Source organism: Phacochoerus africanus, chromosome 10, assembly GCF_016906955.1.
Source record: "Phacochoerus africanus isolate WHEZ1 chromosome 10, ROS_Pafr_v1, whole genome shotgun sequence".
NCBI lineage: Eukaryota > Metazoa > Chordata > Mammalia > Artiodactyla > Suidae > Phacochoerus > Phacochoerus africanus.
In genome coordinates, this window is record NC_062553.1 from 72,459,409 (window position 1) to 72,567,457 (window position 108,049).

General features: G+C 45.6%; 1 protein-coding gene across 3 annotated transcripts; it reads left to right on the forward strand.

The window, feature by feature from the left end:
- Positions 1-12,844: 12,844 nt before the first annotated feature.
- Positions 12,845-105,497, forward strand: SEPTIN11 (septin 11). 3 transcript variants are annotated; one of them, XM_047798776.1, is made up of 10 exons: positions 12,845-13,038; positions 62,077-62,191; positions 73,166-73,361; positions 80,846-81,032; positions 85,980-86,141; positions 89,651-89,747; positions 90,767-90,935; positions 94,884-95,016; positions 96,327-96,514; positions 100,090-103,921. In XM_047798776.1, exons 1-10 carry the CDS (start codon positions 13,012-13,014, stop codon positions 100,103-100,105), a joined length of 1,290 nt encoding a protein of 429 aa, XP_047654732.1. In that variant the 5' UTR covers positions 12,845-13,011; the 3' UTR covers positions 100,106-103,921. The 3 variants fall into 3 exon arrangements, with proteins under 3 accessions (XP_047654732.1, XP_047654735.1, XP_047654734.1); XM_047798779.1 differs by lacking the exon at positions 100,090-103,921 and adding an exon at positions 105,075-105,497 and having other exon boundaries at positions 12,847-13,038; XM_047798778.1 differs by lacking the exon at positions 100,090-103,921 and adding an exon at positions 104,414-105,057 and having other exon boundaries at positions 12,847-13,038.
- Positions 105,498-108,049: the final 2,552 nt, after the last annotated feature.

Sequence of the window (108,049 nt, forward strand, 5' to 3'; positions counted from 1 at the left end):
TGCATGTGGTATGTACCTGCATACCACATGCTGCATGTACCTCTGTCAGCTTCAGATGTAGTCCCTAGTGATTCTTGCTTTACAGCCCTTGTGTAGTCACCTCCTATACTGAAAAGAGCTATTTTGATAACCAATAGGATGTTGCTGAGATGGTACTGTGATTTCTCTAATGCTAGGTTGTAAAAGACCTTGTGAGTTCCACCTTGCCCTTTTTTGGATCACTTATTAGGGAAAGTCGGCTGCCGTGTCATATTGACATTCAGCCCTATGTTGAAGTCTCCACAGGGAAGAACTGTATCCTTTCATCAACAAGTAGTGCCAACTTGCCAGGCCTCTGAGTCTGGCATCTTGGAAGCAGATCTTTCAGCCCTTGCCAAGGCTCCAGATGACTGCAGCATCGTTAGAGACAGAACCACCCAGATAGGCTGCTTCTGACTTCCTGACCCATAGAGGCTGTGATATAATTACTGTTGATTGCTTTAGGTTACTGCATAGCAGAGGGTAATCTGCTATGCAGTAAGAGCTAACCAATACTCTATGTCATGACATATCAGTGTCTTTTTGTTTTCTTTGCCTTCTGGTCCGACATCAGACAATTGAGAGCACAGGGTCTGAGAGCTAGCCTCTTTGGAAAGGAACAGTGATGCGAAGAGCTATCAGCATAGGGGCCGATACATGTACATTACATGGAAGCATTACATTACATTACATTAGAGGGAAGCAGGTACTCCTGCTGGGAAGGTTGCTTTTTCTCTGTAAGTGGAAAGTATGGAAAAGCTGCTAGAGGGAATGGTAGGCAACAGATAATACAAAAAAAGGGGAGGGGGGATAGTCAGTATGAATGTATACTGACGTGACCTATGGAGCTCTGGTCTTTTTCCATCAATCTCTATGTTCTAGAGGTGGAAATGATGAAAACAGCCAGCAATGGGGAAGTTCAGGAATGGCCAAGAATGTTCAGGAATGGCCAAGAATGTTCAGGAATGGCCAAGAATATTCAGGGCATTAGCAGGGGAGATTGATGCTCCGAGTAGCAATGTGTATAATTTCTTTTATGTGAACACTATGTGCAGTGATTTACACTGTGAAACTGCCAATATTTGACCACTTTGACCTACAAAAATGTCAATTTCATATAGTTCAACCTATATTAACTTGGTAAAGGGCAAATCGACGGAAGATACGTCTTCCATGTAGAGGAGTTGGAATAGTTGACCTCATTGAGGAGAAAGAAGCAAATCTCCTAAAAAACAAAAAACAAAAAAAAACAAACAAGGAGTTCCCATCATGGCACAGTGGTTACTGAATCCGACTAGGAACCATGAGGTTTTGGGTTCGATCCTTGGCCTCACTCAGTGGGTTAAGGATCCGGCGTTGCCGTGAGCTGTGGTGTAGGTTGCAGACTCGGCTTGGATCCTGTGTAGCTGTGGCTCTGTCGTAGGCCGGTGGCTACAGCTCCTACTGGACCCCTGGCCTGGGAACCTCCATATGCCGGGGGAGCAGCCCTAGAAAAGGCAAAAAGACAAAACAAAACAAAACAAAAACAAAAATAAAATAAAATAAACCCCATAAGATTAAAGGGGACTTGTCTCAAATACTCTCTGTTTCCCAAAGCCTGGAACACAGTAAACTCAAAATCTTTTAAAATAGATATACATGCACATGATTTAAAAAGAAAAAGGTAGAACGTATGTAAAAGGAAAAAAGTCAGTCTCCATCTGCATTCATGGTTTTCAGCTGTAAGTTGCAGAAAACTGACATTTGATTAAAACTGGCTTAAATGAAAGGGAAATGTATTCGTTCACTTATCAAAGACATATGAGGTCAAGTTCAAGAGTTAGTTGATTTAGAAGCTCAAATCAACATCATCAGGGACCAGATTTTTTTCTTCCTACTCTTTTCTCTAGTGCATGTGCTTCAGCCTGATACTGATTTCTTTCATAGCTGTAAAATGGAAACAGTTGGGCTTCATGCTTCCTTTATGTTCAGCAGGAGAGAGAAAAGCTGACTCCTGTGAATTTCCTCAGAGTGAGAAAGCATAATCTCAGAAGCTTCCAGCAATCCTCTCCTCTCATTTCACCAGACAGACCTGGGTCTCATAACACAGGTCACTGTCAAGGGAATGGAACCATATTTATACCAATCAGAGACATCCCAGGAGAAAAAGTGTTCCAAATGCATTTGGGTAAAATGGATCTGATTAAGGCACCCACAGTGTTTATTACCTCGACCCACACCTGCCCCACAGGCCCTTTCACAGAAGCAAACACTGTTAGGTATTTCTTGTGCATCCTTTTGAAGATGCTCTTTGTATGTTCACTTAGAAGGATTTCTCTCTCCATCCTCTTTTTACAGAAATGATAGTGTAGTACACACATCATCTTTTACTTTGCTTTTTTCCATAATACATGATGGGTAAACATTTTATTAACAAATGGTAAGGGGAGTTCCCGTAGTGGCTCAGTGGTTAACGAATCCGACCAGGAACCATGAGGTTGTGGGTTCGATCCCTGGCCTTGCTCAGTGGGTTAAGGATCCGGCTTTGCCATGAGCTGTGGTATAGGTCGCAGATGCGGCTTGGATCCCAAATTGCTGTGGCTGTGGCATAGGCTGGTGGCTACAGCTCCAATTGGACCCCTAGCCTGGGAACCTCCATATGCCGCAGGAGCAGCCCAAGAAATGGCAAAAAGACAAAAAAAAAAAAAGGTAAGGGAGTTCACTGGTGGTACAGAGGGTTAAGGATTTGGTGTGTGGTCACTGCTGGGGCTTGGGTTGCTGCTGTGGCATGGGTTTGAACCCTGGCTCTTAGAACTTCTGCATGCCATGGGCGCGGCCAAAAGAAAAAAAAATTACAGCGTTGGTGAATGTAAATGGATAGTGAAGGAACATGAATCCAATTGTCCTAACTCCCAAACGCATGAGTTAGGGAGTCAATGAACAAGGATGCAGCTTTGCAATGGCCAATTCTGTTCTAAGAAAATACAACAGAATATAGCAATATTATATGTATGTTATAACAGACTATAGTAATGAGGCATGGAGCATAACTGGCCAAAATTTAGCATACCAACCAAACAATAGCCACTTCTGTTAATCCAACTGGGATTAAATGAAACAGAAGAAAGAAATACAGTGCTGGTGACTTTTAAAATCTTGGGTTAGAAAGAGGGAATTAAAGGCAAACCAAATTTAACTTGAAAAAAATCAACAAAGGGAGATGAATGCAAAATAATAGATACTGATAGGTGAGGGACTTATGACTGAAATAACGAAGCTTTACCTCATTCAAAAGGGACAAGTCTCCGAGAAGGGAGATGAGGGTGCAGAGTAGCCCCAGGCACTAGAGAGTTAGCCAGCTGGTGGCAATCAATGGCAGTAGCATGATGGATAGCAAATAGGTTGAGACCAAAGGCGAAAATATAGAAGTGATATTGCTATTAGAATACACAGGCATGTATGTATGTTATTGTTCAAATTCAGTGGTAATATCTAGTGACTGAAGGGACTTCAACTACATACATTTTCTAGGCTTACAAAAAGGAATAATTACGGATATCACAATAAGTGGCTGCAGGGAGAAAGGGATTCTCTGAGAATTAGAGATGCTACAACTATGAGAACTGACCCAGCTCCAGGGCTGGCTGCTAAGGAAAGTGACCGGCAGGCCAAGTCATCTTTCTCCAGGGAGCATGTCATTTCACAAGATACTCCTTAATGAGAGCAGATTTCTATTTTATTTATTAATTTTTTTCATTTTTGGCTGCCTCGAGGCATGTGGAATTCTCAGCATGTGGAGTTCCCAGGCCAGGGATCACATCTGATCTGCAGTCATGACCTCAGCCACAAGTGTGGCAACACTGGATCTTTAACCCACTTGTGCTGGGCAGGGGATCAAACCTGCCTCCCAAGGCTTCCAAGACTTGGTGAACCTGTTGCATCACAGTGGGAACTCCAAGATCAGATTTTTAAAAGAGCATGTATTAAAGAGTAGCACAAGCCTAAGAGGACTGATACTTTCTTGTAGGCTAGATCATTTTTTACTTTAAAAAATAATACTATGATTTTTCAAAATTTGTGTTTTGCTTTTCAAGTAATACTTGCCATAAGAGAGTGAAAAGAAAGTCTCACTTGATGCTGATGATATAATGCTATCAGATGACAAAAGTCAAAACTACCCAACTCTTGTTTTGTCTCCTTTCTCAAAGAGAGTAATTCTTTTAATGGAAAAAAAAAAGTAGCATGAACAAGATTAAGTCTGGTAAAAGCAACCAGTAGTTTTAAGTGAGTTAAACTTTCTAGGCCTAAATGAATTATCCATGAAAGACTTTGCATAATGGAATTCCCATTGTGGCTCAGTGGTTAACGAATCCGACTAGGAATCATGAGGTTGCGGGTTCAATCCCTGGCCTTGCTCAGTGGGTTAAGGATCCAATATTGCCATGAGCTGTGGTGTAGGTTGCAGACGTGGCTTGGATCACACATTTCTGTGGCTCTGGTGTAGGCTGGCGGCTACAGCTCCGATTAGACCCCTAGCCTGGGAACTTCCATGTGCCGCGGGTGCGGCCCTAGAAATGGCAAAAATACAAAAAAAAAAAAAGAAAAAGAAAGACTCTGCATAAGTGATTTTAGATCAATATTAGTCAGCCTTGAGGAAACCAGAGAAAAATAAGAAATGCCAAAGACTGAAGAAGGGCAAATATTGTCCTCATTTTCAAACAGAATAAAAAGCAGCAGGAGCGGGGCAGAATTTGAAACATTGGTAAATTTAATATTGTCCAGAATGAATTTTTAAAAAATTATTTTAACAACAGAGGAAGAGACTGAGCTTATAAATACCAATTTCAAATTTTTTTCTTTCCTTGTGTATCCATCAAAGTCTCAGTGGAAAAAAATTACTGCCGATGTTTCAAATAAAAAAAAAAACAAAACTTGGGAGTTCCTGTCATGGGCTCAGCGGAAACGAACCTGACTAGCATCCGTGAGGTTTCGGGTTCGATCCCTGGCCTTGCTCAGTGGGTTCAGGATCTGGTGTTGCCAGGAGTTGTGGTATAGGTTACAGACGTGTCTTGGATCTGGTGTTCCTCTGGCTGTGACTGTGACGTAGGCCGGCAGTTGTAGCTCCGATTCGACCCCTAGCCTGGGAACATCCATATGCCGTGGGTGCAGGCCTGAAAAAAAAAGAAAAAAACTTAAAGGGACTACTTTAGAAGAGTAAACACCTGCTAGTCCAGTATGATCACCAGACAAGCAGTGTAAGTATCACTTGAGAGGCTAATGGAACTAAACACTATCGGGCCCCATCCCAGATCTGCTTATTGTAAAAACTGCATTTTAACAGGATCCCCAGGGGATTCATATATACTAAAATTTGAGAAGCACTGAAATAGAACAAATAAGGGATGGTAAGTTACCCTAAATCTAATAACATTAAGAAGTCATTACCACTCCTAAGGCTGAAGGAGCAAAGGGAGGAAAATGTGAGACTGGAAGTGGTAAATATATTCAGGTTTTTTTTTTTTTAATTTTTAAAAAATTTTTTGCCTTTTTTTAGGGCCGCACCTGAGGCATACGGAAATTCCCAGGCTAGGGGTCTAATCGGAGCTACGGCTGCCGGCTTACACCACAGCCACAGCAGCGCCAGATCTGAGCTGTATCTGTGACCTGCACCACAGCTCACAGCAATGCCAGATCCTTAACCCACTGAGCAAGGCCAGGGATCGAACCCGCAACCTCATGGTTCCTAGTCGGATTCGTTTCCACCTCGCATGATGGGAACTCTGGTAAATGTATTCAAAACCATTAAATTGTACACTTTAAATGGGTAAATTGTATGATATGTGAATGCTCTTCCAATAAAACTGTTTAAAAATAAGAAAGCAAAACCAAAAAATACATGCAAAGTCTGTATGCCGAAGTCTCCAAAATATTAAAGCAAGCAAGCAATGGAATTAACTGGAGTGCTATACCATGTTCTTGGACTAGCAGATTCCATAGTTTTAAGATGTTAATTCTCCCCATGATCTATAGGTTTAATGCCATCCAAAATAAATCCAACCACGCTCTTTTGCTATAATTTTACAAGCTTATTATAATTGCACATGGAGAGACAAAGGATCTAGATTAGCCAAAATAAAAGAGAATAGAGTTGGAGAGTTTATTTTCCCTCATTTCAAGGCTTATTACAAAGTGACAGTAACTAAGGCTGTGTGGTATTGGCAAAAGGGTAGACACACTGACCAATTAACAGAGTGTCTAGACAAGCACGTATATGTGTAACTAATTTTTGACTAGGGTACAAAGGCAATTCAGTGGAGAAAGGATAATCTTTCTAATATGTGAAGCTGGAAAAATTGCATATGTGAAAGAATGAACTTTCACCCTTATCTCACACTGGAGACAAAAATTACCTCAAATTAGATCACAGATCTAACTGTAAAAACTAAAACTATAGACTTCTGAAAGAAAAACAGGAGTTCTACCGTGGTGCACTGGGTTAAGGATCTGGCATTGTTGCAGCTGTGGTGAGGTGAAGCTGTGGCTTGGATTCAATCCCTGGCCCCTGGCCCAGGAACTTCCGTATGCTGCTGGTGTGGCGTGGGGCCAAAAAAATAAAAAGAAAGAAAGAAACAAAAGAAGGAAAACAAAGGTTTGACACAAATTGCTTAGACACCAAAAGCACACTCCATTAAAAATATCAATGTTATACTCCACCAAATAAAAATCACTGCTCTTAAAAAAAAATTCTGTAATTAGGAAGATGAAAGACCAACTCTAGACAGAGAGAAATATGTGTAAAAACATGTTGAGTGTCTATAAGAATAAATAATAATAAAATGACCCAGTTTAAAAATCAGGCAAAAAGCTCACATGACCAAAGACGGTATACGGATGGCAAATAAGCAAATGAAAAATTCTCAAAGCCATTAGATACTGGAGAAATGCAAATTAAAATCACAAACTACTAGAATGACTAAACATTTAAAAATATATTGAATACACTTACAGTTGGCAGAGAACAGAACAGCTGGAACCTCATATGTCACTATAATAAATTTTATTTATTTATTTTTTTTTGTCTTTTTGCCTTTTCTAGGGCCGTTCCCGCGGCATATGGAGGTTCCCAGGCTAAGGGTCTAATGGGAGCTGGAGCCACCGGCCTACACCAGAGCCACAGCAATGCGGGATCTGAGCCGTGTCTGCGACCTACACCACAGCTCACTCTCGGCAATGCCGGATCCTTAACCCATTGAGCAAGGGCAGGGATCAAACCTGCAACTTCATGGTTCCTAGTTGGATTCGTTAACCACTGAGCCATGACGGGAACTCCTTGCAAATAATTTTTGTGTGAAATAATTTTTGTTGTGAATTTATTCTATTGCATCTGCCCAGGTAGTTGTCTAACTATCATTCGTTAAAAAGATTATTCTTTTCCCATTGAATATCCTTGTCCAGTTGCCCACAGACATTTGGGTTTATTTCTGACCAATTCAATTCCATTGATCTTTATGTCTATCCTTATGGCAGTACCACAGTCTTAATTACTGTTGCTTTGTAGGAAAATTTGAAACATGGAACTGAGAGTCCACGTTTTGGCTATTCTGGGTCCCAATTTTTACATAAATTTTAGAATCAGATTGTATTTTACAAATAAGCCAGCTAGGATTCTGATAGGGATTGTGATGAATCCATTGATCAATTTGGGGATGGCATCAATGAATAAGTCTTCTAATCCATGAACATAAGATGCTTTTCCATTTACTCAGATTAAAACAATTTCTTCCAGTGATGTTTTTAGCATTTTATACTTTTTTTTTTAAAGTTTATTCCTAAGTAACTTTTTGATTTTTTTTTTCTCCTTTTTTGGCTGCACTAGCAGCATATGGAGGGTCTCAAGCCAAGGGCTGAATCCAAGCCAGAGCCATGACCTATGCCACAGCTGTAGCAACTCTGGATCCTTAACCCACTGTACCAGACCAGGGATCGAACTGGTGCCTCCACAAAGACAAGTTGGATCATTAATCTGTTCTGCCACAGCGGGAACTCCTTTTTCTTTTTGTTATTATAAATGAAATTGTTTTCTTGTTTGGGTCCCCCACCACCACCCATGGCATGCAGAAGTTCCTGGCCCAGGGATCAAACCCATGCCACAGCTCTAACCAGAGCCACAGCAGTGACAGTGCCAGATCCTTAACCCACTGAGTCACAAGGGAAGTCCTGAAGTTGTTTTTTCTTAATTTCATTTTTGGATTGTTCATTTCCAGTGTTTAGAAAAAGAACTGGCTTTTCTGTACTGACTTTGTATCAATACAATCTTGTTGAACACATTTATTAGTTCTAATGATTCTTTAGTGGATTCCTTAGGACTTCCCATATGTAAGTTCATGAGAATAGAGATAATTTTACTTTCTCCTCTCCAATCTGGTTGTGTTTTAAAATATTAAAACATCTTTATACATTGGGTTGCAGGAGGGGTTCGGGATCTGTTGTCGGTTAAGTGTCTGAAATGAAAGTGGCAATAGCTTCTAACCTTTTTTTTTTTTTTTAATCTTTTTGCCTTTTCTAGGGCTGCTCCTGCGGCACATGGAGGTTCCCAGGCTAGGGGTCCAATCGGAGCTATAGCCACCGGCCTACATCGGAGCTACAGCAACGTGGGATCCGAGCTGCATCTTCAACCTACACCACAGCTCACTCACGGCAACGCCGGATCCTTAACCCACTGAGCAAGGGCAGGGATCAAACCCGCAACCTCATGGTTCCTAGTTGGATTCGTTAACCACTGCGCCACGATGGGGATTCCGTTGTGTTAGGGTTTTTGATTCCAAGTCACAGAAACAAGCTTTAGATAAATTACAAAATAAAAATAGATGATGGAATGCATAAACCCTAACCATTTGTTCTGTTGGTTTGAGTCACTTGACAAGATTCAAACTTCAGTGTCTGATTGGCCAAGCTTAGAGCACAGGCTCTCTTGGATGTACTTTCATGGTAAAAGAAGGATTTGATGGAAAGCAACTTGAGGAACCTCTTTTGTAGAGGCATTTACTTTCCATCAAGGTGGAACATACATTGGAAAATCTCCCCAAACAAATTGGGGTTCCATTAAAAAGGGAATAGACCTGGCATGACTAATAAAGTCAAATATGCAGTAAAAATCTTTTCTAAAATGCAAACATGATGTCACTTCTATGCTTAATCTCCTTGGCTCTTCATTGCCCACAGGATCAAGTTCAAAATCCTTAGCATGGCAATAAAGGGTTTTTGAAGCCTAGCCCCTAGCCTCATCTCCATTCCAATGCTGCCCAATATTTACTGAATATATCAGACTTTGTGAAACACTGATAAGCACTCTTGCCTTGAGACACTCAGAGTCTAGTAAAAGATGTGTATTAGTATGATCACCTCTCAGTAACTTGTAATAATAGCCAGGGTGACTGTAAGTCCTGGTTTTTGCCTATTGTCCTAGAGTAGTTATTAATACAGCACCAGTGGTCTTTTTCAGTCTCAAAAGCTTCTCAGTTTGGACAGTAAGTATAGGTCACTCTAATAATAGCCTACCTCTGTTGTCTCAGTTAACTGAAGAAATTCTCTGAAGGACTGAATCTGTTAAGGTTGAGATGGTACATTCCTATTGGGTAATTTGAGCAGAGTTTAATAAAAAGACAACTGGCGAAGGTATGGGCAAAATGAAGTGAAACCCCAAGGGGTTTACCCTAGGTTACTGTAGAATAACCTCAGGAACTGTGACCTTCAGATGTAGTCATGTCATGGCAAGGGGCCTGGGGAAATAAATTCCCAGACTCCTTTGGTGTGGTGCTGTTGCTCCCCATTGCCTGAATCCAATGGACTGAACCTAAGGGGAAGAGAGCCCTTTCATTTCAGGCTCTCCTGGGGGCAGGAACATGGATATCTTCCACCAGGACTCACTGTTTCTACCCTATTTTGCAACAGGAAAAAATGAGATGAAGGAAGGCGAACATGCTTGATGTTGCAAAGCTGATAAGTAATCATCTGGAGCGAAGTGCTGTGTTCTCCCCACTCTACTAGGCTCCCTCTAAGGCTCCTACATACTAGCGATGCCCAGGTACCAATCCTTCCCATAGCATCATCACCCTTGAAACCATGCAGTCCTGGCTCCTTCTGTTCCCTGGTTTGGAATGTCTTCCTTGCTCTCCCCGCCTCCTCCACCTCTTTGATGAAGCCTTTCCTGTTCTTTCAGGCAAAGTGAAGAGCTCCTTCTACTGTACTTTCAAATCCCCTAATTCATGGAGCTTTTCTAGGATTTGGCTTATCAGAGTTGTTTTCACATCTGTCTTCCAGCAGACTGTGTACTGGTTACGAGTCAGAGAGGCATCCTTATTTAAACATATTTTAGCTCCTAGCACACTGTTGGACATGATTTAAAAGGTAATCTAATCCCTTAGCTCCTCTATTAGGGAGGAACTATTACTAAACAGGTTTTAAAGATGAGAAAAGTGAAGCACTGAAAGGTTAAGTAATTTGCCCAAGGTCGCACAGATATGAAGAGGTGAAGCCAGGAGTCTGAATCTAGGCAGTGGGGTTGTAGAATGATATTTGAATAACTTCAAAATGAGAACTGAAATTCTGAAATGGCCTTCCTTCATTGAAAGTAAATGCCTATCTGCCCAAAAAAACGGGGGGGGGGGGGAATTTAAGATATTGCTCCTAGTCAATGAAAACATTTAGGCAGAAGCTGGATAAACTGATGATATCATCCTAAAAGGGTTTCCTCAAACAGATGAGATGGTGGAATAAGTGACTTGAAGCTTCGGTGATGAGAATAAACTAACCTACCAACAAGGGAGTTCACATTCTTATAAACGAATCAGCTCTTTTCCACATCAGCACTTGCAAACAAAGTAAGTAAATAAAATTAAAAGCAATTCATTGAATCCTGCAGTCTGGTCTGGTCAATATAACACCAAATGGGGAGCTGGTTTGCAATTGCCCTTACATCTGGTTGGCAGACAGTGGAGCTGTCTTTTCATGAGGTTTACTTAAGACCTCTTGTCCATGGGCAGTGCTGCTGCCTAGTCCTCGGTCTGGGGAAAGGAACAAAATGGCCACATACAGACAGCTCAGACCCAAGTATTTCTTCCCCATCCCTTTGCATAGCACCCGTGCATGTGGTAATACTAGCTCGACAGGAGCCGAGTGCTGAAACTAAGCTTGACATAAAATGGTGGTCCCTGTCTTCAAAAGATTGGAAGTTTAGGGGTAGAAATTGGTCAAGAGCTAGTGCTCTGCAAGTCTGGGCTCGCCCTCACACTGGAGAGGTCCCCATTCAGAGCCCCTCATCTCTCTTTCACTGTGAGTGCTTTCACCGTATTCTCATTCCTGGCGGTTCTCACCAGCGTCCTGTGGGTGGAGTTCAGTCTGGGTGGCTTTGAACCCTCGACCCCTTCCGGGGCAACCCTGCGTCTACCTCGCAGCAGCGGAACGCACTCCCAGAGCCCACTCACCCTTAGCCAAAGGCGGCGCAGCGTGTTTGAATCCTCTGGCCCATCGCGGGCAGAGAGAGCAGCAGCGGCAGACACAAGGCCCCGAGCAACCTGAGCGCTCTCAAGTCAGACTCTGCGGCGCCCCAGTCTAAAAAGGTGGTTTGTCTTTCACCTAATTCAATAGGCCAGGGTTTTCCCCAAGGGCGCAATCCGGTGGCCTGATCACAGCCTGTCTTTGCCTCACCATACTTTGGATCCGACTGGTTCCCTGTCCCCGACCGGTCGCTATCCTCAATCCCCTTGTTGTCTTGCCCGCCATCCCTGCTCCCGGGCCCCACGAGGGGCCGCGGGAATCTCCACCCCGCAGGCACCAGGACCCTACCCTGCCATTCTGCCCGCAACATAGACAAGCAGCGACGCCCCAACATCGGCTAAAAAAATATCCTACCCCACCGCGGAGCAGCTTCCCAGTCCCACGCGCTTAGAGCCGCACCCCTAGACTGTAGGGTCACACGCCTGGCGCCGTCGCAGCGCCCCCCCCCCCCCGCAGCTGCCCAGCGCGCCTGCCTCCAGGAGGTCGGGTCAGTCTCCAGTGATCAAAAAAAGGTCGGCTGAGCTCTCCCGTGTGCCCAGCTCTCTCATTACGCCCCGGGGAGGCCTCGGCCCCCACGCTCTAGGGCAGTCAACAGCTGCTCCAATTCTCCAGCGGGGGCGTCCTTTTCTTCCTCTCCAGCTGGCGGTGGTTAGTCGTCCTCAGCAGCAACTACTACGGCCTCTTCCTCGCCGCCTGCAGTCACCTACCCGGCCGCATGCCACAGTGACAGCTTCCAGCTGCCTGCCTTTTACTGTCTCCCTAAGGAAGACTGGAATTGTTGAGGGGGCACCTCTACGCCCAGCCCCACCTTGGCCACCCGCTGCTCTTCCCAGTGGCCCGCACCCTTTCCAAGCCGGTTCCTCCGGGTGGGGCGTGCATGCCCGGGGCTAACTTTCCACTGTCCCGGGAGACCTGCCTCGCCCCAGTGTTCGGTCCCCCTCCCGCAGCCGCTCCAGCAGCTGGCTCCGCGAAGCGCGTGGCGAGACCCGGGGCCGGGACCTCCTCGCCCAGGTTTTTTACTCGGACTCTAGCACGTGGTGCAACGGGGGGGGGTGGCTGCGGCAGGCGCAAGGCTGAGAGCTCTCGGTGGCACCGGAGAGGGTCATTGCGGGGCCGACCGCTACATTCGGGTAGTGTGAGCCCTGCGGCCTGGGCCGACTGACCGAGGCTAGAGGCCCGCCCACCATCCTCCCTCCCACCGCCTCTGCCCGGGCGCGTAGGCTCACACCCCTTCCTGGGGAAGCAAATGGTCCCTTCCAGGCGGGTGGCCATGTTGCTCTAATAAAGCAGGAGGGGCGGCGGCGTGGGGGGAGCAGATGCAACTGGCTCCGCGCGGGAGCCGGGCGCTAGCAGAGCGCAGCCGCGAGGGAGGCGCGGAGGAGGAGAGCCAGAGCCGGAGTCCAAGCAGCAGCCTGTGTTGGCGGAGAGCACCCGGGCGCAGCCGGAGCCGCAGCCGCGATGGCCGTGGCCGTGGGGAGACCGTCTGTGAGTGCTGGGGCCCTCGCTTCCCACGCCCGCCGCTTCTCCGGCGTTGGGGAGTGCTCTTGAGGGCGGGTGCTGGCGGGGACTACCGGGGACCAGGGCGGGGGCTCGGGACGGCGGCGGCGGTGGCTGTGGGTGTGTGCATGAATTTGGGCGCGCGTCTGGGGCTGAAGGAAGGACGAGGAGCCTAGAGGCTTGGCTACTATGTGATGCAACAGTGTATCACCTCGTCGCGCCCCGATTCCAGGGACGTGGGGGAAAAAGGACCCCTCTTCCCATTTTTTCCTTTAAAAGGATCCTTTTAGCAACAGTGCTTCTCAGCCGCCTCCCTCTCCCTGCGCACATCTTTTCCCTCGTGACAGCCGAGAAAGGGGCCGGTTGCGGGGGTTTCCTCCTGGCTCCCCCACGCCGAGGGGCGACCTGGGCGTGGGAACTGTTAGCCCAAGCGCCGTTTCACACGGTTGTAGAAGCGAGTCAGAAATGAAGGGGTGGGATTTCGGTGGTGGCTTCCCCAGTGCATTGTGAGATCCCGGACACCCTCGGGCACCCACCCGGGTGACCGGGCCCTGCCCAGGATGTGGACAAAAGCCCTAGATACAAACACAAAGTTTTCAAAGGGCCCCCTTGTCGGGTGGGTGGAAGTCTGAAAAATGCTCTGCTGTTGGAAGGCCGGGGGCGGCGGGCCGGGGAGGCGGGCGCGCGAGGAAGAGGAAGGGAGGGCGAGTGCGTGGAGAATCGGGTCCCCCGGCCGGGGGTGAGGGAGCGGGCGAGGGAGGGGAATGCTTAGCCCCCAAGTTTGCTGGCGGGGCAAGGGCCTCATCTCCTGGGGTGCGAGGCTCCTTTGGCGACTCGGGACCCGGCTCGAGGGCGGCGGGACTTGGAGGGTGCGGTTTCAGTCCCGGCTCCGCATCCCCGGGTGAAAGGCCGAGGGAAGGGGCGGCGGCGGCCTTTCCATTTTCACTGATCCTTTTTTAACTGAAAGGAGCAGAGCCGGGTGGGAAAGGCGGAGTCCTCTTTCTTTTTCCCCCTTTCTTGGTCACAGTTCAGAGTCCACTTTCGCCCCACGGGCGTTGTGGGCTCCCTTTCCTCCTCTTCCCCTTCCCTCCGCTGCGGAGCTGCAGGTGGTGGCTTTGAGAGATTTTGTAGGTGCAGACCAAAGTCTCGCGGAGATACTGGAAGCTCTGAAAGCCCAGAAAGGCAAAAATGCAAGACTGTGCTTTCAGACTCCCGGCTCTTCTTCCAACTCCTCCCCTAGATAGACTCGCTTTTTGTTCCCCCTCTCCCCCTCGTCATTTCGCGGGTCCCTCTGCGTGTTCCAACCCGGTTTGGTGGTTGAGCTGCCGCGATGTTTTCAGAGACATTCTCCACCGTCAGTAAAATGTGCATCGGGCACATGGAAGTGTAACCGAGGATCTTTAGGCATTTCCAGCGCTAATATTTAATGACATACTCGTAAGAATTCAGGTCTCCTCTTGATAATTAGTGGTCATAGATTGTTATTACTGAGGGAATTTGCATAGTCTCTGGGGGTGATCCCTTTATTTTTCTGGTGAGAAAATTGAAGCCCCGAGAAGTCAAGTTTATCTGGTTAAATTACCCACCCCCCTTCCCCAACACACACACTTCCAGAGCATGGATTCAGGTAACTAAAACAGCAATATCTGCTTTAGACGAGTGGACAGTGGCTAGGAATGCAAATGTTCCTCTTTGTGAATGTGTAGGGGGTGTCTTTCAATAACACCTATTGCTGGTGCATTCTTGAGGCATGGGGGAGTTGGACGAAATAATTTGCTGCACATTTTCTATAAATTCGTTAGTTCATGTATGTCGCTTAAATAGGAACAGCATGTGGATTTAAGATTTAGTTGTGTGGCCATAATCATATCCAACACCAGGTCTGCCAACCAGATGTGAGCTTAATCCCACAGAATTTTTGTGTAAGACCTCTCTCATTCAAAAACTAGAGGCGATTTTACAGAGCGTTTGTCTTCAGAGGAGGTAACTGCTGTCTCTGCACATTCCCTATTGTCACTAGAATTAAGATGAAATTACTTACAGATTGAAAGCAGAGACTTTTTTTTTTTTTTTGGACTGAGTTGTGGTGGGGGTGATCAGGCATTGACTACAAAGTTAAAAAGTCTTTTCATGCAGTTTCCAAGGAATTTCACTTTGGTTCATTTGGTTACTGTGTTAAGCTTAGTGTTTGCAATTAGGTCTTCAAAGCAACTCCAGTGAATGCAGAAGATTCTCCAAACCCTGCCCCAAGGCCTCTACACTGAATCCTTCAGTTTTAGAATTCACTGCTCCTCCTTTTCCCTTATCTATTTTGTGATTTGAACAAAAGAAAGGGAGGGAATGTTGAGAGAAAAGACTCATCACACAGCTGTTTTGTGAATGGAGTTTCCCTAGTTACTCCTTTAGAATTAGATTTTTTAAAAAAGTCGTTTAGGGGAGTTCCTCTTGTGGCTCAGCAGGTTGGGGAACCCGAAGAGTATCCATGAGGTTGTGGGTTCAATCCCTGGCCTCTCTCGGTGGGTTAAGGATCCAGCGTTGCTGTGAGCTGTGGTGTAGGTCGCAGAGGCGGCTCACATCCTGTATTGCTGTGGCTTTGGATAGGCCAGCAGCTGTGGCTTCCTCTAGCCTGGGAACTTGGGTATGCCACAGACACAGCCCTAAAAGGAAAAAAAAAAAAAGTTATTTAGGAAAACAGGAACCCATCTCCTCTCCTTACAAACTGTGCCTCTCTCTCTCTCTTTTTGGTTTGTTTGTTTTCTGGCCAGCAGTCAGAAGTTCCCCGGCCAGGGATCAAACACTACTCCATGGCAGTGACCCAAGTTGCTGTAGTGACAACAGCGAGATCCTTAACCACTGCACCATAAGAGAACTCCCAAACTGCCTCTCCTGTTCAGATTGAAGAAAAGTTCAATCAGAATAACTTGCCCTCAATTTTAGATGGACATTCTTGGACTTGAACATATTAGTGTGATATCCCAGGTAGGGATATGAAGTTTTACTGGGCAGAAATCCTTATATATATATTTTCTGTTTTATGAAGTGGTTATATGTAGTATCCCCGTTTTAACTTCAAGGCTAATTTCATTTTTAAATTTTTTATTTTTGTTTTTAAGTGAAAGTATAGTTGATTCAAGGCTAGCTGTGTCTGTGACCTACACCACAGCTCACAGCAATGCCGGATCCTCAACCCACTGAGTGAGGCCAGGGATCGAACCTCTGTCTTCGCGGCTACTAGTCAGATTTGTTTCTGCTGGGCCACAACGGGAACGGCTAAAGGCTAATTTCTTAAGTGGATTTGTTGTTGGCTGGGAACCAGACGCTTCAGTTTGGTGTGATACAGTTTATTTCCCTTTTAGTCTTGACCCCTTGCTTCTCCATTTTCCCAGGAGTGGCTTTTGGACTTGGCCATGAGAAGACCCTGAAGCACGTCTGCTCTTTCCAGAGCGAGACTGATGATTAGCGAGAGCATTTCTCCCCTAGGGATGTGTCCACATTTTGGATGAGTTAGTGCTTTGGCATCCAAGTCCCAGGGCAGCTATTATCTTTATTTTAATCAGAGATGGTAATTTACTCTACCTGGGAACAGGCTTTAAGTACCTGCTCCTCTCTCTTAAGGAGTGGTGTTCCTCAAGTTATAGGGGCCAGGAGTTTAAAGGGACTCTTGAGAGGTCATCTGGTTCAGCCTCCTCCCCAGTGCAGATTATTTTCTGCTTCCTCCCTAACAGAAGTGTTTTACCTTTTCCCATGGCGGAGAATCCCCTATAATATTGTTTAAGAAATGAGTCGTGTTCTTTTTATCCTTTGTACCCAAAGGAATGGAAAACCAATGGGTTCATTAACCCACTTAACACCGTTTATTAAAAACCAATGGATTCATTAACCCATTTAGAGAGCCTCCTTGCCTGCCTGCTTGTGTCTCTCACAAGCGTCCTATGTTAATAAATCTATCTCCTGCCCGGAAAAAAAAAAACCCAAACAAAAAACATTTAACACTGTTTATTAAGCACCTCCTATGTGCCAGGTACTGTTCTAGGCACCAGAGATCCAGCAGGGGACAATAGAGAAATTCCTTCTTAGCAGGAGCTTTATTTTCTGAGAAAGCTAGTGTCCATGTGTATATTGCAGTAACAGATTCAGTGGCTTGTGTAAGCCATTTAGGGAGAAAGGAAATGATGTGCTTGTTGCTGAGTCAGCAGTTAGGATGAAGGTAAAGGATCTTAAATCTGAGGATCATTGTAGGCCCTTCTTAAGGATATGGGCTGCCTTTGGCCGGGGCCGGGGTGGGGGAGTTGACAATAAAATGCTACTTTGCCTTGTTGTAAAATGGCCATTTCTACACCTTGAGGATGTGGCCCCCACATTGAGGGCTCTGGCCCTTGGACCTGGAGAAAGATGGCTGGACCTGAAAAAATGTCCCTAGCATGGCCATCTCAGTGATCAAGTCCTGGCGTCTAGGGGGAGGTTTTTAAAAATGAACTCTTTAGTTGTCAGTGATATAAATTATACACGTGAAGGCCCTATAAGCAAGTATTAAGGAAGGCAAGAAGTGTTTGAGGGCTAGTAATGCCTGCATTTTAGGTCTTTTGAAAGCTGTAGATTATTTTTTTGTCTTTTAAAATACATTCTTTAAAAATGATGTGTTTACATCACAGTGAAAAATCGACCCAAGGAATTGATTAAAAGACCAAACCCGCTCATACCCTTTCCTCCCAATAGAAGAGCTCTTACAACTGTTATTTGCATCAACTTTCTGAGGTCTACACCGGCAAGCATAACCCATACCATATACACTGCTACTAATAAACCAAACTGTGTGCCTGGGCGGACCCTGTCTATTGGGACCTTCATATACTGGAGGGAAGGGATGCTTAGTGACTTCACAGGGGCCAGGCTCTGTCTGTGTCCAGACAAAGGAATGAAGGATCTGGACTGCCTGCTTTGATTACCAAAAGCTCCAGTGTTTAGCCCCAGGGTCGCCACAGCTGATAATGATCTTTGGGCTTAGACTCCCTGCCGAGCACCACAATCACCAGTTTTCCGTGTCTGTGTTTGTCTTTGTCTTTATAGGACTTTAAACTTGGGTGGGGGTGGGGGTAGGGGAGGTAGAGGCTGCTCTTGGATTTTATCGTTTATTGGGAACTGTCTTTCCTAGCCTTGGCTAGACACTCTGAACCAGGGTCAGCCAAGCTGAACCATTATTTATTTAAACAAAGACCCCATAGATCTAAAGCTTCTATCCTTTTCCCAAGGAGAACTACTTTACAATATAATTGATACCCTTTGTTTTGGTTTTTTTAGTTTGTTTGTTTTAATCCAGATTGACAGAAAACCCCCTTCCAGCTAAACAATACCTCTCCTGCCCACTCTGGCCTGCTGGCAGCCCATCAATTCTCTGCTGTTGAATAAAAAAACGAAACGAAAAAACCCAAAAAAAACCAGACTTGGGCTAAGGTGAAATAGATGGGCTTTTAAAAAGAATTGGGGAAGTTCCTGTTGTGGTTCAATGGTAACTAGCCCGACTAGTATCTGTGAGGACATGGGTTCAATCCCCAGCCTTGCTTGGTGGGTTAAGGATCCGGTGTTGCCGTGAGCTGTGGTGTAGATCGCAGATGTGGCTTGGATCTGGTGTGGCTGTGGCTGTGGTGTGGGCCGGCAGCTATAGCTCTGATTAGACTCCTAGCCTGGGAACTTACATATGCCAAGGGTGTGGCCCTAAAAAGCAAAATAAATAAATAAAATAATAGGTAAAATAATTTGCTGGTGATCTAAAATCAAGTTTGCTTTGTCTCAGGCCTGGCTGAGGTAGAGATCAGGAGTCTGCTGCCTGATACGACCAGAGCTGAGGCTTTGGAGCCACCTTTTCAGGATCTGTGCCAGTGAGTGGGGCTGTGGCACTCAAGCCCAAGGATGCAGGAAGTCAACTTGTGTGGACAAATTCTGTCCACCTGCCACACTAGTTGGGGGCAGTGGAGTGTGTGTGTACGGAGGGGCCAGGCAGAGGTGGGGGAGGCTTCGTACTCTAAAAGGACATCTTTGGTACCCAGCAAGGTTCCTGCCCTCCCCCTTTTTCACTTTTAAAAATTATTCTAAAAGTATACATAACATAAAATGTACCTGCTTTTGATAATTTTTTTTCTTTTTGCTTTTTAGAGCCGCACTTGCAGTATATGGAAGTTCCCAGGCCAGGGGTTGACTAGGAGCTGCAGCTGCCACAGCAACGTGGGATCCAAGCCACAGCTGCGCCCTACACTCCAGCAAGACTGGATACTTAACCCACTGAGCAAGGCCGGGGATCAAACCGCTTCCTCATGGATACTACTAGTTAAGTTTGTTACTGCTGGGCCACAGCGGGTAGTCCTGCTTTTGAAACATTAAGTAACATTAAGCTTAAGTAACATTCTTTTGGGAAGTATTTATGATTTTCTTGCTTTCTAATTCTTCTTGGAGGAGTAGAATTACAATAGTATAAGATAGGTTAGAAATGTGGGAAGAAAAAAAAAACAACAACCAACTCTCAACACCCTAACACACCAGTGACCATTCTTGGCTTCTTATTCCGTCCACTTTATCAGATACTCTGGGCACACTTTCTTTGCACCGGTGCTGAGGTTATGATGTCCTTGAGATGCCATCCCTGCTGCTCTCATCAAATTTCTCTGAAGGATGAGTCAGCACTGGGGCTTAGTAAGGAATGCAAGGTGGGACTCTGGCGGGAGAAAAGTGTTTCAAGCCAAGGGAACAGCATGTGCAAAGCTCTGAGGTGAGCATAGTCTCGTAAGGAAACCTAGTGTGGCCGGGTCATCAGCATCCAGGGTGGGAAGAGATCAGATCCCAGTGGGTCTCAAGATGTGGTGGCTTACCCAGCAAAGGTGTCCTTCTCACGTAGGGTCCTTGTCTGCTTCATCCTCTGAGATCTGCTCCATGCCAAACTGGCCCTGGGACCCAGGCTGAGGGAGGGCCCTCTCCTTTCTCTGGACATTGCCACTATGGTGGCAGAGGAAAAAGTCATGCTGTGGTGTTCTCTTGTGGCACAGTGGATTAAGTTTCCGGCATTGTCGCTGTAGTGGCATGGATTTGATCCCTGGCTCGGGAGCTTCCACATGCCAGGGGCACAGAAAAAAAAGTCTTGCTCAAGTCTGAATTGACTCTTCAAGCTCTTGGATGGGTCACTTCCATGTGAACTTCATTGGCTAAAACAAATGGTCGCTGTTAAATTCAGCAGGCTGGAGATGGCTGATCCTTCTGCAGAGAGTGGCTCTGCCAGTCTCTTGGCCGATCTTGAGGGTCTGAGGACGTAAATGCTCCCCTGGAGAGGGCCCGTCATTGTGTTGAATACTAGGAGTTCCCCAGGCCTTCCTAGTCAGGGCATCTGCTGTAGAGCCATGAGTCTTTATTATTGTGCGATGTTGTCTCCCTGTCCGTAATGATTTTTCTCAGTCTGTTTATCCTACTCTGATTCCAGCTGGACATGGTAGCATGATGAGAGCGGGAGAAAGAGTATCTGTGTGTGTTAAGTAGTCTGCATGAATTGAAGGCGAAGTGTGATTAGTCCTATTCTAGCATGATGAGCTTCCCATAGCACCAAATAAGGGGTGGGTGGTGACCTTCTCAAAGACCTTCTGTGCTGCTCTCTGGTGGCCCCGGCTCTGGGACTACTCTCTGGGACATGGTTTTGAGGCCATTAGGACTTCCAGCTGCTTGATAGAATGTTTTCCCTTAGGATGTTTCCAAATCAGTCCTTTCCCAGCCCGTCTGTTCCGAAATGCAGCTGCATCTATGACACCATGCTTTTCTGTGCTTTTTCTCTGTACTGAGAGGTAGTAGGACAGTCGTCCCTCGGTATTCACGGGGGTTGGTTCTCGACCCCCGTGGATGCCAAAATCTGCGGACGCTCACATCCCTTATATAAAATGACCCTGGATAGTTGCCGCTCTGCATCTGGATTCAATCATCTGCTGATGTGGTCCCTGCAGATAGGGATGGGGTCCCTGCAGATAGGGGTGGGGTCCCTGCAGATAGGGGTGGGGTCCCAGCAGATACGGATAAGGTCCCTGCAGATAGGGATGGGGTCCCGCATATACAGATGGGGTCCTGCAGATAGGCATGGGGTCCCGCAGATACGGATGGGGTCCCACAGATAGGGACCGAGGACTGTCTATTGGCCTTTGGTTGAGAAAGTGGGTGCCAGAGCCTGACTGCTGGGGTTCCAGAGTATCAGCTCTGCCATCTGACCGCCTTTGTGACCTTAGGCAAGTTACCCTGTGCAGCTCCCATTCCTCATCTGTAACGTAATTACAGTTTCTTCCTCAGAGGTTTCCAGGATTAAACGAGTCTGGGTGTGCAGGGGAGCACCATTCCTCGGGCCCACCCTGCTGGGGCGTAGACACCGATGGAGAAGTACTTCTCCCTTTTGTCGCTAAGTTGGACAGTTCTTTTTCGTTTGTTTGTTTGTTTTAGGGCCGAACCCGAGGCATTTCAAGGTTCCCAGGCCAAGGATTGAATCAGAGCTGTAGCTGCTGGCCTACACCACAGCCACAGTAATGCCAGATCTGAGTGCCCAGGTGCTTATAGTGATGCATGAAACACTCATCCTCCATAAAAGGGAAACAAATACTGAAATAATAACTACTGTATACCGAAGACGGGGCTCAAAGCAGCATGGCCACCCCCCCCCACCCCCTTTGGTGTCAGAGGCTTTTCTAGCCAAACACACCCCCTCCTCGAAGCGTCCATTCAGCAAAGCAGTAGGGTGACTTTTCAGTTTTGAGTCTCAGCAGCGATGCTCACCACACCTGGGAGCCCCCCACTTAGTGTTCCACCCCTCCCTCCACCTTTAAGGTAGTTTTTTTTTTTTTTTTTTAATAAAGAGGAATGAATGATCAATTGGAGTTGTGAGTGTTTGAAAAAAACCTCATTCCTGAGGGCAATATGTTCTGACAGCCTTGACCACGTCCGTGCCCTCCTAGCCCACCCTGCCACGCGCAAGGGACGGGACTGAGCTGGGCACGCCCACAGCCCCTAGTAAGAGACTGAAGGAGTGCAGAGTGGCCCTTTGGGTCAGTTGGATGGAACAGGTGCTTGCCCATTTCCTCTCAGGCCACCGTTTTATTCCAGCTGTGCGGGGCGGACCTCCGGCAGGCAGAGACCTCATCTCTATAGTGTTCTGCCGTAGCCACTTGAGTTCTGCTTAGCCATTCTGACCCTCTCCGAGTCTGGGTGTGCAGGGGAGCACCATTCCTCGGGCCCACCCTGCTGGGGCGTAGACACCGATGGAGAAGTACTTCTCCCTTTTGTCGCTAAGTTGGACAGTTCTTTTTCGTTTGTTTGTTTGTTTTAGGGCCGAACCCGAGGCATTTCAAGGTTCCCAGGCCAAGGATTGAATCAGAGCTGTAGCTGCTGGCCTACACCACAGCCACAGTAATGCCAGATCTGAGCCACATCTGTGACCTACACCACAGCTCAGGCAACACCAGATCCTTAACCCATTGTTTGAAGCCAGGGATTGAACCTGCATCCTTATGGATGCTAGTCAGATTCGTTTCTGCTGAGCCATGATGGGAACTTCATGTTGGATAATTCTGAGGCACCATTGATCTGGCTCTTCAGAGGGTCCACCTGTCTTTGGCTCCATATGTATATCCTTTAGGATGGCTTTCCTATTTCCCTTTAAACTAGGCTAGTCCCCACCTCTGGCCTTCTGATCACTTTTCAAAATAGCTGCATGCTCATAGCCTTTGTCTCAGGCCCCTTCATGCTGGGGAAACCTAGGTGACAACACCCTGTTTCTTCGTTTGGGGCTCTTCTTTTGCTGTATGCCGATGAGGGACCATGAATGTTACTTTCCTAAGATACCAAATTACTCTGGACATCCAAAAAATATGTTCAGAACAAACTGGTCTTTTATAAGGTTTTTACTATTTACTGGAGGACAGACTTCATACTACTGTAAAAACGAGACTCAGAAAACAACAACCAAAAGCTGGATCCATTGAATTCTCACACTCTCAGTATGCAAGTGCCTGTGTTTGAGTGTGTGGGGCCTGGTTTGTTCTGTGACTTGTTTAACATACCAGTTTCAAGTTAAGTACATGTCATATCATCCAGAAGCTCGTTAAAGAGCATATGAGGGAAGGCGTGTGCTCGTGACTTGGGCAAGCTTAAAACTCTTTGAAAAAGAGCAATGTGGGGGCTTACCCTGTCCACATAGATTGGGAAAATGAAGTACCAATTTTTTTTTGTCTTTTTTTTAGGGCCACCCCTGCAGCATATGGAAGTTCCCAGGTTAGGGGTCGAATCCGAGCCACAGCGGCTGCCCTACACACACAGCCGCAGCCACCCGCTGAGCAAGATCAGGGATGGAACCCGCGTCCTCATGGATACTAGTCAGGTTTGTTACCGCTGAGCCACAGTGGGAACTCCGAGGTACCAATTCTTGCAACCACTTTTAGTTAACTAATATGGAGTAGTTTCAAGGGCCCAGATTAATTTACGCATCTGCCTGAGAGTTCTTGTTCGAGTCCCCTCTTTGTCTGAGCCTCGTCCAGAGGCAGTCTCTGGTGCGGTAGTAGAGATGCCTAGAAACCACAGAAGCCAAGCTGATCCATTCTCCAGTTCTCCCCTGATTGGTCACCTTTGCGCCTGTGCTGAGGTGAAGTTTGACTTTTTTGTGTGAGGGGGCAGGCTAAGACTATACCTCACCTGTAGGAATGATTTGATTGTTTACCTGTTATATACCTCTGTTTTCAAAGCCTTTTCCGATCCTTAATCAACCTCTTAATCTCCCCCAGGAAATGTTGGATGGTCCTGAAGCACAGTTTTATCTCTGAGCCCTCTAAAGAAGTCTTTCAGTTGCTGGTAATCAAATTTGCCCCGTTCAGACACCAGAATTCTAAGGTAGTTTATGAACTTAAGGCTGAACATCAAATTAATTAAGATAAGGTTTCAGCCATCGAAATGACTGATAATTAATTTGGTGTTGCCAGCTGCCATTCCAAAGCTGGCTTTTATTGGATTTTATAACCCAGTCAGAGCCGAAGGACTTTCTGTAACACACATTTATATGGGATATTGGGGAGTTAGGGATACCGCTAAATATTACAAATCTCCTTTCTCGAAGAACTCGTATTCTTACTCCTCAAAGGCTTTTCCTGTTTCCCTATTTCATTAAGTCCACAACCATTGAACCCTGGCCAGCACCACTCATGAGTGAAGATGTCAAAAGCTTATGCCTTCTCACTGTCTCACCCAGCCATGCCAGAACCAAAACTCTTGTTTTGTTGTTGTTATTGTTTTTGTCAGATGGAGCTTCCTGTCATTAAGGTTCAAAAATCTTGGAATATGGCTTGGATTCCTGGGTGAATCACCAAGTTATGTTTGTCATTTCTCCCTTGCGTCTCAACCACTTGCAGCCTCATTCCTGATGGTGTGTCATCAACCCACTGGGTATTTGAGGGTCTGATATATTTGTAGCTTTGTGATCCAATTTCTTTGGAAATACATAAGTATAAGGTTTATCTCATGCCCTTAAGAAGTCTGCAGTTTACTTTAGGGAAAAGCCGGAGACTCAGATAAAATGCAGCTTCCATGATTGGGGGGGGGGGGTGTCTTGTCAGGCTCTTCTAACTACAGGTGAGCCCCCCACCTTTCTCTGGGGTAATGAGCACAGGAACTTGGTTTAGAATTCAGAGGAGTAGGGCCCATTTTATTTCCCTTCCCTTCTCCTTCCCTAATGTAGTTTGAGGAGTGCTAGAAAGATAACCTCAACTTTCTTACTTCCTAGGCTACCATTAGAAATTTATTCTTTTGGGTGTTCCCGTTGTGGTGCAGCGGAAACGAACCCGACTAGGAACCATGAGGTTGCAGGTTCGATCCCCGGCCTCGCTCAGTGGGTTAAGGATCCGGTGTTGCCGTGAGCTGTGGTGTAGGTTGCAGATGCGGCTCGGATCCTGTGTTGCTGTGGCGTGGGCTGGCAGCTGTAGCTCCGATTCGACCCCTGGCCTGGGAACCTTCATAGGCTGCGGGTGTGGCCCTAAAGGAAAAAAAAAAAAAAGAAATGTATTCTTTTGGTAAAAGGCAAGGATGAAAAAGGCACAACACAGGGAATTGAAAGGTTGTATCAGAAGCTGGAGGGGGTATTTTCAAAGTCTCTGCCCAATTGATTTGAGTGCTCCATTCCCTCCTCGAAACACACTGACTGCCACAGAATGCTGAGTGCTCTGACCATAGCGTTCTGTTCTCGGGCATCTCTGTACCCGCTGGGCCCACTGGATTAGTCTGCCAGTACCAGGCTTACTGGGTCAGTCTTTGTTTCTAGTCCTGCTTAATGCCTGTTGTCGTCATCATCATCATTGCACAATTTAATCTAATGTTATGTAAATTGATGAAACCTAAGTGCAAAAATAGAGTTGCTTCTAATTTGAAAAATTTAGAAGCAGTGAGAATTTTGCTGAAATCAAACTACTGTGAATTTGATATGATAATTCATGGTAAAAAGTTGGAGGAAAAAAAACATCGTACGACGCTGCAAGAGTCTGCATTCAGATTGCATTGAAAATAGTTTACAAATCTGACTCCATTTGAGAGAAACAGACTGGAAATCATAGATGGGTTTGTGTTGGAAAGACACCTCTGATTGGCATGTCTCTAACTCATGATGATGAAAAAAAACCTTGGCCCTTTGTCCAAAAATTGCTGAATGAATGTATGTTTATATACTTTTAAGGTAAAATAAAATGTTTAGGCTGTAACTATTATTTATAAAATCCCAGTCTTTAAGTGTTTTTTAAGATAAATTATCCAGTCCTGCTCCTAGTAGCTTTGGATAAAAGCACTTGTACAGAGCAACCATCCTTTTCAACTGCCCAGTTCCCATGTTCTAACACATCCGGGTGGATGGGAAAGCAGTCGAGAATTACTGGTTTTTCCTGGGTGCGATGCAAATGTCTCTTGGAGAATTTACTCACTTGACATTATTTAACTTCTTTTCCACCTAATATAAATATAAATGGTTATCAGTGTTTGCCTTCTTCCTGATTTGGGAGAGATGAAAAGACACTGGAAAATTTACCTGTTTGCAGCCTTCCGTCTCAGGTTAGTCCACAGTAAAGGGGAAGATGTTTTGGGGAGCAAAATCATCTCCGTTTGGAAAGGTTTGTTCGTGATCTTTTACATTCTCTCTTTGAGGTACATGAGCCCACGAGAGGTATGAGTTAGTCAAAGATGTACTCCGTCTGGGAAGAAGAAAGCACTCCTTAGGTGTAGATGAAAGCTTCAGCCATAGTCTTAGAAGTCAGCCTGGACTTGTGCATTCGTTCTTCCAGCTCTCCTCGGATAATCTTGCATCAGCAATTGGATTTAATATCTAATCCCAACCATGAGAAAATTGTGTTTAAAAAAAAGTAGAAAATGGAGTTTCCGTCGTGGCTCAGCAGTTATCAAACCCGACTGGTATCCATGAGGATTCAGGTTCCAACCCTGGCCTCCACTCCGTGGGTTAAGGATCCCGTGTTGTCATGAGCTGTGGTGTAGGCCGGCAGCTGCAGCTCTGATTCACCCCCTAGCCTGGGAACCTCCAGAAGCTGCAGGTGTGGCCCTAAAAAAGAAAAAAAAAAAAGAAAAAAGTAGAAAATTGTTTCTCTATTCCAAAATAAAGGTAGTGGGAGGAGAAACTTAACAAATTGGAAGCCGAAATGTGTGATTTCTCCATTTCTCAAACTAAAACTGGAATCATTTTTCAGCTTTTTTTGGTCTTTAAATATGCATTTGAAATGTTGCTGCTAATTTGCACATTGGCTTTGCCACTAAACTCATTGCACACACAGCAGTGATGTCCTAATTGAAGTTGTGCAATTCCACACATTTTTCCTGTGATAAGATTTCAGTGGGTAAAAGTTGATTTTTGAAATAACTTTGTGAGGTAGTTTGATTAGATATTATTACTAGTATTTCTTTTTATGGCCACACTCAAGGTATATGGAGGTTCCTAGGCCAGGGGTTGAATTGGAGCTGCAGCTGCTGGCCTATGCCACGGCAACACTAGATCCCAGCTGCATCTATGAGCTGCACTGCAGCTTGCAGCAATGCCAGATCCTTAACCCACTGAGCCACGATGGGAACTCTGATTAGATATTTATCCTTGAGTCAGACCCTTTAGCCCCTAATTAACGGGTTGGGACTCAGACTTGATGATCTTAATTAAGGCCAAGTCTTCTGACTATTGGTTATACCTCTTCTTACTGAATAGAGATGCCACCCTCGGTTGTGAAACAGTGATGTCAGGTAGAACTTTCTGTGACAATGAAAATGTTCTACTACTTTCTTGTTCAGCATTTGTCCTCTAGCCGTATGTTGAACACTTGAAATGTGGCTGGTGCAACTGCAAAATTAATTTTTTCTTTTTTTTTCTTTTTTTTGTCTTTCCTAGGGCTGCAACCCGCAGCATATGAAGGTTCCCAGGCTAGGGGTCCAATTGGAGCTTTAGCTGCCAGCCTGTGCCACAGCCACAGCAGTGCCAGATCCGAGCCGTGTCTTTGATCTACACCACAGCTCACGGCAATGCTGGATCCTTAACCCACTGAGCGAGGCCAGGGATAGAACCTGCAACCTCATGGTTCCTAGTTGGATTCGTTAACCACTGAGCTACAATGGGAACTCCCTAGAAATAATTTTTTTTATCTTGTTCAGTTAATATGTATATAACTTTAAATAGCTGCATAAGGCTAGTGGCTATCATACTGAATAGCAAAGCTTGAGGAGTATAGCCCAGAAGTATTTATAATCTGATAGCTCTTTCACTTTTTAGAGAACTTTTTTTTTTTAATGGCCACACCCAAGGCATAGGAGGTTCCCAGTCGAGGGGTCCAGTCGGAGCTACACTTGCCAGCCTACACCACAGCCGCAGCAATGCCTGATCCAAGCCACATCTGTGACCTACACTGCAGCTCACGGCAACGCCATATCCTTAACCCACTGAGCGAGGCCAGGGATCGAACCTGCAACCTCGTGGTTCCTAGTCGGACTCGTTTCTGCTGCGCCTCGACAGGAACTCCTAGAAAACTTTTTTATTAAGGAAAGTTTCAAATATACACAAGTGCAGTGATGGAAGTGCTCGTTATAACCTTCTCTCATCACCCAAGCCAGGCTTGTGTCACCTCTTTCCCCCTTTCTCTAACCTCTTCTCTCCCCTACCCCTCAACTCCCTAAATTATTTGGAAGTACATTCCAGACACAGTCTAATCTCATTTTGTTTTAGAAGCTAAGGTGGTGATCTGGGGGGAGGAGGAGAATGGCATCAGGGGCAAATACTCAGGGATCTTCAAATGTATTTGAAGATGATGAAAAAATGACGAAGTACACGGATGGGAAAAGTTACGGTTTGACAGCAAGAGGTAAGAGTATACAGATGTGTTACATTTTGTATGCTTGAAATATTTCATCACCGTCATCATCACAAGAAGCCAGGTTTGAGCCCAAAGATAGAACAGTCATCGTCCCAGGTCTTGCTTACCTGTGCTTATAGTGAACTTTGCTTTATGGATAATTTAATCATGTAAACATTATTCATATGCAGTATGTAGCATTGAGCTTAATTGAATGCTTAGCAGTACTATAGAGTCATAGGGTCTGTAAAAAGGTGGAAAGCAAGCTGAGGATTTTTTTTTTTTTTTTTTAAGCCCAGTTTCCTCCCAACACTTGGTTCCAGAGAGTGGTAGCTTGACACGAAGTCACATTGAGGCTGGCGCTTTCTGTCACACCACACTTGTCAGAGCGACTGAAATTCACATCCCTAAGTCATCTGCGCCTACTTTTTAAAATGGCAAATTCTTCGATCTCTCTTAGAGAAGATCACATTATTTCTTAGACTACTTGCGGTTTTGCAGACACTCCTGTTGGAGGGAAATGTTTTTGTAATTAATGGTGTAAAGAAATCATTTATGAACTTTTATCTTTGGGGCTGAGAATTGATGCCTGTTCCTGGCAGAGATGATTATAGGACCTGCCTGTTTGTTTTTATATATTCTGTTTATGGAAGAAACCCTTGAAGCAAGCACATTCTGGTCCTGTGGACACATTCAAGGAAATAGTGCTTGCATCAATGATATTTAAAAGTGCATCTTTCTTTCCCAACAGAAAGCAATTTTGTTGCTGTGCTTTTGTTCTTGAATTTAGGGACTAATAATGATTTTCTTCTTAATAGAGTGCGGAATATGCATATTCTAGAGAAGTCCAGTGCACTATCCATTGTGCTACAGAGCCTGATGGAATATGCATATTCTAAATTTGGAACCCTATACTTAGGATCTCAGGATTTCAAGGGGCTGAATTTGTGATGGTAAAAGGATCTTGTATCATCAGAAATGCTCCTGGGCCTTGGCTCAGCTGTCCTATTGATGTGTAGAGAGAATACGTTTTAGAAGAGCTGTTAAAAACTCCAGCAACATTCTGAACAACTGCAAGCCTAGAGTTGCAACAGGATGCTAGCAACTCCTTTTCTGTGGTCAGGTTCCTCAAAGTCTGCTCTTTATGTTCCCTGGGTCTTTTGTTAGCCACGCTCCTGGGACAGAAGGAAGAGCTTGGTCTAATCTCGTCCTCTGCAGTGCTGCCGAATCCACTGTGTTTTTATTCCCTGGTTTGTGGAAACAGTGAAGAGCTGCTTAACCTTCTGCATGCTAATGTTACCATGACTCAAAACTTATGCCCTTTTCACAAATAATAGTCCCATGAAATGAGCCACCTTATCTCCACTTGACAAGAGATATTTGAATCCATCCACGGTAGGGCCAGAAGATCTAGGGAAGAGTTTTGTCAAATCGGTTGCTCTGTCCTTCTCTTGCAGGGTAGAGACAAGAAACGATTAAGGCTTCTAAACTGACTGTGACCTGATTAGGAGAATAGAGCTACTATTTTCAGTAAAGAGGGCACAAGATTAGCTTGAGTGGCAGGGTTTTTTTAAAAAAAAAAATGTATTTAAGTTATAGAATTGAAAAACTTTTAAAGTGAAATCCAGCAGTAACACGTCTTGAAAGAGACAGTAACTTCCTGCAATCTAGATCTCAATTCAGTGATCTTACGCTCTATTACAGTTAGAGAAATGCCACACTTGTAACCATAATGCTAATAAATAGAAGGTTATCTTATGTATCCTCTTTAGAATAGTGAGTTCCTGCTGTGGCATAGGGGCTTAAGGATTCGGCATTGCCACAGCTGTGGCTTGGATTCGATCCCCTGGCCCAGGAACTTGCATGTGCTTCGGATGCAGCTGAAAAAGAAAAAAAAAGTTAATGAGCAGAGTTTATTAGCAATCTGCTGATCTTTGATAGGCCTCAGCTTGAATTGTTTATGGCATGGTGAGAAAGTAAGGGAGAGAAATACATCAAACCATCTTTGACCAGGGTCAACTTTATTAGTTGGCTCACTTATTTGAGGAAAAAAAAGTACCAAAAGGTAATTCCTGTCGTGGCTCAGTGGTTAACAAATCCGACTAGGAACCATGAGGTTGTGGGTTCGATCCCTGTCCTCACTCAGTGGGTTAAGGATCCGGTGTTGCCGTGAGCTGTGGTGTAGGTCGCAGACGCAGCTCGGATCCTGTGTTGCTGTGGCTGTGGCGTGGGCCGGCAGCTGCAGCTCCAATTAGACCCCTAACCTGGGAACCTCCATATGCCATGGCTGTGGCCCTAAAAAAAAGACAAAAAAAAAAGACGAAAAAAAAGGTATCAAAAGAAGGGAGGGTGTTCAAATTCTTCAGTTAAACTATTATAAACAGGCAGGCACCTGCCACGTCTTGATTCTGGCATTGAAATGAGGGTGTCAGAGGTGCCACAATTTTCAATTTTTCAAGAGAAGACAGACGTTTCAAGCTTGAGGTGAAATTACCCCATCTGAAAATGTTGGCAACAAAACCAAGTATTTTTAAAATACTGTGTGGGCCACGTACACATGTTCAGGGGCTGAGCCTGCCAATTTGCAATCTGACTCCCATTGGAAAGAATTCATTTCTTTTTCTTGTATATGAATACAGATCATTAAAGTTTTTTTTTTGTTTTGTTTTGGTATGCCTTTTAGAATGCTTTAATATTTGAGCAATTAAAGCGCTTTTAAATGTGGAGGATATGCTGGTTTTAAAACAAGCTGGTTTTAAAACAAACTCTGATATGAAAGTGTCTGGATGGTTTGAGGGCAGCAGCAAAACTTGGAGGTTGTTCCCTGAACAGGATTATCGCCAAACCGGTTTGATGAAATTGGGAGAAGGAGAACAGAAGTTGTGTGGTGCTGTGTGGTGCGATTAGACCCAGGGTAGGGGAGCGGGAGGGATTCTGGAGTCCAGAGCAGAGAGCCCTCTTCAAAAACATGGGCTATATATAGTGAATGGGGTTGGAATTTTTTTTTCTTTTTCTTTTTCTTTTTGGTTGAGGTCCAGTGACAGTTAATGGCTGTTCCGTACAGGCTGTGAAATTATTTATGAGTTTGGCAGTGGGATGATGTGTAATGCAAGTGGATATAGGTAGGATCAGGTCTATTACCAAATTCCAGTACCTTGTCACTGCTGAGCCACAAGGGACTTTCAAGGTCACCTGGGCAGGGCCTGCCTTTGAGATGGGAAATGGAGGCCTGGGGAGTTCTGTGGAGATCCGAAATTTCCCATTAACCCTTCCCTGTCCAGGGGACTGAGCACTCTCCCTGCTTTCCCCTCTTCTGCCTGCCTGTAGGACAGTGTGTCTGCTGGGAGCCATGTGACCTCAGAGAGTCTTGGAAAACAAAAACTGCTCTTTAGGGGAGTTCCCATCGTGACTCAGCAGTAACAAACCCAACTAGTGTCCATGAGGACACGGTTTGATCCCTGGCCTTGCTCAGTGGGTTAAGAATCTGGCGTCACCATGAGCTGTGGTGTAGGTCACAGACGAGGCTTGGATCTGGTGTGGCTGTGGCTGTGGCTGTGGTGTAGGCCGGCAGCTGCAGGTCTGATTCGACCCTTAGCCCAGGAACCTCCATATGCTGCGTGTGTGGCCCTAAAAAAAAAAAAAAAAAGACAAAAACACAAACAAACATGTTTTGGGAATAGATTATTTAAAAAACATCTTCCCAGGAGATTGCGTTAGCTTGTCTTTCTGATTGTTAGACATCTTGATGGATACAGTTTCTCTGGTTGTTTCTGTGTGAGTCTAGATACCTTTCTTCCAAAAGTCTCCTCTTCCATAATGTTTGCAGGAAGCCAAAAACCAGATGGATCATCAACAGAAAAACATAGCAGTTAATTACTTGTAATTTTGCAGAATTTCCTGGTGGTGGGCTCAACCACACGAAAGAGTTGATTTCAGCTGTTTCTGAACTAGGAAAATGGTAGCTTCATGTGGTTCAAGAGAGTAACTCAAACAAAAGGGTAATAAGTACAGTTGACCATTGAACAACAAAGGTTGGAACTGCCCACGTCCACTTAGAAATGGCTATTTTTCTGGCCATACTCCCCAAAGCAATCTACAGATTCAATGTAATCCCTATCAAATTACCCAAGACATTTTTCACAGAACCAGAACAAACAATCCAAAAATTTGTATGGAACCATGAGGGACCCAGAATTGTCAAAGCAATCCTGAGGAACAAAAACCAAGCAGGAGGCATAACTCTCCCAGACTTCAGGCAATATTACAGAGCCACAGTCATCAAGACAGTGTGGTACTGGTACCAAAACAGACATACAGACCAGTGGAACAGAACAGAGAACCCAGAAATAAAACCCAGACACTACGGTCAATTAATCTTTGACAAAGGAGGCAAGACTATAAAATGGGAAAAAGGTCGTCTTTTTAGCAAGTGGTTCCGGGAAAACTGGACGGGTGCATGTAAATCAGTGAAACTGGAACACCCCCTCATGCACAAAAATAAACTCAAAATGGCTTAAGGACTTAAACGTAAGACTAGACACCATCAAACTCCTAGAAGAGAACATAGACAAAACATTCTCTGACATCAACCTTACAAATGTTTTGTTAGGTCAGTCTCCCAAAGCAACAGAAATAAAAGCAAAAATAAACCAATGGGACCTAATCAAACAAAAGCTTTTGCATAGCAAAGGAAACCGCTAAAAAAAAAAAAAAAAAAAAAGACAACCTACAGAACTGGAGAAAACAGTTTCAAACGATGCAACTGACAAGGGATAAATCTCTAAAATATGCAAAGAACTTATGCAACTCAATAGCAAAAAAACAATCTAGCTGAAAAATGGACAGAAGACCTGAATAGACATTGCTCCAAAGAAGATATACAGATGGCCAACAAGCACATGAAAAAATGCTCAACATCACTGATTATTAGAGAAATGCAAATCAAAACTACCATTAGGTACCATCTCACACCTGTCAGAATGGCCATCATTAACAACAAATAAATGCTGGAGAGGGTGTGGAGAAAAGGAAACCCTCCTACACTGTTGGTGAGAATGTAAATTGATACAACCACTGTGGAAACAGTATGGAGGTAGCTCAGAAAACTAAATATAGAACTACCATACGACCCAGCAGTCCCGCTCTTGGGCATATATCCTGACAAAACTTTCCTTGAAAAAGATTCATGCGCCTGTTATGTTAATTGCAGCGCTATTCACAATAGCCAAGACATGGAAACAACCTACCTGTCCATCAACAGATGAATGGGTTAAGAAGATGTGGTATATATACACAAAGGACTACTCAGCCATAAAAAGAAAGAAATAATGCCATTTGCAGCAACATGGATGCAACTAGAGACTCTCATACTATGTGCAGTAAGTCAGAAAGAGAAAGACAAATACATATGACATCACTTAAATCTGGAATCTAATATACAGCACAAATGAACCTTTCCACAGAGAAAGAAACTCATGGACTTGGAGAGTAGACTTGTGGTTGTCAAGGGGGAGGGGGAGGGAGTGGGATGGACAAGGAGTCTGGGGTTAATAGATGCAAACTATTGCCTTTGGCATGGAAAGGCAATGAGATCCTGCTGTATAGCATGGGAACTATATCTAGTCACTTGGTGATGGAGCATGAGGGAGAATAGTGAGAGAAAAAGAATGTATAGATGTATATACGTATGACTGGGTCACTTTGCTGTACAGTAGAAATTGACAACACTATAAATCAACTGTAATGGAAAACAAAAAAAAAGAAATGGCTATTTTTCAATAGGAAATACCACAGTACTACATGTTTGTGGTTGGTTAAGTGTGAGAATACAGTGAAACCTCTGATAAGGAGGGCTGTAAATTACACAAGCATTAACTCCTGCTTTGTTCAAGGGTCAGCTGTCCTGGGGTATCTTCCTAATCCTCTAAAAACATCCTTTCGCGTTTCACAGGGTCACTGACCATTCAGCTCTTCTCAACTTATCCCGCTCAGACACTGTTCTGCTGGGGCATTTTTGCTGAGAAATGTGGAGTTGAAAGCTCCATGTGCCCACGTGGCAGTCTTCCTTCCACATGTTATGTTTGGCTTGAAAGGCCTCCTTTGCCTTCAAGAAAAGAGGACCCAGCTCAAGTCAGATGCTGGAGTTGTTTTTAATGTTTTAGGCCAATAGAAGCCCGTTGAAATGGAAGTCTTAGTCAACAGCACAATAGTTTGCTCTGCAGTTCTATTAAATGTTACAACTTGTGTGGAAGATCTGAGACTTTTGGAAACATTTGCCCTGTTCTTGTAATTGAATCCTAATTCTGATTTGGCAGGGGTAGCGGTGGTGGTCAGGGGTTTGGGGGGGTGAGTGGGCTGGCAGAAAGCGGTGTTCTAATCTTTAGACCTTTGTTTCTGCTAGCTTTCTCAATCAAATCCACTGAGCGTTGGCTTTGTCAAACCCACTTTTGTAAACGAAATGGCATTTTAGCATTCGGCAGATGACAAAAAAAAAGCATAAAATAGGAGACATTTGAGCTTCACTCTTGTTGTTAGGGAACATTTTAATGTAGAGATCTCTGAATCATATTTCAGACCCCTGACCAAATAGAATACATTTTTTGACTTTAGGTATCAAGAGAATGAATAACCTAGACATGCTTATTTTTCTTAAATTAGGAAAGGAAAAAAAAAAAAAAGTCTGCTTGAGCCAATCAACAGGGGAAAGCCAGACTACCAACTTCATGGTTCATAAAGATCAGAGTGCATCACAGCTGAATAAACACAGGGAACGAGCCACCACAAACAGCAACTGGGAAATGCTCTTTTTCTGTACTGCTTTGAACAGAGGGTTAGTGAGAAACTCACTTCTGATATTCCCGCCCCCTTTTGACTATTAGTTTACAATTCGTGTTCAACTCCAGTGCTTAAGGTATTTCATCATACTCGTTGCACATGAGCTGCAGAGGTAAAGGGCCCATTTATTGGTATGAAGGATTTTCCACAGAAAAAAAGGTGCTGGAGAGGCTGAATCTCTTAGGTTATTTCTGCAGAGCTGCCCTTCCAGACTGTTCTCTTTGAGATGCAGGGTAGCCTCCCACGTTGACTGGGTGCCTTTCCTCCCATAACCCCTTCTGGGCCATTGCAGGTCCTGTGTGCATCCCCCCTGCACACCTGTCTTTCTCTGGCCTCTTCCTCCCTCTACAGCTGCTCATCCGGCAGGACTCTCCATGCCGCCTCGCTTCCCCCTCGCCCCGGTAGATTTTCTGAAAAGTCCCATTTATCTTGGGCTCCTGGAATAAGCAGATTTCTTACTGTACCATGACAGTTTTCATGCCTGATTTGGTTTTGTCTCTTAAATGCAGTGTAGACTAGAGCCTGGCCCAAAGGAGTTCCTCAGTACACTTCTCAAAAATAACTCGGCAGTGACAGGCCCAGGTTTCTGCCTAACATAGCACCTAATCAGTAAAATTACTGTGGCAGAACATCCCAGAAGGAGGGTCTGGAACAAAGAACTTAATGATCCACTCAAGTTAGCCCAGGAAGTCTCAGTTATCATTACTTAATGGTTGAGCATCTGATGGCAGGGCCCTTCAGAGGGGCTGAGGAGTGAGCACAAAGGCAGCGGGTTGAAGAGTTGAATTTTCATTTCACCTGCTTCTTGTCTCAGCTCAATTATTCTCGGCCCTGGGTTGTTCAGGCCATACAAATTGGAGTTGGCAGAGCGTCGTATAATTTACTCCTGCCCACCAGAAAATATTGCGGAGTGGCTAGGTAAAGCAGCCTCAGGAAATGCGACGAGTGGACCTCTTTGATGCTGTGTTCTGGGCCTTCCTCTGAGTGTATTTTTCCCTAATTATTGAAATTATATGTATAGCAATGATTGCTGAAGGTATTCTGTATGTGGGCTGTTTTCAGTATGATTAGAGAATCAGAGAAATGATTAGTCATAGTTGTCTTTGGTGGAAGTGGAGATATAGGATTCATTGGGAGAATAAGTGTTTCTGAACGTTTATGTATGAAATCTGTACATATTATATAAATATCTTTAAGTGGCTGGCAGAATTGTCATTGAATGGATAGGGAAAAACATTTTAAATATTGTTTACTATGAAATTGCTTAAAAGTGGGCAAGACTGTACAAGGTGCTTTCTATTATCTGTTGAAATGATCACAAACCTATGATACAGACATTATCCCGACTTTACAGTGAAAGAAAAAGAGTCTTAGAAGTCACCTGCCCAAAGTTATTCTGCTCAAAAGTGGCAGAGCTGGAGTTCCCTTTGTGGTGCAGCAGAAATGAATCTGACTGCTATCCATGAGGATGCGGGTTCATTCCCTGGCCTCGCTCAGTGGGTTGGGGATCCGTCATTGCCATGAGCTGTGGTGTAGGTTGCAGACATGACTTGGATCCGGTGTGGGCTGTGGCTGTGGTGTAGGCCGCAGCCATAGCTGGGATTTGACCCTTAGCCTGGGAACCTCCATATGCCATAGGTGTGCTAAGAAGCAAAAAAGAAAAAAAGAAAAGTGGCAGAGCTGGAAATTTTTATTCCCAACTGACTTGCAGCCAGTGCTTGTGACAGTATTCCATGTGGCTTTATTTTTTGTATTAAGGACCAGCCTCTCGTTTAAGACATTGATATTTAAATTTTAAAAATGGCCCCACTGACTTCATGCCCACCTGCCTCCGATGCAGGCTGGTGAAAGGTAACACTGACTACTTTTAAAGTTTAAATCATTTTATGCCTTGTTCTGGAATAGAATATTGTGTGTTTCAGCTAAATACTTCTTAGGATTTTTGAATGTTGGCTGAGTGCAGCACAATACTTATGAATAGGTCACTACTTTTAAGAACTTCTTAGAAAGGTAGTATTCGCTTGGGAAAAAGAAAACCCATTTAAAAATGGACACAATTTGGGGGCTATTCAGTGATACACTGCTTATCTTTTTTTCTTTTCTTTCTTTTTTTTTTTTTTTGTCTTTCTGCCATTTCTTGGGCCGCTCCTGCGGCATATGGAGGTTCCCAGGCTAGGGGTCAAATCAGAGCTGTAGCCACTGGCCTACGCCAGAGCCACAGCAACATGGGATCCGAGCCGCGTCTGCGACCTACACCACAGCTCATGATCCTTAACCCACTGAGCAAGGCCAGGGATCGAACCCGCAACCTCATGGTTCTTGATTGGATTTGTTAACCACTGAGCCATGACGGGAACTCTGATACACTGCTTATCTTAAAAGAAGATCAGAATGAGCCAGTGAGGGTCTGGGTATGAAATGCCAGGTGGTTATCACAGTGCCTCTTTTCTGTGCAGCTTTACATGGTCATATGAAAAATGGGCCCTTTAAAATATGGGGACACATTGGTTTCTTTTCTTTTCATGGCTGCGCCTGCAGCATAGAAAGTTCCCAGGCTAGGGGTTGAATCAGAGTTGCAGCTGCCAGCCTTCACCACGGCCACAGTAACACTGGATCTGAGCTGCATCTGAGACCTACCCCACAGCTCATGGCAACACCAGATCCTTAACCCACTGAGCAGGGCCAGGGATTGAACCCGTGTCCTCATGGATACTAGTCGGGTTTGTTACTGCTGAGCCACAATGGGAGCTCCATGAATTACTTTTCTCAAATAATTCCTAAGATGGCCAGCGACTCCCCAAGAAAGAGCAACCTCTAGCTGGTTATGATATCCAGCTACCAAGACTGTCGTCGGCTTGGACATCTTTTCCTGTGGCTGTTGGCCATTTGTTTTTATTTCTCTGGGAATGACCTATTCACGTCCTTGCCTTTCCCCTCCACTGCCCCGAAACGGGGCCATTTTACTCTGTCTTGTTGACATTCATCCCTTTTACATGTGCAGATACTCTTCTCCCAGTCTGCCATGTATCTTGACTTTGATTTCTGGTGTCTTGTTCTCTAGACCCTTGAAATGTACTATCTTCTTTTTGGTTTGTATTTTGGTGTCTTGTTTTAGAAATCTAATTCACTCTTCACGAAAGTTCATTTAATTATGTTTAACAGCTGTCTTGTGTTTGGCTCAGCAGTTAGGGGGCATAATGATGTAGCATCTGTGAAGAGAGAGAGCCCATTCATTCGGTGGGAGATGTCCTGAGCTAATAAATTAGGACCAACTCACAAAGGAGACGGAAAGGGAAGACTTTGGAACCCAAGACATGTAAAGGAGCTCAAGGATCCCACCCTTTTAGAGGGGCACAAGGCCTTTAATGCTCTGTGATGTGAAGCGATTTTTATGCAGCCATTAACACCTAACTTGTAATTAGCAGTTGATAACATGCCAAGGTAGATGGAGGACAAGCAAGGGAGCCCTTGAGTTAGTAAATGAGTTAAACTGAGTTAGAAACCTGTTGTTGGGGGAGGGAGATCCCATTTCAACACTGCTAGCTTGCTTGCTTGCTTTTTTTTTTTTTTTTTTGGTCTTTTTAGGGCTGCATATGGAGGTTCTCAGGGTAGGGGTCCAATCGGAGCTGTTGCTGCCCACCTACACCAGAGCCACAGCAACTCGGGATCCGAGCTGCATCTGTGATCTATACCACAGCTCACAGCAACGCCGGATCCTTAACCCACTGAGCAAGGCCAGGAACCGAACCCGAAACCTCATGGTTCCTAGTCGAATTCGTTAACCACTGAGCCACGATGGGAACTCCCACACTGCTTTCAAATGGATTATTTCCAGGTTTATAGTTCAAAGTATTTTATCGATAATACTGAATAATAATCCTGAACACTCACTATAGGCCAGGCACTTTGCCCGAGCCTTTTATATGTATTATCTCATTTTGTCAAACTTATGAGCAGGTGACATCATTGTGCCATCTTCCAAATTAGAAAACAGGCTCAAGAAGGTTAAATACTGGGCCCCGAATTACATAGCTGGTGATAAATGGTACCGGGATTTGAACTGAGTCTTTTTTCTGACCTCAGAGCCATCCAAAGGCGATTGTTATACATTTTTTTTGGTTCTGTCTTGTTTTGTTTTTATGAATTTATTACATTTATAGTTGTACAATGATCATCAAATCCAATTTCATAGGATTTTCATTCCACAACCTCAGTGCATTCTCCCCACCCTCTGAACTGTTTCCTCTGCAAAGAAGTTCATTCTGTCCTTTTTTCAGATTCCACATGTCGGTGAAAGCATTTGATGTTGGTGTCTCATGGTATGGGTGGCTTCACTTAGAATGGTAATTTCTAGGTCCATCCATGTCGCTAAAAATGCCAGTATTTCATTCCTTTTGATGGCTGAGTAATATTCCATTGTGTTTATGTACCACATCTTCTTGATCCGCTCCTCTATACATTTTTTTAAAAATAAAATTTGTGAAGATTCTGAATGGTTGAGCCCTTGAGGTCGATGACTGTGGCTGTTGTGCTTCAGAATCACACACTGGTGGCAGTTCAGCTGCTCTCGAAGTTTCTGAAGGACTTGACACTGGAAACCTTAAAAAAATCAAAGCCCCTCCCTTCTGGGGTCAGTGCTTTGCTATGCAGGCTTTGCTACCTCCTGCCAAGGTGACAAGCGGGACTTTTTTCTTTCTCAGCCACACCTGCGGCACATGGAAGTTCCCGGGCCAGGGATTGAACTCGAGCCACAGCTATGGCAGTGCCGGATCCTTAACCCACCATGCCACAGCGGGAACTCCAGGAGTGACTTTTAAAGAAATCATCTCATCCAGCTCTTTCCATCTTGCAGAGAAGGGAGCCAAGACCCAGGAGAGCCAGTGACCTGCTTAAGTCCCACAGACTCAGAACTGGAGCCAAATCCTCTGACATTTGCTTATAATACAAACCCAAGGACAGTGGAACCGAGGTGTTCTAGATAGGTAGTTTGCAGGCAGATTCTTCAGTGGCTGCCTGCTGCCCAGTCAGTAATTCTTTTCCAATCTCTGAGCTCTTGTTTGGGACCCTGGTCACTGACTGATTTATGGTGAAAAAAATCTTAACCGTTTTGGAGCTACAGATGGAATGAATCAAGTTTAACTTCGGCCCTCTGTGCAGTTGGAGGTTTATGGTGAGTCAGCCTTTGTACAAAATGTGAGCGCTTGTAAAAGTCTTACATAACGCAGCTCGGGTTACTGTGGGTGCCGCTTGTGTGCACCTCCAGCCTGTGGCCTAGAGACTAACTAATGCCTGCAGACAACACAAGCTCTGCCACCACAAAGTGCTTCCTGCGACAGTATCCATTTGGGACATTTTTTTGCTAGTTACATAGTTTATGTCCCAACAGAGCACTTCCCCATAGCCATTCCCGTGGGGTTTCATGGCAACTTCAGTCCACTTCTGTTGTCATTATTTTATGTTTCAAAAAATTTACTTATTCATTTAAAATCACACTAACTGTATTATATGTTAACACAAATAACAGTTTTAGGAAGCGCAACTTTTTCAAGCCAGTAAATGAGTGAGATGAGATACATTGTTTTACGTTTTTGTAATTCTTGTTCCTATGGGACCTCATAGAGGATAGCTGGGTCTTTTTTTTTGCTTTTTTTTAGGGCTACAGCTGCAGCAACGTCAAATCCGAGTCACGTCTTGGACCTACACCACAGCTCACAGCAATGCCGAATCCTTGACCTACTGAGTGAGGCCAGGGATCGAACCTGCAACCTCATGGTTCCTAGTTGGATTCGTTTCTGCTGTACCACGACGGGAACTCCTGACAGCTGGGTCTTCAGAGCCACTTTTTGTTTACTCCCATGCAGTATGTCATTGTGGTTGAAGTACATGAGAAGTTCCAGCCTCACAGATAATGGGGTTGGAAAAGGAGGAACTCGTATACCCCCAAAAGTTCCCTGGAAAGGCCCCAGGGAACCTCTGACCACATTTGAGAATGACTCCTTTCTTTCGTCTTTTTAGGGCCACACCCATAGCATATGGAGGTTCCCAGGCTAGGGGTCTAGTCGGAGCTCAGCTGCCGGCCTACACAACGGCCACATCAAAGCCAGATCCTAGCCGAGTCTATGACCTGCACCACAGCTCACGGCAATGTCGGATCCTTAAGCCCCTGAGTAAAGCCAGGGATCGAACCTATGTCCTCATGGATGCTAATCAGATTCGAGAACGACTCCTTTCAAGTAACTCTTCCAGCTCTGAATCCTCATTCATGCCCCTCTAGGGATGAGCACTGGGTGTCCTGATAGAGAAGGAGGGGGGCGCTTTTATTTTGAAGTTAAGACTGTTGGTGTGTGGTGTATAAGGGAACATTTAAAAATTAAAAAAAAAAAAGAAAGAAAGAAAACAAGAAAATGATTTATTGCCAGTTCAGGATAGCATTTGTCTCCGGTGGTGGCGGGAGGGAGAGCTGTGCCATCATTTGGGGGACACTGGGGCCTCAGCGCTCTTGCTAGTGTGTTTCTTGGACTGGGTGTTGTATATGCATGTTCATCCTATTCTCTTTATATGATAAGGATGCTGTAGACACATACATTTAAGGAGAGCTCTGGTTTCTAGCACTTGCGGAAACAGCGAATCTGTTCTTGGCCTCATCCAGCCGTTTCCGCTGCTTTGGCTTGGAGCTCTTGAGTCTCTCCCATCCAAAAAAACACCTGTTTGGTTCCATGAGTTACGACTACATCCATCACAGTTATTTTTCACTTCCTGTGCACGTGTTAACATCAGATCTGAGGCTTGTAATTCCCTTATTGTTGTAAAGAGTAAAGAAAATCGGAGCCTCTCAAGCTTTGGTGTGGGCAGAGAATCCCCAGAGCCCTTGGGGTGGGAATGGCCTGGTGACAGCGGCCACCACCACTCTGAGCCTGCTATGTCACATTGCTCCTGGCCCACAAGGGCTGGTTGGTTGTTTTCTTCTGCTAGATAATAGGCTGGCTTTGTGGTCCCAGCAGCTAAAGTTGTGCCTCTTGGACAGGCTAACGAACTGTTTGACTTGTGTTTGGATCCATTCCTCCGTCTGCTGTGTCTTCTCGCTTGGCCTCCTCTTTTATACTTCTGTTTTGATGACTGGCTACTTCTAGAAAGGTTTTACTTGAAGCCTAAGAGCCGCTCTGATGTAGGTGCTGGCATCGTCACTTCTCTTCCCCACTGTGAGTGATAAAAGCCCGTAATTTAAGGGTTCATGTACCCTTCCTGAGCAATGCCTCTCCCTCACCTGTGTTAAAGAAGAGGCAGCCGAAGCCCAGAAAAATGGTAGTTGCTGTCATTTCAAGCAGGCCCTATGTGGCATATGGCTGCAAGCCCTGGAGGATTCTTAGCCATGGAATATAATGGCTAAAGTAGCTTTCTATGCATGTGTGCTTATTTGTTTAAAAGGTCAGTAAGTCCAGCTTCACAATATAATATGGAATGAGGTGGAGAGAAGAGTGTTGTATTCCAAAGAAAGTGGATTTGGTGGGAGAGAAATTTTGACCATAGGAAAAAGCTCAGGTGGAAGCAGCAACTGCCTGTTTTTATAGGAGGGGATAAAATGGTATTAAATAATATGTGGCTTTAAGGGAGTTCCCACTGTGGCTCAGCGGAAATGAATCCAACTAGTATTCATGAGGATGCGAGATCAATCCCTGGCCTCGCTCAGTGGGTTAAGGATCCAGTGTTGCCCTGAGTTGCCGTGTAGGTCGCAGATGCCACTTGGATCTGGCATTGCTGTGGCTGTGGTGCAGGCCAACAGCTGTAGCTCTGATTCAACCCCTAGTCTGGAAACTTCCACGTGCCATGGATGTGGCCCTAAAAAGCAAAAGAAAAAAAGAGAGTAACTTTATTCAAGTTTAATTTTAGAATGCTTTGCCGTTTGTTGCACTGACAGAAATATTGCCTACATAGATGGCCTCTGACCGTGGTTTCCATGGGTCTGAGTAAACTGTTAGTGATTACCTCATGGATTGTTAGGAAATCAACAAACAGGTATTTGATGTTGATGCCACAGTGGCTGGTGGTTTGAACATACGTTCCTCGTTGTGAGCTGTTGACAAGTGCTTGTGCAGGAATGCGGGTGCCATGAAAATGCCTTTAGAATGCGAGTCTAAGTAAATACTGCAGTCAGTGAAACAACTTGAGTGAAATTGCCGTCTAATGCCTAGCTCAGGGTAGGCTTTTAGAATACTGAATGTTACTGTCCCCCAGAGGGTAAAAATATTACTAGTTTTAAAAGTTTGTGGTTTTTTTTTTTTTTTTTTATATATGAGCTCAGAGGAAGTGGATAGTGGTGTTCCATCAGTAAATCAGGAGAGATTAATTTTCTCTTTAATCTTAAATACCTGGATGACAAGCCTTCCCCTCTGGACAGGATGAGGCAGTGAATGTGGAGACATCCCCACATATCAAAAGGTGCATCTCTTTGAGGATAATTCAGTTGATAAGATGTCTGGCCAGCTCCTTGCATATACTAGGTAGCGGTAGAGAAAATATTTGTTCTTCTCTATCCCCTACTCAGAGGTTTTTTTTTTTTTTTTTTTTTTAGCCGTCCAACCATATGTGTGTGTGCTCCTCAGTGGTCTCTGAGAAGCTAAGGAGGAAGTGATGGGAATTTCCGATGTGTCAGCCATGTGGTTTTAATCAGGACTGCTAACTGCATCCTGTCTTTCTCTCTGGTGCATTTTCCTTTGCATCTTCTGTGTGAGCTCGGTTGATGTTTCTCTGCACCAGAGAATGCTAAGAAAGGGGGCTTGATACTCTGCTTTTTGGGTGAGTGAGAGAGTGATTGCTATAGGCTGCTCAACTCTAACCTGTATTCTTTTGGTTGGACGTGTTCCTTGTGTGAGACCCGTGAAAATCCATGCCGGCAGGTGATGGTGGAGCTGCACCTCTTGTGAGATCTGTCCTTCTCTTGCTTCTGGCTTTCCCCAGTCCCCTTAGTCGCCTCCGGGCTTTGGGTGCTCCACCAAGTGACTTGGGGCATGTGTGTGGCAGAGCTGCCCCTCCTGCTCTTACTGACCTTGGGAGGCGGTAGTGTAGTGTGTCCCTTGATGGCCAACACACACATACCACTCTGTGGCTTATAAAAGGTTGACCAGCAGTAGCTTCTCTAGTTTCTCAGGTCTTCCTAATGTGATGGCAAAGCCTTCAGAGGGAGCCTGCCTGGCTTTGAACTACCACCCGCTTGCTGCAGGGCCCTGAGCAGCTCAATCTCTGAGCTTCAGTTGCATCAACTATAAAATGGGAATCATATCAGAGGTGATGGTGCAAAGTGAGATCAGTGTAAAGTACCCAGGATGGTGCCTGGGGCACGCATGTGTGCGTGCATCTCTCCCCCCCCCCCCCCGCCCCCAGATCTAGGGCCCTATGGTATTTACCTTCTCACTCCATGCAGTTAGTTGCCACTAAGTGTGGGGAAGGGACCACACTGAAGTCGGGGCAGTCTTCAGCCTCACCTCCTCCATCAAACTTACCCTGGGGATTTTGGTCCACAGGGAGTGCTCCTCCGTCCATGGCCGCTGTTTTGCTTGGGGAGGCAGGGTGAGCCTATTAAAAACTCTGAGAACTGAGTCTCTGCATTTGTTCAGCCTAAATATACAGACCAGGCTGGGTGTGACACCATGGTAAAGTTCAGAGTAAGGTGAGTTAAGATGGAGTTCCTGTCCTCAGGAAACGGATCTTCTTCTGGGGGCCTGAGCAGTGGAAAACTAAATATACTAGCAGGTACAGGATGTGCTGCGTGGCCCAGTTACAGTGAATATTCATAAAAACAGAGAGCAGCGGTGTCTAATTCAAGGAACCGGGGAAGGCTTAATGCAGAAGGTGGCATTTTGCCTGGGATTTTAAGGATGAGTAGGATTGGATGGGTGGAATGAGGATGAAGCATTCTCTCTGCAGAGGCGGGTGTGCTTTGAAAGAGTCAGCTGTCCAGCTTAAAGTGTAGGTGTTGGTGGACAGGGAATCAGCCCAATCTGGATTGAATGCCACCTCTGCCATTTCATTGAGCTTTGGTTTCCTCATCTTTAAAATGGAGCCCCAGGAGTTCCCGTCGTGGCTCAGTGGATAACGAATCCGACTAGGAACCATGAGGTTGTGGGTTCGATCCCTGGCCCTGCTCAGTGGGTTAAGGATCCAGTGTTGCCGTGAGCTGTGGTGTAGGTCTCAGATGCAGCTTGGATTCCGTGTTGCTGTGGCTGTGGCATAGGCCGGTGGCTACAGCTCCAATTCAATCCCTAGCCTGGGAAGCTCCATATGCCGCAGAAGTGGCTCTAGAAATGGCAAAAGGACCAAAAGAAAAAAGAAAAAATGGAGCCCCAAATACTTACTTCACAGAGTTACGAGGATTAAATGGGAAGCTGTTTTACAGGGCCAGGTGTGGTGTGGGGCACAGAAGTGCCCAGTAAACTGTTGGTTATGTGATGGTTGAAGTGGAAGGAGGCCGGTATTGAAAGGCTTCAAGAATAGACCACGTGGGGTGGCCTTGGATTATCTGGTTGATTTTTGCTCAGCTGTACTTAGCCTTGTGGTCTCAGCATAAATGTTCAATGATTGCTCTTTGGTTGTTTGTTCAGGAAGATGTCAGACCGCCTCTTTTTAGTTCTCCAACTCAAAAAGGACTAGAGCCTGTTTCCTCCTCTCCCTACTCTGAATATTTTAACCTTCATTATTCAGGCAACTTTGAATGGATACTTTTTTTTTCTTTGTCCCAGAGTATGAGGTGAAATAGGAGGTATATTTATTAAAGCTCGACTCTCCCTGAGGACCAAAGCACCACTCATTCCTCTGTCCAGATGTAACTGGTTTGACAGTGCTTCTTCCTTGAGTATTTGGGCATGTGAGCAGCCAGATGACTTGTGGCTGTCATGCTGTCTTCCGAATTATTAATATCTGGGCTAGAGCGTGGGTAGGAAGTTGGACGGAGGACGAATCCTGGGGGAGAGCTGCCAAGCCTTATTTGCTTACCCTGGTGGTTGCAGCTGCCACATTGCACAAAACCCACTCCTGGTAATAACCAACCTAAGTGTGTATCATTGGTGCAGTTGTGGCCAGAGGGGTTTAACTCTGTGTGGCCATGATTACAGCCAGATATATGGTCTGACCCTCTCTATGTGGGAGGGATTGGAGGCTTGGATCTTTCTCAAATCCAAATGGCCAGAGTCGCTCTTCTTGTTTTTGCCAGGGTAATTATCACTTACTTTCCCTGCCTGCCTTTCGTTTGCACGACGTGAAAATAATTATTCCAATGAACCATTCAGGCTCTGGAAGAGGTTAATGGCAGTGACTTGGCTCTGTGCCTAAGGCTTTTGCTAATTCCGTTCTTTCTTTCACCCCGGGTCTCATTTAACTTTCTCAGTTTCTCCTTCCTACAGCCTGTATAAATTAACAGCAGGGCTCTCTTGCCAAGCCGTAATCTTTCAAGTTTCAATTTCAGCTTAAGGCTTCCCTGTAATCATGCTGTCAAAGACTGTCAGAGACATATTCCCATTCACATATCCCATAACTCTTAATCTGTTAATCTAGGAGCATTGAGCTGGGACTGGACCCCATCTCAGTAAAAAAAAAAAAAAAAAAGCCTGGGCTCCTGACCCAGCGCCTTCATGCCTTGTGGAAACAGCATGCCTGGAAATGTACCCTCTGCTGTTGCATACATTTTGTCATCTATTTTTGAAAGCTGATGGGATTTGGTAACAGCCCGTTGATTTGTAGAGGTTTCCCAGTGCCCTACTTGGGTCCTACTTGATTGTTCAGAAATAACATGATGGGAATGATAATGAAAATTCCTCTTTAAGAGACAGTGGAGGGGGTGGAGGGGACTGTGGGAACATTCTTCTGTGACAGCAAGTGAAAAGAAGGTTTGTTTTGCATTCGTTGATCAAGACAAGAAAGCCAGCATCTGAAGTCATCCAACAATTAGGAGACCAATGAGCGTGAGAAAACCCCTCAACTAACTTTCTCTTACAGCCAAGAGGATGCTTGCATGAGGTGCAGCTAACCTTCTATAAGGCAGGAACTTATCTGTTCTCCTAGTTGGAATATTTTATTTTCTGTTGGGGTTAATCCGTTCTCTTTTTTGAGAAGGAAGACAGAGTAAGGAAAAAATAAGAAAGCTTTAGTTTGACTAGAATAGCAGAAGTTGTAGTCATAGTTAATGAAATCAATCTATTAGGTTCTCTCCAAGATATGCTTTAAAAAAGGCTCTGAAGGACATTTGCATCAGATAGCTTCCCATTGGGATGGCTGCCCAGGCTGATAATCTGGGTTAAAACCTTGGCTGGCAGGCACTTATACACCCAAGATCCCTTGGGCCACTGCCCTGGTGGGAAGATCTATTTCTTTTTTTCTTTTTTTTTTTGTCTTTTGTCTTTTTTGTTGTTATTGTTGTTGTTGCTGTTTCTTGGGCCGCTCCCGCGGCATATGGAGGTTCCCAGGCTAGGGGTTGAATCGGAGCTGTAGCCACTGGCCTACACCAGAGCCATAGCAACTTGGGATCCGAGCCGTGTCTGCAACCTACACCACAGCTCACGGCAACGCCGGATCGTTAACCCACTGAGCAAGGGCAGGGACCGAACCCGCAACCTCATGGTTCCTAGTCGGATTCGTTAACCACTGCGCCACGACGGGAACTCCGGAAGATCTATTTCTAAGTGCACTGGGTGGTAGGAAACAAACATCTTTGATGCTGTGACCGCCCAACGATGGCTCCTTGATCTTGCCCCCACTCAACACTAGGACACCCAGTGACAGATCATAGGCATGTGTTTAGTTATCCATTCCTTCTCCAAGTCTGTTTTAGCTGATCATGTGCTAGATCAGGTCTGACCCCCACTAAGAAAGCCTTACTTTTGTACTAGTAGTGGTCCATGCTGCTCTCTGTTGTCTCACCCTGGTAACCTTTATATGATATTTCATCATCAGTTTGCAATTGTCTTGTTTTTCCTCTTTGACCTTTTCCCCTAGTAATGCTTAAGTTCCTTAAGAAGGTTTTGCATGTCCTAGAATTCTTGTTTGTAGCAGCTACGTAAATGTTTGCAAAGTTTGCCGTCATTGTTGGAAGACTTCTTCTGAAGACAACGTGGCCCTCCAGCTAGTTTGTTGTCAGCCGCCTTACCACTTTTGGTATAAAAGAGGGTGGAAATGCCTTGGTATTGAGAGAGTTCTAGTTTACCATGGTCTTACTCATTTCTGGCTTCTCCTTTTCCCCTCGGAGACTTGGTTGTGTTTTGTTTTGCGTTAGGGAAATGCTGCTGTTCATTGTTTGCTTCTATCCTAAAGTTACACAGGAGAACACAGGAATATTCTGCTGTGTATGTGGTCGGCAGCATTCTGAGATGACCTCAGCACCCCAGCTCCCTGGTGCGCATGCCCCGTGCAGCCCCAGATGGGCTAGTCCCTCCTACCGTGAGGTTACCTTATGGCACAGTTGACATTATGATACGAAGATGATCTTGGGGGGAATCTGACCCAATCCTTCACTTAAAAGGGACTGAACTCTTTCTGAAAAAGGAGATCTGAAACATGAGAGGGACATGAGGGGATTTTCTGCTGCTGCCGCTGAGGATAAGGTGGCCATATGGCTAATGACTGTGGGTGACCTTTTGGAGCTAAGCGCAGACCCCCGCTTACGGTCAGCAAGGAGAGGAGACCCTCGCTCCTTCAGCTGCAGGGAATTGAATTCTGTCAACAACCTGAATGACCTTGCAAGTGGGATTTTGCTCAGAGCTTCTCAGCCTGGGCAGCAAGTCCTGATTTCAGCCCTGCGATATCCAGGGCAGAGAACTCAGCCACACCATACCCAGGCTTCTGGCTGATGGAACCAAGAGCTAATGAATACATGTTGTTTCCAGCCACCAAGTTTTGGTACTTTGTTCCCTGGCAGCAAAAAACTAAGACAGACCCCAAATGTATGCACCCAACCTCTAGTCTAGACTGATGGCACTTCATCCATGGCAGAGGTTAAGATGCAGGGCAACTTTTATCTTAGGAAGGCTTGAGAATTTTGGCCAGAATTGTTTAGCAATATTTATAGAGTGATAGCAAATGTTAATGTGTTTATTTCCTGAGAATGTATTTACTGTGTCTCTGGTCATTTTTGGTAGAGCTCCTCGATGTTCACATTAGACATGTAACCCTACATCCAAAGATGGTCTAGATCAGCCTGGCCTAGGAACTGAAGATGCTTTTTTTTTTTGTATTTTTAGGACCACACCCGTGGCATAGGGAGGTTCCCAGGCTAGGGGTTGAATCAGAGCTGTAGCCGCCAGCCTACACCACAGCAACGCCGGATCCTTAACCCACTGAGCGAGGCCAGGAATCGAACCTGTGTCCTCATGGATACCAGTCAGGTCCATTTCCACTGAGCCACAATGGGAACTCCCCTGGTGCTTTTGTTCATGACTGCCGGGCAGGTGGCTTGGATATTTTTCTCTTTTCTCAGAGATTGCCATTACGTGGTCATTACAGTAACTGAAAGCCCCTTGCATTTTCAGAAAGGGACATAAATAAATGGTATCTTTCAAAAAGGAAGTGGCTAATTTATATCCGGTGATAGAAACGGTGGCAAAGGGAAGGAAGTGTCCCATCCATATTTCATTCTTTGCTGATTAATGCGTTCAGTGAAGAGAAAGACAAGAACCCGAACCACAGTATTTCTCAGATAGGAAGCTCTGAGGAATTGATGTGTGACTAGGAGGACCAAAACTGTACATAAGAAGTTGAGAACAAAGCTTCCAACTGATATGCGGGCCCCCGAATTAGCGTTGACCTCCTGTTTATCGCTGTTGTCAACAGGCTCATCTGAAAAGCCTGCCACGCTGTGAGAGCAGGGCAGCAGGGACAAGAGCGACCCGTATGAGTATCTCTGACAGTTGGGCGGGTTTTCTCCCCTGCAAGATATTGGAGATGCACTGGGGCTCTTGGGATCCCAAAACCCTGGGAAGCCAAGGGTTTTGAAAGGAGGAGTGGCTCTCTTCCAGGTCTTTTCTTTTCTGTTAGCTTCTCCACAAACCCCCCCGCCCCCGCCCCGCTTGCTGGTGAAGGTGAAGGGCGTCTCTCCCTCTCCGTGATGTCCCGTGCTGGGAGAGAACAGCTGTAGCAGGTGTTCCCAGTCAGAGGGTGCCTTCCTCACTACTTCTTGCCTGTTTGTCACATTGCTCCTTTGCCACCCCCATCTTCCTCTGAGCCCTGCAGAATCTGTTTGAGCCCCTGGAATGCGCATGTGGGCCTTGTCATTCCCCAATCCAAAGGAAACTTTCTGCTGATCAGCACTTTGTAATGTGAGGCTCTTCCAGGCATTCGTCCCTTGGACTCAGAAAGATTGGTCTTTGGAAACTTAAGAAAATGGCTTTTGTTGCTCTTGTTAATTCTTGGCCAGTTAGATTTAGCCGTTCAGAATTTACACGGACTTTTAGAAGAAAAAAAAATTCTGTCTGTAAGAAAAAAAGTGCGGCCTCTTTTTACAATTTTTGGACCGTCACACATGGTCATTATTGGCTGCAAGTCTGTTTTACTAATAAGCCAATACCTCCCCCTCCTGCTGACCTTCCCCCACCTGCCCAAGGATCCAGGGTTGTGAGCAGCAGCGGGGGGCTCTTCTCACCTCAAAGACCAGATTCTGGGGACTGTTTTTATTTTATTATTCTATTTTATTTTATTTTGGGCTGCACGCATGGCATATGAGATTCCCAGGCTAGGGGTTGAATCGGAGCTGCAGCTGCACACAGCCACATCCACACAAGATCCTTAACCCACCGAGCAAGGCCAGGGATTGAACCCATATCCTCATGGATACTAGTCGTATTTGTTACCGCTGAGCCACAACAGGAACTCCTGGGGACTGTTTTCAAATAGGATTTTTCCTAATAGTTAGGTGAGCGCTCTGACATCTAAAGGGACAAAGATGAGACTCTAAGCACAGACAAAGCAGCAGGATCTTGGAGGAAGTGGGCAGTGGCTGCTTTCTATGAGGGAGGATGGAGGCGTCAGAAAGGAACACGAAGCCCGGGTGGAGGGAGAGCACGGGCAGGGCTGTGTCCGCAGGCCCTTGGTGTGAAGCTTCACTCAGCAACAGCAGATGAAGGAACAACATGAATTCTTACCTCCCAGGCCAGCCCAGGTGTAGAGGAGGGTGAGCTAGGTGCTCCCAGGCTCCGTCTCCCCCGGCCCTGGGCCTTGTAGGGAAGACCCATCAGCTGCTGGGCCTGTCCCCTTATCTGCAATCGGTGGTTGGAAAATACGATTTCTATGAAATAACAGAACTACTGGAGCACAGCTGGGAGCGGTCTAGCGGGGGTGGTGTTAGGAGCCCAGGCGCAGAAATGGAAATCAGCTGGTGACTGGGTGGACTTGTGTCGGGTCAGAATGCTGGGTGGGAAGGTTCAGCCCAGACGGGGGTGATGGGTGGGTATTACATCTGGGCACCCAGGAAAAAATCGAACCCGTGACTGACGGCCTCAGGAAAGCTTCACCGAGGGTTTCAGATGATTAAACGGTGGACTTCTTCTTTCTGCAAGAGGGTGGAGGCCTATAAACATGAGCAGGTTTGTAGCCACATGCATACTTAATTGATGTCATTCCAGGAGCCTCAATCCCTTGAAGTCGAGCTTCCTATTTGACATGAGAAAATGGGAGGAAGGACAGCTTTGAATGGGGGTGGGGGTGCGTTCCACCTGGGAGACACTGACCGAGGGGCCTGTGCCCCGTTTGCACAGGGAGGGGGCGGAGCTGCCGGTTGTGTCTAAGGAGCTGTCAGCCCCCGGGCTGGTCACTAACCTCTGGGGCAGTAATGCAGTCGTTTAAGAACGATATGTCAAACTCGGGGAAGATAGAGAATTGTGTTAATTAATTCTTGCAACAGCTTGCTCAGCTGGTGTATTTTAAAGCTGACAGAAGTGAGGCTGAGAAATTCAATGACTTCACCTAGGTCACACAACTAAACAATGGCAGGGTCCCCTGACTTCATGTGTCAAGTACCTGCCACTGTCGTGTTCTGCCTTTTGGTTTACGCCTGTCACTTTCTGTGTGACTTGGTTTTCTGTCATCAGAAAAAATAAGTATTCATTTTTGGAGTTTCCGTCCTGGTGCAGTGGTTAATGAATCCGACTAGGAACCATGAGGTTGCGGGTTTGATCCCTGGCCTTGCTCAGCGGTTGAAGGATCTGGCGTTGCCGGGAGCTGTGGTGTAGGTCGCAGATGTGGCTCGGATCTGGTGTTGCTGTGGCTGTGGTGCAGGCCGGCGACTACAGCTCCTATTTGACCCCCAGCTTGGGAACCTCCATATGCTTCGGGAGCAGCCCTAGAAAAGGCAAAAAGACGAAAAAAAAAAAAAGAAGAAATAAGTACTCATTTTTTATCACCCACCTATTAACTGCAGTGAACATTGCAGGCTTAGCTCCTTTGAGAAGATTTTGGTTATCTATTTGTCGTTTATTATTGTTACATTGCCTGATTTTTCAAATCTCATGTGTATTATAGAAGTGTGAGGAATTTTTTTTCTTTCTTTTTTTTTTTGTGATTCAACTACTACAGAAAAATAACAGAAAGTAAAATTTCCCCATAATTCTCGCATCTCCCAAGAAAACTTCTGTACATTTCTGAAAGGATCTAGAAAAGAAAACTATGTTCCTCCGCTGGCAGTGTTTTGGAGAGCGTTGCTTAGAGATGGCACTTGATTTTGGAGAAGTCACTCGATATTAAGCAAGGTCTTTTCTGGTTGTTTGGTGGTGTTTTGTGGGTAGCTCCTGGGTTTGGTCCTCGAGCTGACATCCCCGCCTCTGACGTGGGGACTGGCCTCTGGGTGCCTTTTTTTTTTTCCTCCAGCTGGGCTGCACTCCAGATCTTTCCTCATATGGTTTTCCTCCTAACCATCCCCCTCTCCTTCCTGGCTGTCTCTCTTCTGCTGCTTGTGTGAGACAATTTCCTTGCAGGATTTTCTTGGCTCCAACCTTGGGATTTCATGGTATGGATGACAAGCAGAGTAGCAGATGTTGTCCAAGTCATCCTGAAAGAACGCGATCCTCGTTGGTAATGAGATGCTTCAGACGTTTTATATTATGGAAGTGACCCTAGCAATGCCTGGCCTTGGAAACTTCCCGATGCAGGCTTCATAGTTGTGGTTTGGGTTGATACTTTGCATTCCAGCATTTTCCCTCTCGTATGAGAAGAACTAAGGGCGTTTCCCATCTTTCCACCAACTTTCCTCTCTTTAAAAGAAAATATGAAACCAGCTCAATACTCTTTAGAATGTATTTGGATAAGTGTGTACAAAAGCGATGCATCAGGCACTTGCGTAGAACTTACTTCTTGGACAGTTTGTGAGGCCAGGATTTCCCCAAATACCTGGAGGTGGCTGGTGGTCAGTCAAGGATTCCATGTGAGAAAGAGCATATTTTTCTCTTTGCCTCTCTTAGCTGGGTGACCTCTGTACTATTGGGAAAAAAAAAAAAAAAAAGCCTCTAAGATGATGAAAAGGTAGCTCCTCTAAGATGACATCTTCTGTGTGGGAAAAGACAAAAGAGTAACAGGAGTTTAACCCGTGCTCCATCTCAGCTCCTTGAAAATTGGACATTCATTTTCTTAAGACTGAGTCTCAGTTATTTCTGCCTTCTCCCTTCAGGCAGTGCTGGTCAAAAGGATTCTTTTTTTTTTTTGGTCTTTTGGTCTTTTGGTTTTTGTCTTTTTAGAGCCGTACCTCCGGCACATGGAGGTTCCCAGGCTAGGGGTCAAATCAGAGCTGTAGCTCCCAGCCTTTGCCACAGCTCGCTGCAAGGCTGGATCCTTAACCTAATGAGCAAGGCCAGGGATTGAGACTGCATCATCATGGATAGTAGTCCGGTTCCTTAACCACTGAGCCATGACGGGAACAGAAAACTGCACATCAGCTGTACATCTGTCTCATCTGTACCCACTGGACTGTCCTATGAGTTAGCATTTTTTTTTTTTTAACCATCGTCTCCTTAGCATTTAGTGCAGTATCTAGCACATGTTGGTGTTCAGTATTTGTTGAGTGCATGAAAGCATGAATAGATTTGCTTTTCTTCTTGAAGACAGATGATTAACTTACACAGAAGAGTTATTTTCTGCATTTTGATTCGAGGCTATAAACCCACTTTTCAAAAAGTTTCTGGAAGACTACAGATAGAGTTGAAGAACAAGATTGTTTTTAAGCAGGACTGTTGTAGTAGGGAGTTTTAAAACTAACTTTTGTTTTAAATCTTAGTGTCAAATTACTGTCCTTAAGCAAGCAGAAATGAAAAGTTCATGTGAAAAACACCGAGGTAAGCACACAGAATTCTGTTACGTTTGGAATTAACCAGGATAACTAACAGAAACCCGTTTTCAGCCGTCATGTAGAAGTTGAGCCATCTTGATCTGGTAAGAGAAATTATACTACCAAGAAGTTTTTGCCCTGTGTTGGCTTTCCTCAAGCAAAATGGCAGATTTAGATTTATGCACCTCTGATTTCCAGACTCAAGAAATCTCAGAATTAGCGTTAGAACCGAAGGCTTCGCTTAGAGGTCATTTGGTTAAATTTCATTTTACAGGTGAGGAGATCAAGTGACTTGGATCAGTGTAATTCATTACCCAAAAAATGAGGCTTTGAGATGAATGTGATTCCCAGCTCTTTCATACATAAAAGAGGTTACCTGTTTTAAAAAAAATAGTAATTTAAATGCTAAAGGGGCAAAACCTTTCTGTACTACAATTGTCATATCTAGTTTTGAATGGTGAAAAGTGAAGTCTAGTTGTTTTCAACGTACGTGAAGACATATCGCCTTGGTAACATGCTCTTCTGCTTCCGCTGGCTGATAAGGATCAGCCGCTGTGGACTTCTTACTAAGCATACCTACTGAAGCCTTTTCGTTGCTAAAAGGAAAGGGATGGGTTGTCACTTCGAGTGTGGTGAATAGAATCCATCTGGGCATATCCAGTTCATTTTCAAGAGCTCCGGGCTGGGCTGTGTAGAAGGAGTGAAGATGGGAAATTCTTTTTTTTTTTAATAAATCTATAATTTTATTAAGCCAAAAACCAACAGTGTTGGCATGAAGTTTACATTTAAACAAAGTTGTCACAGAACCCTAACACATGCCTAAAAAGATTTTACAATGGTGTTCTAGATGCAGGTCTAGAGGATGCCAAGAACTGATGGATCTCATGAGTCAAGACAGCATTTCGGGTACTGGTTAATTCCTAGGATTAAAAAACACACACACACACACACCAAACTTTTGTTTTGTTTTAAAGTAAACTGCTGCCCCAGTATGAAAATTTAATCTTCTCCTGAGACCGGTGAACTTGTGCTGTTGGTGACTGAACCCTGCCACCGATGATTTCAGAGATCAAATTTCAAAGAACAGAGGCTCCAAGAGTTTATCCACTCTAAGAAACAGGCCCTGGTCTTTCTCTACTCTCCTACTTCCTAGACTGCCCTCTGCCCCCTCCCCAAATACCTCGGCCAGTGGTTTGGATGGACAAGCTGATATTTGTAACTTCCTAAGTGGAAAAGAAAGGGTCTCCTTGTCAGTTTCAAGAAATAGCACCTCTAAGACAGAATGATCTGCCTGCATATTCACTCCAATAACATTTTTTTCTCCTCAACAAGTTTCCATTGCCCAAATGGCAGCTTTGGTAACTTCTTCACTGGCTTAGTCCTTTGTCGGGATGGGGAATTCTTAATGTTTTCCAGCGTGGAGCCTGTTGAAGCCTGCTAATAGGTATGGGAGTCTGTGTGCCACCCTCTGCTGGCTTTGTCAATGAGCTTCCTATTTAGGGTGGATTTTCTTCACACTGGAGTCCCCATTCTCTCTTCTACCTTCTTTTCCTTCCCTTCACCCTTCCTTCCCTGGCTAGTCTGTGGGCCTTGCTCATCTGTAGCTTCTCCTAGGTCACCCCACAGCCATAGGAGAGTGCCTTGTTTTAAAATTACAGCTGTTGGGGCAGTGGGTTGAGGATCCGGCATTGTCTCTACGGCAGCCCAGGTTGCAGCTGCTGCCTGATTTGATCCCTGCTGAGAACTTCCATATGCCCAGGGTGTGGTTGAAAAAGAAAAAAAAAAAATTACGGCTGTCTCTTCCTCTCACCTGATTTAGGGAGAGGAAACCCAGGCTGGCACTCTCATACCTACCATTTCCTTAGTTTCTCCATCCACCCTGCCAAGTGTTCCATTTTTACTCATGGGGGAACAGAGACTAAACCAAGTAGGGATTCCAGCCCATGGCCGTGTGACTCCAAGCCTTTTGCCATCCTGCTTGTGGTTAAGCAAGATTTGCAATTGTGGAACATATTTAAAAGCAGCACTCAGGATGTAGGTGTTGGCACACATTCTTATATAATTGTTTTATAATCACTTCAGTAATGACATCAGCCGGGCATCTTCTAAAAAGCTTGTTGATGATAATCTTCAGGGTACACATTCGTAATAAAGTGACCCTCTAGGCACAGATAGCATTTATCTGGAAGGTCCTGCAAGCTGGACTTGTGTTTCCCTGGTACATTTGGAGAGCTCCACCCTTCCTAAAAGATGCTCCCCCAAATTCCTCTAGCCCAAACCTACTACCTACTTCCCTTTTGGCGTGGTATTTATCATGTCTATCCTTCCTAGTGTTACATTGCCTTGTGTCCTATCTCTGCTGCTGCATTGCAAACCTCTGAAGGGTAGGAAGAGTGTTTATCAATAAATAACAGAAATAACATTATTTTGCTCTCTTGGTGCTTTGAGCAATGAGTTTTTTTTTGAAGGAACAAATACATAATTGTGTTCATGTCAAGATGATCTGGAAAGAGCAAAATGAGATTGTCACGTTAAAGACTGGTTATTTTGTTTTATACCATAGAATTTAGTAGTAACTCATTTCACACTGGAGTGGGCGTAGAAACCAGCCCCTCCCCAGGTTGATTATCCAGTGGAGGCCTAAATCAGTGAAGGCCTTATAGTTACTTACTTGGTGGCTTCCAGTTGGCACTTTCATCTCAAAAATGGTCCAAACTAGGCCTTTTACTATTGGCTTCATGTGTCCTGGTTGCAAAAATCAGAGTCTGTGCCATTGCCAGGATCAGTGAACATACATTTAGAGCTACTTTGCCAATTCTGATTCTCCACTTCCACCTCTCATGGTTGCCAAAGAATTGATTTTAGAGAACATTTTTTTCCTTTCTAGTCTAATCTATTGGATTTCAATTGCTGCTGAAGTCATTTGTATTGTCTGGGGCTACCTGGGAGCTGAGATCTTCTCGAGATAACAGAGACTAAGTGTGAGGACTCTGGAACCTGACTTCCAGAGGGTCCGTGTTTCAGCTTCTCACCTTACTGGCTGTGTGACCTTGGGCAAATGACTAAATTTCTGTGCCTCTGTTTTTCATATCAGTTGAGATTTGGTCACAAGTAACTACCTCATTGTTAGGATCAGCTAACTAGTTCGTTCATATTTACAGCTTTCCCAGATCCTTGATCAATAAATGTTAGCTGTTGAGGGTTCCCATCATGGCTCAGTGGTAATGAGCCTGACTAGTATCCATGAGGATGCGGGTGTGATCCCTGGCTTCAGTCAGTGGGTTAAGGATCTGGCATTGCTGTGGCTGTGGTATAGGTTGCAGATGAGGCTTGGATCCCATGTGGCTGTGGCTGTGGCTGTGGTGTAGAATGGTTGCTACATCTCCAATTTGACCCCTAGCCTGGGAAGAACTTCCATATGCCGTGGGTGTGGCCCTTTAAAAAAAAAAAGTTAGCTGTTACAACAGTGACCATGAAATGCCAATTATCTTGAGCCATGCTTATGCATTATTTTCCTTTTATTGGTAAGGGGAATGTTTACTGAATTTCTCCCTGAGATTTCAGAATAAAGACAAGGCTGGATATAACATTTCTGCAGGGTCTGGAAGGTTTGGGTATGTATACACGGGCTGTAGGTGCCTTCCAGACAGAGGAAACAGTCTGAGTGGAGTCTGATGGGGAGAAGCCGGGGTGGCCCCAGGAGCTGTAATTCCGTTTAACTGTGGAGGAAGGTGCCTCTGGGAGCAGTGGGAGATTGGCTGGGTGTAGAGATTCGAGTTTAACCCACGGAGGCCCTGAGATGGCAGGCCAAGGCGTGTGGATTGAGGGCCTTTGAGTACCAAGAGCCCTTTGGCAGCAAGGTGGAGAGGAGGGGATTAGAGGGAGTGGGGTCCAGGCCAGAAGACCGGTTGGAAGGCTTGTTGAATGAACTCTACCCAATATTCTGTGATGATCTATGTCGGAAAAGAAGCTGAGAGCGAATGGATGTGTGTATATGTATGACTGGGTCATTTTGTTGTACAGCAGAAATGATCACAACCTTGTAAATTAAACTATACTTTAATTAAATTTTTTTTTTTTTTTTTTTTAAAGAGAAGGGGAGTTCCCGTCCTGGCTCAGCAAAAACAAATCCGACTAGGAACCGTGAGGTTGCAGGTTTGATCCCTGGCCTCGCTCAGTGGGTTAAGGATCTGGCGTTGCTGTGAGCTGTGGTGTAGGTTGCAGATGAGGCTCGGATCTGGCGTGGCTGTGGCTGTGGCGTGGGCTGGTGGTTACAGCTCTGATTAGACCCCTAGCCTAGGAACCATGTGCTGAGGGTGCGGCCCTAAAAAGGAAAAAAAAAAAAAAAAAAAGGAGGATGTGGCATTGATACGCACAGAGACTTGCCCTTAACAGAAACAGGAACTCTGGAGGAGGGGTGGGTTTGCACTCGAGGAATAGGATTTCAAGTTGTGTGAAGACTAGTTTGAGGTCCCGAGAAGACAACCCGGGAGAATTGTTCTTTGGTAGAAAATCAGAACTGGCATGCAGGCAGAAGTCAGCATGAGAGAGAAAATGCTGAGAGTCACTTCTAGGTATGTGCTGGCAGTAAAGACATAAAGAGATCTGAGATTGCCCCCAAGCTCATGCCTGTAGATTGAAAAGAGACCCCACATTCTGTGGGTAGAGGCAACTGAGATGCAAAGCCACAAGCATGGACCATGAAATGCTGGGGTGCAGGAATTCACTTCAGCTCCTGTGAGTTAGCTGCCCTCCCCGCCTCTATACCTTGCAGGGTTTTCAGTTTTTAAGTCTGTTCACGAGCTTCCTAGGTCCCATCCCCACTTTCATACTGATGAGCAGTAGTTCTCAGGATCCCTTTCATGCTGGGCAGAGAAAGAGGCTTGAAAGTAGGGAGTTTTTAAATGGCGTTACAAAATTTACATCGTTTATACGGCAAAGTTAGGAGACAGAGACTCTGAAGCCATAGATTTAAATTTTTTTAGAAAAATTTCAAGACCCAAACTGTTTTATAACCCTTCATTTTGTATGTGGCTTTCGGTGGGTATAAAAATACTCAGGGGGTGTGGGGGTGGTTTCTCGTGCTTTGGAAATGGTGAGAATATGAGATGCTGAGCATTGGGTTCTGGGATGAGAGCTATAATTACTAATGCTGATTCTTTCCCAGGATTGGCTCCTGGGTGGGTATCTGAACCTGAAAACCCACTAACAGTCCAGAATCCAGAGCAATAAACCACTCTTTCCTCCCCCACCCCCACCCCCACCCCCTGGCCACCAAAATTAGAAGAATTATTGTGGCAGAGGGGAATGCAGGGTGGTGGCTTGTCCTCGCCTGGTCTCCTCTTGAGCAGCTCGCTGGCTGTTTGAGCCCGTGATGCATCAGGAAAAGAGGCTGGTGCAACAGCTTCTCCTTGCCGTCTACACAGCAGCCACTGTACAGCTGTGATGGAAAGAGTTCTAAATATAACCCAGACTCGCTTGAAACCTTCCTTCCCCCCCACCCCCGTCTTGGCGGATGTGGTAAACACCCTAAAAATACCTGCTGTCTGAACCTTTGAGGTATCTGGAGAGGCAGGGCTGCGGGGTGGCATTGGGAGGCCTGGCCAGACACCAGGCTGCTGCCCACGGGGGGCGGCTGAAGCTGCTGGGTGCGCTGTGGGCCAGTCCTTCCTGCTCAAGGATAAGAGCCCACTCTCGAGTCTCAGAGTCGCTGTTGGCAGGTTTTAAGGAGACTATTCATAGACCAGGCATCTGTTCGCTGTCCCATTGACCTCAAACCTGCAGCTGCCACCGTGGTGTTCAGGCAGCGTGGCGGTTGTTCATCTTATTTCACAGAATCAGAACTGTAGCCCTCGCAGGGCCCTTAGACATTGTATTGCTCCTCAAACATCCCATGAGGAGTCACTCCATTCAGAGTCATGTGTCTCGGCCCCTCTAGTGACCATGGTGATTTGGAAATGGGGTCATTCTTTGACGATTGAAAGACATGCCTCAGATCATTTCATTACCCACATAGGAGGATCGTGAAAACCAGCTTTTTAAAAATATTGACTAAAATGATCCTGGGTGAGGCTTTTTCTTATTTTACTAAACAGTGGAAAGATGGAACAAGTTCTAAATATAACACAGTTTTGAGGCTCACTTTCTCACCCCACAATTCAGGAGAAAGCTCCCTTAAACACCAGGAGTCTCACTGGCAGTGCAGACACCAGGTGTCTCATTTTCAAGAAGGTTCTCCATATCTGGTTTCTGGAATCCTGTGCCGTAACAGTGGCATTTAATTGAAGGGCCACAACTGGTCTCCATTTTCCTGGGAAAGAAGGTTCCACAGCTGGTCCCTGACAGCCTTTGCAGTGAGTGCAAGGCTGGTGGCACCACCTTAGAGGACGTCATAGACCACCCAGCTCGTTGCATGTAGGGTAGCTACCTTAGCCCCAGCCTCCATCAGTAGACTCTCTTTTTTTTTTTTTTCTCCCCCCTTTTTAGGGCTGTACACTCAGTATATGCAAGTTCCCAGACTAGGGGTCGAATTGGAGCTACAGCCACCAGCCTACACCACAGCCACAGCAACTCTGGATCCGAGCCCTTGTTTGTGAGCTACGCCACAGCTCCCGGCAACACTGGATCCTTAACCCACTGAGCAAGGCCAGGGATTGAACCTGCATCCTCACAGACACTATGTCAGATTTTTAACCTGCTGAGCCACAGCAGGAACTCCTTCAGAAGACTGAAGGCATGGGGAGTGCAAGGAAGGGCCCCAAGGAAGCCCGTTCAGCTCGCAGAGGAGAAGGGACAAGTCCTGTGATGCATCATTTTCAATATGTTTGTCGTGGTGGTCACAGAATTTCCTCCCCTGTGAACTTCTCAGAGCTCCTCCCTGTATCTGGAAGGGTGTCATTTATTTTTTTTCATTTGTGTTGAAAGCAAATCGAAGGCGTTTCTTGAGGGCTTGAAGCTGTCACGATGGTTTGGGGTTTGTAATGTCACTTGGGGCATATCTGAAGCAGCCACCTCTAGAAGCTCATTTCCTCTGGACCAGCGTACCTGCCAGGACCAGAGCCGCCTTGGGTGATGGTGTCCTTTGGGAGTCAGTGTGATTTTGTGGAAGGAGTGTGGCTCACGGTTTCAGCCTTGTAGAAGCCAAGGAGGGCCTGGGCCCAGTGGGGTCGCCTTTGTCCCTGCATGTCAAGGAGGGGAGGAGTTCCCATTGTGGCACAGTGGTTAATGAATCCGACTAGGAACCATGAGGTTGCGGTTCGATCCCTGCCCTTGCTCAGTGGGTCAAGGTCCCGGCGTTGCCATGAGCTGTGTGTGGTGTAGGTCGCAGCCACGGCTCGGATCCTGCATTGCTGTGGCTCTGGCGTAGGCCAGAGGCTACAGCTCCGATTCGACCCCTAGCCTGGGAACCTCCATATGCCGCGGGAGCGGCCCAAGAAATGGCAAAAAGGCAAAAAAAAAGAGGGGAGAGGGTGGGTCCCCAGGTGGTATTGTCATGGATTCTCAATCGTTTCCCCTCTGCAATTCCAGAATGAAGAGCTTCGAAACTTGTCCCTGTCTGGCCATGTTGGATTCGACAGTCTCCCCGACCAGCTGGTCAACAAGTCTACGTCTCAAGGGTTCTGTTTCAACATCCTGTGTGTCGGTAAGAGACTCATCACTTGCTGCCGAGAAAGGAGTCTGACTCTTGGGTGTCAGGTGACTGTCAGAGGGGTGTGTTTTGGGAAATCAGGCGAATGGTATATTTACTCTTTTATTTTTAGTAAAGCAGAGCACTAATACCCACCTGATGGGCATTACACAGTTACAAAGATCGGGACTCGTGTTCCGGTAAAATGCTTTATAAGCTTTGTGGTGTTACTCAAATTGTTATTTTGTGTCAGGTAGTCAAGCAGTGGTGCATGTACTATTCTCATTGAACCACTTGTTTTAATTTTTGGTGGGGGGAGGGACTTAGACCCTCACTAGGCAATAGGAAGTTGAAAGAAGGAGTGGAGATGTGTGTACACAGGAGGATCGTTCAAAAGCAAATTTTTTTTTTTTTTTTTTGGTTTTTAGGGTTGCACCTGCAGCATATGGAAGTTCCCAGGCTGGGGTGGAATTGGAGCTACAGCTGCCGGCCTACACCACAGCCACAGCAATGCAGGATCTGAGCCACATCTGCGACATACACCACAGCCCATGGCAACGCTGGATCCCTAACTCACTGAGTGAGGCCAAGGATGAACCTGCAACCTCATGGTTACTAGTCAGATTCATTTCCACTGCACCACAACGGAAACTCCTCAAAAACATTTTAAGAATTCGTTTCTAGAGTTTCTGACTGTGGTGCAAGAGTAATTTCCATTGACGTCTTTTTAAAGATTCGCTCCCTACAATAAGTAAAATCTGAAACTACTCTAAGTACTTTAATAAACTTAGATTGTTAAAAAAAAATGCTTTTAAGGTAGGAGATATATTTGAAGTAAATTTTCTGCCTGAATTACTAAATTAAGCTTTTGTCCTTAAATTGGAATCTGAACCCGACCTCAGTTTATTCTGGGTAGACAAATGGAAAAGGCCAAAGGGACCTCCTGACTTATTTCCATCATTAGTGTGTTTTGTTCACATCCTTTAAATGTTAAGCATTGGCTCCAGGCTCTGGCTTTGATATTTTTCTTCTTCTCTAGCTACATCTTTTTCTTTTTTTAAATTTTTTTACATTTAAAAAAAAAATTTTTTTTAATCTCTTTTTAGGGCTGCACCTGCAGCATATGGAGGTTCCCAGGCCAGGGGTCCACTCGGAGCTGTAGCCACTGGCCTATGATACAGCCATAGCAATGCAGGATCTGAGCCGCGGCTGTGACCTACACCACAGCTCACGGCAACGCTGGAACCTTGACCCACTGAGCGAGGCCAGGGATTGAACCCACAACCTCATGATTCCTAGTTGGATTCGTTAACCACTGAGCCACAACGGGAACTCCTAGCCATATCTTTTCTAAACTAAGAGGAGGAAGGTAGGAAAGAAGGTGGAGAAAAAGAGGAAAATAGAAATAGCGGGGAGTTCCCGTCGTGGCGCAGTGGTTAACGAATCCGACTAGGAACCATGAGGTTGCGGGTTCGGTCCCTGCCCTTGCTCAGTGGGTTAACGGTCCGGCGTTGCCGTGAGCTGTGGTGTAGGTTGCAGACGGGGCTCGGATCCCTCGTTGCTGTGGCTCTGGCATAGGCCAGAGGCTACAGCTCCGATTCGACCCCTAGCCTGGGAACCTCCATATGCCGAGAGAGCGGCCCTAGAAATGGCAAAAGACAAAAAAAAAAAAAAAAAAGAAATAGCAATGTCCTTGAAACAGACGTGTCCCTGGAACAGACAGTGGCCTTGCCTTCGCCCTCTCTGTCACTCTGATGACTGACCAGGCTCAGTGGCTCTGGCTGCGTTTGTTGCTGTTGTCCTCTGGACACAGACTTCAAGACAAACTAAAGGGAATTCTGTATGTGGCCAGTGTGTGTTCTGCGTGTATCCTTGCCCCAAGCTTGGCTGAATGTAACTGACTTAGTAAAAGGAAGTGAATTTAGAAAAGGTGTGTGTTCAGGGTAAGGACCACAGTTTTTTTCAGTTGGGTGGTCGTTGGGGAGGTGGGGGTGGCGAGGGTAGACAGGCCCTTTCAGAAAAGCTTGGCGAGAAGCAGGTTGCAGGGTTCGCGGTCTGGCATTATGTCTGCAGCCCTGGAGAGAGGATGACTGGAGAGAAGCATCACCAGCTCTCCCGCGTCCCCTTCTTCCCACATGAAGCCAATTAAAATTCAGCAGGGGACCTCCTGGATGGCAGCTAGTTCCACGGAGTGGCATAAATGAATTGTCTTTTCTCTTCTGGTAAATGCTCATTGCGGAGCAGGGCCATTCTTCATGAGCATAGCAATTTGTTGGCAATTTGTTGATTTTCTATTGAAAAGGGTGCTGAATTATAAGCCAATTAGTGTTCTGGCTTCTCTTCTCCGTCTCTGCCAGCTCTACCTTCAAAATCAGCTTCAAGAATCTCTGCGAGAGCTGCGTCCCAGCCCCTGCATGTTGGGAGTTCCCATCGTGGCTCAGCGGCAACGATTCTGACTAGTATCCATGAGGACGTGGGTTGGATCCCTGGCCTCACTCAGTGGGTTAAGGATCTGGCATTGCTGTGAGCTGTGGTGTGGATCTCAGACGTACGTGGCTTGGATCCCGAGTTGCTGTTGCTGTGGCTGTGGTGTAGGCCAGTGGCTACAGCTCCGATTCGACCCCTAGCTTGGGAATCTCCTTATGCTGTGAGTGTGGCCCTAAAAAAAAAAAAAAGAAAAAGAAAAAAACCAGCCCCTGCAAGAAGCAGGATAAAGGCTTCTAGTAGGATTGGGCTGGAAGAACTGGCTTTGACTCGGTATGTGGTGTGCAAGGTGGCGTGCTGCCTTGCTGGCTGAGCTTTGTGTTACTAGCACAATTACACTGCTAGTTAGAATTCCTTACAAGCTACCTCCATGCTGTGCTGTTGGGTTTGTAAAGCAACTGCTATTCTGACTCTTCTGGGTGGGTGATAATACCTGTGATTGTTTGTTTGTTTGTTTTTTAATTCTGGTCTATTCTTAACCATGTTTAAAATTAGTTTTTCAAATTATTTAAAATAGTACATATTGGAGTTCCTTGGTGGCTTAGCCAGTTAAGGATCCAGTGTTGTCACTGCTGTGGCGTGGGTTCAATTCCTGGCCCAGGAATTTCCATATGCTGCAAGGACAGCCAAAAAAAGATTAGCACATATTTATTAAAAAAAATTATAAAATAGCCCTCCCTTTTTCTCCTCCTACCCGCATTTCCATTCCACAGAGATAACACTGTGGAATCCTTCTAGAAACTTTCTGCATTTTTCTGTATTTGGAAATTATTTTTGGAAGCTGAAAAAAACACCAGTTTATCATTTTAGGGTTTTGTTCAAGTCCCATGTGGGTCTTACTGGGCTAAAATCAAGGCACCATGAGGCTCTGCTCCTTTCTGGAACCTCAGGGGGAGAAGGCGTCCCCTGCCTTGTCCACCTGCTAGAGGCTGCCTACATTCCTTGACTCTTGAACGCTTTCCTCCATCTTCAAAGCCAGTAATGTTTTATGTCTGACTGTCCTTGTAGTGGAGAAATTTCCACAGAGAAATACAGAAATTTAGTTTAAACTCAAGGCTCTTCTTCAGCCCCCAAACTGAAGATTGAGTTGCATAATTAAGAACAGCTGACTCTGGGATGCAGGGTGTTTCAGGGCTCCCTTGCTTGATTTTGATGCTGCATGCTCCTGCAGGGCTCCAGGTTTGGGTTTTTCTTCACAGAAGTTGCATGGCCTCCAGTACTGGTACCAGTCGAGCAACCCCAGAGGAGAGAGTAAGCCATTCCTGACATAGCTTCCTCAGCAGTCACGGTTTGTCTCTGATCCACATATGCCCACCCAGAGTGGGCGGTGGGATTAGTCTACCCCAAAACACACAAGGTTCCCGCATGAGAGAAGACATGGTCAGAAAGGAGAAGGGGCTGAGGAGAGACACTCTGGGCAGATAGAGAAAGCTCTCTCAAAGCTCCCATTGTGTCCCAGCGGTAATGAACCAGACTAGTATCCATGAGGATGCAGGTTTGATCTCTGGCTGTGGCCAGCAGCTTCAGCTCCAATTTGACCCCTAGCCTGGGAACTTCCCTACGCTGCAGGTGGGGCCCTAAACAAACAAACAAACAAACAAACAAAACAGGTCTCTCATGATGACATAAGCACTTTCAGATTTTGGTTTTATACAAATGAGATCATGTTTGTTTTTCACTCCATACTAAGTCCTGCCTGTCCTTCCACGCCAGTGTATCCAGCTGTCCAGGTTCTTTTCTGTAGCACTTTGGGGTCCTTTAATGGCAGCCAGCATTAGCTCTTGGGGAGATGAGGGTGTCAGCATAAACACACTTATCCTCGGAGGTAGGATACATCAAATCCCTTCACAGATATTTGCAGCAAAATATCTGTATAAGAAAACAACTCTCACTGTCAATTAATGGTCTCTTTTTGAAGCAAGAGTCTATGCAGAAGCTTTCGAGTTGATAAAATATTTTGACAGCCACGTAGAGGAGTGGGTGTCATATTTAACTTAAGAATATCCATGGTACTTTCTTTTCTCCTTGTCATCCCACCGTCCATTTGTATTTTTTGCACAGTATGCACATCTTTGGTGTTTATAGCATCATTCTTTTCATGTGAAAAGTATAGAAAGGAATTGATTTTTTATTTATTTATTTTTATTTATGTATTTTTTTAGGAATTGATTTTTTAAAAGATAGCTAGGATCCTAGTAAGGAAACCAATGATGTTTATCAAAAAGGTCTAAGAACTGTAATTTTGTTTGGGGGCAAGAGCCCATGCATTGCAAACAGAGGAAACAAACCAGGGCAGAAACAACTCATGGTGGAAATTCAGTCCAGTTTTAGAAGCATTGAATTACATGTCTGGTATTAGCACCTGTCTCTGTTGAGTCCTGAGGAAGTGTAATAGAGAGCGGGAGAGTAGTGTTCACTTGACGAAGAAGAGGATTCTTGATGCTCAGTTGGGTACCAGACACCCAGGAGTTCATAGTTCCCCTACTCTCACTCTCCATCTGGTCTCCAACACACTGACTCGCCCCCAGAGCTGCACTTTGGTTTAAGTCAAGCCTTTCTTTCTTACCCATACTGCATATGTCCAGAGGATATGAATTAGTATTCAGCCTTTCTCCACAATTTTAAGTTTATACATCTTTCTCATTCACTTGACACCAGCTCTGAGAAGCTCCAACACTGATCCAGTTGTAGGTTGGTTCTTTGTGTACTTAGCCCAGTGGATAAAATACTGTGACACCCCTGCTTTTGCAGAAGAACCAGTCCAATAGTAGGGGCAGAGGAAATCAATGATATATTTTGAAAACAGAATTTTAAAAAATAATTGTTTTAAGGGGATGGCAGAAAATGAATAGGGAGCAGAGATGTTTAAGGTCATTTTAGCCAAAGCTGTAGTGGCAGTGTAAACTGTGGCATTTTACAATCAGATCTTAAAGGTTTTTATCCCATCTCGCCTTTCCAGGAAAGGCTAAGAAGTAGTTTACAAGGTGAAATGAATAAGTGAATAAAGATAAAATAAACCCTAGAAAATACAGCAAAGCCTAGGTTAGAGTCAGAACACGAAGCCAATAGGCTTGCAGTTGATTCTCCCAGGAACACATTTACCTCTCAGAGCATGGAGGCACCCATGTTTATTCAACGGATATGTATTGAGCACATATTATGTGCCAAACACAAGTTAAGAGTTTAATGATGACAGATTCATGGTAGCTATAAAGTAGAAACGAAAGAGTTGCTTCAGATGAAAGACCTGGAAAGACCTCTCCCCTGGATTTTCAGAAGAGACATATAGTGGCTGTCCTTCTATTTGAATATGGGTCCCTGGATGTCCCCTACTCAGTGCCATCGCACTGTGCTATGCCGAGGGTCACATGCTGGTCTTTCAAGTCCTTCATGCTGGCTGGTGGTATTAGCCAAAGCATGTTTCATCAAAGGTGATTCTATAAGGAGTGAAAACAACATCACATAGCTCTCTGATTATCTGGCTCCATCCAAGAATAAAATCTAGAATATTTAGTGGAGGCAGACAGAGCTTCATGCACAGATACTTGAATAATTATAATAATAATTATCCAAGTAGCCAGTCTTGGCAGTCAGAGTAAAAAAAACCTGAAATCATAGATCAACTATTTGATCAGTTTACAGTTATCTTCTAATTAATAATATGATCCTCTGTGGGGTTTTTTTGTTTTTTTAAAAAATAATGTCCAAGTAGAGCTCGTGGTTAAGTAAGCCTGAGAGCAGAACGGAAGAGGCAGCTCTGCTTTCCACTGTGCTGTGGGTGTCAGGTTCACCCTCATTGGCAGGAGCAGGAGAAACAGAAGCCCCAGATAGCACTTCAAGAGTAAATCTCTAATTATTCTAATAACTGTTTAGGCAGATGAATTTATACCAGAATAAACAACAAACTGAAAAACCTACCAAAGTGGCCAATCTCAGTGATCATTTATCTTTTCAGTTAACTTCTACTAAATGCCTGCTCCATGCCAGGTACTCTGCGAGGGGTCCTGAGATGCTTCAGAGTTCCTGTTAGTCATTGATTGTCTCAAAATATTGTTATGCTTGTGAGGTTTGAATTGGAACCTATGCCTAGTAGGCTTTTGGTTACTCCATCCAAAGGGAGCCTTTTGGCTCTTGTGTGTCCTCAAAAGTATAGAAAATGTCTTCTTTTCTGAAGCCAGAGGTTGGTCTTAACAACCAACGCATTGGAAAGCTCCCCTAGCTCTAGAATTTCTTTCATTCCAAAAGTGATCATTTCTTACTGAACTGCTTTTGGTGCAGTGCACTGCTGCAGGAGAAGCTATGTCTAATTAAGGCTCTTAAAAGCACAGAGCCTAGAAATGAAAAGCAAAGCACTCTGAAATTTAGAGAAACTGTGGTTTTTCCAACCTGATGATTAACCCTGTGCTCCACGTCGGGCCTGGAATGCTAATTGTTGATGATTTCCACCTTAATGCAAATAATAATTAAAATTACCTTGTCTTCTAAAAAAAAAAGCATGGTGTTCTTGATTCACATATGCTTAACTAATTCTTACCCTGATAAAATGAGGTGGTCATTTCTGTCCTATTCAAGTAACCTAGAATCCTTGCCGTGTAAATTGAAGACTTTATTGCTGTCCTTAGGGACAGAGATGAAAGTTAAATGGGTCACTTTCCTCTGACAGAGCCTTTACCTTATGGAGGAACCTTTATAAGGTAGTTTTGCTGTTGTCCCTTTGTCCTTGCTTTGAAAACAGTTAATGGAGTTCCCGCACTGGTTAATGAATCCGACTAGGAACCATGAGGTCATGGGTTCGGTCCCTGCCCTTGCTCAGTGGGTTAACGATCCGGCGTTACCGTGAGCTGTGGTGTAGGTTGCAGACACGGCTCGGATCCCGCGTTGCTGTGGCTCTGGCCTGGGCTGGTGGCTACAGCTCCGATTGGACCCCTAGCCTGGGAACCTCCATATGCCGCAGGAGCGGCCCAAGAAATAGCAAAAAGACAAAAAAAAAAAAAAGAAAGAAAACAGTTAACTACTGAAGAGAAGTTTGCTGTATTGAGAAAGATACACATGTAGCAGGTACTTAAAATGACTGGAGCACCTTCAGAATTGAATTGCCCACAGGGTTCTGGCTATCTTACGAGTGAGATCCCTTTTTGTTTGTTTGTTTCTGTATCATTACCCAGTAACTTTGTTTTGCCCAAAGTTATTTTGTTTAGCCAAGACTCAGGGATATAAACTTGCTGAGCATTATGGAGCAGAGACTACTTTAGATTACTTTTCAGTGGGTTAAGGATCCGGCGTTGCCGTGAGCTGTGGTGTAGGTTGCAGACGAGGCTTGGATCCTCAGATCCCGTGTTGCTGTGGCTCTGGCGTAGGCCGGCGGCTACAGCTCTGATTAGACCCCTAGCCTGGGAACCTCCATGTGCCATGGGTGCAGCCCTAGAAAAGAAAAAAAGATACACACACACACACACACACACACACACACTCACAAGATTACTTTTATTGACAGCTCTTTTTCAGTAACAATATTAAGGAAAGTAAAGAAGATAGGGTTCCCGTCATGGCTCAGTGGTTAACGAATCTGACTAGGAACCATGAGGTTGAGGGATCAATCCCTGGCCTTGCTCAGTGGGTTAAGGATCCTGCATTGCCTAGAGCTGTGGTGTAGGTGGCAGACATGGCTTGGATCTGGCGTTGCTCTGCCTGTGGCGTAGGCCGGCGGCAACAGCTCCTATTAGACCCCTAGCCTGGGAACCTCCATATGCCGTGGGTGCGGCCCTAGAAAAGACAAAAAAAAGTGGGGGGGGGGGGAGTAAGGAAGATAGGAAATTCCAGACTTGATGGAGATTTGGAATGATACTCAGGATATCACAGAAGTTTAAGACATGTCGGTTGCTGTTTTTATTCACCATTATATCCCTAGCACCTATGCTTGTCACATAGTGAATACTCAAGTATTAATGAATGAATTTCAGATAGGAATGTCCACTGTATCTATCTGCTCTGTCTCTCCTATATTCCCAGCTGATGGGCTATCAACCACACATCATTTATTTATTTACAGCCTTTGCTACCTTGTGGCATCTGCTTATCACTTCTCTCACTGTATCTTTTCTTCATGCCATCGTGCTGTGTGTAAATTCAAACTCCCAAAGTGAGAAGTTCACTTGGATAGGCAGGTCACTGTCCAGTGCGGAACATTCTCACAGCATCATGGTTGGTCTCCCATGGGTGCTTTTGCACAGGGAGCTCGCCTTGGTCCAGTTACCTGTGGCCAGCTGCAAGGTCCAGGGTATAATCCGTGTCTTGCTCATAAGAGGCATGTGGTTATGGCAGAAGTCTAGAACAACGTTCCCGTAATAGTAAATCAGAGTCTGGTTGGTATTGAGTCATGTTCCAGGTCAGATGCTAGGCTTTGGGAGAACACCTTATCAGGCCAGTTCATTGCTCTCCTTCGGAAACTTGGCACAGAACTGGACAAAACACTGGCTGAATGAAGACCGATGAAGGAGAAAATTCTTTGGTCAGAGATGTATGGAGTCCAATGAGAAAAGAGTGAGGCAAATGTACTTGAACAACTTTTATCCTGTAAGTGAATCATGCTAGTCAGTGGCAAACCACATAAGGCTTCTAATTAGAGAAAGCTCAAATGCAGAAGCATTCTGTTCTTCTTCATTTTCGTACTGTTGGACAGCAAGAAGTAATACAGAACTTCTCATTAGTAAGTGGATTTTGTCATTACAGTGGGAAAGTTGCCCTCAGGCTACAAATCCCATGGCTCTTTATTCCCCCAGAGAACTGTCACCATCCTAAAAGTCATTGGCGGCACTTCTTCAGAACAGAGGTCCTATACTTTGGAACATCGCGGGATTGAGGTTTACGGAAAGGACTGTGGTATATCAACATGTTTACATTGAGCTAAAAACCTAATTGGGAAAATTTCCAGATTTTTAAGAAAAGGCTTTTCTGTGGCTGATGTTTCCTGCTTCTTGCCCCCCTCTTTGTACCATCACACACAGCCACCATCATCTCCACCACCGACAAGGGTGGGTTCATTCTTATTATGGCCAGCTGTTTTTGACTCAACCTAAGAATTGGAATTAAGATAAATTTTTTCTGGGTCTTATTTCGAAGGCCAGGTTCGAGCTCTCCATGGCTCCACAGTAGGGTCTTACCATGTGATCAGTAGAGGAGTGCTAGGTACGGGCCACTCTGCTTTGCGTGTGTTAGGGGCTCAGTGAGCACTTACTGACTTGAATGACCAGTGCGATTTATGAGGCCATTGTGGCAGGTCATTGAACATCATCCAGTTTCATTGTCACAAACATTTCCCAGCCTGAAACTGGGAAATCTAACAAATGCTTGACACCTGCTGAATAAGGAAGCAAAAATGAGATGATATGGAGATATTTATGAAAGGAGATAATATAAAAGATTTTCATGACGATCACGAAAAACATTAGGTGGTCAGTTTTCTCTGTAACAGTAAAGTCAGGATGTTGTGTTGGTTCAGTGTATGTGTTAGGACCACACAGTCTTGGGTTAGAACCCCAGCTCTGCCGCTGAACAGTGTGACTTTAGGCAGGTTACTTACACTTTGTCTAAGCCTTAATGACCCATCTGTAAAAGTAAGGATACAGTAGTACTTACTTCATGAGAGTTAGTACTTGGTTGATTGGTTTCTTTCTTCTTAGGGCCGCACCTGCAGCATATGAAAGTTCTCGGGCCAGGGGTTGAATTGAAGCTGCAGCTGCTGGCCTATGCCACAGCTGCAGTAACACCGGATCCAAGCCTCCTCTGCAAACTATGCCACAGCTCGTGGCAATGCCAGATCCTTAACCCACTGAGTGAAGCCAGGGGTTGAACCTGTGGCCCCACGGATACTTCTAGTTGGGTTCTTAGCCCTCTGAGCCACACCAGGAGCTCCCAGAACTGGGGTTTCATTGAGACCGTGCGTGGGAAGCTCTGCTCTGAACCTGGCACAGAGGAAAAGCTCAGCACCTGCAGCTGGGTTTGTTACTATCGCTGTTCTTTGTCAAGAGTGTTGTTTTGAAAAATGGAATTCTTTTTCACAACATTAGATGGTATCAGATAATTCATTAGAAATTGCATCTGTCTTTGTAACTTTCCTAGGAACTCAGCAATATAGACTTTTTTTTTAAGTGATACAGTTTTACACGCCAACAAGGAAGAGCTACGCTTTGTGTCTTTGTGGTGACCACAGACTGACCACAGGCAAGCTGATAGGTTCTGCATGTCTCTTCTAGGGTAAAGAAGAGCATCTTGATCTGTAAGCTCAAGATCTTTTCTGCTCAGTGGTTTTTGAAATTCACTAAGGCATTTCTAGGGAGTTATTCTAGCGATCTCACATGGAAAGAACATCCTTTTGTAATGGGATTTCTGAGGATCCCGACTTTGCAAAGAAATGTTACAGGCGTGATTGTGAAAAACTGCCAATGACGTGAACTCATGTCTCAGAGGCATCGACACATTCTCTGATTTTTCCTTGTGGTCACGCAGGCGAGACGGGCATCGGCAAATCCACGCTAATGGACACTTTATTCAACACCAAATTTGAAAGTGACCCAGCTACTCACAATGAACCGGGTGTCCGGTTAAAAGCCAGAAGTTATGAGCTTCAGGAAAGCAACGTGCGGCTGAAGTTAACCATCGTGGACACCGTGGGCTTCGGAGACCAGATAAATAAGGATGACAGGTACATCTAGGGGTTTCGTGGGGATATAAATGGATGAGGAGATAACAGGACCCATCCTGGGTAAAGGCAAAGACTAAGGGTTCGCTAGTTATGGGGCTTCGTCTCCTGTGCCCTAAAAGATAAGACATTCTTGTCCTCTGAGAAATTTTCTTAGAGTGTTCTTCAGGTCAGAATCAGCTTATGTGACTGATTCCAGCTACTGTAAGCAGAAAAGCGATTTGTTTGAAGGAATAAGCTAGCTTATGACATTTTTCCAGGAGTTACAGAGTTAGGTTTGAGGGCTTCCCCTCCTGGAAAAGCAATCTAGAGAAATTACCTATGGTTACCGAAACTCCTGCCACCAGCTAATTTATATAGTTCGGTGCCTGTGATGCTGGGGCAGGTCTCTAGAATCTCCACCAATCTGCCCCCGCTATGAACCAGATGCTTGCACCCTTGCTTGCAAGAAGAAGCCCTTTCCCTGTGTTGTGGTCTCTGCCTTGTGTGGGTCACTCCCTGCATCTGTTTGACAGAAAGCAGACCACATCCAGAACACTGGCTGCAAGGGAGTCCAGGAAGTGTGGTTTCTGGGTTTTGTTGTTATTAATGCTGGGGTTAAAAAAGGGGGGGGGGCATGAAAAAGTAAAAGGAGTTTGGAATGAGCATTTGCCATGCTCTCCTGGTCTCTGTGGCGGATTGGGATATTTGAATTAATCCCCAGATTCCTACAGAGCTGAATGAAATCTCCAAGTGGACATGATTTTGCCCAAGAAGCCACAGCCTGGGATTGAGGAGACTGGGTTGCAATCTGGGTTCTGCCCATGACCAGCTGCGGGCCCTCTCGGGCCCTCTCGCTCCTAAGGGAATTACACTAGTTCTTAGGTCTCTTCTCTTCTTAGGTGGGGTCTCAGGAAGGGTGCTTAAGCCTGGAGGAAGGGTGTGGTAATAATAGAGAGTTTGCCTGTGTTTTGGTGCCTTTGGCAACAGTGGTATCGGCTTCTAAAATCCCAGAGCAAAGAAAGCATTTTTTATGAAAGATAAAGATTTTTGGAAGAAATCGTCATTCATTTCCAGCCAGCGCAGGAAATATTGATGCTAGTGCCGTGGTGCCAGCACTGTGAGGCCTTTGTGGATTGTCTCCGTCTTCCTGTAGGCTGCTTGGAGCTGGGTGGCCCGCTGGGCGCAGAATGGCCACATTGAGTCTGAATAATGATGGTGGTTTGAGTGCAGCCTACTGAGGAATTCAGGTCGCTCTCTATCCAGAGAGGGCTTGGTAAGCGAATTAGATAATGCTTACAACAAACTTCTGTGTCAATGTGGCAGAAAGACATCTTTAACCTGCTTAAGAAAGAAAATATCTTTTCAGAATTCTGGTCTAGTAGTTTGTGAGAGAAGCCATTAGCTGTGAGTCAGTCTTGCATAGTCATTCACTAAAGCTGCTTTACATAAACTCACAGATGATCTTATGATAAGATAATATGGTGAGGCTTTATTTGTATAAAAACATATGTACTCCATGTATAAAGTCAAGCAAGTTTGACTTTTTTCCTCTGAGTTGCTGTATGCCCTTATTTGAGGAAAGCTGCTAATCCTTAAAACTTCCTGTTACACATCCATATGTTAATCTCAAGATCACCCATCCTATCTCGACTTTAAATATATTTTAAATATATTTTAAGTATCTCCATTCATTCTTAAAAGAAGTTTGAGAGAGTTACAGTGAAATTGTCCCTGGCTCAAAGATAATTCCAGAAGGAGGCTTCCAGAGACATTTTTGTTCAGTGACCACTTAAGGGGACTAAGACATCAGATCATTGAGTTACATTATGTTTGCTTAGGGCTCAGAAATTTCATTAGTACAGGTTTGTTTGTTTGTTTTCATTTTCCTCAAAACGATGTGTATGTGTGTGTTTTGTAAAGAGGAATTTGAAGTATTTTTATCCAGAGCTGTGTATTATAAAATTTTATAATAAAAGTTTTAACTGTCTTTGATATAAATATATGGGTACACAGTAATGACAGAGAAATATTTAAGTCATGCTCTAGCTAAGCACTGAACTGTATTTTATCTATAGAACAATTTCAGTGCTCTTCCATACACATTGGCCTGTAGTAACAGGAGCAATTGTTAGCCAGAGTAAGAAGGATTTTATTTTGCATCTGTCAAAATGGACTGTCTGTACATTGTGTTGGAGCTGGGGACAGCTAAGCTCAGCCCCTGCAGCTGAGCAGTTGCTCTTAATTTATGACCCCGATGCCTGCCTGAAGGCTGTTTCTAATGCCCAGTGAAACAAATGAAGACAGAGCCTGGGTGACAAGCAGAAGAGCCTCAGTGCATTGTGGGAGCCAGGGAGGGAGCCAGGGCTCCCGGTCTTTGCACAGTCAGGTCTGCATCTCTGACCTGCGCCTGTTTCTCCCTGGGGTCGTGCACTCCCTGATGGGAAGACAGCGGCCTGACCTTCCTAGGCTGCCTTCCTGCAGGAGTGAGAACTGCCCTCTGGCATTTTGCTGCTGAGATCCCACGAGCTGTCCCAGCACAGAGTCGTGGCCTCAGCACTGCCGCAGCAATTTTACTTCTCCCCTAAATGGGGACTTTCCTGCAGTCTGGTAGGTTTTCACTCACCAGCCCGGAACAGCAGGTGGCCAGTGCGGTGTGGAGCCACATATATGCAGCTGGAGGCCTCTTTAAGAAATTATCTGACTCATTCAGGGCAAATAATAGTTTCCAAGGAGACTTAGAAGAGAGGAAGTGTGATATTAACCTAACCTAGATACCAATTTTTTTTTTCCTCCTGAAATTTCTTGACAGCTGTTGCATAACTTCTGTAAGTGGCATTTCGTACCCTGTGCCCCAGAAGGACTGGTGACACGGTTGACTATTAACCCACATGACCACTGCTAAAAAAAACTCATTACTCAGACAGGGTCTGCTTCCATCAAAAATTGGAAGGGGGATCTGCATTTTTGTATCAATATGTAAACATAAGGGAAGGATGCTGTTTCTCTAAACCCATGATTATTTTTACTACTTTGGGGATTAGGCAAGCTTTTCTGCCATGCAAGACTTCAAGAATGTCCCAGTTTGTTTATGTAGGCTTCAGACATGTCAGCATTCCTGCATCATTATCTGCCTGGGACCAGGCTAGCTAGATGGAGGCAGGAAGAGCAATCTGGTGAGGTCTCCTGTTTTGCTTAAGAGCACCATTAACTCTTTGTGGTCTAAGGGCCTCCTTGTTTTGATGTCTGTACTCTTCTGTGAGGAAGGAAAGAGATCTGGACCAAAAGGGAAACCGGGTTTTGCTGCAATGCTCGAAAGAGAATTCATGTGCCCCACATTTGGGAGACAGGGCATCAGTGGCATTATTACAAAGTATAAGGATAATCAGCCCTGAAAAGCATGGATGATTGAAATCCACTGAGAGAATCCTCAGACTCACCAAGTCTTCATCAGAGTTGTAAAATGGTAATGGAGTGGACTGTTTGCTCTTTATTTTTTTTCAAATTTTTTTTTAAATTTTTTGCTATAGTTGATTTACAATGTTCTATTTCTGCTGTACAGAAAAGTGACCCAGTCATCCATATATGTATATGTATATACACACATTCTTTTTTTTCTTTTTGCTTTTTAGGGCTGCATTTGCAGCATATGGCAGTTCCCAGGCTAGGGGTCAGATCAGTGCTGCAGCTGCTGGTCTATACCACAGCCGTGGCAATGCCAGATCCAAGCCACATCTGCAACTTACACCGCAGCTCATGGCAAGGCCAGATCCTTAACCCACTGAGTGGGGCCAGGGATTGAACCCTCATCCTCATGGATACTAATCAAGGTTATCACCACTGAGCCACAATGGGAACTCCCAATTTTTTGTAGTTTTTATGGTGGGAGATTCATGGGGGCAAGAAAAAGTGGTGGGTAAAAGGAATATCCTCATGCCTTAAAAGGAGATTGTGTGAAAATGTAAGGACTAGATCTGATTGGCACCCCCCACCCCCTTCCTCTGCTTGATGGGGCTACAATCCAGAGAAGTTGGAATTGGGCAAACAGAATAGAGATAGGTATCCTTGCTGTAAGAATGGAAACCAGCAAAGGGCAAAATGGGAATGACGATCCCTTATCTTTATGACTTTGAATGTAGCTGACAAGCAGACAGGAGTAGGAGAAAAGGCAGAGTTTTGTCTAAAGGATGTGAAGGGAAGGACAGAGTCACTGGGCTGACTCCTCATTCATCACGAAGAAACTATTTCATCAACATGATTAAATCTTGAACACAGGGAATAATGATTTTGGTAAATAGTTCTCCTGTAAGACATTGATTTGTTTATAGTGACACGGGGGGTAAAGTGGATGAGATTTCTTGCTTGAAGTGTGGGAGGCAGCGAGGGGGTCTCCGGGTGGACCCCAGGGTTCTGAACCGGCCAGTGGTATGGATGGAGGTGCCATTTGCGGGGCTGAGGAGTGTGGGTGAGTGTAGGTTTGGGGACAAGAGGCAGAGTTTGATTTTGCACACATTTAGTTAGAAGAGCAAATGCTAGTATCTGGTAAGCATTTGGGTGAATTGGTCTGAAACTTGGGTGGAAGATCTGTTTAAGTGCAGCGTAGGAATAAATGTGATTTTTCCAAGGAAACGACATACAGGGAAAAGAAAGCGATTGAAAAGATTGGCCAGAAGTTCCCTGGTGGCTCAGCAGGTTAAGGATCTGGCGTTGTCCCTGCTGCGGTGTGGGTTCTATCCTTAGCCAGGGAACTTCCTTGTTTTGTGGGCGTGGCCAAAACAACAAAAAGAAAGGGGCCAGAACTCCTTAACAGGGGAAGGCAGAAGGAAGCCCAGGTGTAAGAGAACAAAAGATGTCTTTGGCTATTCTGACTACAGGACAGGAAGCTTTCCTCACCAGGAAAGGACAGATGATATGCATCCTGAAATCTTGGAGGGTCGGAATCCAAACCAAAGGCAAAAAGAAAATTCACAGAAAGAAGAAAGTACTTGGACTTCTGTTGGGGGAGGTGCTGAAATGCTGGGGAGACAGGAGGGAGCAACCGCTTGTCAGCTGCTGTTCCTCTCCTTGGGGCTAAGAGGGGGTGTGTGTGTGTGTAGGGGGGGGACCCTGACTCCCCCTGACACAAGCCTCAGGGTCAGGAGCCTGGAAAGTCAGGCCCAGCACTCACAGGGCATGGGTGGCGCCAGAGTGGCCTGGTCCCCTGCCCTGCAGGCTGTGAGCTCATTGCACAACAGTTACCATGGAAGCAGGTCACTGTGAAGTCCCCCCCCCCCCCAATCTTTTCAAAAGTCAGGCTTGTTTTTCTCTTGCTGTTTATCATAATACTGTGAAATAGTTATACCTCACGCTTATATGGCAGTTCTTTATATATATTAGCTCACTTACTTCTCACATGAGCTCTCTGATATAGGTACTATTTTTGTCCTTGATGTTACCTATGAGGAAATTGAGACACAGAGAGGTTTAGTAACTTGTCCAAAGTCACACAGCTAGTAAATTGTGGAATTGGAGTTTGGGCTTAGGCGTTCTGGCTTGAGTCCATGCTTCTAACCACCATTTTATTTAACTATTCTCACATAATAATAATTATTACTATTGTTATGTAATACCTGCCTACATTTTCTAATTTTAAAATGTAGGAAAATCTTATTACTTGCTCATTCTTTTTTTTTTTTTTTTTTGTCTTTTGTTGTTGTTGTTGTTGCTATTTCTTGGGCCGCTCCCTCGGCATATGGAGGTTCCCAGGCTAGGGGTTGAATCGGAGCTGTAGCCACCGGCCTACACCAGAACCACAGCAACGCGGGATCCGAGCCGCGTCTGCAACCTACACCACAGCTCAGGGCAACGCCGGATCGTTAACCCACTGAGCAAGGGCAGGGACCGAACCCGCAACCTCATGGTTCCTAGTCGGATTCGTTAACCACTGCGCCACGACGGGAACTCTGCTCATTCTTTTCGAAGTCAAAGTGGGATTTCTGTTGTCATGTTTAGAATTTTATTGAGGCACGTTCTACGTTTTCTTTGAACTTCTAGAGATTTTGTCTGCTTAAACTGAATCAATGGATTGTGATAAATCACCAAGGGAAAATATATGAAAACATTCTTCTTTCACTTTTGGTCATAAATTTTTGTTTTGTTTTTATTTATTTATTTATTTTTTCTTTTAAGACATCTGCTGTCATCCTCATTATAAAAGATTTATAGGTCCCTTTCAGGGATTTCAGTTTAATTTATGGATCTGAGAGTTGAGTGTTGAAAGGTTTTTATTTTTCTTGAAGCTTAAATCATTCCTCAGCAAGGTAGTTAAGTTTGGGGGAAGAATTAACCCATTTTATTCTGAATGGCCCTTATTTCATTGCTGCTGCCGCTGACTTCTGCCCAGTTGCCTTGGAGGCTTTTCTGCAGTGACCTAATGTACTGTTTAACCCCCGGGGAACCTCTGGTTTATTGGGTATAGAGTCCTAGTATGTTATTAACAGTTGTGTTTGTGGTCACTTAATAGAATCATGGGTCATTATCCAAAACAGATTTGAATTCTGACTTGGTGAGAAGAGAGGGTTACAGAGTTTACCTTCAAATCATAAAATTTGAAAGTTGGAAGGAATCTTGATGCTAATGGTCCAGGGACTTCAGTTTCTAGGTGAGGTCATGGCATGTGTGTGGCGGTGCAGGGACAGGGCTCAGGAGCACAGAGGCTGCCAGCAGGAGGTGAGGCCATATCCTGAAACCGAAGACCAGTTTCTTTCCTTTTTTATTTTTCTCCTTTTTTTTTTAGGGCCGCACCGGCAGCATATGGAAGTTCCCAAGCAAGGGGTCAAATTGGAGATGCAGCTGCTGGCGACACCACAGCCACAGCAACACGGGATCCGGGATATGTCTGAGACCTATACCACAGCTTACGGCAGTGCTGGATCCTGAACCCACTGAGCGAGGCCAGGGATTGAACCCACATCCTCATGGTTGCTAGTTGGGTTCATTACTGCTGAGCCACCACGGGAACTCCAGTAGTTTCATTTTGCACAGCGGTGCCCATTAGTTGGTAGAGCCTATCAAAAACCGCTTTATTGGGCCCGATCGTGAGGCTCAGTTGTGGCCCAGTAGGAAAGAATGCCACAGTCTCTTAGCAACACTGTCCTGGGGGCCATGGAGGAAGTGACAGTGTGTCCCCCATACTTATAACGTCTGTTTTAGAGGACAGAGGTTATCCAGGGGAATGATAGGAAGAAGACTGTTCTGGGTAGGGGCCGGTGTGAGCAAAGGGCACAGAGGCAGGCGCGAGCTTGATGTTGGGGCAGCAAGGGTGAGCCAGGGAGGCGGTGGAGAGAGGGGCCTGGGGTGAGGTTCGGGGGCCAGATGGCCCAGGGTCTGGGCTGCCAAGGAAAGGAACTGGGGCTTTAGCTCCTAGCAAAGAGGGAGCCTCTGAAGACTTTCCTGGAGGATTGTCCATAGGGGTTTGACCAGCAGCATGCTGATTTGAAAACTGTTTTTAAAAACCTTCTGCATTCTAGCTACAAGCCCATAGTGGAATATATTGATGCCCAGTTTGAAGCCTACTTGCAAGAGGAATTGAAGATCAAACGTTCCCTCTTCAACTACCACGACACCAGGATCCACGCCTGTCTCTACTTCATCGCCCCAACCGGGCACTCGCTGAAGTCCCTGGACCTGGTCACCATGAAGAAGCTGGACAGCAAGGTACACACTGCCGCTCTGGGTACTGTCCACTCCCTGTAAGGCCACCTTTATCCCAAGGCCCCGATGTACCCTCTGCTTTCGGTATAATTTGGTGCTTTGTTTTAAGGGTTTTTTTTTAGAGGAATTTTAGGTTTGTAGCCAAGTCAGGAGGGCAGGTATGGAGGTTTTCCGTGTGCCCCTGTCCCCACCCACCGCGTAGCTTCCCCCATTGCCAACCAACGTCCCTGCCACATGGTGCTGGTGTTGCAGTTAAAGAACCTACACGGACACATCATCGTCACCCAAGTCCATGGTTTGCATGAGGGCTCTCTCGTGCCCTCTGTGGGCTCAGACACACTGACACATATTCATCGCTGTGCTGTCATACAGGGTAGCTGCACTGCCCTAAAGGTCGTCTCTGTCCTGACTCTTCGGCCCTCCCCTCTTCCTAACCCCTGGTTTACAGAACCATAGGGTTTAACAGTGTGAAAAAAATGGTTTAATACTGTACTGGATATCGGGACAAACCAACAAAACCACGTAGCTCATCACAAAGTATTTTTAGTTCCTCAATTAGCACTAGTGTGTGCTCTGCTGAGGGCATTATATGGGGTTATATTGGGAGTTATATGGCGGAAACACCTAAATGGTCATGGGAAGGGTTAAATTTAGGGAGATTGAATTATAATTCATAATTTGTTTATTTTCTTAAAAGCTTGCTTGCTCTCTTTTTTTTTTTTTGTCTTTTTAGGCCCACACCCGCGACATATGGAGATTACCAGGATAGGGGTGGAATCAGAGCTGTAGCTGCTGGCCTACACCACAGCCACAGCAACGCCAGATCTGAGCCGCACCTGCAACCTACACCACAGCTCGTGGCAATACCAGATCCTTAACCCACTGAGCGAGGCCAGGAATCGAACCTGCATCCTCATGGATGCCAGTCAGATTCATTTCCGCTGTGCAATGATGGGAACTCCACTAAAAGCTTTCTTTAAATCTCTCTTTGAAATGTTTTCATAGGTTTGGCTTTAATGTGAGATTTAGAATGAAAAGGTGTCCATTTTTTATCTATGTGATAACTGCTTAGATTCTAAAACAAAACTGCACCATGTGTTCAAAAGAAGTAGAGTCTTAGATTGCATTCGGCCGCTGATCTTTGCACCTTTATAACCTCTTTCACAACATTTGAAGCAAGGGGCGGATGAGTTTTAAAACATTTGATGATTTGCTTTATGATTAATTTGATTTTCCATTTTGAAATAAATGGAAAACTACATTCTGAAATAAAGCAGCAGCCAGTGGCAACAAGAAAAAATACAAAATTTAGCTATGGAATTTCCTCTTAGAATGTAACCTCTTTTTTTTTTTTTTTTTGTCTTTTTGCCTTTTCTAGGGCCACTCCCTGGGCATATGGAGGTTCCCAGGCTAGGGGTTGAATCAGAGCTGTGGCCACGGGCCTATGCCACAGCCACAGCAACAAAGAATCCAAAGCTGCATCTGTGATTTACACCACAGCTCACGGCAACGCTGGATCCTTAACCCACTGAGTGAGGCCAGGGATTGAACCCGCAACCTCATGGTTCCTAGTCGGATTCGTTAACCACTGCGCCACAACGGGAATTCCGAGTCTAACCTCCTTTTGAGTTCAATAAAAAGTCTTAACATCTTTAGGAGTTCCCACCATGGCATAGTGGGTTAAAAATCCAACTGCAGCAACTCTGGTCTCTGTGGAGGAGTGAATTCAATCCTTGGCCCAGTGAGTGGGTTAAAAGATCTGGCATGGCCACAGCTGCGGTTTGGATTCAATCCCTGCCCGGGAACTTCCATATGTGGTGGATGCAGCCATAAAAAGAAAAAGAAGACAAAAAGTCTTATCTTTAGAGAGCTTTGTTGAGTATTACTTTCTGTCCAAACAACACTGTTTAAAAAGCTGCTTTCTCTCCAGAGAGCCATATTAGTGAGAGAACGCTGAGAAGATCAGCCTGTCCCCAAAGCCTGTGCCTGGGCCAGCCCACAAAGGGCCCTTGGGGCCCTGCCAAGCCAGGCTCCCAGTGCCCTCAGCCTGTGCAGATACACTGCTTTACAGAATCTTATCCACCAGCCAGAAAGACTGCACAGCTAGGGCACCCCTGGGAGAATCAAGAGAAACCCTTTCTCGTTTCATGTGACTCGCTGCAGTGAAGCCACAGATGGTGGAGGGATCTGGGCAGGGAGCCCTACTCCTTGAAAGAAGGGCTGGGATGCAGCAGAGGGAGGTGGCTTCCTCACCGGAGGCCGGGCTTGTGGACCAACAATAATATTCAACAATAGGATTATGCCTCATAAAGTTGATTTAAAAAAAAGGAGGGAAGAAAATAGGCACAACAAATACATCTAGTAAAAACAAAACGGTCACTACAAGGAAGGTTAGACTGGGGAGTTGCCATCGTGCCTCAGTGGTAACAAACTCGACTAGTATCCATGAGGACACAGGTTCAATCCCTGGCCTCACTCAGTGGGTTAAGGATCCGGTGTTGCCGTGAGCTGTGGTGTAGGTCGCAGATGCAGCTCAGATCCTGCGTTGCTTTGGCTGTGGTGTAGGCCTGCAGCTGCAGTTCCCATTGAACCCCTAGCCTGGGAATTTCCATATGCTGTGGGTGCAGCCCTGAAAAGACAAAAAAAAAAGAAAAGAAAGAAGGTTAAACTGCTTTCAAAGAATAGACATTGTAGAGCTGGAATGCTAGGGAGTATCTGAAAACAGTATTTGCAAAGGTTTATTGATAAAAGTAAAGTGAAGAGTTAAGGCCAATGTATAATTTCAGAAAAGATTTCCAGGCACCTGCCACTGAGGAGGAAGAGATCTTAAATCTCAATTGCTTGGTTCATCTGTCTACTCTGGTCAAATTGGCCATGAAACTCTGCACCTCTGCCACTTTGTCTATGTTGACATTAACTTCATAGTAAATGTGTGCAAACGTTAGCCAGTAAGAACAGCAGGGAGGTGTTTATTCCCCAGGTCCTGATCCAAACATTCCCTCACCATCGGTGAAGTCTGTCTCCGTCTGCAGTTTTCTGGAGGGAGCCCACATGTGATAAGGTTGGGAGTGGGTTGAGGAATAGGAAAGAAGAGGTTTTACCATCAGCCTGTCATCTGATTCTGGTTTATCAGGGATTTTTCATCTGGCTCTTGGAATAAAAGGAGAAGCAAAGAAATGCAGACATGACCCAGAACCCCCTCTACCCCCAAAGATGCCCTCTTCTTTGGCTAGCACTTGCTCACCGAGCCTATGCCCTCCTCACCTGAGCTGAGTGAAGAGCTTAGTCCAGTATCAGATGTCAGATGTCAGTAGCATCTTATTGAAACCTCTGTACCAAGCAGCAAATAGAAGAAAGTTAATCTTAAAAAATAATTCTTGGAGTTCCCTGGTGGGTAGCACTTAAGGCCCCGGCATTGTCACTGCTCTGAATTGGGTTTGATCCCTGGCCTGGGAACTTCTGCATGCCTTGGGCCCTGCCAAAAACAGACAAAAAAAATGATTCTGCCATTGTCAGGCTCCAAGTTTTCTCCTGGTCTTTCTTTGTAAATGATACTCTGAAAGTGGACCTTGTTTTTGGCCCCAGATCTCATTCTGGCATGAAGAAGCAGTGTCTTAGAAGCCAATTTTCTTTTTTTTTTTTTGTCTTTTTTCCATTTCTTTGGGCCGCTCCCGCAGCATATGGAGGTTCCCAGGCTAGGGGTCTAATCGGAGCTGTAGCCACCGGCCTATGCCAGAGCCACAGCAACGCAGGATCCGAGCCGTGTCTGTGACCTACACCACAGCTCATGGCAACGCCGGATCATTAACCCACTGAGCAAGGGCAGGGATCGAACCTGCCACCTCATGGTTCCTAGTCAGATTCGTTAACCACTGCGCCACAACGGGAACTCCAGAAGCCAATTTTCAAGAGAATTAGTTGGTGTAATTTTGAAAAATTTAAAAGTAGGTGGACCCATTTTTGTTGTGGTTAATACTTAGGTTCTCAGAGTTCCCCTTGTGGCTCAGTGGGTTAATAACCCAGTGTTACCTCTCTGGGGATGCTGGTTCGATCCCTGGCCTCGATTATTGGGTTAAGGATCCTGCATTGCCTAGAGCTGCAACATAGGCCACAGATGAGGCTCAGAGCCGGTGTTGATATGGCTGTGGCATAGGCCTCAGCTGCAGCTTCATTTGACCCCCAGCCCAGGAATTTCTATATGCCACAGGTGCCGCCGTAAAAAGAAAAAACTTAGGAGTTCCTGTCGTGGCTCAGTGGTTAACGAATCCAACTAGGAACCGTGAGATTGAGGGTTCGATCCCTGGCCTTGCTCAATGGGTTAGGGATCCGGCGTTGCCGTGAGCTGTGGTGTAGGCTGGTGGCTACAGTTCTGATTAGGCCCCTAGCCTGGGAACCTCCATATGCCGCAGGAGCGGCCCTAGAAGAGACAAAAAAAAAAAAAAAAGATTCTCTGCTCCTGGCCGTCTTCAGGTCCTCAGAAGAAAGAAAGGGTTCTATCCTGTGTAGAGCTGATTATTCTGCTGTTCTGACCGATGACAATTTTGGTATTAGGCTGTTAGGAACATGCAAAAACCAAGCTCCTAAAGTAGCTGGGAGGCGTCTAAAACGAGTGGTTGGTTACTCAAAGAATAGGCTGCTTTGTTATCGCTGTTTGTCATAGAGTAACACTTCCTTTCACACTGTAGAGAAGGATGAGGTGGCACAGAAGAGGAAATTACGAGGATGCTTTCTTTCAGCACCAGATGGGAGGAAGTAAAGGTGTTCAGAGATGGAACTAAAAGATTATCCCATTGCTTCTTAACTTCACAGCTAGGTTGGATGTCCAGTTTTTAATTATCATCTCTATTTTCCACGTGAAGTTTTACAGTATCTGTTTGTTTATTCTATTCATTTGTCTGTTTTTCTTATGTGGGAATTATATAAAAATGGGGGTGTGTGTTTGGTCTATAGGTGAACATCATTCCAATCATTGCAAAAGCCGACACCATCGCCAAGAACGAACTGCACAAGTTCAAGAGTAAGATCATGAGTGAACTGGTCAGCAATGGCGTCCAGATATATCAGTTCCCCACCGATGAAGAAACAGTGGCAGAGATTAATGCAACGATGAGTGTAAGTCCTCAAGTAAGAAAAGGCCAACCAGTGATTTTCCTGAAAGCTTTTCCTGAGTGGCAGCCTTGGCAGTGGCTAGAGCACTGGACGGGGAGTTGGATGTCCTCAGTGTGGTCCCAGCTCCGCCACTGCTGAGTCAAGTCATTTCACCACCCTGCTCCTCAGTTTTCCATCCGTCAGGTGGGAGGGTTAGGTGTAAGAAAGGAAAGTTGTCACAAGGGAGAGCGGCCAGACTCATTCAAAAGCAGAACCAAAGCCTTCACGCAAAAGAGCCGTGAGGGGGAGTTCCCGTCGTGGCGCAGTGGTTAACGGATCTGACTAGGAACCATGAGGTTGCGGGTTTGATCCCTGGCCTTGCTCAGTGGGTTAAGGATCCGGTGTTGCCGTGAGCTCTGGTGTAGGTCGAAGATGCACCTAGGATCCTGTGTTGCTGTGGTTGTGGTGTAGGCCAGCGGCTACAGCTCCAATTCAACCCCTAGCCTGGGAACCTCCATATGCCGAGGGAGCGCCCCTAGAAAAGGCAAAAAGACCAAAAAAAAGAAGAGAATTGAGGGGTTTGGGCCCAGTGTGAAGTCATTGCTTAGCTCGGTGCCACCACCACAAATGGCCGACCGACAACAGGTTCTGTTTCAAGTCACTTAGAAGAGATTCTGGGGAGGGAATTCATACACAGGATTCCAGCCCTAAAATTCTCCGGTTCCGGGTACCAAGAGCTTCACAATGACAGTAGTGCCTAACGTTTTGACACCTACAGGGTGTTTGCTATGCATCAGGCACCATTCATGGCTCCACATTCAATGCTCACAGCAGCCCTATGGGGATGCTAGTATCCTTCCCACCTTGCATGGGAGGAGACCTAGGGGAGCACAGCTGCGGGTGGCGGGGCAGGATGTGCACCTGGGCAGCTTGGCTCTAGCTGACCTCTGACCTTTTATCCTGATGGCCATGCATTCGGGAGCAGAGAAGGTGACCACGTTGTCAGGAGCTCAGGCTGTGACGGTGCTGTTCTGTTCTGCTGCACAATTGTGATTTGGGGTCAGTGTGGGATCCATGAAATAGCAAGAATGAGTCCCATCCAATTTTTCTCTATATCCCTTCCCATCTTTTTAAATCACTTGCCTGGCCGTGAAGCTAAATTTGTGTTAAATTTCTTGGAAAGAAAATGCCCATGAACCTCTGCTCTTTCCCTCTCATTATCAGGTTCGTGGAACTGACATTCCCAAATTAATCTTGCTCTTTATCAAGAAGTCTTCTTGGAGGCTCTTCCTTGCAGGCAGCTCTTGGTGATGAAAGCCCATGTGACGTGTGGAAAGCAGATGTCATTGGCAGCTGCTTTTGTCGCTCCGTTGGGGTGAAGAAAGCAGTTTCCTTGGGCGTCACATCACGATGTTGGCTGGAAGGGTCCTGTTGCTTCCAGACTTGGGGAAAGAAAATGTGCTTTCTTTCATTCCACCAGTATGAGAGGAACGAGCAAATATAAATATCTTGAGCATCAGACAAAATAGCCTGTGGGCAGCCTGCGCTGGAGGGTTAGGCCAAGCTCTCTGCAGGAGGGGATTCGGCTTTAAAACATTCTCATGTTTTTCATTTTATCTGCGGTGCAAGAACTCTGGACCAGGGAGCCCCGAGTAATAATTCTCAGAGCAGCCGTTTCAAATGTGATTCTTCCACACTAACAGGAAAAAGAGAATGAATGTTTTCTCCCCAGAATATAGCTGTAGCTACCAGCTAAACCAGTGTGGCACAGCTAGGTGTCTTGAACCTATCTTGGCTCAAGATACGTCTGGTGCAAGGCCTGAGCCAATAACTTGGGCTATGGTGTATTTCTCATTTGAGTTTTGTGTGATGATTCAACTTTCAAAAGCAATGCTGTTCAACAGATATATGAGCCACAAGTAACTTAAAATTTTCCAGTAGCCACGTTTAAAAAAGTGAAAAGAAACATGACACTAGTTCTAAGAACTTATTTAATGCAACATATCGAAAATGTTATCATTTCAACATGTGATATGAAAATTAATGAGATTTTTTTGCAGTTGGGCTTTGAAATCCAATATATATTGTACAATTACAGCACACCCCAAACTTGGATGCATACCCAGTTTACTCCTAACATACTTAAAAGTTTTTCAATATGAAATAAGTACCAAAGCAATAATTTCCCTTTATGTTTGCATCCATGTTTTTTTATTTTTTTAAAATATAATTTATTTTATTTTTTGTCTTTTTGTCTTTTTAGGGCCACACCCATGGCATATGGAGGTTCCCAGGCTAGGGGTCTAATCAGAGCTGTAGCCGCCAGCCTACGCCAGAGCCACAGCAACGTGGGATCCAAGCCGTGTCTGCAACCTACACCACAACTCACGGCAATGCTGGATCCTTAACCCACTGAGTGAAGCCAGGGATCAAACCCACAACCTTAAGGTTCCTAGTTGGATTTGTTTCCGCTGTGCCACGACAGGAACTCTTTTTTTTTTTTTTTTTTTAATATATGTAATTTATTTTATTTTTTGTCATTTTCTTTTTTTGTCTTTTTAAGGCTGCACTTGGCATATGGAGGTTCCTGGGCTAGGGGTCGAATAGGAGCTGCTGGCCAACACCACAGCCACAGCAACATGGAATCCGAGCCACATCTGCAACTTACACCATAGTTCACAGCAATGCCAGATCCCTGACCCACTGAGTGAGGGCAGGTATCAAACCCAGCACCTCATGGTTACTAGTAAGATTCATTCTGCTGCACCACAACAGGAATGCCTGTTTGCATCCATGTTGATAGAACTGATGGTTCATTTTTTGGAAGACTGGAGTTTGAAGCAAAATGCAGTCCTGCCAAAGCAATAAAGTTATATTTAATAGAAAAATATTTTGCACTGCTTCCCTTTAAAATTCAAATACAGGCGTTCCAGCTGTGGCACAGTGGGTTAAGAATCTTAACTGACATGCTCGGGTTGCTGTGGAGGCCTGGGTTTGATTCCTGGCCCGGGACAGTGAGTTAAAGGATCTGGAGTTGCTGCAGCTGTGGCATAGGTCACAGCTGCAGCTTGAATTAAATCCCTGGCCTGAGAACTTCCATATGGTGGGGTGTGGGCATAATTGATAAATAAATATAATTAAATAAATTCAAATTAATTAAATGTAAATAAAATAAAAATTTTCTTAACCCCATACACTCAATAAATTCAAATTAATTAAATGTAAATAAAATAAAAATTTTCTTAACCCCATACACTCAATAGCTACTCAGGGACAATGGATGTCCCACGCTTACTGTATAGTCACCACAGACTCCTGGTTTTCCCTTGAGCCTGGCTCATCAGACACTCCTGCCTGGTGGTGGAAGTTCACGAAGCCCACCCTCACTGAGCCTTCAAGTCCCCTCGATCCTCTGCCCCCGCACGCCCCCTGCACCCAGCAGATTTCTGTGGACAGGGGGAGCCTGGAGGCCAGAGAAAGCCATCTTCACAATGCAGGGTGGCTGACCACTCTCTGCGCTGCTTGCTTGGCAGGTCCACCTCCCGTTCGCCGTGGTGGGCAGCACCGAAGAGGTGAAGATTGGCAACAAGATGGCAAAGGCCAGGCAGTACCCCTGGGGCGTGGTGCAGGGTATGTGCACATCTCGGAAAGGGTTCCCTCTCCCAGAACCCCAGGGTGACGTCCCCACCGGGTTTGGGCTGATCCTCCACATGGGCAGGCAGAAGGGGGCGGCAGCCGTGAAGGTGAGAGAGAGATGGTGACCCGACGGGTAAGGCCTGGAGAGAGGTGGATCCAGAGCCCGAGTGCCAACGGGGCAGCCTCTGGGGACTGCCGGGGTGAGTGGGCAGGTTAGGATAAATCCCTGAGAGGAGAGAGATCTGCCCTTGGAGTGTGAACCAGCTTCATTAGCAAAGTGTAAGAAAGCTGTAGGAAGTTCCCGTCGCGACACAGCAGAAACGAATCTGACTGGGGACCATGAGGTTGTGGGTTGGATCCCTGGCCTCGCTCAGTGGATTAAGGATCCAGTGTTGCCTGATCTGTGCCTGCCGTGTGGGCGGGGCACCTGTAGCTCCCATTGGACCCATAGCCTGGGAACCTCCATATGCCACAGGTGTGGCCCCCCAAAAAAGAAAGACAGTGATCCTTTTCATGGATCTTCCCAAATTCTCTACAATAAGAAAACTTTCTTCATAGTCTTATTGATAAAATTAAAGGAGTTATATAAAACCTGCCTTATACGGGCCTCGACAGCACAGAGGAGTAGAAATCAAGCTGGCTTTGGAGACAGTGTCTGAATGTGGACTCTGCTTCCTCCCTCATCAGAGCCACCCTCTGTGTCCGCCAAGCAGGTCCCAGGGCCTGCCTGGCAGAATTGCTTACGAAGTCAAGGTGGTACTTGCAAAGCTCCTCCCAGGGGGCCCTGTCCCCAGCGGGCACAGGGTGGTTGCCGTCCCCCTCAGCAGTCACTGTCACTGCCGTCAGAAGCCCTGTCTTGTAAGGGCATCGGGAGGGTCCAGTAAGGGACCTATAGGCGGCTCGGAGACCTCAGGTTTCAGGAACGATGGTCCCAACATCTTGGAATCATCACTTCCGATTTCAGTGACACGGCTGCTGAGCGCCCTCCCTGCTTTCGTCCCCGTCCTTTGCAGTTGAGAACGAAAACCATTGCGATTTTGTGAAACTCCGGGAGATGCTGATCCGTGTGAACATGGAAGATTTGCGAGAACAGACTCACACCCGCCATTATGAACTGTATCGGCGCTGCAAGCTCGAAGAGATGGGGTTCAAGGACACCGATCCTGACAGCAAACCCTTCAGGTAGGAGGGCATCCAGCTGCCGGGCCCCCAGGCAGCGGGGCGGGGGTGGGCTGGTGCATCACAGAACCCCTTGCTGGGCTGAGATATGGGTGCCAGAGGGGACGGGTGGGGGCGACAACCGTTTGCGTCATCTCTGTAATGGGTGTGGGACTAAGTGATGCAAACTGGGAGCTGTGACTGGCCGTCCACAGCCACATGAAGTGTGCTTTCTGAGGCAGGGCAGAGGGTGCCTCTCTGTACATGGATTCGGGCCGATTGAACCTTGAGAGGCACTGACCAAAAAAATCACCCATATGAGATCAAGCCTACACTGTGGTTTTAAACCCTGATGAAAATGGTCTTTGTGTGGCAGAGGCTGTCTTCATCTTTTCATAGAGGTTTTTCCCCCTGCCCCCCCACACATAGAGATGGAACGAAAGGAACCCCAGGAGAATGGAGCCCACGTGCCCCCCCTCATTCAGACCCAGGCACTGGGCCAGGGGGCAGCAGGCTGGGTTCAAGGCTCTGCCCTGCCGCTACCCAACTCTTTACCTCTCTGAGCCTCAGGTTCTTTATTTTTTGGACGAAGTGAAAAACTTTATTGGAAAGGGGCGGTCTGGCAGAGAGCTGCAGGGTAAGGGAACCCAGGAGAACTGTTCTTGGGCCTCCGATTCTTCATCTGTAAAACCAGGAACTGGAGGAGATTGGGGGACAGTTAGATCTAGTGAGAGGACTTGTTCCAGAACATGCCACAGAGGAGGTGTTCCAGGCACTGTGGACCCCTGCAGTCTGTGTCCCAGCTATCTTCGTCACACCCAGTGGTGTGAAGGCAGCCCGAGACCCCAAGGTGTGAATGGGCGTGGCTCTATCCTGATTTGCAAAAACAGGTGGGGCCAGATTTCACCCTCAGGCTGTAATTTGCTGGCCCCTGGACTAGAGGGCAGGGCAGAAGTGAAAGTGCAGAGGTCATTGACCTCCATCAATGCTACCAACTGTTCCACACAGCCCTGCTCTTTTCACCTCTGGAATTTGGAGTCTGTGATCAGGCTCCTTTGCTACCCCCCACCATCTCCACCCACCAGGCTGCTTGGGATCCCGGGAAGCCTGGAGGGCCAAGATTTCCTGCTGCAGCTGCAGCTGGGCACCTCTGCTGCCTCTCCCTTTGCATTGGAGCTACAGGTTCTTTACTCTTTATCCCGTATATGCGGAGCAGACATAGAAAAGTAGTGCTTCTCCTCTGAGAACCCCACTTGCTCACCTCCAGCAGCCCTCCTGGGCAGGCGGGCTTATTTGGAAAATGCAAGTTGGCTTTAAACCCCATGCCTTGGCAGATAGCAAGGTGCAGTGAACTTGGCTTTCGTTTCCTTGGAAGCCACTGCTTTGCAAAGGGCCTGGCCCTGAGGGTGCAAGAGGAAACCTGCTTGCAGGATGGCACAGTTAGGGAAAGGCAAAGGCTACACTTGACTTGAGGGACTTCCCAGAACTTCACCTTCGAAGTCATCACTCCTGGAGGCTCATAGACGTCTTTTCGCCCCTGTGAATTCAGGGTGACCTGGGAGGAGTGTCAGGGAAGGACCTGAGTCCTTATGGATACTAGTTGCATTTGTCACCACCTAGCCACAATGGGAACTCCTTGTTACCATCTTTTTAAGTTGAAGGACTTTTCAGAATGTTTAAGACAAGCAGTGGTTAGCAGACTATGTTTCTTGACCCAGGAGTGTCCCCCTCTGGTTAGAAAGAAGGGGGGAGTGTGTTCATTATCTTAAAATCAACAAAAACTGGGTCACCCCCCCTCCTCAGATTTCATAGCAAGGCCAAGTCATCCTCTGCCTTTGGCAGTTCTGACCCAAATAATAGTGATAAAGTGTTTATTATAGATGTTATCAAGCAAAATCAAATTCATGGATTACTTTATAGTTTTGTTGTCAATGCATTTCTCTGTCTCTATGGCACTGTAACTTATATTTCATGTCCAAATATCACAATTAATATTAACCAACCTTAGGGAGCTCCCATCGTGGCTCAGCGGAAACAAATCTGACTAATGTCCATGAGGATGTGGGTTTGATCCCTGGCCTCGCTCAGTGGGTTAAGGATCTGGCGTTGCTGTGAGCTGTGGTGTAGGCCAGTGGCTACAGCTCCAATGTGACCTCTAGCCTGGGGTACCTCCTTATATGCCTTGGGTGTGGCCCTAAAAAGACAAAATATATTTATATTAATAAATATGTATATTAATGTATATTTAAACATAAACATATTTATGTATATTATATAATTAATATAGTTAATATTTAGTATATATTTATAAACATGTGGTATATTTAATATTAATATGTCATGTGTTTAAATTAATTATAAATTAATGTTATGTATAAATATAATGTATAAATATACTATATATATATATATATATATATATATATATATATATATATATATATATTAGCCAACATTAATGTCAGCCAAAGTTGGTGTGGTCTCATAAGATAGTCAGAAAGCCAAATGTATCTCCAGAAACTCCAAACTCAGGGTTGCCTACTGATGGGTAACACTCCTGGTTCAGGAAACCTTATTTTTCAGCAGCCAGTGGAAGTGTTGACTATAGAAGCATGGACAATGCTAACGAGCACATTTTGTAAGTGTGTAGCTCTTTATGAGCATATATCCGCACGCACACACTTCCCCACTACCTGGATCTCCTGTCTCCTTCCACGTGGACAAGTGTGGATGCCGGGGAGCCCCGAGCTTAGGGTTGCCCACAGGGGCTGTCCTTGTTGGAAGCAGCCCTTCGGATGAATTTGGTCCCTGGGCAAAGGTGGACAACCCTGCAGACTTGTGTTAACTGTAATGACACTTGTTCCAGGGAAACTGCAAGCGGGGAGAGAGAGAGAAACTGTACTTTCTTGCAAATGTTTCTCTATATGAATATGGGTGTGGGTGTCTTTGTCTCTAAGTTGTGTTAGTTACCAAAGGTGCCTTTTCTGTAACATATTTTCTCTGACTTGGAGGTAAAACTGAGTCATGGCATTTGCTTTAAAATATTGGACCCTGAAGTTCCCATCATGGCTCAGTGGTTAACGAATCTGACTAGGAACCATGGGGTTGCAGGTTCGATCCCTGGCCTCGCTCAGTGGTTTAAGGATCCAGCGTTGCTGTGACCTGTGGTGTAGGTTGCAGATGTGGTTCGGATCCTGCGTTGCTGTGGGTGGCAGCTATGGCTCCAATTGGACCCCTAGCCTGGGAGCCTCCATATGCTGCGGGTGCAGCCCTAGAAAAGACAAAAAAAAAAAAATTGGGCTCTAAGTTCTGTAGGTAGTCAGGAGGAGGCCGAGGCTGAAAAATACAACGCCACCCAGCTCTGTTTACAAGTGATAATATCATTTACACAGTAGGCATTGTCTATAGTGTCTTTAGCTATACTGCTGTCTCCTCAGGGGGCTCACTGAGTCTCTCTTCTAAATCAGGGGCTGGAGGGCAAGGACCATTTATTGAGCCCTGAGGCTGCGTCTCATGCTTGACTCACTCCGCCCACCCTTACCTCCTCTAAGCACATCCCTGGAAGGTACCGTATCCACATCTTCTGTAGGGAACACTGAGGCTGCAAGGCTGTGCCCTTCCCACAGTCAGTCTGTAAGTTGCTCTGAATCCAAAACCAACCAGCTCCAGTGCTGGTCTGATCTGGGAGATACCGGCCAGTCCAGGCTTCCCCTCTGTGAATATGGGGTGGGTGCAGCTTGACCCATTAGTGCTACACCCAGCTGGCTGCCTCATCTCTGGCTCCTGATGTGCTTGTCCTTCTGATCGCCACGTAATTGAAAAGAAGATGGCACCACTTTATGTGTCCTTGATTGAACCTGGTAAGTGGCAGCCTTACCTAGTTTGAGGAAGTGGCTGGGTAGACACGGTCTGAACTGGAATTTCTTACTGTGCAATTTCACGACACTGTTCTTGGTTTGTGGCTTTGAATAGCCTTCAGGAGACCTACGAAGCAAAAAGGAATGAATTTCTGGGAGAACTTCAGAAGAAAGAAGAAGAAATGAGACAGATGTTTGTCATGAGAGTGAAGGAAAAAGAAGCTGAACTGAAAGAGGCAGAGAAAGAGGTGAGCCACATGTCCTCCGATGAAGGGAAGACCCAGAGGCCCCGGGCTGTGCTAAGGACTTGCTGCATACAGTCTGTCCCACGAGCGGCCCACAAACCTGGGCAGGAGAAAGGACAGCCAGTCTTGTCCCCATCTCACAGATGGTAACACTGAGTGTCATAAAGGTTACGTGTGTTCTTCAGTCAGCTGCCTTGTTAGGAGCAAAGCCAACACTAAAGCTAGATCTTAGGTCTCCAGACCCTGTCCCCTGAAGCTCCATATTTCCTCAGGTTACAAGTGATGAAACATAAGATTTGGGCTCGTGAGACTGTTGTGTGTTGTCTTAGCCTGTCCGCCGACTCAGTGAGCTAAGCAGTGGGGGGCCTTTCACCCGTGTGCTGATGGGGGATGCGGGCTTCCCACTGGGGTGCTTGCTCCGTATCCAGCATCCTGCGGACTCCCCCTCATCCTCCACATCCCCACCAGGGTAACTGCTTCCTAGAGTATCCCACCTTTCTGCTGTGACACTCCTCCCTCAAGAGAGCGAGCCCGAAAGAGAGGTTTGCCTTGGATGGTAGATAAGGAGCATCTCCAGTGCCTGACCGAGAGCTTCATACATTCCAGATGCACTTGTCTAAATAATTTCCTCCTCGTTCCCTGTTAATTTATCTTTGTAAAGTCTACTGAAACTTAGAGGTGATTTAAATAGCTAAGCCCTCAATGTAGTTTTGCTGCAGAGAAAGGGAAGTTGAGCCTTCTTCGCTGTTGGCTTCAGATATCAAGAGGGCTCTGGGTAAAAGTTTAGAATTATCTAGTAAGAATTTTTTTCTCCCTCCCTCCCTTCTTGCTTCCTATTTTTGTTTCCACATTGTGATGCTTTTCTAAGTTCAGTTTGTCAAAGGCCAGAACTTTCTCCCCATCCTCTTCTTACTTGAATAGCCTGTGTGCAGATGTCTGTGGTGTGGCTGTCTCCAAGTAAATGTATAATGTATGTTTCAAAAAAGGACGAGAAGTCAAGAACTATGCTTATCCCTAGGGTGAGTTTCTTATTAGGAGCATGAGTGATTTTTATTTTCTTCTTTATACTTGTTGTAAGGAATATGGATTTTATTAGCAGAGCCAAGTGCACAACGACCCGCCTTAGTTCCAAGGGATCCAAGTCTCAGGAGGGTAGGGTTCCTGGGGTGCCCCACACCCCCTGGCTGGGCGCCATCCAGCCCCTCGCTCCCATCCTGGGGGCCCGGCAGGGGCACACGCGTGTTCTGTTTCCGAACAGAACCAGTAAGCGTCCGGTTCTCTTCGCCAAGCTTGTCCCCTCCCCTTCTCTCCAGCTCCACGAGAAGTTCGACCTCCTCAAGCGGACACACCAAGAAGAGAAGAAGAAAGTGGAGGACAAGAAGAAGGAGCTGGAGGAGGAGGTGAACAGTTTCCAGAAGAAGAAGGCGGCAGCTCAGTTGCTCCAGTCCCAGGCCCAGCAGTCTGGGGCCCAGCAGACCAAGAAAGACAAGGACAAGAAAAAGTAAGCAGGTGCCACCCCCGCACAGGGGGCCCTCTAATAGTTTCTCCCTCTTGCATGTCTCTACTTTTCCCCTTTACAGACTGGAAACTGGTCTGTTACCAGAAAGATGAGAGCAAGTATTTTTCTCTCCCGTGCAGGGAAGACGATAGAGTTTTTAAAGTATTTCTAAAGGGTACACAAACAATAATTTATAAAACTTGCCCACATGGTCTAGCCATCAGGACCGGGGTGACCTATCGTCTCCAGTAGCATCTTCTGCACCAATCCTAGGACTCGCGAGAAGACAGTGTATTTCTCTTCTCTACTCTCTGCAGACAATCCTCATGGGCTCCTGATAAAGAGCATCCTAAGATTAGGACTGCTAGAATTATTTTTCTATTCTCTGTTGTAAGGCCTGAGACGCCAGTCATTGAAAGTGTCGTCCCCCGAATGCCAGATTCGCAAGAACTGCTAGTGGCCACTAGGTTTCCTCTAAATTTAGTGACACGATAAATTGTTTTATTGTGACATTGGGATCAACATGTGCATCCAGTTAAGACACCTTCACCAACTCTCCAGACCCAGCTATAGCCACACAAAAGCATTTTCAAAGATGGCCTTGATTTAAGGTGCCCAGGGGTCAGAGTCTGCTCTTGAGTTGTCGCTTCCTATGATCCTCGAATAGCAGCAGGCAGAATCCAGCGGGAGACCTGGGCCTTCCTTGAAATTCTCCTGTGATCTGAAGCTTTACCCAGACGCCCTTAAAGACGAGAGGGTGCCGCATTATGACAAGACTGTGGGTTTGACAGTAAGCTCAGTGGTCAGGTAGAGACCTTGGAGGAAAACCTTAGCAGGACCTCGTGGTCAGCCCGTGGGTGCCACCCTCCTTCGTTTTGCGTGTGGCCTCTCAGGGCAGCAAGAAGGCAATGCAGAGTGTGTTTCAGGATTCCTGCTCTTCCTTAGATGCTGAGGTTCTAGGGGCAAGGCTGACAACTAAGGAAACAATCAAAATGTTGGGACTCAAGTAGGCAAAGAATTACATTCTTACACACACATAGCAGGCAGGATGGAGCCTTCACGGCAGTCGGGGCGATCAAGTCCTATCACAGGGGAGTGAGCGTCACAGTGGGGGTGACTTCATCTCGTGAACATGCAGACTGGCCCCCAGGAATCTTGTGGCATTGCCTGTTGTCGAAGCCAAAATGTCAGTGACACAGAGAGAGTCTGAAATTCTGCCTTACGGACTTGGACTCTCCAGGCTCTGAGGCAGCAGAAAATATGAGGAGCGAGCAGGGGAGCAAGCCCATTTGCTAAGCCATTGAAAGTCGGCATTGGTGGCCTGGGATTTGACTGGGGTCGGCACAGACCAAGTGACCAAAGGACTCCAGGGGCTAAACATTTAGTCATGCTGGATTAAGTCTAAGAGTAACTACCTAGAGAATAATCCAGCTCAAGAAAGCACACTGTAGCTCCGCAGGTGGGCAGAGCGTTGGTCACCAGTGGTGACAGTCATTCCCCAGGCAGGATCAGAGATGAGTGACTTTTCCAGTGAAGACAGAACGAAAGCCATTTGGCCTCAGACCCTTGTTGATCCAAACTAGCCCAAGATAAAAATAGGGGTGTAGGGGGTGTGTGTGTGTGTGTCTGTGTGTGTGTACATCTATAGGCATGAATGAGACAGAAAAAACTGCTGACTCACGGTTTAGGAAACCCAAAGTCAGGTTATTCTCACCCTGAAGCACAAAAGTGCGCAAAGGTACATGTTTTAGAACTAAAAATGTTTATAAAAGACCAGCACTGTTCTAAGGATATTCTCGTGTATACTGGATGTGCCTTTAAGCAATAAAAATTCCAAGAGCTGACCAGTATTGTGCCTCCATTTTAAAAAGTCCATGTAGTAACCAACTTCCCCATGTAGGGAGGTTTTTCTTGTCCTTTTGACCATTTTAGATGATTTTCTCCCCCCCCCACCTCGGGCCATAGCCACGCCTAATGCTTTTCAAGTTCATGTGACGTATGTGTGAATTCTATTTTCGCCTTATTTATATACATTCTCCCTTGTCATTAATGGACTAGACTTAATTGGGGACACAGGCGTCACCAGATCTTGTGCCTGACGACAGCATGTATTTTTTGGTGGCTTCTTCTGGGTTCCTAACCTTTTCCATCCTTGCCCGTTCGCATAGCGAAAGCAAGTGCCAACTGGAGGCATGAGGTCTAAAAGGAAAAAAAAAGGAAAAAAAAAAAAGAGGAAAAAAAAAAATCCCTTCTCTTGCTGCCAGTGGAGAGTTTTGGTCAGAGGGGACCACAGACAGACAGTAACCAGGGTAACCAGCACAGCACTTTGAAAGTAAACAGGAAGCTCTTTTCTCCTCGAGTAGCTGGAGGAGATGCTGGAGTTGCCATACACGCTGCTTAGGAGTTGGCTCTGTTGAAGAGCAAGGGAGAAAATGAAGAGAGGGATGCTTGTGTATTCACCTGCTGTCTATTTTTCCACCTCAGAGCTTACCTCCGTTTTTCTAACAGTTTCCAATTCTGTTTTCTCTATGCTAATGACACGCTCCCTCTTTAACGTAGGTAAGGCTTTGCACTTCTCCCTGACCTGTAGTGGCATGAGAACACATAAGCTTTCCTAAGATTACAGACAAGGTAGAACTAACCCTGGCCCTGCCATTAGCTGGACCCCCACCTCCTGCCATCTCTGGCCACCAAGTCACTTTCCTTGTTTGCGGCTACACCTCAGTGGTGGGACTGCCCGAGGGTAAGTTGCTCCCTAGACGGCCTTCACCTGCTCTGAGAGCTTTGCACAGCTGCCAGCAGGCACTTTGCTGGCTAAGATGCATCCATTCCAAAGGGAAGTTTTAAAACCTATCATTTTAAAACTGGACCTGCCATCTGATAACTACAGTGTACCCATTCATCTACTCATCTTTGCTCTTTGTTAAAAAATAGTTTGATTCTTGCTAAGGAATGAAGTTGCATGTTTTGGACTTGCCTCAATTGAGACCTGTGGACCTGGGGATCTGGTGCCGCTTGGTACCTGAGCAGGGGGCAGTCTCCTGGCCCTGCGGCAGCCGTGACCCTGTAATGATTGGCCTTTCTTTTTCTCCCCCTCCCAAGTAGATCAATAGCATGTCCTCCATCCACTGTATCCTAGTTGCCCAGTTAATTGTTCAAAGACATTTCTGGCATATTTATTCTCTGACTCCAGCAGCTCAGAAGTGGAAGACGCAGCTCCTATTCAGTACCGATGTGATGCCCAAATCTGATAGATAATGGTTTTGTGTCATTTGAATGAAACTCCCAACAGCACATCGTTCTGCCAGAACATGTAGTGGTTTCAAGAAGTCAACTCGTGAATTCTGAATTACATGCAAATGGAAACTAACTGTGTGTTCTCTAATTCGGTATTAAGATTTTGCTTTTGCTTGTCGTGTAGAATAGCTTACTCAAATTTTTGGTTTTAATTTCTGTCAGTTCCATAATCATTGCATGAGCATTCACCATCACCAAATGCTGGTGCTGGCGCTCCTAATTTTCTTTCTTTTTAGTTTATTATTATTTCTAACTTTTTTGTTTTGTTTTTTAACTTGCAGTGCAAGCTTCACATAAAGCCTGGCAAGCCAAAGGATGGTCCGCATTCACCTGCTTTTGCAGTAATATCGTATCTCTGCCATCTGTGTCCTTTTAGTTTGGTTTTATTCTTAGTTTTTTCTTTTTTTCCCTTTCCCCAGACACCATATAACTATTAACTCATGTTGCTGACTGTTGTTGGGTGGTGGAAAATGGTAGAACAAGAGAATAACAGGAAAAGCTGTGTGCAGCGGGACTTTGTTTCTGGAAAGCAAATGATTTGCCTGTTATGCCTGTCCCGAGTGGCGGCAGGAAGCATGCCTGTTCTGTTCCTTGTATGTTGCTTTGGAAAGCGGGAAGGAGGAAAACCTGTTGCCGCCTCAGCAGCCGAATAGCCATGACAGCAGCTTGCTTTTCTTGATGATTCATCCCCATGATGGCAAAGGCCCTCGGCCCCCTCTGTCTCTTCTCCACACCTGGCCCAGACCAAGGCAGCTTTGTCTGTAGGCAGAATGGGGAATAAGCTTGCCTTGGATTTTTTTTTTTTTTAATTACTATAATAACATTATTGGCTTGTGGGTCTGTTCAGACGGTTTCCATTTATGGCTTTCAAAATGGGTCTGAACCCCCCTCAATTCCTGGCCAAGTTGGGTTGTAAAAAGAAAACGATGACTCCATTGGCTTTTATCAGGGCCACTTTGACCCTCTCCCAGAGTGCCATCTGCAAGGCCGGATTGTTATTCCCTTGCTTAGGAGAAGCATCCTCTACCAAGGCTCGGAGGGCTTTACACAACCCGCTCACTCCTTGCAATGTACCCAGTCTTCTGCAAACGCGCCCAAAGCCACAGGCTGAGGTGGGGTGGGGCGGGGGTGCTAATGACTGATTCCAGGATATTGGTGCTTCTAATAACATTTTTCAATAAGTATGGGAAGAACATGTCCAGAGAGACTTCACATAGAAAGTGAGAGGGGACCTTGTCATGCTGAGGTAGAACCGGGGAGGGCATGACACACGCCCATGAGTCAAGAGCGCAGCCCTGGACCTTCCGGTCCCCTTTCCCTGCACGGTCTGCTTTGGATGTCTGCCAGCAAAGCGACGAAGACATACGACCGCTGCTCTTGCACGCGCAGTTGTCTTGCAGGAATTCCCTCACCTTTTTCCTTGCCGAGACGTGCTCCCCCTGGCGCTCCACCGGTGGAATGTGGGCGAGGGTGGAGATGGAGCCGTAGGCAGGACCTGGACCGCTCGGCGCTGCTGTGGGAGGCGCACCTGCTCTCCTCTCCAGGCTCTGCCTTCCGTCAGGCTGGTCTTCCATCCTCTGGATGTTTTCCCCCCCAGCTTCCTCTCTTCGTAGCCTCCCGTTTCTTACTCGAAAGAATTAACATTTCTCATGAATCCAATGCATCACCTCTGCATTTCCCTTTTGGCCTTCACTAATCAGACATCAAGTAAATAGGATAGAATACACTGCACACACACACACACACTTTTTTTTTTTTTTTTTAAATGAATGAGTCTCTGGTTGATTCCCATAGAGAGTCTTTTCCCCCTTCTCTTCATCTTTGACCACACTTAGGGGAAAGAAAGCATGGTCTTCCGTGAACTGATTTTGGCCTAATTAGGCCAAGTAAGGGATCGGTTCCATGGAAGCCCAGACTAAGCTTCGATGGAAACTAAGCCAGAAGCGACAATAGTGGTGTACAGACGGGCTTAGGAGCTACTGGAGCATTGCTTTTGTTTTTGCTTCTGTTTTTGTTTTTTGTTTTTTTAAAATGATTTTAGTCTGAAGCTAGCGATGAAGCAGCCAGATATGAGATAGCATGCTGATTCTAACCATGGGCTGAATTTGCTCGGATGCTCTGCACCAGACAGAAGCTTGAACGCTTGTGTTGTATGCTTGCGCCAACCACTGCTTGTGTGAGCATTTTGTGCCTTGTAACAGAAAGTAACTTCTAAATTCTAAAAATGCAGTTGTCATTTTCCATGCATCACGAAAGCCCTTTTCAAGTGAGCCTAGCCGCAGGAGGCATCCAGCTGACTTTTTGATTCCAAGATTGTTGATTGATTGGATTGATTTTTTCCCCCCATTCAATTTTTCGCAGAAAAATAAATCATCTGGAGAGTCAGGGAATAAAACGTCAAAGGAAACATATAGAAGCTTAAAAAAAAAAAAAATGAGTTGCTTCTGAACTTCTTTCTGCTCCTGCTCCTCCGCCTGTTTGGTTTGTTATTGCTGCCTCTTTTCTTTCTGTACCTATGCCTTTTTTCACAGCAGTCCTTGGCTCTGCACGGAATAAATGATACCCTCCAATCTAATTGGATATGCTTTCCGCCTTGGCATGTAAGTAAGAAGTAAGAAACCTTTGAGGTATTTTTGACTTTTTTTAAATTAGGGAAACCATTGGGAAAGGTGGGTAGGGAGATAGTGGTTTGCGTAGCCTTCGTTTACAAAAACAAAAAACCCCACCAAAACCCCACATGCATTTCAGATGGCCCACATTTGTATCTTTTTCACAAAAAACAGATAGCTTTTACTTCCTTGATTCCAGACTGGGAATCAGAAATGACTAACCCCAGTCTGTGTTCTGCCCAGCGATGTGGGTTCATTGGCTGTCACAGTGGGTTCTTGGTACAGCTAGAATGAGAAACTACTCCCTTTCACTGGAAAAAAAAAAAATGAAGAGGAAATTTTTTCTTTTATGCTAGGCTGCCTTTATGACTGCGAAATCTTTAGGTGACCTTGGTTTAATGGTCTTTCCTTTGTGCTAAGTACTGCCAGGGATCACCTTTTTCTTTTTCTTTTCTTTTTTTTTTTTTTTTTTTTTTTTTTTGCCAGATAGCTCTTGCTGGCCTCTCTCCACATCTTTTGTTGAAACACATAAAGACCATCTTTTTGCTGCTTCGGGACCTTAGCTACCCGTGACAGGTGTAAGCGCAGTGAGAATGTGGTGGAGACGCATTTTTGAAAATTTATTGGCAGCTCAGAGACTGTGTTTTCCCAGCTTAGGCCCTGTATTCATTGGTCAAGGTTTCCTCCAGAAAGGCCACCTCAGCCAGGAGAACATTTATCACACTGCTGGGCGCAGGTTTCTGTTACCTTCCTTCCGTCTCTGCTTTGTGGTCCCCCAGCAGTAACACTCACTCTTGCTGTCTTGTGCATCTCCAACAGGCAGACTCAGTTTCCTCCCTCCGGACATGTCCATACGTGTTTCACATGCAAACTGTTGAGTCGGGTTTTTCAGCTGTCACCAGCCCACGTCATACTGTCTCTGTGTGGTCCTCCCAAAGCCATCCGTTCAGGTCCCTTTGCTTTGCCATTTGCAAGTGTCTGAGGTGGTCGAGTCTCAGCTTCCAGAAGTCTTGGTTCCGGGGACAGGAGACCTAGATGGTGACTCTTTAGGGGAAGTGGTGGCATACAAAGTCTAGAGCGTATGGCAGTATGAAGGGAGTTTTTAAAATAAATCGAAGATGAAGCTGTGAACAGCATTAGAACTTTGTCTCTGTTCATTTGAAACTATGCTGATATGCCTTAAACTGTAGTTGTAGCTCATTGTCATTTTGCTGTTTGAAAATAACCAATGTGTTTTTTAAACTGTTGTATAATCTACCTTCAGTGTTAATGCCGAATTGTCATCTATGTAAACTGCATGTTAGACACGTGTCTTTTTTTTAAAAAACTAAAATAATTGTATCGATGTGAAGCGTATCCTGTTTTGAAGTGTGACAGTAATCCCTTACGGACGTCCCCGGTGATGTGGTGTCTGTTAAGGCAGGAGCGTGGCGGCCAGGCCATCTATGCATTTAGCACTAGTGCCAAGACGTTACCCCCGGGGGGAAATATATTTTTACCCAAACACTGTGTGCCCTTTTGTGAGTTCTTTTTAGTCACCGTTTGATATGCAAATGTACACATGCTTCCTCTGTTGGATAAAAGAAAGAGGGATGAAAGAGTCTCGTGCTTTCCTGCCTTTGTCTGAACTTCGCACGTTACCACCTGGGCAGCACCAGTTTGGCCCGAACGCTTGCCACGTCGTGTCTGCACCGCACATCCCATCTCTGCCACTCTCCCTCCTCCCCACCCTGTTCCCTTCCCCTCCTACCCTGATGAGCGCCCCACGGCCCCCGGCCCAGCTGGGGCATCCTCTTCCCCGGCCTCTGGTACCCGTGCCACCGCCACTGCCCCCCACCCCCACCCCGAGCCGGGCTCCTGAGAGTCACCTCTTTACTGACACACTGCGGTTCCTTCACAGTTTGTTGTAGAGACGCTTTTTTTTTTTTTTTAATCTTTTTTAAGCCTTTTAAGAATCAAAATTTGAACCTGAACCTTTCTTTTTTCTCTTCTGTAGCTTCTTCTTTCTGTAAGCGTCCTGTTGACAAGCCCTACTCTCTCCTAATGGACATAGAGCATTAGAAGAGCAGGAGCTGTCTGTTGACACGTGTTGGGGAAGAGTTACCTCCTTTCCACCATCGCCTCCCGCCCGTTCTTTTAAAGTCTGGGTCACATACGGCACTGCTGTTTGTCCATGTCTGTTTACAGACCACTGCCTGTAGTGGTGGCTAATACTAAAGAGACTTATCACCACCCAAACCAGTAATACCTAATGATACCACTTAAAAGGAGATTGAGTGAAACAGAGAACTTGGGCCAAAACCCCAGGTAGCCATGTGTGGGGATCCTCTCGTGTGGCTGTCATGTTCTTGAAGCTGCTGACCCAAGACCTCATGGACTGAAGCCAGCGCGGACCCTAATCTGAGGGTCCACAAACTTGATCTCATGTTAACTCCAGGCCTCTCGGTCCCATGAGCAACATTCTCAACAGCCCCACCAGGACCCTCAATCGTCAATCAGGTCATAAGATCTAGGCAACAATTTTCCTTCCTTTTGTTAGTTTTATGGGTTATCTCGAAGTTTGGGATTTTTTTTTTTAATTTGATACTGCATGAACAAAGATGACTGCAATTTTAAAATTTGGAGTGTTCTATTGATACAATGTTTCTATTTTTCAGCTGACCGTCTGCCTCTTGAGAGAGAGAAGTGGGCCTCCCGCCTGTAAATTCAGGCACCGTTGTTTAATTTGACTCGTTGTTACCTGCACCCCTCATATAAGTTTTCTGAGCTTGGGATTCTATTTTGGAAAAAAAATTTTTTTTCTACTTAGTTCTCTTTTATGTATTGGTTATTCCAACTTAGTTTTGGTATCAAAATTATGCCAGTTGTAAGCTCAAGGGGAAATTTAAGTGAAGTTCAAGCTATAGAATTCTGTTTACGATGCTGTCTGCATCTCAGATACAGCAACAACACAAAAATCCCTGTGCTGTCAGGGGATTTTGACCTACAAGTGACTCAATCATGTTTAAAATGTGCCCGTGTTGGGTAGGCGACTTTCTGCCTCTGGGACTCAATTTATACTTAAAGGTAATTGAAAATAAGTTTCTGGACCATCCCTGCCTTTTTATTTATTGAGAAGCTCCTCTTTACCTTATGTCCAGGGTTCCTGCGTCCTGGGCCATGGGAAACAAACCCCCAAGTCCATATCCTGTGCCAGACAGCAGCAGCATTAATGATGGTTCTGACCCACATTTGCCAGTCACCACGTGGCTCTCTCCGCTGTGTCTACAAAAAAAGATCTGCTGGAGATCACTTAAAATGCACCCACATGCAAACACAAACACACACACACACACACTTCTGCTAGTTGAGTTTGTGGCTTCTAATGCTGACTCATTTGGTATGGGCTAGACTCATGGCTCCACAATTTTATTAGCAGTCACCATTTAGGGGCAGTTTTCGTAGACAAGCAATTTTCAAACTCATGTCTATTTTAGAGCATGAACATACATTCTAAGTTACCTTTTAATTTCATTATTTGTCGGTAGTCTTTGCTTCCTTCCATCATTTTTTCAGCCCCAGAGTAGGGAGATATTGGTGGCCTGAGTTGCAGTTGGTTAATCCCTTCTCTTTAAGAATGGTAACATTGGAGTTCCCGTTGGGGTGCAGTGGTTAACGAATCCGACTAGGAACCATGAGTTTGTGGGTTGGATCCCTGGCCTCGCTCAGTGGGTTGAGGATCCAGCGTTGCTGTGAGCTGTGGTGTGGGTCGCAGACAAGGCTCGGATCTGGCATTGCTGTGGCTCTGGCGTAGGCTGGCGGCTACAGCTCAGAGTAGACCCCTAGCCTGGGAACCTCCATATGCCGAGGAGCAGCCTTAGAAAGACAAAAAAAAAAGAGTGGTAACGTATACTGCTATTGAAAGGTGAAATAATGAAGCAACAGTCCCTGCCTCTTGAATCATTTAATTCTTGGAAAGAGGTTATTTAGAGCAACTGAATAAGCATGCTGGCAAGAGGCTTTCTTTGCTTTGAAAGACACCTTGTTAAGTGCGGTAAAGTCAGGTTCATCTGAGCCATTAAGTGATGGAAATGTAAGAGCCTTCCCTTCCCTGGTACTCTATGGTTTCCAAGGAGAGCAATCGGCTAGGGATGTGGTCAGTGGTTTAGGGGGTGGATGGATGGACATCAAGTCCTTAACTGATGCTAAGGCTGGACATGCTGTCAGTTTTGTAAGTGAAACATCCTATTGTGTGAAAACCACTGTAATTACTAAGTAGAGTAATTGGGTTTATTCTTGAACTCATTTTTAATATTGCCTTTATCCTAGCACTCATTTTAAAAACAAATTCTGCATCAGATTGTAAAGATTTTTTTAAGGCATATTTAAAGATCATGTTAGGTTTTTTTTTAAGTAGAGAAATGTGTAGTTCATTGCTGCTATTCCTTTTTTGGTCGTCAGGTTGGAGGAGGTGTAACAATAATCGTCCTGGAGTTCCTATCGTGGCTCAGCGGTTAACGAATCCGACTAGGAACCATGAGGTTGCGGGTTTGATCCCTGGCCTCGCTCAGTGGGTTGAGGATCCGGCGTTGCTGTGAGCTGTGGTGTAGGTTGCAGACTCGGCCCGGATCCCGCGTTGCTGTGGCTCTGGCGTAGGCCGGTGGCTACAGCTCCAATTCGACCCCTAGCCTGGGAACCTCCATATGCCGTGGGAGCGGCCCAAGAAATGGAAAAAACAAAAACAATAATCGTCCTGATGGGAGCGGGTGAGGGCGCTGGCCATTCATGCAGTTCTCCAGGGAAAGTGGACCGCGGGCACTGCTGTCCAGTACGCTGCTGTCCTCTGCTGATTTGGCATTTTACTTCAGGAGGTTCCTTTTCTTCCTGTTGATAAAACCAGTAGGTTCTCAGGTTCTCCTGACTGACCCACTAAGAGGTACGGAAGCATCCCAGGGCTGATTATCACCAGTAGCAACTATTCGCTTATCCCAAGCTAGATTGTTGAAAAACAGGGAGAGCAGAGCCATCTAAAGCAATTTCCATTAATAGCAGGCATTTTATTTTTTATACAGTCTTAAAAAAAAAAAATCTTAGTTGACTTCAGGTACACCCTTTGCCTTACTGCTCAAAGTGTATTCTGGATGGTGTGTTCCAAAGACTGGCAGAGCACATGTGAAAAGGGAAGATTTAGTATGTGCTGAGCTGGGCTACGTAAAATTGTCATCTTCCCTATATGCTTGGCCATATATTATTCCCCCATCAGCTATACCTAAGCTTCCTTATTTTGGTTATTTTTCTGCCTATCATTGGCCCAACTTTTGGGTAAACAGTTGTGCATACCTGAACAACTAAATACATAATTTTTGCTGTGTTTAAATGACATTTCTATGCAAGACCTTTTGCCTTGCAGATGACTGTCCTCATTCCGCTCTGGAGACGGACAGTGTTGGCAGTGCGGCTCCCTTTGAGCATTCTTGTCCTTGAATCCTGAAGACCATGATATTTAGTTCTTGTGGCTGATACCGTCTGGCTTTCAGATCAGTCTCTAGCGAGCAGGTGGCACCCTCAGGGTGGAGTTGAGATTGAACATGTTGAATTGCGAGCCTCGGTATCCACTCACCTCCCTCTCCAACCTTCCTATCCTGACAGGTAG

Excerpts from the sequence above, each read along its gene's own strand:
- SEPTIN11 (XM_047798776.1), top strand. The coding sequence starts at position 13,012 with ATGGCCGTGGCCGTGGGGAGACCGTCT. Across the intron at positions 13,039-62,076 it reads TGGCCGTGGGGAGACCGTCT|AATGAAGAGCTTCGAAACTT; the intron begins GTGAGTGCTGGG and ends CTGCAATTCCAG. Across the intron at positions 81,033-85,979 it reads TGAAGAAGCTGGACAGCAAG|GTGAACATCATTCCAATCAT; the intron begins GTACACACTGCC and ends TTTGGTCTATAG.